The 144179-nt window shown below is 36.7% G+C and overlaps 4 protein-coding genes and 1 pseudogene across 5 annotated transcripts in view; 1 reads left to right on the forward strand and 4 right to left on the reverse strand.

Moving 5' to 3' along the window:
- Nucleotides 1-28738: 28738 nt before the first annotated feature.
- Nucleotides 28739-36341, forward strand: LOC130216770 (cytochrome c oxidase subunit 4 isoform 2, mitochondrial). Its single transcript, XM_056448637.1, has 5 exons — nucleotides 28739-28935; nucleotides 31617-31716; nucleotides 32165-32332; nucleotides 35416-35547; nucleotides 35964-36341. The coding sequence occupies exons 2-5, from the start codon at nucleotides 31617-31619 to the stop codon at nucleotides 36095-36097; spliced, it is 534 nt and encodes a 177-aa protein (XP_056304612.1). The 5' UTR covers nucleotides 28739-28935; the 3' UTR covers nucleotides 36098-36341.
- Nucleotides 36342-36355: 14 nt separating this feature from the next.
- On the reverse strand, nucleotides 36356-67533 carry bcl2l1 (BCL2 like 1). Of its 2 annotated transcripts, none has more exons than XM_056448633.1 (3): nucleotides 67391-67533; nucleotides 64361-65059; nucleotides 36356-40110 (listed from the first exon to the last, which is right to left on the reverse strand). In XM_056448633.1, exons 2-3 carry the CDS (start codon nucleotides 64931-64933, stop codon nucleotides 39967-39969), a joined length of 717 nt encoding a protein of 238 aa, XP_056304608.1. In that variant the 5' UTR covers nucleotides 64934-65059; nucleotides 67391-67533; the 3' UTR covers nucleotides 36356-39966. The 2 variants fall into 2 exon arrangements, with proteins under 2 accessions (XP_056304608.1, XP_056304611.1); XM_056448636.1 differs by lacking the exon at nucleotides 67391-67533 and adding an exon at nucleotides 66530-66701.
- A 3569-nt stretch (nucleotides 67534-71102) lies between these two features.
- Nucleotides 71103-103182, reverse strand: LOC130216834 (brefeldin A-inhibited guanine nucleotide-exchange protein 2-like). The gene is made up of 16 exons (XM_056448716.1): nucleotides 103176-103182; nucleotides 96469-96471; nucleotides 96222-96391; nucleotides 93318-93469; nucleotides 92018-92190; nucleotides 91756-91916; nucleotides 91552-91682; nucleotides 91325-91454; nucleotides 89034-89169; nucleotides 88653-88806; nucleotides 85559-85674; nucleotides 81756-81895; nucleotides 79702-79873; nucleotides 79462-79600; nucleotides 76339-76456; nucleotides 71103-72037 (listed from the first exon to the last, which is right to left on the reverse strand). Exons 1-16 carry the CDS (start codon nucleotides 103180-103182, stop codon nucleotides 71858-71860), a joined length of 2082 nt encoding a protein of 693 aa, XP_056304691.1. The 3' UTR covers nucleotides 71103-71857.
- Nucleotides 103183-105716: 2534 nt separating this feature from the next.
- LOC130216835 (bcl-2-like protein 1) lies at nucleotides 105717-106331 on the reverse strand (annotated as a pseudogene).
- A 6132-nt stretch (nucleotides 106332-112463) lies between these two features.
- The window catches only part of LOC130217247 (brefeldin A-inhibited guanine nucleotide-exchange protein 2-like), a 62940-nt gene continuing 31224 nt past the window's right edge, over nucleotides 112464-144179 (reverse strand). Inside the window, 22 exon segments of the mRNA XM_056449317.1 lie at nucleotides 112464-113410; nucleotides 117717-117834; nucleotides 120841-120979; nucleotides 121081-121252; nucleotides 123137-123276; nucleotides 126935-127049; nucleotides 127268-127325; nucleotides 130047-130185; nucleotides 130411-130546; nucleotides 132703-132746; nucleotides 132749-132831; nucleotides 132929-133059; nucleotides 133132-133206; nucleotides 133208-133281; nucleotides 133284-133292; nucleotides 133392-133434; nucleotides 133436-133565; nucleotides 134696-134847; nucleotides 137601-137770; nucleotides 142700-142740; nucleotides 142821-142917; nucleotides 143032-143176. Of these exon segments, the coding sequence (XP_056305292.1) occupies nucleotides 113231-113410; nucleotides 117717-117834; nucleotides 120841-120979; nucleotides 121081-121252; nucleotides 123137-123276; nucleotides 126935-127049; nucleotides 127268-127325; nucleotides 130047-130185; nucleotides 130411-130546; nucleotides 132703-132746; nucleotides 132749-132831; nucleotides 132929-133059; nucleotides 133132-133206; nucleotides 133208-133281; nucleotides 133284-133292; nucleotides 133392-133434; nucleotides 133436-133565; nucleotides 134696-134847; nucleotides 137601-137770; nucleotides 142700-142740; nucleotides 142821-142917; nucleotides 143032-143176 (2391 nt within the window). The 3' untranslated portion in view covers nucleotides 112464-113230.

The following is a 144179-nucleotide window of genomic DNA, read 5'->3' on the forward strand; positions in this document are numbered from 1 at the left end:
TGTGTTGAAACACATTCGACCCCAGACATTGGTGTTATGGGGGGGATGGTGTTAATTCATTAAGTGCCAAAGATTCACCATTGTGTTTGTTCCCGTCTGGCTATACAATGGAGCTGCTGATAAACTAAAGAAGCAAAAGGTAAATTCAATGTGATGTAATTAACTTAAGGTAGACTTTTACTTTTTGCTAATTTTGTTGGCACAATGTGCACTTAAGATGCAATTGTGAAGGCAAAGAATTCAATAACTGAATTAATCTGATATGAATAATAGTACATTGTTTTTACTTTTGGGGCATATTTCAGCTCTCACTAAATGAATAATTACATGGAATTTAAGCTATATAAATGGGTTAAATGCAAAAGTGTATTTTCAAGCATTACAACAATCAAACGTAATAGAGATTCCTGTTTATTTTATGTGACAATATTATAAACAAAAAATCTTGGCTAGCATATTCATAGAAATATAATTTAAAACATTTTTAAAGATTATTTAAGGATAAAGCACTATTGTAAGCACTGTTTTACCTATATTGATCAGCAATATATTTTAATAATTAAAAACAAAACTGTCTATGATCACATTTTATCACATTTTCACATATTTTTATTTTTTAAATGTTTTATTTTAATATTCATAATTAAATAGATTTGTTCAATTTGAAAATCAACAATTCCAGCAATTAAATCCACAAATAAATATAGTGAGCGCATGTCTTCTAAAAATAAAATATATCTGAATATTGTAAATCTGAAAATGATTCAACAATAAAATCACTCAATAAATATAAAGATTAAAAGCTTACAGCCACTAAAAACAAATGCACTCCAGTTGACTGAGGATGAGGTCTGTGTCTGCAGACTACAGATGTAATTAACGAGGAGACGCAGAGAAAAGGAAAGACATTTTGGAAAATGAGCTGCAGTCTGATCTTTAAACCCCCATTACTCACTCCCACTCGGGGCTCTGTGAGGCCAAATGCCGTTTGCATCCATTGTTTGGTGCTGGCTTTAACTGTTAGCCATGACAGAGGAAAACAGAGAACTCTGAGACACAAAGACACAGTCCCATGGGCCATGAACCTCAACCGTCAATCCTCTCCCATTACAAACACGTCTCATTACTGCTGATCTGTGTCGCTACTGAAAATAAACAACTGAAATAGTGAAGTATATCAGTTCCACTTCCTTACCCGCTGCTATCATTTGCAGCTGAATCATGTGGTTTTTGTGCTTACATCCAAACAAAACAGATAAGCAAACAGGACTGCCTAAAAGAACTACGGTTATGATAAATGTTATCCATATAAGCTTTTTCCTTCATTATTTAATGCAGAAAGGTATAGTTTGCCCAAAAATGTAAATTTACTCACCATTTACTCACCATCAAGTGATTCTATAGCTTTATGATTTTGCTTTTTTGTTGAACACAAAAGAAGATATTTTGAAAAATGTTAGAAACCTAAAATCTAGCAAAAAGTGCTCAGGGGTAGCTTAATTAATGTGTCAATGCTCTACAGATAAGAGATTCATCAGAATAAACAGCAAAAGAAAGTCTAAGGCACTCGAAAAATGTGGAAAAAATATTAAAAAGCCTTTATTGACATGGCTATTCCTTAAAATGGTGCCGTTTTAAGGAATAGCCATGTCAATAAATGTTAGAAATCTCTTCATAAGAAAAAAGAAGCAAAGGAAAATTGAGTAAATGATGCCAAAAGTTTCTGTTTTGGGTGAGCTGTCTCTTTAAGACTGAGAGAAATGAATGCTTTACTGCCTAAATGTATTTTGTCTGACTGAAATGCTGCAGCACATGAGGAAATAAAGCCATCTGTTTATCTCCTTTACTTCCTTTTTTGATTTCTCTGTACACTTGATGAATATGTTCCATTTTATTCATATACAACTGGACACAAAACAATAACAAGTATAACAATAATGTCTTTTCTAAATAAACGTTCCAGAGGAGCTTCTAAGAAAACCTGCCTGGTGATGCTCTGGAGCTAAATATATCTTAAGGAGAGCCAAGCTATTGTGTGTTTTCAATGACTTGTTAACTGAGTCTGGACTTCATCTTCTGCTTAATCTAAGTCCAAATCGGTCAAAATAAGAGAAAGCACACCTTGACACACTCTTATACCTTACTGTTTTTATGTAACACATTAAGGTGTTGAGAGATCTCTCATGCTGATCTTGTTTTGTGTGCAAGTGCTCATTATACATTTTTGGCAGGCTCTAACGTTGATTTTTCCATCGGTGATATAATTTGTTACTTTTTTCATGACAAACATAGAATTTATAGGCACTTTATTTATTTATTTGGGTAAATATTACATTCACAAATGTACATTTTCTTCATCACTAACTAATTTGCAGAATTTTCTCATTGACCTAAATTGTTGAATTACTATATTACAAAATGTTTATAGTAAAAGGTGTAAAATCTGTCAAATTTTATAAGGACTTTGTAAATGTTATTTAATTTGATAATTTGGCCAATGTACCCTGTTTTTTATTATTATTTTATTAGCAGTATTGTTTGTTTTCTTTTAAATGTCTTTATCTACTTGTTTATTACTGTGCTTGATGTCACCCAATGTTCATTCATTCATTTATTTTCTTTTCGGTTTAGTCCCTTTATTAATCTGGGGTCGCCACATTGGATTGAACCACCAACCCATCCAGCACATGTTCTACGCAGCAGATGCCCTTCCGGCTGCAACCCATCACTGGGAAACACTCATACACACTCATTCACACTCATACACTTCGAACAATTACCCAATTCACCTATGTCGCATGTATTTGGACTTGTAGGACCCAACTGACCCAGCCGGGGCGTCATTCAATGTTATAGTTATTAATATGATTGTATTGTTAAAACCCAATAAAAAACTAACTAGTGATAAATCTGATGTTAAAACAGTATTATAAACTTCAAATCAATTGCTTTCGTTCTGGCATATACTTACTGTATATACAAAGCCAGAGTGTGTCTTAGCCAAGAAGTTAACCTTGTTTTTTCTTGAAAATGATTTGAGGGTGATGTCATATATCAACTAAGCCAATAATAGTTTCAAGGTGATTTTTCTAAGTGTTTAATAACAATTCTGGCCTAATGTTTGCTGCTCAGTAGTTAATGTAATGTAAACTTATATATTGCTTTGCGATTATAGAAATATTCACTTGTCAATGGAGGTGCTTTCATTATTGATATAGAATAGAGATCCCTAAACTAGGACTAAACTAGCTATTCCGTCTGAGAAAAGAGGGAGAAGGCGGAGACAGAGATCATCATTTCTAATTTAAGCTAACCTTTTGATTGTTAGTTTCTTTCATTGTTGAGCTAAAAAAATGCAAACTGAAATTAAATGTTTGAATTAAATGTTGTGCATAAAACAGATTTTTACAAATGTAAATATACTGTCACTCGAAGATAGAGGACAATGCACAAGACATTTTTGAGCAAATTAATGAAAAGTTCATTATATGATGTAATATATATATATATATAATATTGAAAATTTTTATTTTTAATTTTGAAATTTAATTTTAACTTCCAGTTAACTGAGGCTTCATCTTGTGCTTTATCTAAATCCAAAACACGCTCTTACTTCTTCTACTGTTTTTATTAAGGTGTTGAGATCTCTCATGCTGATCTTGTTTTGTGTTTAAGTGCAAATACATTTTTGGCAGGCTGAGGATCTGATAATCAGTTTGGTATGAAAAGAAACAATAACATACAATTGTATACAATATGTAGCTATGAGCATTCATTTTGTTTGCCCAGTTTATTTTGCTGTTGTTGTTGTTGTTGTTGTTTTCACTATTGGAGAGTGGTTGGCTACAAGTAACTCAGCTATTACCCAGCAGATACAGGACGTCAACATGATGTCTGATTGACGTTGTAACCCAACGCCGTGGGACGTTTTATTTTGTTTGGAAATGAAAATCGTGTTGACGTCAGAACCCATTGTCAGGCCGACATCAATATCCAACGTCGTACAGACAGTGCATTTTGGTTACTTTCCAATGCAACCTAAAGTCAACCAAATATCAACATCTAATGATGTTACAGCTTGATGTTGTGTGGATGTTACCACTATGACATCTATCAGACGTTGGATTTTGGTTGCCATACCTGATGAATAAATGTCAGTATTTGACGTTAATATGACGTTGGTTTAAGATGTTGTCTTGACGTTGAATTTTGGTCACTTTCTAACACAAACTAAAATCAACCAAATATCAACATCGTTTCACATCGTTACTGGATGTCAAAATAACTTTGTCCTTAGATGCTGACGACCTAAACGTAGCCTAATATTAACATCTTATAATGCTGTGTGTTTGCTGGGTAGCTTGGATACAATGTTTAGAAGCTTGAGATTTGCTCAGCTGCTTCAGATACAATGTAGCATTTCTAGCAGATACTGTAGCTTCTTTTTCCATCAAGTAGTTAGAACAGCTACAGTTAAGATTTAGCCAGGTGTCACTTTTGTTTTTTCAGAACATGCTATTATGTGTTATCATGTGCTTAAGTTAATTATTCTGTCATTGCAATGCTACATTTGATACAGTTTTGTAATTGAACTCTTGACAGACTGGGGAATTTGAAAATTATGTGTAATAAAACATTAAGCTTTGACTTCATAATTGTACTGCAATTATTTGAAGCTTTTGTAATATTTGCCTTTGTGGAAAAGTAGCTTCAATGTACCGTCTTTTTAGAAAGTAACTTGTGGTGTAGCTACTTTTTCAGTTAATGTTAAAGTTTTTGTGGTTTCGTGATGAAAGGCTTGTAGCTTACCAAGTTATGAGAGTATAGCTTTGCAACACTGGTTGTTTTTAACTCTCGGAGTACTAGCCACTGACTTGTGTTTATGAATCTTCAAAGACTACAATTTCAGCAAAAAATTATACAATACTCACAAAATAAATACTCACAAAAAAGTTACTTACATCTTCGATATCTTAAAATTGATTTAGTAAAATAAACATAAAATAATCATTATAAATCTCTTTTATAATTGAAATATCACTTTAAATAGACAGGATGCTTAAAAACGACTCATGTTATTACAAAGGTGATTTCCTTTGAAAATTATGTTAAATAATGTTGGTAACCCCAAAGGTTTTGGTGCTTGACTTCCAGTGTTTAAACAAAACCAACAACAATAAAACACTGCTCAAAATATTCTATAATCCACACTAAAAAAAGCTTATTGAGGAGTCTGGAATGACATTGAGTTAAGTAAATGACAGAATTTTCATTTTCTGGTGAACATTTCCTTAAACAGCACACAATTATAAAGTCCTTCTTATTATACATCCAAACTACATCTACAACAGCCCTATCTCTTCATTGAAGGAGAGGCTGGCAGAAAGCCAATCCTCCAGGATGCTGCTATTCAATCACCAATGACAGCCTCTCTCTCTCTCTCTCTCTCTCTCATACACAGACACACACACACACACACACACACACACACACACACACACACACACACACACACACACACACAGATTTTCATTCTCACATAAACAAATACTATTTTCCCTTTCCCTGTCTGCCAGCTATTCATAGCACCCTGACTCAATCCCATTGGACGATGGACCCATGGGAAAGGATCCACGCGGCTGGGGTTGGGAAAGGTTCTCTTATCTCTTACCTTTCATTATCCCTCCGTTTAAAACAGAAAGAGGGTGGCAAGATAAAACAGGAAAGATAAGGCCATCAGGTTTGGATAAGGGAAAATCACTGGAGAGACAGACAATGAGAAAACACTAGATGACAACAGCAATCAATGAGTGAGATATTTCATAGGTGATAAAACGCTCCATGTGCTGGACTAAAGCCACAGAGCATCCATTACAGATTTAAGTATGTGGCATTTTGAGAAAATGTGAAAATGTTTTGACTAAGCATAAGTTCACAGTCTAGTGAATTTCTATAAAGCTTCAAGAGAAAGAGCAGAGCATTGTCTTATCAGTACACAAACACTCCCTATACACTATCACTGTATTTTAAGCAATAGTTCACTTCGAAATGAACAAAGTCATTTTAGACCCAAACTCTTTCGAAACCAAATGTCTTCTTCTTCTTTGGAGGAAATGTTAAACAGAATGTCTGACCAGTTGTATAAAGATAATAAATAGTGACCATAATAAATAGTAAACTAACACCCTGTTAAATTAATTTATCACAGTAAAAAAAGACAGCAATAGGAAAATATACTGCAAAAATATGGTGAAAATGGGATGGCATATTGGTGATATATGTCAAATATCAATCACTTAAAAAATCACTTAGTGACGAACATAAAAAGGTGATAAAATAAAACATGATAATGTCCATAATTGCAAAATTCATTCATTCAATTTCTTTTTTCGGTTTAGTTCCTTTATTATTCTGGGGTCACCACAGCAGAATAAACCGCCAACTTATCCAGCATGTTTTACGCAGCGGATGCCCTTCCAGCTGCAACCCATTACTAGGAAACATCCATACACACGCATTTACACATATACACTACAGACGATTTAGCTTATCCAATTCACCTATACCACATGTTTTTGGACTTGGACCTGGAGGAAACCCACACGAACACCAATCAGCGACCTTCTTGCTGTCAGGCGATTGTGCTTCCCATTGCGCCACTGTGCTGCCCTAATTGCAAAATATAAAAAATAAAACTGTTTCAGAATGCTGTCTGTGCAAAGTGGTTTTTATTCATTTTTGCAGTTTTTAGAGCTTTATGGACCTTATGCTTTCATTATGTAAAAAGAACATTTTGAACATTCTTCTTAATATCTTCTATTACCGTATGATTCACAGAAGAAAGAATAGCTTTGAACAATAAAAAAAAATTATTTTTAAGTGAACTAATATACACTGTTAAAAAAATCTGTTAATTACTGTTTTTTTTCCGGTAAAACAGCGGTCGTTAAATTACAATTTCCTTAAAATAACAAATGTTAAATTACAGACATTTACCGTAAAATAACGAATGTTAAATTACAGACATTTACCGTAAAATAACGAATGTTAAATTACAGACATTTACTGTAAAATAACGAATGTTAAATTACAGAAATTTACCGTAAAATAACGAATGTTAAATTACAGACATTTACCGTAAAATAACGAAAGTTAAATTACAGACATTTACCGTAAAATAACGGCTGTTAAATTACAGACATTTACCGTAAAATAACGAATGTTAAATTACAGACATTTACCGTAAAATAACGAATGTTAAATTACAGACATTTACTGTAAAATAACGAATGTTAAATTACAGAAATTTACCGTAAAATAACGGCTGTTAAATTAAAGACAATTACCGTAAAATAACGAATGTTAAATTACAGACATTTACCGTAAAATAACGAATGTTAAATTACAGACATTTACCGTAAAATAACGAAAGTTAAATTACAGACATTTACCGTAAAATAACGAAAGTTAAATTACAGACATTTACCGTAAAATAACGGCTGTTAAATTACAGACAATTACCGTAAAAAAACGAATGTTAAATTACAGACATTTACCGTAAAATAACGAATGTTAAATTACAGACATTTACCGTAAAATAACGAATGTTAAATTACAGACATTTACCGTAAAATAACTAATGTTAAATTACAGACATTCTTTTTTTTACTTCATATTTTAACTTTTTTAACCATGTTCACATAGCTTTTTATTCCACAATCTGTAAGACATTGGCTTTTTAGTGTGTCCCAAGCTTAATTCTAAAAGAAATCAACACTGACACTGTTTTTATATTTTATACTGTAAAATCTGTCCGCAATGAATAATCTGAATGATAAATAAACACAACTTGATTTGGCTGGAGTTTTGATTTAAGAAAAGATGTTTTGATTTGACTGGAGAAATTGCAAAGCTTGGGCAAACATATTTAAATCACTATTATCAGATTTTTTCTTAACTATTTTCCCTACAATAATTTTTGGGGTTGAGTGTGCTATTAAGAGGAACAATGCACTCAATTATTTAAACATTGCTTTCAGAATCATGGACACTGTTTGGAAGTTCACTAGCAGTATACCGCTAATCAAGGTATTTTAATCTACTTTTTAAGCCTAAATGATGAACGGAAAAAGAGCTTTATCAAATGTTTAGGGGCTAAATGAAGAGTTTAACCAAAAAAGAAAAAAATATGCACCATTTATTCACCCTTGAGTGGTTCCAAACCTTTATTATACTAGCATCTGAAGTAAAACAAAACCTTTCATCAAAGTTCTTGTCTTTGTCTTGTCTTTCACCAGTTTTTCTCTCAGAACAACATTAATTAACATTTCTGACCCACTTCAAATGTTGACTAGTATAAAACCTTTACTTCACTTCAACACATAAGAAGACTCTGAAGAATGCTGGTAGCCATTGGCAATAATAGAAGCAAAAAATACAACGAACATCAATGACCACAGGTTTCTAACATTGTTTAAAATCTCTTCTTTTGTGTTCAACTTAGGAAAGAAATGCAAACAGGCTTGGAAGAGTGAGTGGGTGGAGTAAACAATGGTAGATTTTTCATTTTTGAGTGAACTACTTTCTGCTCTCTATCGTCAGATCTCTTTTCCACCAACTTTGATGCGTTTTCCTGTTTCTAGTGAAGTGAATGAATGAATCCACCCAGCAGGACCATGACAGAGATCAGCAGATGCCAGGCAGTGGAGACTCATGCTGAATTAAACAGGTTTGACCACCCAACACCCCCCATAAACACACACACACAAAAACTCACTCTCTCACACAAGCTCCACCTACTCTCTGTCAGGAAATAGAGACAACATAAACAATGGTTCTTTCAAAGTCAAGGCTGCTTCATGCTCATTAGTATCGGTGGTGTTTTTGTCTATTTATATGCTAGCTAGCACATTTGTATACGAATCCAAGCCGCTATTGTGTCAGGCGTATTGTTGTTTAGGGAGTTAAAGCATACTTGAATTACACGTGTTTCTGAATGTGAGCACTTGACACTGTAGTAAACTCCACTGCGAATTGTTCACGTTACACAATAATCATCCTTAAAAGTGCACATGGAAGTAGAAAGAGGTTCTAGTTTTGATGGTGTTGATGTTTTCGATGATGTCACTCGAAAGGTCAAAAGGTCAAAGATTTTAGTGGATAAACACTGACAGTGAGTAGACAAAAAAAAGGCAATGAACAAAATGACGATGTTGTAATGACAACGTGTTTTCACAAATGAAAAACAAACCTTGAAGCTGCAGTCCTTAAGATTTTCCTTAAGGTTTTTTGACCTTTCATAAAGTGATTTTTCTTTCTAATTTAACTGTTTTATTGCTTTTTATCATTATTTTTGTCTGCAGATTTAAATTCAATCAAAAACAACTCAAAAGTTCACAATTAGATATGCTTGATGCTAATAGCAGGTTTGGCATGCTGTCCTGGGAGAGAACCCTGAGCTTGGAGATAATTGAGCCCTGGTAAAGGGAGGAAAAGGCGGAGGTGGGGTGGAAGGAGGGATTTTTCCAAAACGAAGATAAAGCAGTAGGGTGAAATCGGTATATTTATCGTAAGCTTGAATCAATCTGATCGGATTATTCAATTCAATTCACCTTTATTTGTATAGCGCTTTTACAATGTAGATTGTGTCAAAGCAGCTTCACATAAAAGGTCATAGTAAATTGGAACAGTGTAGTTCAGTTTTCAGTGTTTAAGTTTAGTTCATTTTAGCTCAGTTCAGTGTGATTTAATATTCACTGCTGAGAGTCCAAACACTGAAGAGCAAATCCTTCGAAGTGCAGCTCTACAGGTCTGGAACCATGCAAGCTAGTGGCGCCAGTGGCGAGGAAAAAACTTCACCATTATTACTGCTGATTACGAATGAGAGGCCAGCCACAATTAATTATATCATGTGTTCCTCTCGAAATTAATTTATAAAATTCACTTATTTTTAGCAGCATTTACACAGACCAAACGTTACAGAATATATCTATATACTAAAGGTTTTTACTGAGGGAAGTATATGTTTATATATAATATGCCTGATTCATCTCTGAGAAATTGTGAAAATTAATTTTGTTTCTCCTGCAATAGTTATTTATTTTTTAATCATTGATTATTTAATTGTTATGGCAGAGCGGTGGCTCAGTGGTTAGCACTGTCACTTCACACAAAGAAGGTAACTGGTTTGAGTCCCAGCTGGGCCAGATAGCATTTCTGTGAGGTGTTTGAGTGAGTTTCCTCCGGGTGCTCCGGTTTCCCCCATAGTCCAAAGACATGTGCTATAGGTGAATTGGGTAAGCTAAATAGGCTGTAGTGTATGAGTGTGTGTGTGTATGTGAATGAGTAAGATATATGCAAAACATATGCTTGATAAGTTGACGGTTCATTCGGCTGTGCTGACCCCTGATAAATAAAGGACTAAGCCGAAGGAAAATGACTGAATATTTAATTGATAGATCCCTTACGGGGGCTTCACAGTGGTGCAGTGGGTAGCACTGTTACCTCACAGCAAGAAGGTCGCTGGTTTGAGCCCGGCTGGATCAGTTGTCATTTCTATGTGGAGTTTGCATGTTCTCCCCGTGTTCGCGTGGGTTTCCTCTGGGTGCTCTGGTTTCCCCCACAAGTCCAAAGACATGTGGTATAGGTGAATTGAATAAGCTAAATTGTCCGTTGTGTATGAGTGTGAATGAGAGTGTATGGATGTTTCCCAGTGATGGGTTGCAGCTAGAAGGGCGTCCGCTGCATTAAACATATGCTATACATATGCTATATGGATAACTTGGCGGTTCATTCTGTGGCAACTCTTGATTAATAAAGGGACTAAGCTGAAAAGAAAATGAATGAATGAATGAATGGATCTCTTTTATAAATCAAACTATAACTTTGAACATAGCTAACTAATATATTGTTAAATAATGACTTATTTGCATATTTAAACAACAAAACATGAAATACAAAGTTTTCAATTGTTAAAGTATAATCAATCAACTGAGGGTGTTTGTTGTCTCCAATTCATCTGCTGTGTTTTGTCCTTAAAGTTTTAACTATGAACAGATTAAATCACAAGACTGCATGATGAAAATCAGCGATTAAACGTGTCATTTTTAATTTTTCCAACTTCCTTCCACTCATCATTTCCTAAACACTTCATCCCACCAAATCCAAATCCTCTTTCCTCAGAAGAGCAGCTGCCGTGCTTCTCTTGGTGAATGGAGAGCCCCAGGAGACATGGAGGATGAGTACGACTAGACGCTGCAGGTCAGAGGTCCCAACTGCATCTGACAGATTTCTACACCTACTATAGGCTATATAACCACTGACTTGTGAGCATATATATTGAACAATTAATGCTTGTTTATCAATATCAGTAAACAGCATCATACAGATAATGTGTTATTAATACAAATATTAATGTCGATGATTTAACAGCACGTTATAATACGGGATTTAATTATGGATTATTTAAATATGGATTCAGAAAGATCGAAGATTGAAAAACAAACAAACCAACAAATGAAATGACAAAAAAGAGAGGAGACTTTTATGGTTATTTGATGCTTCAATACTTTTAAATAATGTCATTTTAAATGTTTATATTTTAATATGTTTTACACTTGATCATAGATTGGTTAATACTCAGGCTGAGAAAATACTTTTTGACCTGATTTTGAGCTTTATTTAAATGAAAACTATTTTAATAGTTTTTATTTTCGTCAACAGTTAGGTGAGAGGCCAAACAACGGATGCTTATATCACAACAGAATAATTAAATAAACATTTTTTAAAAATGTTCAATAATTACTAGATTTTTGTGGTGTTTAGAAGCATGCCTATAATAACGCATCTTAAATGCTTCTATCAATTATTCATTATTTTGGTTATATTCACATATGAGACTAGAACACTATAAAAAAATAAGATTGACTGCTTTATTATGTCCATGTTTAAGCAAATTGCCTGTGAAATTGGTCATAAAACCCTCAGACACACAGTTGTTCATATAACGCAGCAGCACATTACACAATGAGGACGCACGGAATACGAATCAGCCTTTTCTCTCCCTAAATTACACACACACACACACATACACATGCTCATTACTTGCTCATTGCAGTGTCAAAGATCAAAGCCCGGGGGAACTGACCTCATCACCAGAGCCTCTAAGGAGGAAGAGGAGGTGTGATCCCTCCATCCCATGTATACCTCCTTCATTTACTCCTCTCTCAATCCCTCCATCCTTACAAACTCCACTTCTAACTCTGCTGTAAAGGCAAAAGGAAGATGGGTTCAAAAATATTATATCCATACACACAAAAATATTTTTGTTGCTTGTTCAAACTACTTATTTAAAAGTTGAGTCAATAAAATTCCTCAGGGTTTTTGGGACACCTTAATTCTTTTGCTTTTGTCTAGTAATCTGAACAAGCAGGCTAGTTGAGTATACTGCTTCGCTATAAGTAAGGTGTTCTAAGCATAGCGACAATCAGTAAGTTAACTGAACTCGTCATATTGAGTAATCTGTACTCATGTTGTTTAGTAACCAATACAAGTAAAAAAGTTACCCACATAAAGTAATAGTTGCTCAAAGTTCGTGAACTGATTAGCTTCATATATTTGAGGCAATCAGTTTCCACATGTTTTCTAAGTAAACTCAACTTGTTCCTTTTTACAGTGTATGCTCAATCCACTTAAATTTGTCATATCAATTCAATTATGTTAGGACAACATGAAGGAATTGTCTGAAACTCAGCATTATTACAGTGTATAGAGCCCTGACAGTTGATTGATTACATTTAGAATTGCAAGTATATTTTATATATATAAAAATAGTATGTTTTCTCAAATATTTGTTTAAATGTATAAATGAGGCAGACCCATAGCCAGCCTGGTGAAACGGGTGGTTCTTATTTTTTAAGTGACTTTTTTTGCAGCTATTGGCCTCAATTTCTTTTCTTTTTGAAATTAAGCACATTTCATTTTCTGGATTAGCTTGTCAGGTGGTCATCATAACCATAATTTTAATGTACCAAAAAACATTTCCTAATTATTTAGAAAAAAGAAGAAGCATAGAGAAATTTTTATTTTATAATTAAGTATAAAACAATAATAAAGTATAAAAAATACTTATTTATACTTATTATTTTTAAAATACAAATTTATCATATCATATATCATTAGAAAAAAAGGAATCTGTTAAAGTTTTTAATTAATTAATAATAATAATAATAATAATAATAATAATAATAATAATAATAATAATAATAATAATAATAATAATAATAATAATAATAATAATACTGTGTAGAGCCTCACGATTTTTTTAGTCTCTCTTGTAAAATACTACATTTGAAAATTCCTAGATAACAACAGTAGCCTAATTAGTATTAAAATTTACTTTAATATGCTTCAGAATATTACAGTTACCTTATTCATATATAAGGAATAATACAAAATGATTTCTGCATTTCTTTAGACAAAAAATTAACCTCATCAGTTTCCACAGAGCGATTTAGACATTTTTGATCAGTCAATAATTCATAAAATTCTGTAAATAACCTGGAAAATAAACATTTTTCATTTTAATAAAATGTTCGATGTTAAACGTAGATATAAATTAAACAGGAAAATTGGTTTGCTGCTGAAGTGGACGTGTATGGCTCTGTGCTGGAGAAAAAAACACATTTTGAGAAACCAGTCTTCAAAAAAGAAGCAGTCGCAAGTCTATTTTGGATATTTTCTGAAAAATTACTTCATGAAAAGCCAAAAATCCCAAAATCCAATAATTGACAGGTGCCTGCAGTGTTTCACCTTAGATAAGAAAATGACACAAGGCACATGTTCAGTCTCAGAGAGCGCATCCATGTGCACAGAAGCACTCAGCTGAATTATGAATATGAATATCATAATGAATAATAAATGCAGGATAATGTTTTTTGTCCTGAAGCTGTGCAAAAAGGGGATGAGAGTTGCAGATGTAGGACAAGGGTTTTGGTTCTACACCGGCTCGCAGTAAAGACTCTGGCTTGTTTCTTATAAGACAATGTTTAGATCATTTTCAGTGCTTTTATATGCTTTTTAGTATATAATTAGGGTTTTAACTGATTAACCACAGTAGTTTCATTTCAATAAATCAAAATAAATATTAAATGAGCAATTGTTAAATGAGTGTAACAGATTATTCTTTTAAAGGTTTTAAAGTGTAGTGTTACTAAGGCAAACCAGTTGAGAAAAAAAGTTACACAAAACAGAATATGTAAATATGTAAATTAGTAAAAAATATATATTCTATTATATTATAAACCATCACTAATATAATATCTACTCATTAATTCCGTGAAAAAAAAAAAAACACTGCAATTCTAAATCCACAATTTTTCATAATTCGTTTTGTAAACATGTTCACCTTTAAATGCTATAATCCACTTTTTTGATGTACATAATTTTGTTTTTATTGTCTGAACAACTATTGGTAAAAGTGTGTGCAGAAGAATCAAACTTATTGTAAGATACTTACAATTTTGCATGAGATTAAGATTCTTTTAACACTTCTAGACTATTCAACTACTATCTGTGTAGCATTATAAACCTATAAATATACAAATACGGTTGTAAATGAGCATCCACTCCTACTCTTTCAAAGTCAGTTCAGTGGAAAACCACAATCATCACAGCCTTTGGCACAATTAAACGTTTCTTTTTCTTTGTTTGTTTGTTTGTTTGTTTGAATCTCCATATAAGCATGTTCTTTGTTTTGTTTTTGGCACATTTGGAAAAGGTATGCAGTCTTTGAGTTTGAACAAGTGCTTTACATGTAAAAGCTTACATGTATATGCTTTTACATGTACATGAACCTAATGAAAAAAAGTTATTTCCTTCTCCACCCCTAAAATAACAGCAAAAAATATTCCATCATTCCACTGAAGCTACTTAAAAACCATGAAAACAATTGCTGACTCATGAGTTCTAATGGCCTCCTTCCTTCCTTAGAAGTCCCTATAAGTTGAACATATTTCAATACTCGCAAACAGATCATATTTTATCTTAACATCTATTCCTGTTACTCAAAATAGGTGATAATATTTGCTTATTTAAAAAAGTTAAGCTTCAGGTAAATGCTTCTGTGAAATGTAAAGAAGGGGAAATTGTGTTTTAACATCTAAAGTAAATCCCGAAAGGTTTTGAATTTCCAGATATGGGGTAATTTTGTGATCTAGACTAGAAAATGTTGGACTATAATTCACAGTGCCTGGTGATTTATCACACATTGAGAAATCTGGGAATCACAACTTTGAGTATGTCCTTATAGATTCACTGTCTGATCATTCTCTGATTCATAGTGTACATGCACTAAAAATAACCTATATAACAATATTAGGTTCTAAAATTGTTCCCTTAACATTCCCATTATGGTATATAATGTTATTTTTTAATGTTCTTAAATGTTCATTCAAAACGTCCAGTTTTTTAGATGATGTTTTAAGGTTATTTTTTTGGTTATAAAATAGTTTCAGTCTCATGTTACATTAATGTCCTCAGAAAGTAATTTAAAACCTTATTAAAGCATTATAGAATGTTGTGAGGATGATTCTTGTTAGCTGGAAAGATAAACATCAGCTCTGGATAAAGTTAGTGGTGCAGTTTTATTGATGCTCAAAATTTGACTCCAGTAAAAGTAGGCTTTTTACATGTCTAGAAAAATACTTTGTTCTTACTTTTGAAAGTAGTTCAGTTACTTATGAATATTTGGCTACACCATCCATCCTCAAAATACATTTGAAGAGAGAAAGGTGTAATATCCCAGTCACACATATGTGTATATCTTAAATGAGCTGTATTATTATGAATTCTGAATTAGACTCAACCTCTAAATTTCAGTTTAGTGGTTCTTGGCAAGATGAATCAATGGTTTGTTTACAAAAAAAATAATTTAGTACAAAATGTGAACAGGATCATCAGAAGGAATTGATTCAGACCCAGAAATGGAAAAGTCTGTCATGCTTTACTCTCCCTTTACATATTTCAAACTTTTATGATTTTCTTTCCTTTGTTGAACACAAATAAAGATATTTTGGAGAAGCCTGCAAACCTGTAACCATTGACTTTGATAGTATTTGTTTTTCCTACTATGGAAGTCAGAGGTTACAGGTTTTCAGCATTCTTCAAAATATTTTCTTTTGTGTTCAACATATGAAAGAATTTTTAAACCCCTTTAGGGACAGTAAATAGTGAGTACATCTTCATTTTTGGGTGAGCTATCACTTTAACGTCTCCAATGAAAATGAACCATATGGTTTTTATTACAGATTAAACCAAAAATGGGTTATGTTAGTTGATAACTACAAATTCACAGAGGTTTTTGCTATACTAACCATAGTATCTGTAGTAAAAGAAGTAATACAAATGGTAATCAATGCAGCAAAGAAAAAAAAAAACACTATGTTACACTTTTAAAGTTAAACCAAGGATGATTTTCGAAAACAGTGGAGCAGGTTTCAATTACTTCAACTCAAAAGTTAACTAGGAAGAAGAAGGGCAAAACAAATGACAGATATTATGCTTTAAATGTAATAAACTAAAAGTAAATGTATTGTAGTACATTCTGTGTTGGCTTACTATGTTTCTGTGTTTTGTTTACTATGTTGGGCATTATATGTTTCATGTTATAGGTCTTATTAGTATTAAGGTGTTTTTCAATCCAAATCACAAGTGAACAACACTAAAATGTTTTGAGCTTGTTCGCTTTTGACCACTTTCAGAGTGAGCTGAAAACACATTCGACCGGATTTCTTATGTTTCAAATGTTTATGTGGTTGAATGCATACAAAATGCAACAGGCCACCTAGTCTCATGACAAACAGTTAAAGTGCACCGTCCACATTGCATTTAAACCTTGGGAACTGAAATTATACGTTTGATTCTAAAGTTAAAAACCGCAATGTTCTCACACCAGTCCTGAATCAAGCACAAAACCCATGGCATTCAGTGTAGATTCGCTGCTATCAAAGCAGACACTAAAGCTGCTCCTCTTTATATGATTTTCCATTGTCTTCTTTCATGTTCTTATGTAAATTGCACTAGCTTTTTAAGCAATATTACAACGAAAGGTAAGAACAAGCAGTCTATGAATCCCCCTCTCAAACAAATTAGAAAACTGGTCAAAAGTTTACAAAAGACATGCATTACAACACCAGGCGTTAATAGGAACGCATCTTCCTCTTCTGCAGCTAAACTGCATATTAATAGCAGGTGTAAACAGGGCCATAATGCGAAAACGATGCGATATTTATCTCAGACGTACTGTAGGCCTGTCTCGTCTTGCCTTTAAGTAATGTTTTAGCACACAATACACCAAGATTATCTAAGATTATGTGGAAATGATTTGAATAAACATGCAGGAATGAAAGCTCTCCGGTATGATGTTGAACTTGTTGCCTGTTGGCAGTGGCTGTTCAAGGGGGAAGGGCACTGATGTTACACCCTGAAGCCAAATGCTTAACCTCATTTGCCTCATTACATCTCCTGCCAACAGATAATATGGAAAACTCAAAGCAAGGTAGCTCAGCCTGATAATCCTGTCACGAAAATAACACCGAACGCCATTATTGTCGCCAGAAAAAAACGTTTGGCAGTGTCACTTCGAATCGAGGAAAAACAAACAGTGAGAAGCTCTAATTGGTGTGTAATGCAGGTCAGTGTCCCGTCATCCATCAGAAGGACCATCCAACACCACGTCCATTTTACTCAGAAACATAACGTCATTGAACAGGAGCCAGAACGGGAAGGTCCGGATCAAACACAAAGCTGCAAATGAGCAACAAAAAGAGCAGCCATGTTTCCAATGAGAGGCAGTGAAGGAATGACCCATTTACCCAGCATGCCCTGGGGGCTTTGAAAGGAAAAGGCTGGCTTATGGTGCCAGTATGTAAACTAGGTTGGATTAGAATGGGAGAAGGAAAGGAACTGGGAGAGAGGTGGCTCAGTAAACCAGGACACTGGCAGAAGAAGGTCTAGGTCAATGCTGGCACTGTGTGTATGGTATCCGCTCTTGGGCATATTTTCGAGGGCAGGGCTTGAAAGGTTGACCCTCATATTTATGGCCTGACAAGAGTTGCTGTTGAGAGGGTGAATGATGTATTATCACCAAACTAGTGATTTAGCAAATTTTGGCATGAGAAGACCTTTCCCTACAAGGCTGAATGAACCACACGCAGCCCAGAAGTAATGAAGCAGCTTGCTATTTTTCATTTTAGTGGCTCGGTGGTTAGCACTGTCATCTCACAGCAAGAAGGTTGCTGGTTTGACTCCTGGCTAGGTCAGATGTGTAGTTTGCATGTTCTCCCCGTATTCGCGTGGGTTTCCTCCGGGTGCTCCAGTTTCCCCCACAGTCCAAAGACATGCGCTGTAGACCACTTTGAGAAACGTAAACAATAACAATGGTCCTAACTCATTTCCTGTTCTACATTTGTAACTTCTATAGCTTTAGAGAATACAAAATGGTCCACATATTGACAAATAATGTTATGATGGCTGATTTAGCGTTAAGTTATGATTGAATTTCCTCTTATTATAGTTCTAAAATAGTTTAATAACAAGCAGGAAATGTTCATGGGTGACATGAATGTATGTGAATGTGAAAGTGTATGGGTGTTTTCCAGTACTTGGTTGCAGCTGGAATGGCATCCGCTGTGTAAAACATATGCTGGGTAAGTTGGTGGCTCATTCCTCTGTGGTGACTCCGACTAAGCCGAAGGAAAATAAATGAATTTTAGTGAAATCTTGTGACAGTGAAGTCTGGTTTTCTACAGTTTATAGTAAAGTGCACTAAATATGGACCAACCTTTGGGTTAAAAAGTGTAATTTAAATTTTATTGAAAAATTTAACCCAACACTGGGTTTGTTTATATTTGACCCAATGTTGGGTTACAGCAACCATGAATTTTTAGAGTGTAGATTATGTTTGTGACACTTAAAGGTTATGGTAATGGTTTTAACAAGCATTGGAAATGGTGTAATTAATTGTGTAATTAAAAAAATCATCTGTTAATCACCAATTTCATTTAGTTCATTTGAGATTTCATTATGAGATTGAGATCTGATCACCTTTTATGTCTAGCAAAGTGACTTTTATTGACATATTTTATGTTTTGAAATGATATGTTGTCTGGATTGGTCATATCATATGGGCATAAAAAGTGGCTATGAGCAGTAAGTGTTTTGGACTTTTTCTATTATTCATTCATTTATTTTCCTTTGGCTTAGTCCCTTTATTCATCAGGGGTCGCCACAGCGGATTGAACCGTTAATATCCAGCACATGTTTTACACAACGGATGCCCTTCCAGCCGCAACCCAGTACTGGGAAACACCTATACCTTCTCACATTTACACACATACACTACAACCAATTTAACTTATTTAATTCACCTATAGCGCATGGGGGAAACCAGAGCACCCATAGGAAACCAACATGAACAGAGGAAGAACATGCAAACTCCACACAGAAATGCCAACTGACCCAGTTGGGGCTCGAATCAGTGACCTTCTTGCTGTGAGACGACAGTGCTAACTACTGAGCCACCATTTCGCCCCTTTCTGTAATAATACAGATTCATTTTTATATACAGTTGATGTCAGAATTATTAGCCCCCCTGTTTATTTCTGGTTAACGGAGACATTTTTTCAACACATTTCTAAACATAATAGTTTTAATTTACTTAACACACCCCACACAAACTCTACCATACCCCCTCACTGCACACCATCAATATGTAGCATGCACTTTAACCAATTCATACTTCAAACAATACTGCCTAGAACTATGTGTACACCTTTCATTGTACATATCACTGTCAACATTGCCAAATTTACATTGTCCTGTTTTTTTGGGATTATGCTGTTGTATGTCGTTATATTTTGCACTGTCGTTGTGTTTTGCACTGTCGTTGTATTTTGCACTGTCTGTATCTGGAGCCAGCACCTAAGCTTTTCACTCATCATAGCACACGTGCTGATGATGATGTGACAATAAAAGTGATTTGATTTGAATAACAAGACACTAGTATTCAGCTTAAAGTGACATTTAATAGCTTAATAGGTTAATTAGGTTAACCTAGGCAGGTTAGGGTAATTAGGCAAGTTATTGTATAATAATGGTTTGTTCTGTAGACTATAGAAAAAATATATAGCTTAAAGGGCTAATAATTGTGACCTTAAAATGGCTTTTAAAAATGTAAAAACTGATTTTATTCTAACCAAATTAAAACGTATAAGACTTTCTCCAGAGGAAAAAATATTTTCAGAAATACTGTGAAAATTTCCATGCTCTGTTAAACATAATTTGGGAAATATTTTAAAAAGAAAAAAAAATTCAAAGAGGAGCTAATAATTCTGACTTCAACTGTATATACTTTCTTAAACACTATATTGTTTCAAACCACTAAAATGTCAAAAACGTCATTGTTAAACTTGTAAAGTGAAATTTTCATCATCAAATGACAAGTAGCATGGTCTTTTATTGTATTTTTAAAAGGTAAATAAACAGAAAACAACTGTAAAATAAATAAAATGTTTAAAAAGAAATACCAAACTAGTATCTATTATATATATATATATATATATATATATATATATATATATATATATATATATATATATAGTATTGTTTACATTTATTTTTACAATGTATACCGCTCATTGTTTTTAAAACTATTTCCCTGCATTGTGCTGCTACAAATAAAATTTCGAAATCATGCAATCAAACATTTTTTATTTGTCTACAGTATTATAAAATAAAATAAAATAAAAAACTAAATATAATTAAATATAATAAAATATAATATAATATAATAAAATAAAATATAATAAAATATAATAAAATATAATATAATAAAAAATTAAATATAATATAATAAAATATAACAAAATATAATAAAATAAAAAATTAAATATAATATAATATAATATAATATAATAAAAAATTAAATATAATATAATATAATATAATATAATATAATAAAATAAAATATAATAAAATATAATAAAATATAATATAATAAAAAATTAAATATAATATAATAAAATATAACAAAATATAATAAAATAAAAAATTAAATATAATATAATATAATATAATAAAAAATTAAATATAATATAATATAATATAATATAATGTTATAAAAAATTAAATATAATATAATATAATATAATATAATGTTATAAAAAAATAAATATAATATAATATAATATAATAAAAAATTAAATATAATATAATATAATATAATATAATGTTATAAAAAATTAAATATAATATAATATAATATAATATAATATAATATAATATAATATAATATAATATAATATAATATAATAAAAAATTAAATATAATATAATATAATATAATATAATGTTATAAAAAATATAATATAATATAATATAATATAATATAATATAATATAATATAATATAATATAATATAATATAATATAATAAAAAATTAAATATAATATAATATAATATAATATAATGTTATAAAAAATTAAATATAATATAATATAATATAATATAATATAATATAATAAAAAATTTAATATAATATAATACAATATAATTTTAAACTACATTTAATAAATTTGACTCCAGTAACAAAACAGAAAGTATTTGTGTGATTGTTTAATGACTTCTATTACTGACATGCATTTAACAGAAAACTAGCATGTCTTATATGGTTTTATGGTTGTCAACAGTTAATGCGAGTGGTGTGTGTGTTTGGTTGTGGGCATAAACTAATGACATTAGGGACCAGACTGACTTCAAGCTAATGGTCAGGGGGGTCATTTCTCCTTCAATCTTTATCTTTGGCTTTTTGTTGCTTTGTGAGGGGACACGACAAAGCAAGGAGCCTCGGCTGGGGAGGGCCAAGACAAATGGCATATGAGTTTCCTCTAGAGAGCAAAAAATGCAAACTCTGAGCATATAATGGCACTGAGCTGGAGGAAGGGGACAAGGAGATAACAATGGGTGTAACGGCAGAAGCAGGGGGTTGTGTACACGGTTGCAGCTATATGGTTTGTTGGGGGTTGGCAGGGACACGTGCCACTCTTGGTGGGAGGGGACCGGGTGGGATTGAGGGAGCACAGCCAGTGGTGCCCGATCCGGCCCTCTGCTTTGTTCTGCCAGCTGTTGGTGTCACGGTCACCACTGAGAATCAATGAAGCCCAAGCGGATAGTCACTGCCTTAATGCTCACTAACACACTGTTATCTGCAGATTGAGCTTCAAATAGTGAGGCATCCACCAGGGGAAATAATAATAAAGAAAAATGTCTTCATGTGTAAAATATTTAAAACATGTATCGAACAAAAAACATGTACAGCATTTTTTGCATGTAACTTGCCATTTCACCCACATCAAAAAATAGTACGGTAATTTAAAGTAAATACTAAAGTGTTTTGAACCATGCAATGGTAAATTAGGTTATTTGTTAAAGTACTCACAACACTTTATAAATAAATGCTATAAGATACTGTAGTATTATAGTCAGCTGATAAACAAACACTGTAGTATATTTTCAATTTTTGCAATAGTAAACTGGTGTATACAGTGGCCAAGAGAGCTTAATGTGCTGCAATTTATGTAAACACAAGCAATTACAAAAATGGCTGCAAATTATGAAAAGATCTTCATTCAGTGATAGCAAACGTGCAGCAAATCCTCACAAAGCAAATGTTTCAAGTGGACACAAAAACGTAACAGACCTGTTATTTAGATTATGGTTATTTAGGCTAATAAAATACAAAAGACAATGGAATCAGGTTATTAAAATAAACAGACAAAAACTCACCTTTCAAAGATCATCTACGTCACTGAGCAATAGTCACAGCACAACGGCATCCCTCACATTTTTGAGTCCACTTGAAACATTTCCATTCCAGGCTATTTAAAAGTGTTGTGAGAAAATGCAGAGTGTTTTCAGAAATCATTTGTGTTGTGTGAAAATACAGCACATTTTATTAATTTGTTTGCATTGTGAGAAAATGCAGCATGTTTTCTTAATTTGTTTGTATTGTGGGAAATGCAGCATTTTTTCTTAATTTGTTTGCATTGTGAGAAAATGCAGCATGTTTTCTTAATTTGTTTGTATTGTGGAAAATGCAGCATTTTTTATTAATTTGTTTGCATTGTGAGAAAATGCAGCATGTTTTCTTAATTTGTTTGTATTGTGGGAAATGCAGCAGTTTTTATTAATTTGTTTGTATTGTGGGAAATGCAGCAGTTTTTATTAATTTGTTTGCATTGTGAGAAAATGCAGCATGTTTTCTTAATTTGTTTGTATTGTGGGAAATGCAGCAGTTTTTATTAATTTGTTTGTGTTGTGAGAAAATGCATCGTGTTTTATTGTTTGCATTGTGAGAAAATGCAACAAATTTTTTAAAAGTGTTTGCATTGTGAGGATTTGCGGCATTAGTGCTGTCAAACAGATGAAGATCTTTTCTTAATTTGCTGCCGTTTTTTGTACTTGCACGTGTTTTCCTAAATTGCAGCACCTTAAGCTCTCTCGGCCACTGTAGCTGTATTGCAGTATAATACACCATATAGTTTTAGAAAATGTATACAGTATTGGATGGCTTATTTAACTATAAAATTCCTTTTCTACAGTAATTATAGTATTACCACAGTAGAATAATTCAAGTACTTTAGATATTTTAACATTTGCTATAAATGACTATAGTATTTTTTCATGTGGTGTCAAACACAATGAAAATGAGAATCATAGATCTTAAATCTTCAATAAAAGTATATATAGCTACTATTTATTCAACACTAAAATACATTACAAAGTCCAAAACAAAGATGATAAGACAAACATTTATTTGTTAGCAAACAGTTGTTTAATGGATGAACTATTTTATATCTGCTCTCTATTGGCCCGTTTCCACTGAGTGGTACGGTACGGTACGGTTCGGTACGCTTTATCACAAGTTTAAACTGAGGTTGCAGTGTAAACAGTTTTTAATTGAGTAAATTGGCTTTTACTTTAAGTACACAAAAGGTGTACGAGCCAACATTAGCATTAGTATAGAGAATGCTTAATGGAATTCCCTGTTTGTTTGCTTTTGCATAAACTAACTTCCTATGTTTTTTTAAGATTAACAGTTTAATTTACTAGAGGAGATCTGTAGTTAGCGTCCAACCTTAACCACTAATCAATTCTACAACACACTTAGGACAGTGTCATCTTAATTTATGTTTCAGAATAAAATGTTAAAATCTCTTCGAGTAATGTAGGCCTACTAGCAAAGTTATTGTATAATACATGAATAGGCCTACTCTAAAATCCACTGGAAAGCCAAGCGGAAATATGGTGAGATTACCTTTCAGAGTTGACTGAACAGATCAACTGGGGTACATTTGTCCTGTCCTCGAAATAAAGCAAGACTTTCTATTCAAATTAGGCTACAAAAAAGCAAAAACACCCTCAGACAAACCTTAACGACACATCTCATTTTTGACGAGACGTTTGAAGATCAGACTCGCTGCTGCCTCCTGTATAAACAAAATGAAAACCTGATTAAATTTCCAGACCTCTATATAAGGGATTCTCCTGCCATCTAGAGGCTCATTGTGGATTTAAATTCAGACCAAATAGTTCTTTCATTCCTTCATTTTCTTTTCGGCTTTTTTTTAGGCAGGAAAATGACCAGCTAAAACCAGCTTGACCAGCCTAGCCAGGCTGGGAGTCCAGCCAAAACCAGCTATGTCCAGCTTAAACCAGGCAGGTCAAGCTGATTTTAGCTGGATTTTGCTGGTCATTTTCCAGCTTGACCAGCTAAGACCAGGCTGGAAATGGCTGGAAACCAGCCTGGAAATGGCCAAAATCCTTCTAAAACCAGGCTGGTCAACCAGCTAAAACCAGCCAACCAGCCTAGGCTGGTTTAAGCCGGATTTTTCAGTAGGGTTGCATACACACGAAAAGATAAACCGGTCATTTCGGGTACAGCAGGTTCATGTGTGAATCTAGATTGAACGTAAAGGGGTAGTTCACCCAAAAATGAAAGTTCTGCCATTACATGCTCATCTCCTGTTGTTCCAAAACCTGTTTGAGTTTGTTTCTTCTCTTAAACACAATATAACATGCATTACCAGGGCTGCCAATTTTTGGTTTTAGCTTGCAACTCGAGTGAAAATTTATGCACCAAGCCACATCTCCATCAATTTATGAGTGTAAAAAAATATAAATATATTATTTTAATAAATACTTTTTATAAAATGTTTATTATAAATAAGAGTATTATTATAAATTATTATTATTATTATTATCCATTTATTATTCTATTCTAAATAAATAAAAGAAAAAAGAAATTCTAAACGTAACTGGAAAACAATATAAAGACACAAGTGAAGTGATATGCTAAGATCATTTAAGAATTTTTTTGCATAAATATATTAATTTCATTAGAATGAAATGCTATAGACAATTCAAAATAATACAAAAAAATATATTTTATAGAATTATCTGTTTTGTGTTGTCTTAGACCAGGCTCATGGCTGAGAATTACGTTTATTAAGTCTAAACTCCCTGACTTCATCCCTCCTTTTTGAAAAAGGAGCCATTAGTCAAAATAAGATCATCATCATATTATTTAAACTTTAGAGATCCAAAACTCACTGCATGCTAACACCTGTAGCCTACATAAAAGGCGGTTACCCTGCTATGAAATTCACCCCTCTTACATTTTTATTTTATTTTATTTATTTATACAGGGACAATGTACAACATGACATGTTGTGCCAGAGTTAGCTATAAAGCTGAGTTATATCTGTAGTCCCTGGGCAGGAGGTTTAACAATATTAAAAAAAAAAAAAAAATAGAACAATATACACTTACAGTACAATACATCATAGTCAATAAAATGAAATCAAATCAGTGGTTGCATATTTGATTTTCTTGAAGCCTTGTTATTAACTTAAAATGACACAATCTTTTAATAACAGAGTTATGACACTAAAGAGAGTGAACCCTTCCCTTACAATATATATATACACAGTTGAAGTCAGAATTATTATCCCCCCCCCCCCCCCCCCCACCTATTTTATTTTTTTTATCTACGCCATGATGACAGTAAATAATATTTTACTAGATATTTTTCAAGACACTTCTATACAGCTTATAGTGACATTTAAAGGCTTAACTAGGATAATTAGGTTAACTAGGCAGGTAAGGGTAATTAGGCAAGTTATTGTATAACAATGGTTTGTTCTGTAGACTATCAAAAAAAATTAGCTTAAAGGGGCTAATCATTTTGACCTTAAAATGGTTTTTAAAATATTAAAACTGTCTTTATTTTATCCGAAATACAACAAATAAGACTTTCTCCAGAAGAAAAAATATTATCAGACATACTGTGAAAATTTCCTTGCTCTGTTAAACATAATTTGGGAAATATTAAAAAAAATTGAAAAAAAAATTCAAAGGGGGGCTAATAATTCTGACCTCAACTGTAGATTGTCTTATTAAATTCCGATAATATTAAGTAAAATTAATTGTTTAATGCGTGAGAGTTGGTAGCTATGTGCATTACATTAGTGTAGAAAACCAGCAGATATTGACTTTCATAGTATTTTTTGTTTTCAATTACTGCTGGTTTAATATTCATAAAAGTTTAGAACCATTTGAGTGCGAGCAGTTGTTGATGAAATGTTTTAGGTGAACTATTTCTTTGAATGGGTACTTTAAAAAAATGAAAATTAAATAATATTACATTCGTGTTAGAAGATTGTCTTCACAGATTCTAGATGTTTGATTATTCATTCATTCATTTATTTTCCTTTGTCTTGGTCCCTTATTTATCAGGGTTTCCATAGTGGAATGAACAGCCAGATGTTTGATAAATCTAATCAAATATATAATATAAAATTTAAGATTATATCCCATGGTAAATACAAAGTAACCTTCCTCTGCTGATCATTTAGACTCTAAATCATCAGTTCTTTAGCAAGTGTTTTAAAATGAATTTGTGAAATGATTTGTTAGGATATTCAGAATTTGTGATGTGCTGAAACTGACAGATGACATGAATGTTTTTATTTATTTATTTATTTATTTATTTATTTATTTATTTATTTATTTATTTATTTATTTATTTATTTATTTATTTATCAAAAAGCTCATTATTTTAAATGTCTTTTTTTTTTTTTGCAAACAGAATTGTAATAGATGCTGCATGTGAATAAAGATGACCTAATTTTACATTCCTTCACGGTAGAAACCCAATACAAATGTCTGACAAAAACATGCAGTTGACAAGAGCACCTGCACTTATTGTTGGTGAATTCTCACTTTAGACTTAAAGAGAACTGCTGAGAGTTGAATAAACTGTTTAAACAAGTCTTAAAATTAAGTAAAATTAGTTATGCTGGTCTTCCCCCAAGACTGGTCATATCTTTTCAAAGACAGTTGTGTAGAAAGTTAGATTGGGCTATTTTCAATCCAAAAAGTAAAACTGATTTCCTCTTGGCTCATCACAAGTTGATCAAATTAATTCTTAAGACAGTCTTAAACAATGCCTAAGTTTACGCAACCTGTTCCTGGACTGATCATTTGTAGAAACGTCAATATAAAAAAGTATAAATGTCATTTAACCATAATTGTTAAATGGTAATTTGGTCAAAATGTTATGCAAATATTGATATGATTGAATCCTAATTGCATTGCTATGTGTTTTGCCATAATCCAAGTTCAGACATATATATATTTTTAACTGATGCAGTGTGTGACTTTTATTTCTTAAAAAACTATGTCGGAAAATAAATACCATGGTCATATTCAGGCATATTCAAGAGTCCTTCATTTTCACACATTAATTGATGTCTTTGGGATATGGAAGAGGAGAGTGGTTCACCTCAGAAATCCTTTTTAGCTGTGATTATGGTGTACATCCATCACAACATATTTTGACAACCTAAAGTTTATTTCCATCAAGCGATGGATGCATCCAATTTTGGCTTAGAAATTTGTCTGGACTTCAAGTAACCGGTCAAAATAAAGACATATTTCACAATCTGAGCATGAATAAGGTGAATATGGCGTACATCTTCCAAGATGAAGATGTAAAAATACACACAGTATCAGGAATTATTACGGCAAAACATATTAATGAATGCAATACAGATCCAATCATAGACTTTAAAAGCATTTCCTTAAACCCAAAGCGTGATTTGGGCAGCAGGCATGTGCAGCTGCAACATTTCACAGCAGGTTTGTCCCGTTTTGACCCTTAACACTGAGTAATCTTCAATATCCGTCTGCCTTTCTAATTCTCCACTGCTATTTGAGCAGTGAAACATATTCCCACACAAAGGCTCACTGCCAGACGATTCAGGCATATTTAAGGTCAAGTTGCGTTGGACTAAAACCAGATGCGGACTGGATATGAGCCAAATAAACTCTCCGCCTCTGTCTCCCCCTCCTTTTAGCCCCATTTCTGGTGTTTTCTTCAGGGATCACCATTTCCTCTGTTCTCTGAATGTATGATTCCAAGACCAACTATCTAAGCATTCAAAATCAAGTCTATCAAAATTAAATAAGAGAAGTAAAGAGATAAATAGTGAAGTTTAAAAAAAAGCAAACAAAAAAAAGCACTGAACATTATTGAGTTAATCTTCTGTGTTGACGTCCTAGTGAACAGTGAAGTCACATGGTTGTCTCAGATTGTTTACTTGCACAGTCTCTCACAGTTTGAAATCCCTTCTAAACCCAGTACAGCTCTCTCTCTCTCTCCCTCTCTTTCTCTCTCTCTCTCTCTTCTTTCTCCACCCACACCACTGTTTTCACAGTTTTTCTGTTTGTTAGTGCTAACAGACGTGCAGGGAAATACACACTTTTTCTTTGTTGATTTAGTTATTTTTGCCATCCCATCGTCTCGTCTCTCAGGAAAACTGTGAGTATGATGAGGAATCTTTTTAGAAACTGCAGAAGAAGGATAGCATAGGCTAAAAAATCAGGAGTAGGAAATGCATCTGTGAATCAAAAGCAGATTTAACTGGGAAAAACTCTAAAGATGCATTTTTTGCTGCAAAGAGAAAAGGCTACAAGGTAATCTTTATGCTTTGGTAGAAATGGATGAATAGGCCAGCGTTCAGCAGTGCTGCTAAACTGATAAACATGCGGAGCACCAGTTGAGGTTGATGCATTTATATAATGCCTTCTTTGTTTTATTCACTTGTATATAAATGTACACTGACCACAATGTTTGCAGATGCAGATTTACGAAAATGCATTTTAGTGCAGATAATTGAATTACGAGTTATTTGGTGGGATTGTGTGTGAACTCTTGGCTTGATCTTCTGCTAGTTGCCTCCATTTTAATTACTGGATATGTTTCTGCACTTGGAGATGAACGTGGAAACAGATAAATATGTTGCGTTTGTGACAGTAATTTGGTCATTTGCATTCTTAAAGAAACAAAAAACAAATAATTGTATAATTAATATTTTGTAATGAATTACAGTGAGGCCAATTAGTAATGCATTAGTTCAAGTTCATATTTGTAAAGCACATTTAAAACAAGCCATAAGACTGAACAAAGTGCTCAACATAAGACAATTAAATAATGCTCAACAATTAAAAAAACAGAGGTAAAACCATGAGAAACCATCAGAATACATTTACAAAACAAAGCAACTGACATAACTATTGTAATATTAATATAATATTAAAGGCCAAATTGAACAGGTAAGTTTTTAAGTGTGATTTAAAAATAGATAGTGAAGGTTTAACATCAAATGCATTAACATTACATGTTACAATACACCATTTCTAACAATATTTTATTAATGCAATGAAAAATACAAATGTTCATTATAGTTTATAGTTCATTATAACTCATTAAATAATATTAACATGCAAATTTACATATTAGTGTAGATCAGAATAATAAATAGGTTAATCTACAAGTATTATTCATATATTAATTAATAATGAAATTGTTGAAAGGTGATGTCAGTTATTATAAGATGTTTTTATATGACTGTCAAGACATCAGTGTTCCTAGAACTGTGAACCAGGCACAGGTTGTTGAAGGAGCCTTACGGTAATTAACAGCAAAAGATGATTATGTGACCAGACTGAACTAGCAGGGATTTGGATTTGATCCAGATCAGGAGGAGTAACTAAAGCAACACAAGGCTTTAAAAACCTTTATGAATAGGTCAAAGACAAGACAAGTCATCCCATTTTGGTATCTGCATCACAAACAATTGAAAAAGTGTATTAAATTAAATAAATGTCATCTTTTATGTTTAAAATAGGTTTTGTAAAAAAAAGCTTGAAATAAAATAATAATAATAATAATAATAATAATAACATATTTTATTTATAACATGCTTTTCTAAACCCCAAAGCGCTTACAAGAAAGTAAAAACAACACAGTAAACAATAAAAAAATACAATAAAAAACACAGTAAGAATAAAAGACATCACAAATTAAAACCAGTCCTAAAAAGATGAGTTTTAAGTAGCTTTTTAAAAGCGTCCAATGAACCGGCATTCCTAATGTTAGTGGGAGGAGCATTCCACAGTTTGGGAGCAAGGAAAGAGAACGCCCTACCTCCCATGGTGCTGAGTTTGCAGCGAGGCTGAAACAGCGTAGGACTTGAGGCAGAACGTAGACAGCGAGAGGAAGAGGAAATGGATATCAGGTCACAAATGTAACCTGGAACAGAACCATGAACCGCTTTATATGTTAAAATCAATACGAGACTTGACGGGCAGCCAGTGAGGCTGTTGGAGTACAGGAGTGATGTGAGACCGAGACGATGTATGTGTCAACACACGTGCTGCAGAATTTTGGATGTATTGTAAAATCTTGAGAGAATTGGCTGGTAACCCTCCGAACAGAGAATTGCAAAAATCCAAGCGAGACGTGATAAAAGCATGAACGAGTCTTTCAGCATCAGGCCTCGGGAGGAAAGGACGTAAGCGGGCTATATTACGAAGATGATAAAAGGCCGTTTTAGTTACATGTTTAAAATGAGGCTTCAGACTAAGCTGAAAATCGTCATTCAGCATTACAAAAGAGTTTAAAATGAGTATTTATAGCAAACCTTCTATGTGTTAAACTGACTCAAACTGGAAAAACCTTGCAGTTTCATGGGTAGTGGAAAAATGTTAGGATGTTATCAAAACATTTTTGTTACATAATACATCATTGCATAAATGACATGTAAGCTTGGTGTCTTTTATATCACTGTAATATACATAAGTCATGAATTTATTCTCAGAAAAAAAATAATTAAAAGGAGGCTGTTGTAAATCTATAGTTTGAAACCTCTTTGACTCAAATGCAGAGTAATATGGTACACTAAACTCAAAACTCTACTTTTAAAACAGCTGTAGATAGTGTAACTGAAGGTAAAACACTAGCATATTGAGGTACTTACATTGAGACAGTGAAATTCAATTTGATCTCAGAAGCTCATCAAGTATTTAAATAGCTCAAATGGATCAGGATTTGTTAAAACGCAGAAACACCCCCATTTTGTGCTATCTTAAATGTCAACCAGCCAGCTGTTGTGGTCTTTCTCTGTGTCTTTAAGTATGATTTGTGTGTGTGTGGATCAGATGCTTCGCTTGACAGCAGGACGTTTAGGGGGTCTTTTGACTCGACGGGGAGCCGCTGCATTCAGCTCCAGCAGCGTCAAGATGGCCAGCCATGGCCACGGTATGTGAAGTGTCTTTTTCAGAATAAAACAATGCTAAATAACGGCACTGCATCTGTGTTTTATGTTCAAACAATTCACATTTCTCCTTTACACAACTAAGATGTTTGTGTATTTTTTAATATACCTTGAGTTTGTACGGAGCTGGGTAAAACTGCATTTTCGTATTGTGCACATTGGACATGGAACAATTAGCAAAAAGACTTAAAAGTTTTTCAGTGAACTTAAAGGCATTATAAAGAGAGCAGTATTGGAAGCATGTGATTGTTTTTGTTGAGAGGACTGATGAAATGTTGTGGTGTTTATGTATTTTAAAATGGTTTTACTGTATGGCTTTTACCTTGAACAGGTTTCTCTTGTAAAAGAGGTTTTAAATCCTAATGAGAATTCCTGGTTAAATCATGGTAAAATATAAATACTTTTTTTTCTCTCGTCTGTTTGTGCTTTCAGGTGATGTTATAGAACAGGCAGATATGTCTCGACCAATGTACAGTGACCGTCTGGACACTCCTCTGCCAGACAGACCGTACAAAGACACCCTCAGTGCTGCAGACAAGAGCTTGAAGCAGAAGGAGAAAGGGCCCTGGAACAACCTCTCCGACGATGAGAAAATTGCCTGTTAGTATATTTAGGAATTAGTTTATTTCAGGACAACATATAAAAAAGTTTTGGCATGTTGCACCAGAGCAAATGAGGAGACTAGCATCTGCCAATAGATGCACAGAATCACTGCAGTGAGCATGTAAGAAATGCTGCTGCCCCATCTAGTCTGGTGGAGATGGTGGGTTTACTGTGGGACTAGTTTGAGGAATCTATATAAGGGCTTTTCATTCTTGAACTTGTTATCCCTGGTTCATCCTCGACTCCGGGTGAATGGAGCACTAGGTTATCTGTAATCACATTTCACATTGCTCATGCTATACCTTGTGTAGCGGAGGTCAGCTGGTGAAGTGTGGTGCAGGTAAACCTCACTCCTCTCACCTCTAAAGGTGCTTTAGCAACAGACGCTAGAGGCCATGGTCTTTAACCTCCTTGTTAGAGCAACTGACTCTCAAGCAGAGTGTTGCCAGTTCGATCCCAGCTCGGAGCAAGTTTGGGTGGTGTAGACCAGTGGGGTTACACTTGGGTTAACAAATAATCCTGTATTTTCAGACATTTCACACTGTACATGAATAAACCCAGGGTTAATGTTATTATGTGTCACAGTTACTGATTGGACGAACAGCATGCAACATTTTTACATCTTGTTAGTTATAAAATGTTACTGTGTAGGTCTTTGGCTAAGCCTCAATAGATGCGTGAAGGAAAGAAAACAAATACAAAAGTACAAATGAATAAAAAGCAAAGGATGTCCTCTCACTGTCTACGTTTACATGGACATCAGTAATCGAATTATTTGCTTTAATCTAATTAAGAGAATAATAAGACTAAGGTGTTTACATGAGTTGGTTTTTGAATGTTACTTTCATGATCCCGTTTTACATATTATAGCACATAATTCGATTAACGTCACTGCGTCACCGCGTCCTCCGAAGTTTCGTGTAATTTCGGGTGTTTCATAATTTGTCGGCTTTAACTGCAGTTTGGCACTTTCACTTTCATTCACGAACATTTCATGCACGCCCTCTGTGACAAACGACATATTGGATGCAGCTATGAACTGCTAGAAGAGTTGTTTAATTGAAGTTTATATCGCACGCTGAATGGAAGAAAAAACCCTCCGCATTTCACGAGGTGTCTGGTCTGCACTGACTTGGTAGGTGTAAAGAGTGTCAAACAGCCATCAGTGTGTGTGTGTGTGTGTGTGTGTGGACTATCCTATCACAAAACGCGGCGAAAAGTCCTAAATGACGGTATTAATTCGATTAAGGTGTTTACATGTTTGTACTGCACTTCAATAAAGCTGCGGTCACACTTGACTTTTCCTCCCCTAGACTTCCATTCATATGCACGCGAATGCATCAGACCGGAAACGCAAGGTCATGCGCCGAGTTTCGCATGTTGCTGCGGTGCAAAGTTCAATCTTGGTGAACTCTGACCTGCGAAATCGCATCACTTGACTGCGTGAGACCAATCGAGGATCAAAACATGACCTCTCTGGACAAAAATTTTAAACATGGAGCAATTGCTGGCTTTTTTTCCCGCCCCTTTTCACAGCACCATACGACAGAATTTCGCACACACATCGGCATACTCCAAACGTCTTAATTCGATTTCTTTAGTTCGATTATGATCTAATCTGATTAAATTAATCAAAATTGCTGTTTACATGGTTAACTCTTAATCAGAGTATCGTCTTAATCTCATTAAAATCGAATTATTGGTGTCCATGTAAACGTAGTCACTGTGTCCTGACCAATCCAGTCTACATGCTTTCATCTTTTAGTATTTCTTTTCCCTCGCGAATACGGATTATACAATGCACGTTTCCTCTTACATCACGAGCCTCACAGCTCAATTTCTGATCGGCTGTCTGTTTCCAAGTTCCCAGCATTAACAAGCAAACACTGCTCCGTTTCACACTGAACAAACTTAACACTGCGATGTAGGTTAACACCACTAATGCTGAGCTAATCCTGCTCCGGAGCAGGGTTTCAATACCTCGGCTAAAGAGCGGTGCTAACACCACTTACATAGTTACAAGTGTGGAACATTTCTTTACCCGGGGTTAAAAGTGGTGTTTGGAATGATGATAACCAGGGGTGAAGCTCAGAGTGAAAAGCCCCACAGTCAATCTAAACAGTACACCCGAAAAGTTGACTTTAATTCTTAACGTTTACATAAGCTAACTTGTAGCAAAATGGAGGGCGACACAGTGGCTAGCAATGTCGCCTCACAGCAAGGTGACTGGTTCGAGTCCCAGCTGGGTCAGTTAGCATTTATATGTGGAGTTTGCATGTTCTCTGCATGTTGGTGTGGGTTTTCTTACGGTGCTCTAGTTTCCTCCACAGTCCAAAGACATGCGCTATAGGTGAATTAAATAAGCTAAATTGTCCGTAGTGTGTGTGTGTGTGTGAATGAGAGAGTGTATGGGTGTTTCCCAGTACTGGGCTGCAGCTGGAAAAACATCCGCTGTGTAAAACATGCTGGTTAAGTTGGCGGCTCATTCTGCTGTGGTGACCCATGATAAATAAAGGAACAAAGCTGAAGGAAATGAATGAATGAACGAATTAATGGAAAAATAGACAAAAAAAGTGCACTTCTAAGTGTGTTCAAATGTATTACCCCTCCGTTGGTTTAACCAAAACTGAAACTTTACTCATCTTGAAGTTTTTCCAAGCCTTTAGGAGTTTCTTTATTCTGTTTAAATAAATCTGTTAAGATTAAATTTTGAAAACATAAAACCAGTAACCTCTGACTTCCATAGTAGCAAAAACAAATACCGTGGAAGCCAATCAGTTTCCATCATTCTTCAAAATATCTTTTTAGAGTGCGTTCAACAGAAGAAAGAAAATCAAACAGGCTTGGAACAAGTGAAGAGTGAGTAAACACTGACAGAATTTTCAGTTTTGGGTAAACTCACACCTTTTAATACCATCTACCTTTGACTAGCAATGGGACATTAGTTTGGGTGGCATGTCTAGAGCGTTTTTAGCTATAATTCTTTAACACATTCTGCCCAACATCATGAACTCAACAACTGTGAATAATGTAAATAAACATTGTGATGAATATTTATTAACTGTGATCCTCAATGTCAGTGTACAGGATTATGTTTAATGAGACATTCGCGGAGATGAAGAAACCAACGGGTGAGTGGAAGACAGTGACGGCCGGGATCTTATTCTTCATTGGTTTCACTGGCCTGGTTGTTCTCTGGCAAAGGCTCTATGGTAGGACATAATCTTTACATTTTTGTTTTACATTTGTTGATAGGATTTAGGGACATCACGGTGGCACAGTGGGTAGCACGATCACCGCACAGCAGGATCACTGGTTAATGCCCCAGCTTGGTCAGTTGGCATTTCTGTGTGGAGTTTGCATGTTCTCCTCGTGTTGGTGTGGGTTTCCTCTGGGTGCTCCGGTTTCCCCCACAGTCCAAACACGTGTGTGTGAATGCAAGAGTGTATGGGTGTTTCCCAGTGATGGGTTGCAGCTGGAAGAGCACCTACTGCGTAAAATATATGCTGGATAAGTTGGCGGTTCATCCCGCTGTAGCAACCCCTGATTAATAAAGATACTAAGCCAAAAAGAAAATGAATAATTGATAGGATCTGGTCAGGTTTGACTTTTCGTTTTGCTTTCTCAGTGTATCCTCCTCAACCTCATACATTTGATGATGAATGGCAGGCCAAGCAGATAAAGAGGATGCTGGATATGAAGATAAACCCTGTGCAGGGCTTCGCAGCCAAGTGGGACTATGAGAAGGGCCAGTGGAAATAAAGGGAACGCAGCGCCACGTCCACACCTTGCCAATTAATACATGTTCCTGCATTATTACGCTGTCCTTTATGTGAACGTTTGAGATTTGTCCAATGGGCAACTGTCAAATATGAAGGAGAAGACAAGGAGAAAACAATGTCCATGTAACTGAACAAAGCACACGTGTTTCTTTTTAATTGACTGTAGAAATTGAACAAATAACATCCTATTATTCAAGAATTAAACCAGACATATACAATAACCACTAGAGCTGTCCTGTGAATTCAATGGGTCTTTATTTAATTTAATGATATCAGACATTTAAAAAAGTCCTAAGACATAAAACAATTAATTCAGGGGTGAAGCTGTTTAAATAAACCCAAAACCTTAAAAAAATAGTTTTTCTTTCTTGTCCTCTTAGGCTTAGGTTAAGTTGGCTAAATACAAACACAATGAGCAACAAATACACTTCAAAAGAAATAATGATGAAGTTTTTAAGGCCATAGGAAGGAACAATATGCGTTTACACCAAATATCATAAATAATATTTTCAAATAATCAAATGCCTTAAATATTTTCACTAAGCTATGATGAGCTAGTCTAATTGTCATTTAAGTTAACTAGTTTACATAGTGTCGTGCCAATGCTGGTACATTTCACTCTAAAGCTTACTGTCAATCTCAAACCACACACGTCGCTCAAACAAGCCCACACTCACACGCTCACACAAACACACTGCAACATGACAGACAGACACAGACTAAGCATGCAAGCAGCAAATTTCATAACACGGAATGTTTTCTGTGAAATCAGTGTCTACAGAGCAGCAAAAAGTGTAAATGTCGGCAATTTCAATTTGCTGAGACTCACCATATAATGTGTACATTGCTATTTAAACAGTTCACTCGCAACTTAAGAGTTTAAAAGAGCTGGATTTACAGTTGCCAATTAAATATCTTTACATTTCAAACTTGAAGTCGACAACCTAAGTTGTATTCGCAACCCATTGTACATATGCTATGAATGGGGTATATGCACAGCTAGTGTTTTTTAGCCAATGATAAACCTCCGGTGAATGGTTTATGTGACTATTTTCAATTTCATAAGGTTCCTTTTAAAGCATCGAAGTTGTAATGTTATTAAAATACATTCAGTTAAATAGACTTAAGCATTCGTTTAGTTGTTCAAGAATAAAACAAGATGATAGACAGTGTAAATGCTAACGCCGTCATTGGCAGCGGGCTAGCGCAGAAACTCCATTGAAAATATATTTGAATATTTTGATGGCAGGGAAAATTTTAATTTAACGCAGTGCATCCGGTCTGAAACCGACTTTATATTGTATATCAATCAGGCAGTGAAGACCACTGATATTTAAAGAAATCAGACATTAAACGTGGCAATTTTATAATGGAAAGAGTTCACCGGAAGCGCTGAGGCTGGCTGGCTGAAATTAAAAGTCTCTGTGCATATACCCCATTACTTGTAGTAATCGAGAAAGTGTATGCGTTTCCCATCGAATCAGGAGTTGAAGGATTGTTATTACACTTGAACGGTTTTATAACGGCATTAAATCATTATAAACTACTAACATAAAAAGGCGAGTTGATGACAAGATAAGGATTGAATGATGAGCAAGTTTTTTTCTTCTTTGGATTAATGTGCACTGAAATTTCGGTGACAATAAAACAAAAATCACATGAAGTAGTAAACAGGGACCATTTCAAATATAGGCTGTCCTGGAAAACTTCGCATAATAGTTCTACTGGGAGCGAACGGGCGAGACTGTATCTTTTCTCATAAACTACCCGTTTAAATGTTAACTTTCCGGGGAGCCCTATACCGCAGACATCTAATTTCTAGGTTAGGTCTCAAAGGATGTTACTTTTAGGCTTGGTATCTTTTGATTGACACAACAAAAGACAGATCCCCCGCGAGATCTGCAACGGAGCTGAAGGCTGGTAACACACCTGTACCGTCACTACTTTCATCACCTCGGTTTGAATTAACCAGCTCGTCAATCACAACTAGTCGGAAGCGGCGAGGAATATTCAACTTGACGTCCTATTTGAATTAATGATGATCTGAAGACTAAAGCCGATTTCCCGTCATCTCCTAGCGCTTGATGGAGTTTGACACGAGACGGGCGTAAAAGCAGCAGGTGTGCGCATAAACTGACACGCGCTTAACCGCTCCGACAGCAAAGCGTTTAAAATGAGATTCGGCGGGAATCTGGAGCTGTGAGGAAAACGGGGGTAAACTGAGTGATTATCCTAGCTATTCTAAGGTTTGCAAATCAAAAACATTATTTTAAATCATTCACTCGTTAACGGTTCATTGAAATGAGTTCAGTGAAACACTAAATATTTTGTTTTTCCACAGCAGCACCATGAGGTTATCCGACCCAATATGTCTGTCAGCCAGGGTTTAAAACATCATGGACAACTACACAGTAGGAGTTAAAACAAAACCCAAGAATGCCGAGTAGGAATTTACATTTACACCTGGAAAGGTGAATGCTAAGAAACCTGAACTGAGACTAGCATTTTAACTTGGCTATTTAAAGTTGAATATACTGCAAATTTCAAACAAACTTTTGCTTTCCAACAACCACTGCATGTTATCGCACACCTTATATTCCAAATAAAACAAAACCTAGTATCTATTAGCTTGTTACAAATGCTAGAGCTGTATTCCCAGTACTGGCTACATCCTCAATCCCAAGACCATGTAAGACACAGAGCGCTCTGGTGGCAATATGGTTTAATCTATGAACTTTTTGCTTAAATGTAGTAATTTTCGTGCACAGTTGTGGGCAGCCACAGACAAAACAAGGGTGAAATGCTCACTCCTTATTCATCCACTTCTCTTCTATACCTAGTTAGGATCTTAAAGATACAGAGTTATGCGTGATACCAAATCTGAAGCTGAAACTAAAGTTTAATAAATCAAACATCAAACAATAAACATACACAACTTCTTCTCAGAACAGAACTAATTTCTCATAACTGTTGGTCCTTTAGACGATTTTTGCTCCAGAGGATTTTAAACCTGCCCATGCAGGTTCTCACACACATTTAAAGTGAATCAAATGTGCATGCTTAATGGAACAGAACAATAATTGAAAAAAAGATAGAAAACAACACATAAAACACACTCACACAGACATGTTTCATCTGCTATCCACACTGTCCTCTAATGGTAGAGATGGCAGAGGAAGCGGGCGCTTCAGTGTAGTGCCAGGACGGTAAGGTGCCTCTCTGCTCTCGAGCTGATATCTGGCACTCCAGACAGCAACAACATTCCTCAGAAATGTCAGTGCTGATGTAATGACTGAATATTTCAAATTCAGTTCAGATGCTGCAACTTCTTCTCTATCATTAGGTCATTACCTCGAGACTCAAAATTAGCTTAAATTAGATTTAAAGATAAAATGTTTGTGTCCTTGTCAGTTTTTGCCAGTCTCTGAAAATAAGAGAATAATAAAGATACTTAAAAGGACTGATGATAACGCTGAAAATAATCATTTATATTAAAACAAACAAACAAAAAATCTTAAAGACAGGACTATGGTATTAGTCCTGTTTTTCTTTGACTGATTGAGTCATTTTTCTCATTTCGTTATACAGGCTATAAAGGAAACATGACTTTGCTTTTTCTTAGTCAGCTAAAAGCCAATCATCCTCATGCAGTCTGGGTCATGTGATGGGACATCACGGGTGCGCTCCACTCAGTCAACAGCACACGGTGGGATGTGGAATGTAAACATGAAATTTCTTGGCAATAAAAAGGGAAACAAATGTGAAACAAAAGTATTTTAAGTTCCTTCATGTTTGCTGGAGGTCTAAATGAAGCCATGGGTGTATTTGGATCTTCAGTTATCCTCATCTTCACAGGCGTTTCTGCGCAATGAGTCCCCCAACGACGACACCCGTGAGCAAGGTCATTCCTGCAAACAACCATTTCTTGAAGCTTTCTTGAGATTTTCTGCTTTCCGCCGCTGCATCTTTTCCAAAGATCTCTGCAAAGCGTTCCTGCACAAAAGCACAAAGAATAAAATCAGAAGTATTTCAACACGGTGTACAGTGATAGTAAATGTGAAATAATACTCTACTACTACAATAATCTACTTTACAGTAATGTACTCCATTCCACCATGATGACACTATTATACTTGTTGACTCATGTAAACTTTTATGCCTGATACATAGTACAGAAGTAGGACGCACAGTGAGTCTAATAAAGACATGATGATGTATTTATACCAGTGCTTTCCACACATAGACTTTACCTGGGCGGGCTGCCCAGGTATATTAACCTTAACGACCGCCCAAGTATATTTAGTGACACGTTTTTTTTACTATTATTTACATCTTTTTACATTATTTTGTATCTGCCTAATATAACCAAACATCATGTATCATTAAATCCTGAATCATTAACGGTTTCATTCAGCGTGCGCGACTGTGCGTGAACTGAGCACTCACACAGACAGTCTCACAACTCTGCAGACACACAGAGACGTGTTATTTTAGCACTTAAATTAGTTTGGCCAGAGTTTCTCAATCTCCTAAAATGTCCGGGATTCGCCTTTTGCTTTCTAAAGTTGTGGATAATTGTATGCTTTTGCATCACCTTTTTACTTAAGTTCACTTTTACTTGGCTTCAGAGCTGACAGCGCACACACAGTCACAAGAGAAACATTCAATAATTCATTCTTGAATCTAAACGACTATATATTACACACACACACACACACACACACACAATACTATACTATATACACACACACTATATATTTTATATACTCGTAGAGGACGAAATACACCATTAGTAAAGTTTAATCGATGCATTTGCCCTATTTAAATAATTTACACATTTTAATCTTGTAATTATCATAAATACTAAGAGAAATTGCCTGTTTTTATTCCTTTTTCTCCCATTTGCTGTATATTTTATTAATTACCGTGATGTCATTAGGCTGTATTACATAGGCTATGTTATAAACATATCTAAATGTTTTGGAATTCAAGTTTGCTTTGAAATTGAGAGAGAGAGAAGCAGATTTTACCAGTCAGTGGGTTCACATGACTTCTAAATAACATAAGTAAGAGAAATACTGTTTTTTTATTTCAAGTCTTTTTTTTAACTTTATCCATTGAAAAAAGAAACAGTGTATTAAATTGTCATAATAAATCAAATTATTGTTAAATTAAATTATGTTTTGTGTGTCGCATATAGTTAACCATTTATGTGATGTGGATAAATGGTGTGTTTCAATCTGGTTACCACCACAAGTATATTTCAAACCGGTGGGAAGCATAATAATGATAATAATAATAATAATAATAATAATAATAATAATAATAATAATAATCAGCAGCACTGCAATTTTTATTTCAATTAGAAGATTTCTTTGGAGGGGGGAGAAAGGTTTTGTCAATATGCATAATGTGCACAGTGTAATGTTAACGTTCTGTAAAAAAAAAGTCACATGCTAATCATGAAGCAGAGGAAAATATTATCATGCGCAACTATCCCATTAAATGAACTGACAAGCTCATTTCAGCCAACCACTGAGCTTATTCAGAGTCCCTCCTCCTCAGGCCTTCCAATAATCCTCCTTCTTCCTGTCCCACGTTTGTCTGCGCTATGTTGCGTTCACACATTGTCCACAAGGGGGCAAGATTCACCACGTCTGCTTCAAAGACTTTGCTAACCTCATTTCTCAGCAGGATTCTGTAGCAACCCCAATTTTATTTGAAAAGCTGAAAGGGGATTTCAGGCTTTATAACATAACCCGTTTCCTCAGGGAAGACACACAAAAGTAGAGCACACCAACTCTAGATGGAGGCTGAAGTAACTCAACCAGAGCACTGCAGTAAAAAGCAAATACTAATAATGAAAATTAAATGTATGCATTCATTTCACACTACCTTGATTTCTTGACAGAAATGTACATTTTCTCATTTGCACCTTCACTGCAAATTCAGGGTCAATTTGATCGGTTTCACCAGCATCACAGAGGTATTACAGCAATGCAGTGATCAAGCTGAAAATATTCAGAGCATGCAGGCGATTACAAAACACACACAGACACACACACACAAGCTTCAGACGCCCACCCCTGTTTTCCACTCAAGAAGACTGATGTCATCCCCAGTCTTTCCCTTTGCCCTAGTTATCCACACAAGCTTGAAAATATGTGGAAATAAATATGGAGGACAGGATAAAATCATCCGAGACTTCAAAGCAGAGGTGCCCAAAGTAGACCCTGCAGGCTAAAGTTGGCCCATGGTAACCTATGGTTTGGCTTGTCATCCTATCTGAAAAGAGAGGTAGGACGATAGGGAGGTGGTCGGGGCGAATGCCTTTGGCAGAAATAGTCATTTCCAACTTAACGTAACCTTTTGTTTCCTTGTTTAATTGAGGAGCTACAAAAAAGGTAACAAAAATTAAATGTTGTAAATAAATCAGACTCTTAAAAATATAAATACCGTCACTTGACAGATAGAGAACAATGCACAAGACATCAGCAAGCAAATCAAGGCAAGGCAGGAGCAGCTCGACTAGTGTTTTCAGCATTGATCTCCATTGTTTGTTTATGCTTTTACTATAATAAATTGATTATAAAACGTTAAAATGATACTGCATCATTACTTAATATGTTTTAAAGCGACATTTTCTAGTCATTTAAAAATGTTAGAAAATAAATGAGGAAATTACACATGACAAATTTACGGTAATACGGTTTGGTATATTTAACATCCGCCCACAGCCCTCAATCAAGTTTGATTTTTGGCCCTTTACAAGAAAAAGTTCTGCACCCTTGCTTTAAACCCATGTACTAAAAACTACAGCATTCAACATTCACTGCAGAAAAGTGGGCTTTTCTTACAATAGTACAACAATGGAAAACAGAAGTTAGTTGCTTGACTCCGTGAATTGATTCCACCTTTTCTAGCCTAAAAAGAGATGATGGTTGACATAATACTGATATAAAACTGACTGATTGTTGCTCAAATAATAGATAGATAGTTTTTATAGAACAATTTAGAGGGTGCGAGAAATGATGGGCAGAAAAGGAGGAAATGGGACTGGAATATGAATACGACGCATTGGACTAAATTGCTTTGTGACCATATTAACACTAAGTAAAGAAAGCAATCAGTTAAGCTTTAAATGAAGAGCGTGAATCTCAAAACATCATACACAGATGTCATCAATAACCTAAAAACATTTTATGTAAAAGAAAGGAGAGGCCAAAAACCTCAACTGGATTCCACAAAGCCTTGGGTGGAGTTAAATCTATTATACTGTGTTTTAAATTGACAAAGAGGTGAGAATGAAAGGGAGTTGAATGTAAAGTAAGATAAGAGACAGTAAAAGAGTAAATGAAGAACATGTTTCAATTTGAAATGCGTGACAGGTGTACTCAAGGAGATTTCCACCTTATAAATGTGTACAGGAGGTAAAGGCATAGCGATTTACATAAGAACTTAGATCAATTTCATTGGAAATGATTTTGAAAGCGTGAGAGAGGGGTGATGGGAGTGGCAGTGACTGATAACGAACATGTAGTTCCAGAGCAGTGGGTTATCACAACCAGTGACGCAACTTATGACATCACAAGTCAAGACCAAAACTCAAACAGCTGACAAATACGACTACAAATATTATTATTTTATTATTATTTATAAAAGTAACTACAACATTTTTAGTTTGGCTTAAAACGCTCAACCTACAACATCCCCACAACATCAACAGCAATGTGGTCACTAAGGTTGTTAATACAGTCAAGTCAAAAGTTCTCAGACCCATTTCTTTTTAATTGACTCTGATATGATTCATATCCGTCGCATAAAGAGCGGGGAATGAATATGAAATGAAACCTAAAACCAAAAGTAGGAGTCATCAAACTTTTACCACCCCCACCTCAATCTGCACAATGCATGCGATTAGTTGTGCTGCTGATCACAAAACTGTGTGTAATTTGCTTCCCATGATTACAAAAACATTTTAGCAAGGAACATTTTGTGGGCGTCAGGGAGCCACTTTGAATATGCGGGAGCCTCCCAGAGTTCTGGGAGAGGTGGGATGTCTGGTTTTGTCCACCTCCCTTCTTCTGTCTTCATTATATTTTACAAGGAAGCCAAAATGCTCCAATACATGCAATTTGAATGGCTTTTCGAGTACGTCTGTTACTCTGCTAGCCATAATTGTTGACTGATTAACATGCCCTATTCAAATGAAAATGATTTCCTGCTGTCATGTATTACATAAAGCAATACTAGCAGAAATCATTTAAGAAAATAGTATTCTACTTCAAGTTAAAAACATTAGGCATTACAAACTGTGGCTCATGATCCGCATGATCACCTGCTATTCGTTGCACAACCTACATCCTACAGAGACTTCAATATCATACTAGGACAATGAACCATAAAGTAAACTACCGTTTCAGCACACAGCGAGAAGAAAAGTAAATATAACTTTGCTTGTGCACTTCCTCAGGCACGCCTTTGTCAGCCTTGGTTAGTTTAAACATGACCCATGTTGACCTCAGTGTCATCCTGAATGGCGGACAGGGAGGGCGTGCTACAGTCAATAAAGTCAGATGGGATCTGCATGATGCTTTTACATGAGTAACCCCTGCAGGAATGCTAACAGTATGACCTTACAGCAAAACGAAGCCTTTTGTACACACAAATTAGCGAAGATCAGTAGTGCGAAACTGTGAGAACAAGGTGGGAACAATGTAGATTGGTATGAGAGGAATGCGCTGCTTTGATCAAAGTCATAAATCTAAGGCATGTTAAGGCTTGCTTGCTGGCAGTAAGATTATGAAGTAACACACCACACCCCCTATAGCGTTTCATGCACAAGGCAACATGTAGGCAGTGTGAATTTGACAGACAGATCCAGGAGGCATGACTTAACCCTTCTGTAGCAGACATCGTGGCAGAGTGAGTAAGCAAAATATCTCTGATGCATAAAAATGCAAGAATGTACCTCATCGGTCCTTGTGTATCAAACAAGTTTAAACATCGCATTTTTTTAATCAGTGTTTATATAGGAGCAGAAGCCTGAGCCTGAATTAAAGGTGCAGTATTTAAGTTTGACACCCAGTGGTTGAACTAGGTATTGCATTCCTGGATCAAAACAAATGCAAGCACAGGTTGCCAGATTGAGGACCAACAGGAGCGAGTCTGATTATCGAGCCTAAAGGCTGATTTAAATCATGTTCTATATAAAGAGCAACGGCATGTGATGCACAGAATATTTTACATATTAAATGGAGTTTTTGTTCTAAACAACACCTCGAATTGATATATTAGAAACAACTTTTGTTTCTTGCAGCTGAACAACAGAAATCTGACAATGGTCACCTCAGGTAGACACCTCATGTGCTTTATTCAGTGTTAAATGCTAACAATGTGAGTTTGAATGCCATTTTACATGACATTTATTGCCATACTACTGAAAGCAGCAGCAGACAGTTCACCTTAGATCTAAAAAATAAAATAAAACATTTGAAATTGAACTAGGCGTCACGGTTCCGCGGTGGGTAGCACAATCACCTCACAGCAAGAACGTCACTGGATCGAGCCCCGGCTGGGTCAGTTGGCATTTCTGTGTGGAGATTACATGTTCTTCCCGTGTTCGCGTGGGTTTCCTCCAGGTGCTCCGGTTCTTAATTGAACTTAAGAACTGCGACTCAGTGCAAACTAACACATATCAGTGATTCAGCATGTACATTTAATAATGTTAAAGAGGTTTAATATGCATTTATTAGTTTATTAACCTTAACATTTCATGAGTGAGTGCATATTCTGTGCTTCTGAATGGCTGTATTTAAGTTTATGTGGTGTTGCATCTGGAGCAAACAGCCAAATTGCTCATGTCCTCACCTAGCGTGTTGTTAGAACACAGGGTTACAACGTAACCTGCTAACCTAATGTTAACGTTAGTAATATTTATATTATTTGCTAATTAATCACCTCATGTGGAACTTTAAATCTGCGTTTCATATCGGAGTCTGCTACTGTCCACCGGAGGTTGCATTTCGGTCACGGGCACATGCTTTGAGAGCTTATCAGACTGAACGAAATATGTGGTTTTCCAACAACGCAACGCAGGATGCTAAAATATAATTGGCTAAAGTGGCAGTGGGTGGGTTAAATGAACCAAAACAAAGACAGTGTTCCAGTTTTCAACGCAGAATATCTGACTTCAGCATTGTTTTCCAGATATTTATTATGGTATTTTTATGCTTTAGAAGAGTCCAAAACTTACATAGAGCACCTTTATATCTGTTCATTATATTAGATCAAGCGTTTAGGGTCAAGAGAATGTCAAATGGATATTTCATTAAAATATCTTAGAAAACAAACTTGGATATAGATTTCTTTACCAAACATTTTGAAATGTAAAGTCACTTTTAGTGGAGGGACAGAAATCTCAGGCTTCGATACAAATGTGACTTTTGAAGATAAAGTCCTGTGGGTTTGATCACTGAGGACTAAAACTGAAAGTTTCATATTGAAATGAACTATCCTTTTCAGCACTGTGTAGGGGCTTATTAAACCCATACCCACCAAAGCAGGTACAGCACATGTCCTGACATGTCTCTAAAAACACAGTGTAATAGTAAGTCTGACCATCATGACAGCATTTATGACTCGCCTTTTAAACAGTTCATTAACCAACATGACTCTTTGTATATCTTGCAACTACACCTTAAAAGATCCACTCCCAAACACCCACTGATCTGCTGTAGGTGTGACAGATTGTGTTTCTGTACAAGTGCCTTACTCTGTCAAGAAATCCTGATTTCTAGAGGCTCCAAACAACATTGAGGTTCTGCGAACATTCCCTAGAGATACTGGCTGCTAGGCAGCGGTGACTGTCAGGCATTTTCCACAGCCCTATCTGAACAAAGAGCACATACAAACCTGGCCTTACAGGAGAGAGTGAAACCAGGTGCAAGGTGCCTGCATTTTGTTAGTTAGCATAGGATAATATCCAAATAGAGGCCAAGAAAGGGGCTGATTCTGTTTTTGAAAGGAGCATGGCAGGAGAGAGGTACTAGAGGGGTATGAAAGCTGGCACAGATGACGAGAGGCGGGCCACCAAAACGGAGTCATCCTCACCACTATGTAGCTACGGTCACAATACGGTTACTGTTTCTCTGTTGACATCAGTGTATTACATCAAGTACGTCCAACATCCTCCTGTTAGAAGATGAGCAATTTGTTTAGGCAGTTATGAAAGGGCTGTACAGAGAAATTTCAGTTTGGTTCGGTGGAGTCAGAGCACTGGGTTTCTCCACTGTTACACCATCCTGACCCCCTAACCCCCTCAAGGCATTTGTGAAGCCAGTGTCTTTCTTTCCGGAACAGCTTGTTCTGTTTTTAACCAGATGATTGATACACACACACTTAGAACACAACACATCTAACACAAAACACAGCATGGTCACTCTTCTGTACAGAAGATAGAGAGAGATGGGTATGATGAGTCATGGTCCTCTATCTTCTTTCTCATTGACAATTCTGTTTCACCCTTTGTTTTTTCTTTTGCTTGGCTGGCCAATCACAATCATTTGAGAAACATTAGAAATAAATAATTTAGCAGTTCTATAAGTTTGTTTGTCAAACTGAAGAAAGTTGCCAGAAGCACATTATAAATTGTTATTTAAATTAATATAAATTAATGTAAATTGTAACATTAATCAAAAACGCAATGGCTTTTTTTAACAAAGCAGACACTATCTTTCTATACTTTCCGCTGTCGCCACTGGCTTGCATGGTTTGGGACCTGTAGAGCTGCACATCATTGGATTTGCTCATCAGTGTTTGGACTCTCAGTAGTGATTTTTAAACCACACTGAACTGAGCTCAACTGAACTGAGCTTAAACACTACAAACTGAACTACACTGTTCCTATTTACTATGACCTTTTATGTGAAGCTGCTTTGACACGATCTACATTGTAAAAGCGCTATACAAATAAAGGTGAATTGAATACTGAGTACAGGGTATATGCAGGAGCCCTAAAGGAAATTTCAATACCTTTTTAAGACTTTTTAAAAGACCTTCTCAGAATATTTTAAGCCCTCGTCGCCACTTCAAGTTCTAATCAGTATCAAACCTTTCCCTTAATAAACAGTTGCTATTAAACTGTTGTAGTTAAATAAATGAATGTTCAACAGAACTTAGATAAGCTCGGAGGAAACAAACCTTTAAAGAATAAATTACCAGTTGTTTTCAGCAACAGGCTTTAGCCACTGTTTAAACTCGACTTTTTCCAACCAGAAAAATACACACTTAGACCACGTTTACACTAATACAGCTGTGTTTTAAAATGGCATTTTAGAACGAAAACGATCCACATCCACACTGGCGTTTCACCTAGCATTTCTGAACAGGCCTCCACCCACTATACGAGTACCACTTGCTGAAAATGCACATCACGTGACCACACTCGCGCACGCACACACACACTGTCATGCGCTCGTCTGAGCTCTAGCTCCAGCTCACCGGATGCTTTGAGCAGTGCACGTCGGACAGCTTATCAGGATGTACTGCTGGATCGCGTCTCACTATAGTTGTTAAACGTGACATTTAATTAATCTTGTCTCTATCTAACGACTCTTTGGTCTTTTGAATCAATCAGGACACGTGTCCGAGTCAGTACACTGCTTCAATCTTTCGCTTTCGCGCTTGTATTTAATAATTTTAGCGAAAACCTCAGGTACTGTTGGTTGGTTCCTGTTGGTTGGGCACCTTTTACCAACCAAGTTTGTTGACGCCATTATAATGACACAGCTCACTGTGCCTATTCATGCCAGAGCCCCGCGGAAAAAGTGATTGACAGGTGATAATTTGTGTGCAACTTATCTTTATTTATTTATGATTTGGTTAGGGGTAAAACAAAGACCAAGCGGGTCAGATAGTTGAAACGGTCAGCTATGAAATAATTAATTTGTTATGAATTCATTAATTATTCATGAATAATTAATTCACCGACGTATATGACGACGATGCCATCGTCCATCGCAATGTTTCACATTAGACATCGTACGATGCCATTCATATGTTGTTTTGAACTACATGACAATTATGCATGAAACACATAGATTTTGGTTGTACGATTATAGTCTAAAGAATAATCATGGTTTCACGGTTATCACGTCTAATGTAAATTTAACCTTTATATTAGGTAATTATATAAATGAATGGTTCTTCTCATCTGCGTTCATAATCATTTTAATAATTTGTCTAACATAACTTTTGTTTACATTGCACAAAAAGCCATGCACAACTGTGAGATGTTTTCTACTCGGTGCGTCGGGAAGGCCTGAGCGCATCGCTCCGCTTGCGCGTGGAAAAGATGCAATATGTGAACGACCCGCTGCTATAGTTAATCCAGTACGCGTGCATATTAGCCTTGTATAAGCTCAGAACTTTACACTAGCGCACAGTTGGCATAACTTTGTTTAGTTCCGTGCAAAAGAAACAAGGCATTGAGAAGCCTTTAAGCTTAAGTATCCAAATGTTTTCGGCTGCTCGTGCCACTCGCCTAATGTCAGGTGACTCATGCTCTGCGCAGCCTTTAACTGCAGCTCTTGCTGTATTGAACAGACGCACGTCACTTCATAACTATAGCTGCCTTTTTTCGACTGAACTAAATTTATTTTTGATGTCTTAGCCACACTATTTGGAGGGCTGGAACAAACTGCCTCGTAGGCCAATTGAATAGCCCTGCTCTATGTTTTCGCTACATGTGGAGAGTCACATCACCTTCCCGCGTTTGTCGCAAATTGCGTGAAATCACCGGGACAAAGGAGCTTGGCCGGACGCACTCTGCCCGAATCAATCGAGGAAAATAAATATATTTATGCTTTTTTTGAGAGTCAGACACTTTGGACAAAGCTTGAACAAAATTTAAGACCTCTTAAAAATGGGATTAAGACTTTTTAATAGCTTTTAAAGGGCTTTAATTTTCTCATAAGTGATTTATCAACTTTTAATACTTTTTAAGACCCCGTGGACACCATGGGACACCACAGTTTCTCTGTATCCTGTCCCTGGGCTGTTGTCTGAAATAACCTTATGTGAAAGCCCTTTTTATGAATAAATTCTTTGTAACCATTTAAAAAGACAGGAAGAGTATGAATTTAATCCTGACAATCCAAACTATCATTTTCTGTAGTTTTAGGCCATCAGGTACCTTCTGACTAGGATTGTAATGATACATCGTTCTATATCTAGAAACCGCTAAATAATAATGTGCCAATGCGCATCGCTAATGTAAACAATATGATTTACTATTGTTTTATGAATAGTTTCACACATGGTTTTTCATTCACTCTATTTAGAAAGGAAGCATGTATTTTTAGATAAAACCAAGTGGCTTCTTGAGTTAAATACCCAGCATCCAAGTCTCTATGATATCCTAGATTCATATAAAGCTATGGGACTTTTTCTATCAGATTTTAATTAATCATTTAAAACAATAAACCTTGGACAGAAATAAAATAATGGTATTGTGATTACTGTTCTAAAATAAGCTTTTTTAAATGTCTGGTCAAACAAATGTATATTATATTATACTTTAAGAAATATTTAAAATATTTTGGAACTGTAAACATGTCAGGCTAATTAATTAAAATAAACATTGACTTCTATCTTCATTTAGTTTCAAAAACTCAGATTTCTTTACAACTTGAAAAGGCATCTTTGGATATCTTTCTTTTCTTTGGATATACAGTAAGCCACTGCACTGTTCAGGCCCATCATGCTTGCATGGTGTACAAGCGATCCTGTTTCCTGTATTTTGGACTGACCAGTAGCTTTTGATGTGGATTGTCCTTTTCTGCTGGAGATAACGTTGCCCTTAAAAACCTATAGTTGTATTAAAATAGTTGTGAAAACACACACACACACGCACGCACGCATGCATGCACGCCTTAACATATCCTGCAAAAACAGTATAACAGAAAATGTTGGCTTGAAAGCAGTCAACTTGAAAGCAGTAATCATCCCATGCCGAATCCCAAACATAGTAGGTTTATTCAAATCCCTAACCCTAAGCAATAGTAATAGTAATTCCTTGGAAGCAGCACTATTGAAAGCACCCAACCTGGATATCTACAGCCTGAGGCTGGCAACCAAACAAAGCAACCAAGTTCCTAACAGATGAGAGAACAACCTGGAATGTTAAAGAGGTTTCTGAGAATAACAAAATAGGCTCCCGGCCTGCGATACCGTCTGGCCTCTTTAAAATGCATTGAGCATGAGGGGTGAGACAAGAGAAAACCAGTGGGATTCTTTTCTGCCATGATCCTCACACACCAGGGTGAGCAGAACAAATACAGAGAGGCCGGAAGGGCAGGATTTCCTCACAATCGCTGAGGAATGCTAGACACCCTCATTTCTTTGTATAAATCAGCTGATATGAAACTGCTATGAGGGATGGAAAAAAAAAGCCAATTCCAACAGTGCAGCGTCAAGAATCAGCCTTGCTGTTTCCCTCTCAATCTCTGCTGAGTCATTTAGATTTCAAGCTGAAACCAGACATTTCCAGTCCATGATTGTAGGGATGGTGGAGAGAAAAGAGGTATACAAAAGAAAGACAGACTCAGTTAAACCATCACAAGGCTGTGATGTGACTGCCATGGGCATTTGAGAATTACAAGACTATTACAAAACTAACAGGAAGGTGAAATCATATTGCACCACTTTTTTATTTTTTATATATTTTTTAAGAGTAAAACAACAAGGTCAAAGACCGTGCTGGCCACAGTCACCGCTCCGATCAATCTGATGGTCATCATTTTTTAGTTCAGGTTGATCTCACTTGCTCCAAGAGGGCGATGCTGTGGAGGCACATGATTCACAGTAAATGGGATTTCTGATGTCAGCCTGGTATTTACCATTTTGATGCCAATGACATCAGCAAACACTTTCATGCTGGGCAAACATTTATTATGTTGTCTCTCTCATTTTATAGGGAGCAAGTGTCTCCCTTTATGGCCTGTGTGGGTTTAGTCGTTCACACTCTGAGTCACTATCTTAAATGAAAAAGATATACTGGAATATGTACCTTAAATTGGACTGGAAATCCTTCTGGTTAGTTTTTATCCTGGGATTAATTAATAAATAAATGTTAGCACCACTTTTAACCAGCTTTAAAAACATCAAACGTGAATTGTGTTGCCAAATTTACAGTGAAACAATTCAATGGTAAATTGTTAAGTAGTTTACTGACAGACAACAATTAGAAACTGCCTAGTCTCATTAATTATGTAGTATTTTAATAATTACTTTATTCGAAAAAAGGGCCACCAACATTATAATTGTTTTAAGTAAATTTAGAGAGTCATTGAGATGTTCTAAACATTTGTACACTAATCCAAATACAGGAAGAAGTGTCCTTGATGTTTCCCAAGCACAGAAATTTGTCACCTTGAAACCACTGTAACATTGGCCTTGACATATGAGGTTTTCAGAAATTCTGTTGCTTTATTCTGTTATTGTACAGTTTTAAGTTTGGACTTTATCCATTCCCCTACATCCAATGTTCCTAATTACAGAAGTCTTTGCCCTGAAACACCATCAGTGTTTTGTTATGTAATCGTTTAGTGAGAGGTAAGGACACCTGGGGCCTGTTTCAGTAAGGAGTTTCAACCAACTCTGAGTTTAAACTTGAACTCTGACCTAACTCAGATCGGCTGTTCTGAAACCGAACACTAGGGTAAATCAACTCAATCAACTTTGAGTTGACCAACTCAGAGTTAAGCGCGCACACCGCAACTATAAAAAGGCATTATCAATTGAGCGCAGATATTACAAGTGACTATGGCAACAAGTCAAAGACAAGCCATTCTCGTATGTGACTTTGTTCTTTGTGTAACTGAAATGTAGGCAATAACTATGTTTCCTTTCAAATATATTAATTAAATTTATGTGCAAAACTGGAATATCGCATAAAAGATGCAAATAAAGTGTTTCCATTCAATAAATTAAATAGAACAAAATCACTTCCTAATTAACTGCCGCCAAATATCAACAGTAAAAACAGAATTTACTGCGGTAGAAGAAGCTGTCAATCTTTTCTTTATTTAATAAATGTACTTGCGCCTCAGAAGACAATGCTGATACACAATGAACGCATGGTGGCGTTTGAAGCCATGAGACGCAGAGAACAGACGCTCCTGACACTGCAGATGCTCTGAAGGTCATTAATAATATACATTAACACTGAAATGATTAAGGCGTTTTAGAGTGACCAAAACAACATTTGAGATGGTTTATAGTGAGCTCAGCCTGCTGGTTTGTCCATTCACACACATTATTCATCATCATCGCTTATAACAAACCTTTTTTAATGCACATACTGGAATTTGTTCAGTAAAAGTATTTCCATTGTAGTTTATGCGCACCTTTTCTTATCGAATAAAAGTTTAGTTAGCTTCTCAGTTATGAGCATGTTTTTTATGCGTATTTTCAAAAAGTTATGTGCATCATGACCTTTCCATCAATCGTTTTCTATGCGCACATCCAAAATGAGCATTAAAATAGGTGGGTGGAAACGTAAGGCTAAGGCGAGAAATACCGCTTCGTCTCTAAAAAGAGGGAGGAGACCGACAGAAACTCAGAGTTTAGAGAATAAAACCTGCTCCTGACCAGGTTAGGTTCACAGAGTAAGTTACCACGGTAACTGACTCGGAGTTAAAGTTACCTCTCTTTCAGAAACAGGCTTGACTTACCCTGCTTTCTCTAGTTTGACAAACCTGCCATTTTGAAACGAAAAACCCAGAGTTTCTCTCATTTCAGGATTAAAATACTCAGATTTTTCACTTAACCTCCTTTCTGAAACGGGCCCCTGAAATGTTAAAGGAGTCTGTAGCTGACAGCAAAATAAGTTCCACTAAACCCTTGGCCCAAATAAAATTTAGACCACATCCAATCGGATAATAGCATGTAAAGTAATCCAAGCGGCACACCTCCCCATTTTTTAGGTCATATATTTGGAGGATCTGTCTGTGGGAGGTGTCCTTTGTGCTCGCCTGCCAATGTGTCCATGTTTGTGCGTACCATAAATGAATTAAAGAGAAGATTAATGAGTCAGGAGAGTGGGGCTCAGACTCCAATCTGTTCCGTATCTCACCGGGGAGACATCACTATCAGCTCCCATTCTGTCAGGCAAATCCCAGTGACACACACAGACTCCATACGTCCACATACATGCAGACCAAAACACACATGCAGCCAGATTTACCAGTCTCTGGCCTAAACTAGCTCTCACAGGCAGACACAGGCTCTAGGGATATTTGCCAGGCTGCAAGACTTATGCATATTGGATGGAGTACACTAGCATAAGAGCAGTGAATGATGCATGCATATACAAGAATGGTGTGGTGCCAAGATATAGTCATGCTTTGAAAGTAATAAATGCTGTACCATCTAATAAATGAACAAATTAAATCAATCATGAATTGTGTGATGACCTATTACATGTATACCTTCTATAAAAAATAAATAAATCAAATCTAAGCAGTACAAAACTAGCAATGGTCTTAATTGGCAGATGAAGAACAGTAATACGATTATCATCATATCATTTTAGTCATTTGATTTGAAAAGTAAAACAAACTGATTTTATCAAAGTCTAAAGGAAAAAGAGTCATAACAACTCACAGCTTTTAATCAGAGAAACTCTATCAGTCACTTCAAAATGTCTGTGACTCCATCACAGCCTTTAGTCACAACCGTCTCTAATCCTACTGATAAAACCTTAAAATTTTCTCCATAATCTGATCTCAAAACAACGAGCTATATGGGAATGAGGGAAAGCTGGGTAGAAAAAAGAAGGGCTTTATTGGAGATGGAGAGAAAGGGATGGTCAGATTTTAAAACAGGATAAATAATGAGTGAGACAGGAGGAGGAAATTGCTCATGACCTGATTTTCCAGCATAAGCCAGTTCAGTCAGAGCAGAGCAAGTCACGTTGTGTCCAGAGTGGCACAGGCCAAAAGCTGATTCAATCTCTACCCTCCTGCTTCTAATCTGATACCAGCCAAGCATCACACACTCAGACTGAGTCAGGTACTTCTTTTAGCTCTACCTCCATGACATCATCTCAAAACTACAAACTCGAGATACATTTTTGCAACTTTTAATTGGTGCTTGAATGTACATAAGGACTTAGTGATATAAAAACCTAAAATTTCAAATTATGCCAATTGTATAAAGAAAAAAAAGGACATGACACCTGAAATCAAGAGATGATTAACCCTTGGATGGAATGCAATGGTGAGCATGAATGCCATCTGGAGAAGTAAGGATATCAGCACTGCAACTAAAGCAAGGCTAGTCAACGCGACCGTCTTCCCCATAGCAACCTATGACTGTGAGACCTGGATGATCCAGACAGATAGAAGATCGACGCCTTCGAGTTGTGGTGCTGGAGGAGACTGTTGCGCATCCCGTGGACAGCGAGAATCACCAACAAACAAGTCCTAGGGCGCATCAAGCCAAAGACCACACTGGAAGCCCATTTTGGCCATGTCATGCGTAGCAATTCACTCGAGAAGGCAGTCATGCTGATAATGGTCGGTGGAAATAGGAGGAAAGGCCGCCCAAGAACTCGTTGGCTCGATACTGTTAAATCTGATACCAACATGAGTATGCGCAAACACAAAGAAGCGGTGATTAATAGAACCGTGTGGAAGGGAATGGTCCACAGAATGACCGAAAAATCAACCTCGATTGAACGGATAATTGATTGATCAAGAAAATTGAATATTAAAGTGGTCTTGGTGGCCTTTAGGGTGGCCTGACAGATCACTGTAGCTCCCTCAGTTTAAACAGCAGCATCAAACTAAATTTTTACAGTGATATGTTTTTTTTATTTTATTAAATACCCTAAAAAATATGTTACTCAATATACATATGACCCATTCACTCTGCATGGCTTTAGGTCTTCTGTGCAACACATTAAAGGTGAAAGCAAATTGCTGCTTTTTAAAGTCGTAATTCTGTCAGATGAACAAAAACTTTATTTGGCCCACTGCCCACTTAAAGGTTAGCAAGTCCTTTCAGTAGGCCATTATTTGTGTTATTAGGGGCTAATTACAGTGTGGTTCAATGATGCTGGCTAATCTTGACCAAAGAACCAGGCTTAAATGCGCAGGTCACTCTTCCACACAATTGAATTACACATTGAGAAGGGTGTATGGAGATTTTCAATTAGCTAAGAGAAGCGAAAATGCAAAATCCACTGGAGCTGAAGATCACACATGCACACAAGCATGCTGGGAATAATCACAAGAACATGACAGAAAAGCAAATGTGGTAGGATCTAAAAATATGCTAGGTGTATTTAACACTTGGGTGAGAGGAAAAAAAAACAACACTCAAATATGCTTCAGCATTTAAAGAGACAGTTCACTCTAGAATTAAAATCCTGTCACTTATTTACTTACTGTCTTATGGTTTCCTACACAGAACAACAGAAGAAAAAAGTCGGATGCTGCGGTTTTCCCCCATATATAATGAGTGATATTTTTAAGCCCCTACTGGTAGCTACATGGTCAAAAACATTTATCCTCAATCCATCCCTCTCTTATATTTGCGTTGCTAGGTCCCCCCTATGACCCTGGCACAATGGATCAGCCCAACCTTCCATGAAGGTGAGGTCGGAACCCCCCCCATTTCCCCCCGCTTGTGACATAAGAGGAGAGTACTAACATAGTGCTAGTCCTATGCCCCATCCCTCCCCCTTTCTGGGTCTTGCTGGTGACAAGGCTGCTGGAACAGACTGAATCACACCATCTGTTTACTGCCATTTTCACTCAGTCAGTCACACACAAACCAACACACACATAAAGCATGTTCATGAAGTCAAAAAACTGAAGTTACCTTGCAAAATATTCCAAAGAAATTATTTTGATGCAGTAATAATATTAGGGATGCACAAATCTGCACCAAAAGGTCAGGGGTTAACTGTGCCTTTGAGGATAGTAACTTGCAGCACAGCTGACAACTAGTAGTGTACGAATGATTTCAGTTGCCTACATAACATCTGGACCAGTGTCTCCACTGCTGCAGTCAGTGTGTGTTCACAGCCAAGTTCCTCACCTGGATGCTGCAGGCGTGTATGTGTGTGTATCCGCAGCTCCTTTGTTTAAGGCAATCACATGCTCAGCGTGTGCTATACCTTCAAATAATCGGCCAAATTAGAGGCTCATCCATGAAATGGAAGAACAATGGCGACATTGCATTTAAATCATGACATGCGCAGTCCAAACCTAGACACAATTGACCAGGAGCACAAATGCATTCATATAGTCTCCCGTGCGATGCACAGATGCAAAATGGGCGGTGCTGATGTATTGGAGCTTGACGAATGTTTGTGGGGGGTGTGCCACCAACACGCATGGCCACCGCGCCTGCCAAATCAGAGATGATCACTAAGGTGAAGGGATGATGGATGGACGAATGGACACAGAACAAATGGGAAAGAATGAAGGGGTGAACGGGGACACTAACGGCGGTGACGCGGGCATGTTGTTGCATGTCTGATCTGCAACACGTCCACCCACGTGAGACCGAGGGAAAGGCGGGGGAGAACGACGAAAAGAAAGAAACGGAGAATCGAAAGAAAGGAAGGACATGAGATGGAGGCGGGAGAAAAAGTAAAAGTGATGGAGGATGGGGAGTAGGGGGTGGTCCCGTGGGTGTTCCTTCTGCAAACATGACAGACAATAGGACAAGGGTGTGTGTGAATATGGTATGTCCATGCTTGTATTTGCATGCATATACCTTTGATGTAACACATAGTAACAGCCCTACGTCACACAAAGACTTCTGTTGTGGTGACAGTGATGAACATGTGATAAAGGTGGGCCTTTGTTTATCAGAAAGCATTAGCGCATCACTGCAGTGTCTGTGTGTGTAAAGTACAGTAATGTGTGTGATTAATGATTGGTTGTGTTTGGAAGTCACTATTCTAGTTAGGAGCAGAATGATAGTGAAGGAACCTCGCTGGACGCTAATGAGGGTTTCACAGGGACTACTGCAACTCTCTCTCTCCCCAACACACACACTAAAAGAGATATAATGAACAAAGCAGGTGTAATAAGAGTGAATAAGTATGGATCCACCCCCTGCTGTGTTGTTATTTTGCCTTCCAACTACCATCAACTGCAAATAATTTATTCTGTACTAGCCTATCAGAACAAAGGCAGTTACCCTAAGTACATTGACATATAATTCAAGCCTAATTGGTAATATCCCCACCCCCTTAGGCACAGGACTCCAATAGTGGTGACTAGAGCACTTATTGATGTCAGTCATTCCTCCGTAGAGTAAGAAAAAAAAGACAGAATGCCTCCCCCATGAGTTCTTTTCCAGATAAAACTAAAAATGTAAGAGTTTCCTGTACTACTTATTAGAGCTGCATGATTTTTTTTGTTGTTGCTTAAAATCAAGATCACGATTTTATCACGATTCTATGGATGTAAAATAAAGGTTAATATGAGTAGGCTATTGTTGTTATTCTCAAATATATGGTAAAACAACAACAATAATAATAATAATAATAATAATAATATTAATAATAATAATAATAATATCAGGCCTAGGTGTAGGTCTACTGTTAGTTAAAATACAAAATTTTGAATAGACTTGGAATGGTGGACTTGAACAGACTTTAAATATGTCCTGGCTGTTAATTCACAGTAACGTGAATACATCAGAATACAATTAATCATAATTCTAAAGTTGAATTATTATGTCATTGACCACATTATTAGACCATTTTTTCCCTGGTAAAATAAAACATTAGTCATTATCAGATTCCCTCTTGCATTATATAAGCTAGAGTAGTTATACTGACCCAGTAAACATTCATTCTCATGCACAAAACTTTGTGTTCGCTATGAAAGAAGAAACATATCAAATACTTGTCGTAATCATAACTTTAAAATGCAATATGATCATTTAAATGATGCGCATGCTTTAGATTTCACTTTCACTGCCAGGTGTGCTCATGTCATGGCTGCAGCCACTTTAAGAAATAAAAACATACATGCAAATCATATTTCCCACGCGGCTCCCAAACGATCGCTCTGTGAAACAAACTGACCGTTATTTACAACTTTATTACCTGCTATTCACAGCATATGCAGGTTCTGTTCACTAAAGTAGACATCATTGGCAGGCACACGTGCATCCTTTTGGTAGTAAACAAACAGTGCATCAGCTCATGTGCGATTTCGCGGCCGCAACTACATTACATTAAGACAGAAATGACATTTTGGGGTGAATTATATCTTATAAATACAGTATATGACACTTAACAGCATTTGGAGGTGTCCGTGATGCTGAGCGATGCATGTAAACAATGTGAAGAATTGTGCGACTGCCTTTACGTATCTCTCCTCACCTTGAATATATAATTGGCTGAATCGTAGAAAAGCAGAATTAAAATTGTGTGTGGGGTCGAATTAAGATCTCGACCTTTTTTCGATTATTTGTGCAGCCCTACTACTATTCGAAAGCAAAGCAACGCTGCTTCTGAATGTATGACACAAAAATGAGTGACAAGTGTAGTGCTATTATAGAACAAATGAGCTCATTTGTTTAGTGAATCACAAGCACATTATAAACTAGTCCAACTCCTGAATGACTCTAAAGTTAAAGCTGAAGTTGACTAACATGCTGTTCCTGTAGTATTGGTTTTCAAAATACTAATATTACTATAGTATAAAACATTGTTAAATAGCTGCAAATTACATTTTTTCCATCAATTGTTTTTTCTTTAATTTACCAAAACAATTAATAGCCAAGCAAGACTTAAATGACTATAGTACCTGATGGATACCCTTTAACATGTAAATTAAGGAACAGCAACTGAAACTATGATGCAAAGAAAGACTCAGTGCGAGTGCACCTCAGGGCATTATTACCGTTTCACAGCACTTCTCCCCAAGCAGCGAAGGGACTACACAGAGTAATAACACAGCCTGATGTGCATGCACTGTGATACACCTGCATCACACAGCTGCCATTCTCTGCTTAACTCTGTGTAGTAGACAAAAGAGAATGATACCAAAAGTTGGTTGAAAATTTCTTTGTGTGGGATGCAAGAAAACCCACAAGCTACCAAAAGTTTGAATATGCGAGAAGTGTTGAGTGAGACAAATTTAAAATGGGCATTCCCTGCTTGCAAGGGGACACCCCTGCCTGCCACCCATTTGATTTCCTTTTAAGTCTCACTACAAAGCAGAACCTGAGAGGAATAAATAACACGAGAACCCCCCGCCACTGTAACGCTTCAGTGTGTGGAAAATATTCACCAGAGAGACTATCCTGTTCGACCGTGAAATTGAGCGTGCATGTGTGCTTATGCGTGCCCCCCGTCGACACAAAGCGCAGATGAACTGCACTGGCCTGATTGAGACAGAGCATCCGAAAGACAACCACTGCTGAAGTTCAGCTGGCAGACTACAATTGAAGTGATGGAGACAGAAAGGGTTGAGTGGGAGTCTACAGAAGGACGGCCTACATTCATGTACCGCATGCACGTCTGCCTATTGTCAAAACACACAGACCTCATTTTCCTTCCCCACTGAGGAAGTGACATGAAGAGCACACTCCAACAATTTCTGCTCAAGACGAACCAAAGGTGCAGCTGGGTGCAAAACCTCGGGACGTGAAAACTCAAGTATTCATTCATTAGCCCACTGTTGTGTCATTCAACTCTTCAAACCCCACATGATACCTGATAACTTGACAATTCTTTTTGTCACAAAAAAGTATATTATATTAAGTACATTATTAAACTAAATTCATAGACGGCTTTAGGACTTTTATAAGTTAATTTTTCCAAAAGGAATTAAGCCTGAAAATCATGAAATAGTTATCAAGGTGATAATCTCATTAAGATGAAGATCTCAACAAAAGAGTTGACAAATGTTGGTGTTGAGCATAGATATTTACATTAGATGTTACCTACCCGGTTGTTGTCTATTGGAAGGAATGCATCAAAAGAGCTGCCATTTTAGTACAGGGTAGCGCTCCTTTGAAACGAATGCAGGACCAAGGTGCAGTGGAGGACTGAGCCATTCAGTGCTAGAGATATATACATAAATGTATGATCGGGTGGTCCATATGCAAATATTTTTTTCAATTAGGAAAATTATAATTTACATCACTTTTCTACATTGATGGATGAGTGACTGCAAGGGCATTGCTGACAAAGAGCGTGTTGGAGCCATTTCTTTCTTTAATTATTATTATTATGTTTGGACTAAATGGGTTGGTTGGATGATACGATTATTATTATTATTATTATTATTATTATTAAGTTTACATTTGATAATTATTGTATTTAGATTTGAGTATTTTGTATTTTGTATTCGTATATTATTCATGTATTCAGGTATTAGCTTTATTGTTGTGATTTTGTGAATGAAGTCTTTTATTCTGTCAAAATTGGGATTTAAGGAAGCCAGGTAGTAGGTGGAGTAGTAAGGGGAAGAGGAAACAATTTTCAGACCGTGAGTTTGTTTGTGGTGACAGGTGCTACAGAGGAACAACGAGCTATTTCACTGATTTGATGGCACAAGATGTGATAAAATAAACATGAGAAAAAGGATTCACAGCGGACTCACGCGTCATTGTTTACCCTTACCGCGATAGCGGCTAAAGCAATAATGCCGCTACATTTAAGTCTGAAAATTTTCCACGAGGAGGCGGACACAGCCCACGTTAAACGAGATGACCGGCATTTGATGTGGATGTCTGCGGCTGTACTGCACGGAGAGATGATTCAGCGAACAAGTTCACTTTATTAGGACGCTGTATGACTGTGCTGTACCGTGTACAGTGTTTTTGTGTGCATGAAAATGTATTATCCTCCCTACCTGTTAAACTCGATTTAATCCATGTCCTGAAACACTTCCCCTCTCCTGCTTACACTTCTCATTCTAACAGAAGTAGCGATTAATTTGTGAATGAATCTCTGTTATGAACTACTCGTTCACTTAGCCGACAATAATACCAGTTTTTAGCACCGCGGCATCTTGTCATATTTTATTTACATTGTTTGCTGATTTTATTCAACAAAACTAGCATAAGCGGAGTATTTAGTGCGAGTTGGTGCTACTTTGCCTTATGGTGAATTCAGTAAGTGACTGTATTGTCATCAATAACATTACTCGTTTAGTACAAAAGTTCGCAACTTACACAAAATGTAACAAACGAAATATTACCTACGAAATGTTCTGCCTTTATGATTTGTTTTCATGTTACTACACCAGTACACAGTGCTAAAGTCCAGCATCCTCACATTGGCACACTGTCTTGACTAGTGCAGTTGAATGACATTTGTTGTGGGAGCACTGTACAAATGTGGCAGCGCTATTGACGCATGCTCAGGCCCGTATGCGATATCTAGTGTATGTATCTATGGGTCTTGAGAATGTCATTAAAATCCTTATCAAAAAAGTCTGAACATTTTGTTTATGTAATGAAACATTAGATACAATGTTCATTTAAAATTCAATTAACGTGATAAATATTATACAAAATGTATTGTAGATTAGTTTAAGTTATAATTTATTTGTCTAAAACAGCAATAAACAAATGGTTTGTATAATCTAACATTTTGCTTATCCAACCAATGGCAAACCATCCAAATTTGCTTATCCATCCAATTTCAGAGATTGCTTTTGTCTATTATGTGGCCTTATGTTTTCATTCTTGTGGTCACATGACAAGATCCAAATTTAGATAAAATGACGTTTTGACTTTTGCTTTCTACTTGGTTCCGGATTCTTTGTGCAATCAGACATCACAAGACCGCAAAAAGGAACGTCGGTGGAGGAAAAAAAATGCATGCCCTGGAACAAAACAAACAACATGCACAGTTCTGTACATGTACACATTGGCAAATGAGAAGTAATATTCAAAATGATATAAACAGCATTAACAAAACCAGTCTGCCAATCACAGCCTCTGTTCTATGCACCAACTAATAAAACAGCAGTGTTAAAAATGACCTTTTCAATCCACTTCCATATCTGACTCCCACTACACACCCAATCAGATCACAGCCATGATCACAAAGGGAAAAGGCTGACTTGGCCAGGACCTTTCCATTACCTGCCACCCGTCCAGTCTCTACATAAAGAAGCGAACCAGCACAAAGGATTTTCACATGACTTTACTCATGCTCGCCTTTCATCAACTGGACAGCTGACCAAGGGGGAAAAAAAAACAACAAAAAGACTATAGATAAAAGGAAAACAATGAACTACCAGAGCATCCCCCTCTATTTTCAAAAATATGTGCTCATCTCCCACAAAAGTTGGACTCTGTTCTGTAGAGATTTGATTGAAAATTAAGACTATGGAGATCAATAATGACCAGTGGCTGTGGCTCTGCTATCTTATCTACCATTCCTTTCCCCTTCACAAAGTTACAGCATCCCCGCCCAGGCCCAAGAGAAAGGCAGGCGCTAAAAACAGCCCCTCTCTGGACCCAAGGGAGCTAGCAGATTTGACCATGCGAAACACACTCTTTCATCAATAACATCCACTTTTCCTGGAATAATACAGCCTTTTAAAAGCTTCACACAAAACCCCAAAAGACAACAAGTCTAGTAGGGACATAAACCTTTAAATGAATAGTTCGGCTAAAAATTAGGAATGCATTGGTCAATACCAATAACTTTTAAACAGCTATTGCGAAGCCAGTAACTGATATACAAGCTGAAAAATTAACCTTGATATGAATTTTCTAAGTCTGATTACAAAATCAAATAACAAACAAATCCAGTGGATTTTTTTACTCCAATGATACATCTATATCTTTCCCCAAATCATTAACAAATTGCAATGGTCCTCTATGACATCTTGATATAAAGCATTCAAATATCTTAACAAGATTCTATTGATTGATTAATTTAGATTTATTTTATGATACATTTGGAATTTCAATAGGACAGAATAAAATACCTTTGGGTTTAACCCAAGTCTGGTTAGTTTGTGACAGAATGAGGGTCAAAAAGCTTATTTTTTTTAAAAGAAGGAGACTTACCTTTCAGCAAACCTTTTTACATCAAGGTTGCCCATATAGTTTGTTTGTTTTTTTTAATTCTTTGGAAAGCCTTTGATAAACAGGACAATTTGACACCATAAACATACATAAAGGCAGACTGAAGAAGACTAGGAATGTTGGTGAAAAATACAAGTAAATTTCCACTCACCCATCCTCCTTGGCTTTGGATCCAGGGCTGAATATGGTTGTCTAGGTAGACAGTCATCCATTCTGCGATGCGTCCCACTAGCGGACTCATCTCCTTCTCCACACACTCGACGCACAGAGCCCCTCCGAATGCGAACAGCCCCACGATTCGGCCCCAGTTGACACCGTCGCGGAACACCTCATCCATCACGCTCTCAAAGCTCTGGTACGCTGTGGCGGGTGTGATGTGGAGCTGTGAGGAGAGATCGTTGAATGCTCTGGAATAGCGCAGCTCAAACTCGTTGGCAGAGTCACGGAGCGCCTCCTTCACTGCGTCTAGACCCCCAGACCCATTTGTCTGACGCTGGGGGGATGAAGCAGGAGACTGTGGTGGGGTCCCAGTGGAACTAGCGTTCGTTCTGTTCATGGTGCCATTAACAAGGGTTGTCGTTCCTGCTGCCCCCTCGCCATTCTCTTCAGCCCCATCAGTCCGATTTGTGTCTTCTGTAAGTCCAATGTGGTTGCAGGGGTAGTTCCTCTGCGAGAGTTTATATTTGATAAAAAATACCACCAGTTCTCGGTTATAGTAAGACATAATTCTGGTCGTTGCTCGTTCTCCGATGTCTAGATATCCACTAGCTGGTTCTCAGAACACAGAGCACACCCTTGCGTCCTGCTCAGGCTTCTGCCGACGCTCAGGGATGGTGCAATGGCTCATACCCTGTGGTAAGACAACAGTGCAATGAATTGATCCATAAATACGCAATCATCTTCACAAACAGGCAGAGGAGGGGGGTCAGGGTGAAACTTTGGAAGAGGTTAAGGGGCACTGAAGATAAACAGCTTTTTTTTCACCACCTAAAACCCTCTTACTTAATGAAGAGCTTGATCAAAGGAACAGATGGTAGCCTCTCATCACCTGCCTCCTATGAAAAACATGGACAATTTCCCCTCTCCCCTTGTCCAAGACAAGGCTAAATGTACACTGACCTTGACATGAGTGAATTTTAAACAGCAGGGGGGCACAAACGGCCAACGTGGCTGGAATTATGATTCCCTCATTTAAACAAATCCATAACGGACCTTCATTGTAGTGCCAGAAGAACCAGCCAAGAGTCCCAGACAAAAGATTCCCCAAGGTGTTTTTCATTAGGGGTGGTTTTTACAATGTTTGCTCGGTGTGCTTGTATCACTAAGCTCTCTTAAACATATAGAATAGTTTGGAATGATTGATTATAGTATAAATTTACACAGCAACATTTAATTACAAACTCCAATCAAAATGATTCATTATTTCGAGACAACTCCCAATTTAAATAGGCAGACAGACAAACAGACAGACCGAGACACGATGACTGACTGACATACAGATAAACTGATCGTTGAGGTGTAGAGATTTTCGAAATGTCTAAATTAAAGAAGAAATAGATTAAGGGCAAAGTTTGTGCTGAATAAGTCTATTTGAGTGCATGGGATGTTCACGCGCTGCATTATCTGATAGCTCGTGGGAAGAGCGCGAGAGTTCTCAGGAAACCCTGGATCAGCCAAAAACACGTGCTGACAACAACGAGGCTCAGAGCACAACACATGGCCATCTCAACGTAACGTTGGCTCAGTGTGTGGCGTGAAAATCACAAAAAAACAACAACACTTCATCGTATTTTTTATTACACTTACTAAGAAATGACTCACTCTTAGTCCCTTAGAAATGACGCATATTTTCATCATCTTAAATAACAACCACAGCCTTTTATTGAACACGTGTAATGTTATGTATATTCACTGATGTGGAAGCACGTATTGATGTCGCTGGATTGATCGAGGAGTGAATAATTATTCTAATAAAGGCGACACGCGGTGTGTTTACAAACACCAGGTCAACTCACACAGCACAAACACATTCCTGTATACAGCAGCAGCACATGCGCGGCCACGAGAGTGTATGGATGCCATACCTCCCAAACACATAAACACACGAAGCTATTCCGCCTTGTTTTATGTTAGTAATCTCAAATAACAGCGTTTAAAGCTTACACGAGACTGAAGCAAAGATATTATCGAGCATTTTGTTAGAAATTAACTAACAGACAAGTCTTACGTTAACATTTTTCTACTTTATCTTAAGTTATCGCGCTTATTGACAACGTTTACGATAATGACAACACAGAGAGCAAAAGAACACTGAGCTTACCATAACACAATCTGCTTACTCTTCTCGTAGATTAGTCAACCAAGCAAACAACCCCTCGGAAATTTAGGATAGTTACAGATTAAGCGAGAAAATCAAATAGAAAGCGCGGCAGATCAAAAGTAATACTGTATGTTGGGAAAAAACGAGTAAGTGCTAGATATTTCTCTTTAAGGCAGACCTCCCCTCTCTGTGATAGGATATAGGATCACCTACATGCGTGACGTGACCAGCCATTACGTAATAAGGCTCCATTATGGGCCCATAACAGAGGCCGTGCGGAAACAACCAGTCAGTTCTGTTTGGGAAGTAACAGCAATACGGATCACTTTCGGAGAGCTCGCGCAGAATCAACCGAGCACGAGAAAGCGCTTATTAAAAGGGTCAAATTCATAAATATTAGCCAAAAACTCAAATATCCCAACGAAAATCACAAGCAGCTGGGAAGAGCTTCCCAAACGTCGCCCTGCTAACGTTACGGAGAAAGGCTGGATGCGGATTATTCTAGATTATTCTCCTGAATCAGTTTAGCATAAATGATTCACGCATGTGAGTATAATTGGACAGCCCATGTATGTTTCATTCACGAATGAATGCGATGCATTTCTGCACACGTTACAGTCACGAAAACCACGAGCAAGAGAGCAAATTAATAACAAGCCCTATATAATTAATGGTTCTTTCCTGGCCAGGAATGCGTTTCCTGTAAAATCCAAGTCAACTACGTCAATCTTTCCTCCCTCGGCTAGCTAGCCGCGTAGCTGCTAGCGTCATGGAAGATGTGTTGGCTAACCGTGGTAACACAAAATCGCTTGTAAGCAGCTGTAAAGATCCACATTCCCATCGCAGAACCTTTGTACTTACTCGGATATTTGAGAAGGCAAATTCGTGATGTCCCGCATGATCGACGTGGGTGTTCGTCCTCGGTCTGTGCGGAGCCGCTGTCAGCAGCGCATTCAGTGCAGCGAGCATTCAGCGGCGCAGCGCTCACTCAGTTCCGCCCCTTCAGACTCAGAACTGCTCTTTAAAAACACGGAGCAGTTCATCTGCCTGTGCTGGACTTTTACTGGAGTTGGATTTTACTCACTCCAAAGTCCGTTAACTAAAGCTTTGAGTCATTTGAAAAGCAACACATTTAGTAGATATAATTTAAAGCGTTCATTGAGCGAAATTCTGAAATCTAAATATTAACCTCGCAACTTTTACACGTTATCTGTCACCGATATAAGTCCCCCTCGTCAGATTTCCTTATCTGTTCAATAATGTTTTGTTCCGAACACTTGACAGGCGTTATGAATGTTAATGTTATTAACCGTAAATGGCTCGCGCTCGTTAAACAAAGAGTGGCAGAATTACTATGGTAACCTTTGTTACCCCCAAACGCGTTTCACTGACAGCGACACCACGTGGTGTATTCAGGTCTCCCCGTTACTAACATCAGACAAGGCCTTCATTTTTTATCTTCAAAAAAATGTATTGCCTAATGTTTAAAAATAAACAAACATCACTTTGAATCATATTACTTAATGCAAAATAGAGTTTTTTTTCTCATTATAACTATTGCAATAAAAACACAATCACCTTTATAACACAGTGGAGTTGGAATAGTCAAGCAGAATCTGCCTTTGCCTTGATTTGCTTATCAAAGTCCTCTATTTGTCAGGTGACAGTATGTACATTTTAAGCTAAATCTGATTAATTGACACAGTTTAAAATCACATAGCTTCTCATATGGGGTGGCAGGCCAAATCAAATGTTACCATGGGCCTAGTTTGTGCATCTCTGCTCTATAAAGACTCTGTCAAAGTATAGACCTAAATCATTATAAAAACTTAAAATATTTATTGTATAATCACATATTATTCATTTTATAGTTGACAGAAATTTCTTAAATAAGAAAATGAGTAAAAGGGCCATGAAACCCCCCTCTTTCAGTTGAGGTCTACCTCAGAATAAAAAAAAATGCTTGATGATGGGCGTGGAGCACTGAGAGCAGAGGGAGGAGTGGGCGTGGCCAGCAGAACGGGAACAGAGCGAACAACTTTCATTCATTCATTTTCTTTTTGGCTTAGTCCCTTTATTAATCTGGGGTCGCCACAGTGGAATGAACCACCAACTTATCCAGCATTTGTTTTATGCAGCGGATGCCCTTCCAGCCGCAACTCATCACTGGGAAACACGTACACACTCATACACTACAGACAATTTAGCCTACCCAATTCACCTGTACCGCATGTCTTTAGACTTTGGGGGAAACTGGAGCACCCGGAGGAAACCCACGCGAACGCAGGGAGAACATGCAAACTCCACACAGAAATGCCAACTGATCCAGCCGAACCAGCGACCTTCTTGCTGTGAGGCGACAGTGCCACTGCATCGCCCACAATTGTTTCAGTTGGCTCCCAAAATAAGACAAAGTCCATGAAGAGACGCATGATTTTATAGTTTGCAAAATTAAAATACAAAGAAATAAACAGTAATTTAATGCCCTGCTACATTTGTTATTCGTAATTTCATATACACAACCACAATTTGTTATATCATTATAAAGCTAATCATGTAAACACTATAAATGAGGAGGACTTCTCTCCTTCTCAATATCCGGGTCTGAATGCAGACACAGTGGATAATAGTGCAGCAGGTCTCTTTCCCTGTCTATTCCAACTAATACCCCTGTCGGTAATCTGGAGGATTTTAAACATAGATGAACAAGCAGCACAGATAGGCGATGTATGTGTCTGAATGGTAACGAACTCAACTGATAAAAGATAAATTCCGCCATTCTCCAATTCTCGTACAGCTGTCCCGACAAATGTGCTTGCTACAAACCAACAGCTTTGCTGTATCGGCCCTAACAGCATCATGGGGAAAAACATGCAACAAACCCTGTGAATCATGGAAACAATCACATATGACCCTTCATAAACGGCTAAATACTGCTTGCCATGCACGGATGCAGTCTCACTCAGTCATTGGGTCTCAGAGCTTGGCAGGTCTGCCTTGCCTTCAGAAAGTTAGTGCTCTCATGAATATTTAAGCAGCAGGGTCTTCTTATAGAATAATAATACTGAGAAACCAACGCGTCGTCACTCCACTAGCAGATTTGTGCTCCGTCACGCATTTTGATCCAGCCCCAAAAATGATTTTAAACCTGGAAGATGAAAGTAACAAAAGCTTACAATTACCCAGTTTTCCCCACGTTTAAAGCTGACAGGTGCTAACGTTGTCTTCAATTCAATTCAGATTCATGTTTATTTATATAGCGTTTTTCACAATGTAGATTGTGTTAAAGCAGCTTAACAGTTCTAGTAAAGTCCAGATTTCAGACTTGAAGTTCAGTTAAATGATGCTTAACACACAAACCTGTTAAAACTTCAAAAAAGTACTCAAGAGTGTCTTGAACCGTTAGACACAAGGGAGTTTCAAAAATCAAAGAATATTTGAAGAGTTTAGATGCAAAGACCTCTTAGTGCTGTCTGAAATTTTCTTCTCAAATGAACATTTTTCTTAGCCTCCAATGTTTATGTTCAGTCATTTCACTTTAAAGGCAATAAAAAAATAACCTACTCAACAGAAACATGAAGTGAGGCCATGGAGAATTTGCAGTTGCTGGTCCTGAAATGAGACTTTCCTCCTCCACTTCAGTGTTGAAGACCGTTTTAAAGACCTATTTATTTTTTTTTCGCTTTTAATACTCCATGATCACCGTTCGATTGCTTTTATTTGTTAAATGTTTATATTCTGCTTTCTTTTCGTCTTTAGTACTCCTACGTACACACTTTAGTGTTTTTTAATGTCCTTTATAAACAAATATTCTGTTGTATTGTAAATGACCAAACCTGCACACAGGAGTCGCAGAAGTCTCAATTTAGAAGAACATTTCAGACAACACAATTTTAATTATTTCACCCATATTTTGAAAACACTTCCCTCTTAAAATATATTTGCCATCGCTGGTTACATGAAGAACCTGTAAAATCCACCATTGCACAAGTTTTTAGATTCTGAAATGTTTCCTTAAACTACATTCATCATTGTGAAAAAGCTTTTCAGTTCCTCCTGGCACCTTTATTTTGAAGAGTGTTCGTTATGTATATAAAACACTTGATAGACACCAAAAGAAGATGCCTCATATCTTCTTTCTAGATCCTTCACAGAGCTAGCTTCAACACAGAACAAATCCAGGCTAAAATTCAATGGTTCAGAATTCAAACTTTATTGATTACTTCACCAAATGCCTGTAAGATTACATCACAATATGTATAGAGTTGAACGTTATCTGTATATTTTACATGAAAACTTTACACATTGTATCTCTTCATATACTATATATATTTATATTTCCCAATCTCAGGGAGGCAAAGTAGACATCCATAGTTGCGAGGGAAGGAATGCTTTTCATGAAAATATTTAAATGCACTTCAAGAATGAAATACATCCTTTCGTGGAAATGAACCGGGGTTTGGATATACACTGGTAACACACTAGTAAGCCATATGCTGTTGGGGTTTGAGTGAAGATATACCTGGTTAATACAGTACATCCGTAGTCCTGGGTTTCTCGTTCTTTCTAATGACTCCCCATTGCGTAGACTTGTCAATTCAGTCAGACTCTGAATCAAGAGCAAGCAGCACTTGCAAAAAATGAACAATTAAAAAAAAATCTATTATTAAAGCAAACTTTAGTGCAGTAAAATTAAATAATATTCATTAGATGTCTTAAGATTTTGATAAATATGAAAACAATGAACAAACCCTTGAAATCACAGTCCTAAATCTGATGAAAGGCATGATGTGTGGAATGGTAGTGTGTGTGTGTATATGTGTGGATCAACACCAGATGCTTTGAAAGGAACTGTTGCATTCTTATGATAACGTGTGTTTTACTGTGACTCCAAATCAAAGTCTTTCCCCACAAACTAAAATCATTTTAACGGCTTTAAATTAATCTGAGATGATCATTCAATCAGTAAACTGTAAACGGCCATTGCTCACTGGGTGTCTCAGAGGTTGATCTCGTCTCTGCATGTTTGTTTCTTTGAGAAAAACAGTCAAACAATGAACAGATCAGAACACAAAGATGAAATCAGCAGACGATCAGAAATCAGATACACAGCAGTACTGGTAATAAATTACGGTGGCAGCAATCCTGAAGGAAGTCAAACCTAAAAAGAAGCGCACGTGACTCGTGTGTGGATGACGGAGCAGAAGCGTCACAGTGCTGTTCTCTCATCACAGCTGGCGTTCGGAGAAAGCGTTCAGGACAGTCGTTCTGTGTCCATCCATGCTGCAGTCTTGCTTTCTTCCCAGTTCATTTCCGTTCTCTTCCGCTTTATGATGATGATGATGATGATGATGAAGGCTGTGCTTGGCCCAGTTCGGGAGCAGCGATGTGGAAGACGGAACCGATGCGGAGGAAAAATCGCCGCAAAACAGCGCGGAGCTCCGGAATGAGGTCGAACTGCATCATCTCACACAGATGGTGGTAGTAGCAGGAGGCATGAGGCTTGAACTGGGGGAGAAAGGACACGGTTAGATTAAATTCATATTTTATTAAATCTATTTTTTTAATAATGTATTTTGTTATTTTATATTGTTGTTTAATTTATTTTTCATGTAATAAATGTTTATATTTTATAAAGTTTTGTGTTCATTTTTAAATATTATGTAATTTCATTTTTAATTTAAATATTTTATATTACGATTAATATTTTTATTTTGTCATATTTTATATTATTTGTATTTATTTAAAGGTCATTTAATTTTCATATTTTAAATGTATTTGTTATATTTTCATATACATTCACCGGCCACTTTATTAGGTACACCTACTAGGACCTGGTTGGACCACTTTTGCCTTCAGAACTTCCTTAAATCCTTTATAGCATAAGTTCAACAAGGCACTGGAAATATTCCTCAGAGATTTTGCTCCATATTGACATGATCGGCTTCACATCCATGATGCAAACTCCCTAAGGTGCTCTACTGGATTAGGATCTGGTGACTGTGGAGGCCATTGAGTACAGTGAACTAATTGTCATGTTCAAAAAAACAGTCAGAGATGATTCGCACTTTATGACACAGTGCGTTATCCTGCTGGAAGTAGCCATCAGAAGATGGGTACACTGTGGTCATAAAGAGATGGACATGGTCAGCAACATTACTCAGGTGGGCTGTGGGGTCACGATGCTCTATTGGTACTAATGAGCCCAAAGTGTGCCAAGAAAATATCCACACCATTACACCACCACCAGCATGAACCATTGATAGAAGGCAGGATGGATCCATGCTTTCAACCATCTGAATATTGCAGCAGAAATCAAGACTCCTCAGACAAGGCAACTTTTTTCCAATCTTCTATTGTCCAGTTTTGGTGAGCCTGTGCCAATTGTAGCCTCAGTTTCCTGTTCTTAGCTGACAGGAGTGGCACCTGATGTGGTCTTCTGCTGCTGTAGCCCATTCGCCACAAGGTTCAAATGTGTTGTGCATTCAGAGATGCTCTTCTGTATACCTCGGGTGTAACGAGTAGTTATTTGAGTTACTGTTGCCTTTCTATCAGCTCTTACCAGTCGGGCTTTTCCTCTAAACTGTGGCATCAACAAGGCATTTGCACCCACAGAACTGCCACTCACTGGATATTTTCTCTTTTTCTGACCATTCACTGTAGACCCTTAGAGATGGTTGTGCGTGAAAATCCCAGTGGATCAGCAGTTTCTGAAATACTTAGACCAGCCAGTCTGTCACCAACAACCATGTCACTTTCAAAATCACTTAAATCACCTTTCTTCCCCATTCTGATGCTCAGTCTGAACTGCAGATCGTCTTGACTATGTCTACATGCCTAAATGCATTGAGTTGCTGCCATGTGATTGGCTGATTAGAAATGTTTGTGAATGAGCAATTGGACAGGTGTACCTAATAAAGTGGCCGATTAAGTGGCCGAAATTTTCAATTTCATATTTAACATTTTATTTGATATAACATTTAGAATCATTCCATATTTAATTTAAGTTTTAAATGTAATAACTAATGTAATGCTTAATTTCTATGACTTAATTAATAATTCTTTCATTAACACTTTAAAAAAAGGACACATTTATCCAAGCCTTTTCATCCAGCCTTTAGTTGAGTGTTTTTCTGGAACGTTACGCCATTGGGAAGGCCTGATGCTATCAGAGAAGTGATGAATGGAAATTATACTTTAGTTCTGGACAAGGAAGGTCCCCGGGGCTGCTGGAGCTCTGTTTGCTCTTACATATAAAGGTCATCACACTAACAAGCTAACAATTCACTGGGTTTCTTCCTGTAACGAAGCGTACACTCGGACACCAAAAGGATAAGAGATTTCCAAAGCAGGCGTTCTCCTTCAGGAAATAACACTCATGGACTAACTCATCAGACCCACCTGAAAGGTTAATAAGGCCATTATTATTTTGATTTTTGAACAGTCTGTTTTTCTTACTCTTAGTGATCCGTCAATAATTTACAATATAAAGTCATTTCCAACCGGATGTCAGCTTAATGCCTGACTCAACATGAAAGGTAAAATGTGTACTTTCTTTAACCTTTTAATCCTGGATCTCAAGATGGATTGAGAGATTGTGAATTGAGAGACTTGCTTACGATTTTTATCCTAGTGGAAAATTTACATCATACATTTTTTAACTCTAATGTGGTGACACACGTTGAATAATCCTCTTATTTAACCACTGAAATGAAAATACTAAATAATCTTCACATTTTTGTGACTGATAAAAATGAACAAAGACAGACTTATCGCACGAGATGCTGCTAGAACAAACATTGTGACAGGTTCTGATGGAAAAACAGCTGATGTTATTCTTTTTAAATATAAAAATAAAAGTATTCAACCATTTTTAAGAAGTGTCTCAAGATGCATTTTTTCCATCAGCACACATCAACTCTCTATTCTTTTCTATTCACTTACATATTCTATTCTACAACTTGCATATTATTGCCATTTTGTTGATTTTGATTGTTTCTGTTGTCAGTTGAGTCCTCAGGAATCATCTAAAGATTCATTCATTTATTTTATTTTCGTCTTAGTCCCTTTGTTTATCCGGGGTCGCCACAGCGGAATGAACCACCAACTTATCCAACACATGTTTTACGCAGTGGATGCCCTTCCAACTACAACCCATCACTGGGAAACATCCATACACACTCATTCACACTCATACACTACGGACAATTTAACCTTCACAATTCACCTGTACCGCATGTCTTTGGACTGTGGGGGAAACCAGAGCATCCGGAGGAAACCCACGTGAATGCAGGGAGAACATGCAAACTCCAAACAGAAACGCCAACTGACCCAGCCGAGGCTCGAACCAGCGACCCTCTTGCTGTGAGGTGACAGCACTACCTACTGCGCCACCGCGTCGACTCTAAAAATTCATCTTGGTCAAAACTGCCTTCACGTCCACACTTTGTTTTATTTTCTACTGTTTATTTATTTTCAACTGTATAAACAGTCTTTTTAATGCCAACAACACATCCTATATTTTGTCTACTTTTATGTGTATTATATATAAATAATTTTATATATACATACATATACAATATTATTTATATATATAAATAGTATATTTTATTTATGTATAGTGATCTGGTAATCTAGGACTTTTAGCCAGGACAGACTACTGTGCATACGTGAGAATAACTCTATTTAAAATGTCAATCGATTTTTTTTTTTAAAGAAAGGTTTCGTTGAATAAAAGTATATGTATACAGTTATATTTTGCTTGTTTTGAAAATTTTGTGGCAAAGAAATTATTTATTTATTTATTTGTTTATTTTTGGTGTGGCTAACGAAAAAAAATTGGTAAATCCTTAGTGTTGAGGACCTGAAAAGTCCTGTGAAATAGGAACTAAATGCTTAGTTCTGGCACATTGGCTCACGCTCATTGAGCAAGTTCATATACAACACACGAAAAAGTGAAATAAATGAGGTCTCAAGTGGATATGTATATGCCAAGTCAAATGTATACATATAAATATATATTTACAAAATTGTGGCTAGTGAAAACGTTGGGTGGCTAGTAATGTTGAAAAACTACTAGCCACACTGGCTATTAAGTTATATATTCATTTATGCCATGTTTATATTTATTTTTAGACAACAAAATACTAATGGTTTAACGACAAAAGAGGTAAGTAATCTATATCTGGAGGAATGTCATTACATTTTTATTATCATATTTCATATTTAAATTTCATATTTCTTTAAAAAATGCTCTAAATGACAACATTTTATTTTAACTGTGAAAGAAATGTAATCAGTACTTTACAAAATAAAGCAAAAAAAAGGTTTTACTAAACAAATGACTGTAAATTATAATTCAGAGAAACTGAGGCTGTGTTTACACTAGTGAGTTTCGATTTGAAAACAGCTCCTCGCCCAGACTAGCATTTTTACAGTGTTTCAGAAAAACAATCTCCAGGGTAGTGTGTATGCGAGGCATAAACCATAACGAAACTTTTAAAACAAAAAAGGCACTAGTGTAAATGGCCCCTGAGAACTTAACTGGCAATCACCATATAATTTACATACTGCAGTTCTTTCGTTGCCTTGTTTAATTTTATTGTCTTCATTTGCGAGTCACTTAGAATAAAGGTGTCCTGCCGAGTGATTAAATGCAAATTTAAGTGTAAATGGAAGAATTATTATTGGACATACATAAAGAAATGTCACGTCATGGTTAGTAATAAATCTCCATTGTCAGCCGAGGCCAAAAGGTTGAGTGTTTGTGGTTGAGTGTGAGGGTGTGTTGACGTCTGTGTGTTATTTACTTTATCATCAGGTAGTCGGAGTGTGCGGGTGAGCAGCAGCAGCAGGAGACTTGTCCACGCTTCGCGATGACTCTCTGAGGTCAGACTGATAAAGTACGCCAGGGCTTCACTGCACACACTAAAACAAACACACACACAAACAGTTAGTCACAAAACAAAACAGCACTGCACATGTCAATCTGAGAGCTTGATTGGGTGACTCATTCCTCATTGTTTTACATAAAACAGTTAATAATGTTTCTGTGAGAGTCATCTAATTAGTTCATATTACAGTCATGAGCATAACAGCTATATTTAACAAATAATGTTCATAGTGACGGAGACGTAATTAGAACTAAAAACGGACAAATATTTGATGTCATCATTTAAGAACTATTTTTGTCAGCCGATGAACAATAAAACATTTATAGACAATCATAAAGCTTTTGAGAGTTTGAGAAATGACAAACTACAGCTTGACATAATTAATAGCGTTATGAGGGTAATTTTTTGCTATGGAAAAGTTTAGGAGACTGCTCGAAGATTCCTAGTTTTTTTTTTATTTCCAGGTTCTGCTGGTTGCATTCATCAAATTTTCATCGCCAATCTTAAGCCAATCGTAATCGTTTGTTTTGGTTTAATTTAGAATTTCCCCAAGCATTGAAGAGCCGGGGGGGACCAGAGTGAGCGCTCCAGCTTGGCCCCACCCTGATCCAGGATCCTGGTTTCTATAGATTTACGAATGATAGGTTTATTTTTTTTCTGTAAACTACTTGTGACTTTTTTAAATTAAACTTTAAAATAAAAATGTTTAAAATAACTGGTCAAAAATGGGTCAAATAGTATGTTATCTTTTAAACATGTTTATTTCATTTTTAGACTACAAAATACCCACGTGTCTACTTCAGACGAGATAAGAAATCAAAATTTGGAGGAATAATCCTGATTTCCAAATGAATTATCAGCAAAAAAGCTCTAAATAACGTTATTTCTATTTGAAATTTGGATTAATGTTATCAGATCTTTACAGAATAAAACAAAAATTAATATGTTTCTCATACCTATTACAAATAAAAACTAGTCTCTTATTTTTTCGTTATCTGCAGTTATTGTTACTTGTTGACACTTTACTTGACATTTCATTAATATGAATGATATTTTATGCATGCTTATGACAGGTATCATTCATCAAGTAATGTAATTGTAAATGCAAAAGTGAGATTAGCTATCTTTCCATCCAAAGACGCGAATTAATTTTATGTGCAAAAGAGGGATATCACATAAAAGACATGCGAATAAAGCAGCGTTTCCCTCCAATGAGTCAAAGAGAACAAAATCATCACTTCCTGAATAACTGGCGCCAAATATCAAAACTAAAAACAGACATTGCTGTGGTAGGAGAAGCTGCCTGACTCTTTTCTTTAGCCTCAGAAGACCAATCCCGACACACAATCAACTTGTGGTGGCGTTTGAAGGCATGAGACGTGGAGCACACATGCTCTTGACAGTTCTGGAGGTAATTAATAATATAATAACACTAATACCGAAACAGTTAAGGTGTTTTAGAATGACCAAAACAACATTTAAGATGTTTTACAATGCCTTCAGCCTGCTGGTTTGTCCATTCACACACATTTTTATCATTACATGAGTAGGCTATAACAAAAACATGACTTTTTTTAATGCACATACTGGAATTTGTTCGGTAAAAGTGTTTCCATTGTAGTTTATTGCGCATCTTTTCTTAAGAATAAAAAGTTGATCCTACGCCAGGTTTGCACATGTTTTTTTAATGCGAATTTTCAAAATGTATGCGCATCTTGGCATTCCCATCAACTGATTTTTTTATATGCATATCCAAAATGCGCATAAAATTAGGTGGATGGAAACGTAGCTATTGTTAAAGATGTATTTGTTATGACAACTTGACTTAACTAAATAATTATAATGTAGCTGCGTCTCAAATGCCACACTATGCACTATGTACTTACGCACTTACACACTCAAAAGCACAGTATATGTATGTAGTTTAGTCCCAAATGGAGCACTAATGTTTTTTACTAAGCGGAAATTCAAAGCGTTTCCCTGATGACGTTTGACGGTTACTAAATCAGTGAAATAAATGACCAAACTATCAAATAATACCTGTCATGAGTATAACCGCATTCACCATCGGGAGGCGCTATAATCACTCTCGAAGGAGAATTTTGCTTTCACCATACAAAATAAATAAAGTAATCCAACATGTGCGCCCGATAGCTCCGCCCCTTCTGCTACATGAGCAAACCTGCAGTGCGTGAAGTGTCCATCATTACACACTTAATTTTACCGATTGAATGAGTGCACTTATTATTTTTAGAGTTTTCAGTGTGAACGCACTACTTACACTATTTATACTACAAAATGGCGTAGAACAGTACATAAGTATGCGATTTGGGACGCAGCTATTGTATTTGTCATGAAACTTGACATTATCAAGACATAATAACTTTAAATCATAAATCTGTCATAAACATGACTGTCATAATGCCTTTACAATAGTATCAATTTTTTTTTTTAACCTCAATTACAGTGGTACACATTGAAATGATCATTAAAATGTAATTAAATATTAATCCCGCTGTTAGAAAATTATTTGACAGAGTATTGACAATTTTACTGATGTCAAATGTTAATGAAATGCTCATTTTGTTCCACTGAAAAATTCATGACAATTAGAATGGCCTCATGACATTATATCACACGTTATGTTGTCATGTTAACGTCAAGTTGTCAGGATGCAGACATCTCAACAATGATATCTTTGCATTTAAAATGACATCAATGAGCTAATGACATTTAATGGCACCTAATGTCATAAGGATGCATAACATATTTCACTTAATGATTATATATAGGCACCATGACAGTCCCTTCATGAGAAGTGTTTTCGTTATCTTCATAATCCTCATTCTTGCTTTTGTTTTTCCTCATCTCCATTTAAATACCTTACTAATTTCATTCCATTAAACAAAAACACCATTTTTACACCCTTCAGTCCAAATAATAGCAGCATCTGAAAAATCTGTTGTATAAAAGCAGTGGTGTTTGTGCTGAGCTTGTAGAGCAGGCGTGATTAATGAATGAGGCTGACGCTGCACTCACTGCAGCAGACGTGTCTGGATGTCTGGCCAGGAGTCTCGCAGCTGCGTGTCGGAGTACATGCGAAAGAGGATCCTCAGACTGCAGGCCAGACTGCTGGTCTCCTGCTTCAGAAGATTCGGTTTTGACTTCCCCTTAAAGCCTGCACGCCAGATTAATAAAAGACACGCACAATAAAAAAAACACAGTCTCATAAATGACAGCATTACCACAAGCCAGATGAGGAAATAAAAGAGCGCAGACCTGCTCTCCAGAGGGCCGTGCGCTGCTCATTGTTGGAGTTGAAGTCCTTGGCGAACCTGTGGGACTCGAGGAGGCAGTCGAGCAGTTTGAAGAGGTGCTGGGACGACAGGTGTCTGTACATGCCCTGATCCACCTCCGCCTCTCCCTCTTCTGCCTGCTCAAGTGCATCTCGCTGTTGGCAAACATGCAGAGAGGAAACAAAAGCCACTTAAACTGTTAGCATGCCATGAAACTCGAAGTATGCTTATTTTGTCTAACAGTCAAAAGCACATCCTTTCGAAGTAAAGTCTACTTGATAGTGTGCATGGACAAAGGTGCTGCTGGACATGTGTACACTAGAACAATTAATCCTTTTCCACTTTGACTTGAGTAGGGAAAGACCGAATCTGTGGACATTTTTAGCTGTTTCTGCTGAGAATTTTATGAAAAACTGCAGATTTATGCGGAATGATTTTAGGAGTTTCATAACTAAAAACTTGATATATGAAATAAAAAATACATGTTTAACTTTTATTTAATGTTTACAATGCAGTCTCTCAAAGTCTCTCATATAATATATCTATTAAAAGACAGAAAATATTACGTTTCAAACTATATATAAAAAATATTTTAATATTACCATTACTAATCACAACAATATTTGTGAAATGAATTTAAAAACTGAATAAATCTAAATTAACACACATTTACACAAGTAAATACATAGACTCAATGATGGGCTAAACATCTGTGGAAATCTGAGGATTTCTGCATGTGCAGATTCAATGTGGGCCTACTTATGAGTCTTTGTAATCATATTAATTTGTAGGTAATAAGTTGCAGGTATCTATTAATTCCCTTACACATGCACAATAGACAACGGCGTCTATTGTTTTTGCCATCTTTAGCAATTTGTTATTGTATTGTAGTTAGGGTAGTGTTGTTTCTCGTGTTGATGCATTGTGGACAAACTTCATGCACGAAGAGCAAAAAATTGCAAGGAAATGTCAAATTTTATTTAAAAAAAATTTTTTTTTGTTGTAAAAAAATTAACATTTATAAGCAAAAATCTCGATTAGAAAATATTTAAACCAATTTTCACCCCCAAATCTGGATGTGGGTGGCAATTTAGTTACATTACGACAATAAGTGGCAAAAACCAACCATAAAAATGTGTCACTAAACAATACTTCAATAATGATTCTAACTAAATAAACATCAAGTCTATGAATGAGTTATTGAATCATTAATTAAACATTAAATACTAAAATATAACATTTAAATAATATATTTTTTCATATTTTATATTTTAAAAAATACCATCTTAAAAATAGATTTAAGCAAATAAAATAGTCAGAACCTTATATAAATATAATGTTTATAATGTTACAGTTATACATTTAGCATTATCAGCAATATTAGCGAGTGCTGGAAGCCCCTTAAAGATGAAATCCTAGAACTGCCTCTGGTTCTGATGATTAAATTTGTGCCGTGTGCTTCAGAAGCTGTTTCCATTACCCTTCAAATCACTAAATCTTATCTGCTAAACCGGTTTGACGCTCACATAAGGTGGGTTTTAGGCTATTTGGACGATAATTATTTTTAAATTGCATCTACAGGTATCTGGTGAATGCAGAGGTCACATGATCAAAGCCTTTCTTGCCATTACACTTCTATATCATAATCTTGGTTTCCTTTAATTAAAAATAAGGCTGCAATATACATAATCCAAAAGTCAAGGCAAGGTTTAACTTGTATTAGAGGCAAAAAAAAGTTTCGTTTTTTTGCAGTCGTTTTAATAAGGATATTAAATATTTCGCCACAAAACTGTAATAAAAACAATCTATAGTGTACACTACAAATCCAAGCATAACTTTGGCATAACCAAGCAATTGGTTGTCATATTTCTCCAAAACACAGTAATGGTTTAAGCAGCACTCTTTATTTTGTCAACATCATGAGGGCCCCTTTGTCTGTGCTGCTTATTAGTTGTATTTTCAACATCAACATCAATTATCAATTGTAACTTATGAAGCAGAGCGTAAAATAGAGTTTACTTTCTGAAGTGAACTCACCTGAGCGGCGGCCATGTTCTCAGCATCTTCTCTCTTGCTGGTAGCAGGGTAGAATACAATGTTGTCTATTGTCTGAATCAACTCCAGCTGTACGACGCACTTTATAAGCAGCCCTGCAAACAGCCTGTGGTCCGAAACCCCTAAATCAGAACATTTGAAAAAGTAACTTGTTTAAAAGTCACAGAAGCATAAGAAAACTTCAGACACACAAACACGTAAACAAATTTCTCACAAAGCCAAACGTAAAGGAAGCTGAATTCTATTGCTGATTTCATCGGCCAATTGTAGTTTTTCAGCATCATGTTTAGGGGCATGAAAATGTAACATGCTCTGAACAAACCGCAAAGCAGCATTCTGACCAATCTTTCATTAGTTTACAATGCCAACTTTCTACATTTCAATAAACTACTAATAAACTAAATCCAGACATATGTTTTTTTATTTCTTCCAAGTTTTATTAGCAGTTTCAAATGTCTGTTATTTAAATGTGATTTTAGTTTCATGACGATGTAAAAAGAGGAAGATGTCATACAGTTCAAAGACAAATGTGGCTGTTAGTGGAAACTCTAATAGATTATGTGGTTTGGGCAGATTTTCAGACTTCTTTATACCTCATGTAGGGGAGGTGTGTGGTAAAGCTTTCAGCTGAAAACTGGGACACCAGTGAAGTCATAAGGGTGTTTCTCTGTGCAAGTTTTTTTTCTGTCATATTGGTACAACAAATAACCTTTTTAAAAAGAATTATTGTTGTGGAGAAATGAGGCTTCTTTTTTCTTTACGCAAATATACAGTGTCCGGCATTATAACAAGAACCCCCTGACAGATTTGTCAGAAAAACAATAATTTCTTTTTAAATTAACATTTACAGGTGAAGTCAGAATTATTAAACCCCCTGAATTATTAGCCTCCCTGTTTATTTTTTCCCCCCAATTTCGTTTAATGGAGAGAAGATACACATTTCTAAAACATAATAGTTTTAAAGAGCCCATATTATACATGAAATAGGGTCATATTTAGGTTGTAGGTCCCACAACAGTCTAATAGCATGCAAGGTTCAAAAAACACTTTAATGGTCTTATAATCAGCATTTATTTTTACCTAATTATCCCAGCGACTCCCATATGAATCGTTCAGCGATTCATTGTTCCCAACCCCCTCCTCAGCGCGAAGCTAATCTGCGCTGATTGGACCGATGACAGCCTGCTGCGATTGGTCGACAGTGACAGGCTTCAGCACGAGACAGAGTGAAATGCCCAGCTGGTAATCAACTATATAAAAAGTAGTCACAGTGCACACACGCTTCATAGTGTAAGGCTTTTCACTCACTCACTCACACCCTCCTCAGAAGAACTGGGGAGATCGCCGCGAGTCTCCTAGCCACTTTACCTGCTCTTATTCTCTCTCTCTCACACACACAACGCTCCTCAGAAGAACTAGGGAGAGTGACGCGAGTCTCCGGTCTCCTAGGCGTCACGCACTCGACCTGCGCTCCGCTCTCTCGCTCTCTCTCTCTCTCTCTCTCTCTCCTCTCTCTCGTAACTACTGGCGAGGCTCTGTGTTTCGTGGCTGCGTCATCGCGAAACACCTAATGACTCGTTATCAAGACGACTCGTTTGAAGCACTATGAGTCGACTCTTTTATAGATGAATCAATAATTTTAAACACTGTAAACTTACAGATGTAAGCCTTAGCTGGATATTTCACTTCACTACATGGAAGGGGCCATTTTCAAAAACCCATAATAGGGGCCTCTTAATAACTCTAATAACTAATTTAAATCATAATCTCTATAACTCATTTATTTTTAATCTTTGTCATGATGACAAGTAAATAATATTTGACTAGATATTTTCAAGACACTTCTATACAGCTTAAAGGACATTTAAAGGCTTAAACTAGGTTAATTAAGTTTGAACTAGGCAGGATAGGGTAATTAGGCAAGTTATTGTATCACAATGGTTTGTTCTCTAGTCTATGAAAAAAATATAGCTTAAAGGGGTAATAATTTTGACCTTAAAATGATTTGTAAACAATTAAAAACTGCTTTTATTCTAGCCAAAAATAAAACAAATACGACTTTTCTCCAGAAGAAAACAATATTATCAGACATACTGTAAAAATTTCTTGCTCTGTTAAACATTATTTGGGAAATATGTTAAAAAAGAAAAGAAAAAATTAATGGGGGCTATACTTCTGATTTCAACTGTACCTATACAATAAGATATTTGTGAAACTCTGATTTATGGAAAAACTAGAACACTTACCTTATTAATTTAAGATCATGGTGAACAAACGAGTACATCTCAACTAATGTGTTAGGGTGAAAAAAGAGGAGGCCATACAAAATTATCACTTGAATTTAAATGTGTTATTGTTCTTATCCTAAAGATGTCAGGTGACCCACCTCGTGTGCTAAAGGTGCCATAGAGTGCACTGATTTTAAAACTTTAATTGTATTATCTCTGATCACTAAATAGTAGGCATGTGGCTTAGGCAAGTGGAAAAAAAGTTTCCAGAAGTCAAGAGATAACCACAGAAACTCCCCTAGATGAGAAAGCTTGTTTTGACCATATTTGAAGGGCCATTAATATTGATGAGCTCTGCTGTGACCAGCCTCATCTGATCCTGTCTGTGCTCTATCCCTTACGCAACGCACGCCACGCCATGCAGGTTCAGTATTAAAAAAAATATTCAAGTGAAGTGGAGAAGAGGTTAAGAGTTTTGTTGTAGATGGAAATATAGGCTAAATTTAATTCTAGTTATAATTCTACCAACAAAAGACACTGACAGATGTAGTTCAGAGTTGTATTTGGTAATAAACTTGCATTAAATACTAATTCAGCACTGTAACATGTCAAATGTGGTCAGTGTAACACGTGTCTGTTGCCTTATTAGAAAAGCACACAGAAATGTTTCACAATTTACACATTCAATTATAAAAAAAGTTAAACAGGTCTTATGGCTCTTTGTGAGTGCGCTGATAAATTGATAATAAATTTCCTTTCTTATATATAGATTTTTGAACAGGCTGTGATACGATCTCTGTGCCTGCTGCCGGACGTTACTAATGTCATAATTGTCCCATTTTCAAAATAAGAGTCTCACAAAATGATCAATGTTGTAAATCTCCTGTGAAGTGCATATAATGATCCCATTAGCATCATCACACCTATGGTTTTTGTTCTTTTTGCCTGTTATTCACCAGGGTTTTTACATTAGTGGGCTTTACACAAGAACGAGGAAACAATGGTCTTTGAGTCTCACGGTATGCTATTCCCTATACTGAACTTGTATTATTCAGCTATGCCTAGATATATCCCAGATTTACATTCTATAGCATCTTTAATGAATATAAATGATTACAAACCTGTTAGAATGCAATATATATTCTTTGAGAAATTGAGTCAAAACTTTCATTACCAAATTGTATATTACAATTTATTTTTTTAATCTTTTATGCTACTTATTTGATTAAAATACAAAAAAAACAGTAATAATAAAGGATTTAAAACAAATATCTTTTGTCTAATTTATCTTTTAAAAATGTTATCAAAATGTTTATACTATAAATCAGAATTTTCAGCTCATCATTTTTCTGAATCATTCTAACAGCAATTGTGTTTCAAACATCTCTTATATCAAAAAAACCTTTTCAATATTCTTACCTAAACCAAATGTAAAGGTACAGCCCCTATTCAATTTGATCTTTGTAAACATCTTTTGTCTTCACCTGTCACTTTCAGGGGAAAAAGCACCTACTGAACGTCTCTACATGATTGAAATCACCATAAAAGAGTACATACTGGTGTGGGACTTTCCTTTCCATGTTTCATCGCTGGCGGTGGACATTTGACTGTGGCCTCTCTCTGACAGAGTTCTCTCAAAGCTGCTCTGTGACTGGGAATCCACCTCACACATCCTACAACACACAGACACACAGATGCAGTATGAAACAGAGCCTGATATGCAATAGCCTACTATTAATATCAAGCAAAGTCTGGTGTTTGTGAGTTGTGCGCGCGCCAAGGTGAGAAACACCAACAACATATAACAGAATAAAACTTTGAGGCTGCATGATGGTGGCTTTTATTTGTGTGTGTGCATTTGCAATATTATTATGTTATGCAATCTCACCAGTGTGTTTCCCTTCTCCCACCTCCTCTTCCTGTCCAGCTGGTCTCCATGTCCAGCAAGCTGTTAGAGCACAGACAGAAACAAACGAGAAGGAGAATTTCACAAGCTAGAGCTACAGGAGCTTAAAAAAAACAGTCGGTTCAAATGCGCCAGTTTCAATATCTCTAGGTCATGTCGTGTACAAATGTCAGAGTTTGGAATACGTGCTGGCATAATCGGACAGGGAGACGATCTTTTATTAACTAGAAATTATGAAAATTATATATGGCAAAACAGCTTGAAACTTGTAATTTACATTTATTTCGCTATTTGTTGATTCCTATTGAATTTAAAGGATTTGTTTGCTTAGCAAGCGGAATTAAATACATGCTGATAATATTTATAAACATTCAGGGTAACATCTATAAAGCCTGACTGTATAATGCCTTATAAGGCATACATTTAAAGGTCCTGTGGAAGTGCTTTGAAATGCATTTTCTATTCGATGTTTGACATAATCACAACAAAAATTAAATGACGAGAGGGTGGGACATGGATTAGCTCCTCCCCTTTAAAAATAGCCCAGTCGCATTTTTGTTTTTATCACAGCTGAGCTCCATCGCATCAAATGAAAAGCACATGACAATCGTCTAAAAGAGGGCGGGACATGTCAGATACTAGAGAGCATTTGATTGGTCAAGATTTGAAAAGAAACTGCAGTATGGGCTAACATGAAAAAAATACGTTGATCCATTTAGGCGAAAGTGACAAACTGCAAGCCTTGGATGTTGACATCAGTTTAAATTTTCTAAACGTGAATGTTGCACTGCTTTGGAGGTGGACTGAAACTAACATCTAAAATGTTTATTTGAATTTATTGGGACCTTTAATACATTTTAATGCATGCATAATCCCTTATAAACGACATAATAATATCATGTAAAAACAGTATATTTAAATGTATCCTTGCTTATTTTCAGGATATGAACAAAAATAAGTTGCACACACATTAAATGTAACAATTAGATGCACATACAATTGTTATAAAAATTGTAAAGATGGTGTTTGTTAAAATGGGATTGACCTTATGACTTCTACTTACATTTATATATATATATATATATATATAAATATTACGCTAACTTTTAAATCCACAAGCCTTCCCTATATAGAAATTATATTTGTGGTTTGCATTTTAAATAGGTTTTCTGTACATATATATTATGTGTAATCACGAGGAACACATATTCACTATTAACTAGAATATTTGGATAAATAAACTCCTTATTAATAGTAATGTAGGTGTTAGCAGATATGGGGTAGGAATAGCGCAGAATATGGCCATGCAGGAAAAGGCCTGTACACAGCCAATATGCAAATACGAACATTTTCTAAAGCTTTTTATTGTTTAAATGACAACTCTGTCCCTGTTACTTTAAATAGTAAATGAGCAGAAGATGTACAACATCATTCAGATCATGAAGAAATAGTTCACTCCCCAAAAATTCATTGAGACAAATCCTTAGACGAACATAGTCAGAGTTTAGACGAACACCGTTTTACATTTTATACTAACTCTTCCATACCATATAATGGTGTTGGCTTTTAAGCTTCCTCAAGTGCATAAATTGGTCGTAAACCTAACCCTTATGCCACCAAGGGGTTACACGTGTCTTAGAGGATTATTAATGTGTTTTTGTACTAAAAATATTTGACATTTTCAAATAATCAACTTTATGCATTTCAGTAGCTTCATTTAAAAAAAAAACAAAAAAAAAAAACTATCCAACATGGAAGAGCCTGGATAAAATTTAAAACTATGCTGGAATGAATGGGGTATATGCACAGCTAGTGTTTCTTCCCATACTGATAAACTTCTGCTGAACAGTTGTTGTGTGTGAATGTGACTTTTTTCAATTTTATACGGTTCATTTTAAAGCATCGATGTTGTAATATATTTAAAACATAATCAGCTAAATAGACTGCTTATGCAGAAACTTCAATAAATATATTGGGGTAAAATAAATGTCCATAATTTAAAGACATGGCGCGATAAAATTTAATTTAAAGCAGTGCTCCCTGTACATTCCGAGACCCACTTATATCGTATATATCAATCAGGCAGTGAAGATAGTTGATTTTTAAAGAAAACAGACCTTAAACGTGCCAATTTTTTAACGGCATACAGTTCGTCGGAAGCACTTGACCCAGGTTACTGCAAAATTAAAAGTACTTCCGCACATACCCTATAGCCTAGTGGTTAGTACATAGACATACATCACATCAAGGTTAAAAACCCCTAAAAAAAAAAATAATATACATTTTTTTACTACACAGACTGTGTTTGGATGTTGTTTGTAGGATGTAGGATCCTAGGATGTAGGATGGCTTGAGGGCGTGTAAACTATGGGGTGTTTTTCATTTCTGAGGGAACCATTCCTTTACGTACTGTAGATAAAATGTTGAATATTATTACTATTCTTATGATTATTCATGAGGCCCTATTTAATCTTGTTTATAAGGCTTTATGCATACTTTAAGAACAGCCCTTATAAGTCAATCTTAACACAGGCTTCATAGAGGATGTTCCCTGTTTTGTTTCGTTTTTCGCACCCTTTCAAAAACGCAGTTTTGACCCAGTGCAAATTGCAATCAGGTGCGCTTTATCATCCGCAAAATATGGTAGATATATTTTTTGCTATATAATAATTATTCTACTTAAACAGATTGACATCTCATCAAAACACATGATCCAGACAGAAAGTGTTTAAGTGTCATTGAAGCAGATGGTGGTCATACGCATGAGGGCTGGTGGTCTGGAAGATGTCCAGCATGCAGGAGCAGGTGACGTCCCACACCTCCGGACTGAACTTCTCCCCGTTCAGGATCACCAGGTTCTCCAGACAGTTCGTGCCCGAGCGTGCCAGCTGCTCATTATCTGAGGACAGAGGAGGAGCTCTTAAACACTTTCTCTGTTATACCACACCCTGCTGATTTAAAACACTGCCACCCACTGGGCCAATATGTTTCCCCAAATGTGACACGTGTAGGCGTCGCGTTCGAAACGTCCATCTGGAATGAAGTAAGCAGCAAGTAGCAGTGCAGATCTTAAAAATGCCTAAACTCTCCCTCACGATTCGAGCAAGAGATCAGCAAAAATCCCACCTTGTTTGACGCACCACTGCAGCTGCGCAAAAATGTCCGCCAGCAGCACTTCACTCAGAGGCTCGTAGAACTGCGTGAACACGTCGCAGATGGCGTAGAGAGCGTGGTTACATGTCGTCGTCATCCACTCCGTTTTCTATCAAAGAACAAAATATCTTTCAATAACTTATTTTTTAACACGCAAGTGAGATATTTACAAAATGTGCAACTAATTAGAGCAGATTAACGATTGACAAATTGCATAAAAAATAAGACACTTGTATTCATATAATACAGTTAAAATCAATATATTAGCCTTCCTGGGAATTTATTTATTTTTTTCATGTATTTCCCAAATGATGTTTAACAGAAAGGAAATTTTCACAGTGTTTATGATATTTTTCTTCTGGAGAAAGTCTTATTAGTTCTATTTCAGCTAGAATGAAAGCAGTTTTACTTTTTTTACAACCATTATAAGGTCAATATTATTAGCAACATTGATTGCAACCACTGTTATGCCGTGGTCACAAGAGTTTGAGCTTGCGAAATTCTGTTGTACGGCATTGTGAAAAGAGGCGGGATTAAACAAGATGATTAGACATTTAAAAAACTAGCAATGACTAGTTGACTTTTGATCGGTCTCACGCAGTCAAGTGATGACAAAAAATGATTTTGCAGGTCAGAGTTCACCAAGTTTGAATTACGCAAGGCAGCGAACTGCGAATGTTGTCGGACGAGCTTGCGTTTCCGGTCTGACGCATTCGCATGCATGTAAACGAAAGTATATGGGGCGAAAAGTCCAGTGTGACTGCGGCTGAATACTAGTATTTTGAAAAATATCTAGTAAAACATGATGTACTGTCATCATGGCAACGAAATTAATTATTATAAATTAATTATTAAAACTATTATGTTTAGAAATGTGTTGAATAAAATAATCTTTTTATTTAACAAATTGGAGAAAAGCATATACAGGGGGCTAATAATTCTGCACACATAGACATGTATATACCGAAATATTAACATATATAATAATAATTATTATTTCATACAAGGGCGTACTATCCGAACCGTGCACAGGCCCATTTCCTGGATCGTTTGAGAAGTGTGAGTGCTCTGAAATCGGGATCAGGCGCGGTTCACTTGGCCGGCCCAGGCCCAGTTGGAAGAGGTGTGTCAGAGCGGGGTTCACTTGGATTCACTGTAGTGTGAGTGCAAAGTGCGCCTGAGCCCGAAACTGAAAGCAAGACGTGACTTTTAAGGGACTGTTTCATATGTGTTTATTAATGATTCTTACTGTTCAATGAAGGCAAACAGTCGTCGATTATTAAAGACGCAAACCCTTCACTGCACGACAGCTGCACCTTTAGCAAACCTTCTAATTCCTGCAGCACGAGGACTTTATGGTTGTTTATGAGCGTTAAAAGTGGCTGATCTGTTCGGCGAAATATTTGACAGCGTGTCACTGCATAACTAACGACTAAAACAATATAACTAAAGAAATGTTCACTGTTTTGAACGAAAGCGTTTACTGAACAGCGCATCATCGATGATGTAAGCGTGCCCAGGCCTGAATGTAATGTGAGTGCGGGCCATCGGGGGAGATGGAAGGGAGGACAAGCGGGCTTCAGCCCAGTTCAAGGCAACTGTACATTGTGTGAGTACGCCCTAAATAAGCATTTTATACACACATACATATACATGGATGTATTTCTAATTAAATATAGACAGCACACGAAATTGTTAACACACGTTTTTATTTTGTATTAGTCACAGTTAATCAAATAACAGCACTATAACTAATAGAATAATATCCAATCCACTGCTAAATTGTCTGTGACTCCTCTTCTGAAACAGCATTTTTTTTAATGTAAACAAAAAATAGATCGATCTAAAATTGATGTTTAAATGGCAAATATGATTGTGATTAACCAACAAACTAACAATTTAAGCCTTCTTTCCCACAAAAGTACACAATACCATACTTTTTCTTTTTTTATGCTGACATTGGAGACTTGCCTTTAGTTCAGTGTTTCTCAACCACATTCCTGGAGGACTACCAACTCAGCACATTTTCCATGTATCCTTAACCAAACACACCTGATTCAGATCATCAGCTCATTAGCAGAGACTGAAAGACCTGTAATGGGCGTGACAGACAAAGGAGACATCCAAGACATGCAGTGTTGGTTGTCCTCAAGGAATGTGGTTTAGAAACACTGCTTTAGTTATTAAAAAAGCACAAGCATTTAGAATGAATAAATATAATCCGTCTGAAACTTCGCTAATGTCAGTCATGTCATGCCACTCACTTCAGTCTGCTGCTCGGGGAGCTTCATGTTGTCGAATATTCGGAAGATGATGCGAAAGAGATCATGCCACCAGTGCTTCTCAAAGGTGTGTCCGTAACTCTTCATGATCTCAAACATGACAGTCAGTCCCCTGAAACACACAAACAGATGTTCGATCTCCAAACAGCCAATAAATTAAAAACCTTTGTACAGAAGTGACATCAGTATGAGTGATGATGGAGATTCACCTGGTCCGAACATCTAGTTTGCAGCGGTTGATGATGCAGGAAAGCTCAAACAGGATGGGGAACCAGCCTCGCACCCAAACCCTGTCACCAGGGGCCACGTTCATGTCGTCACTAGTATACTCCCTCAGGGCCTGGAAAGCAGAAGAGTGATTCAGATATAACATTATAGCTTAACTATTATGAGTACCAAAGACTAACACTCACCTGCGGCCTTTCAGACACATATTTAGCACAGTGGCGAATTAGCCGAATGGCTTCCATACTGGTGTCAGGAAACGCAGCGTTACACACAAACTCCGACAAACACTTCACTGCATCCTGGAAGGAGTCAATGGCAGCTGCAAAATGCTGCTTAAATGTGTTCACTGTGAGAAGACAAAGAATGGACATCAGAATTTTGTTTTACTTGAATGATGGATCAGATAGTAAAAAAAAAAAAAAGTAAAGTGAAATTGTGGGTACTTACTAACTATGTGCCCTGTGGTCTGAAACGCAAGATCCACAATGTTCTCATCATGATCTGATGCTGCTTGATGAAACACAGAGAAGATGTTTTTCCAGCCAGAGCGGATATTAGCAGCCTGAGAGTTGACCATCTGAGCCACACAACGTATCACCATGTCCCGGATAGTGGGTGACCTGAGAACACATGAGGAGTTTAGTGTAAATGCAAAAATATACTAGAAAAACACACTTCTTTATTCCTTCACACCCATCTTTCCATACTGTACGTCAAACAGAGGTTTTGCGAAATAATACTGTAGAGCTGCTTAGCTTAAACAGAAATCAGAGAGGGACATTCAATACCTTTTACGACTATTTTTAAGACTCTACATATATTTTTAAATCTAATTGCCACTTTATGTTTCAACCGGTACAGTAGATTTACTAAATACTAACTGTAAGAAACTAATCCTAAACTAAAACGCTATTCATCTACTGAATAACAATGCTGATCCAGCAGGGGGCACCTAAAACAGCATGAATAATGGCGTTTGCTTGGTTAGTGCAGTAAACGAAGCAGCGTAATGTCAAGGTCGTAATAATATCCAGCTGCAGACCTGGGAAATTCAGTAGGTGGCGATAACGCTCTTAAGAAATTAGTTGTTGTTAAACATGAAAAATAGAAGACTGATCCATCGTTAACCATATATGGTTCGCTCCTGCATCAATTGTGTGTCCTTAATACCTTGTAAATTAGCATTTAATAATTTTTAATACTTTAAATTTTTCTAAATTGGCTTATCAACTTAAAATACTTTTTAAGACCCCGTGGGACATGTTAAAGCCATCTATAGCATAATGTGTCGAATTTCTTGTTTAAACATCAACATCTCTACCAGAGCTTTCTTAACTGTTGATTTCTCACCACAGTCATTTTGGTTGTGTGCTAATTTTGTTAACAAGTAGAAATTGCCATTATTATTATTATTATTATTATTATTTTACAACCATACTGATATTTAGAGACCAAATTAAGGCTAAATTGTACAGCTTTGCATTTCAGCAAAGCAAGCCTAGGGGAAAAAATAACAAGTGCAATAAAAATAACAGTGCAGCCTTATTCCATTTTGACACATTTTGGGGTAAACAACCACAAATGCCCTACTTATAATTCCCTCTGCATAATAACCTGTGGTGGCAGAAAGTATTTTATATGCTTCACTCTAAGTGTTGAAATTTAGCTCGTTTCCTGTAGTCTGCATCAGATTGCATCATTTTCTTTTCACTTCAATCAATCCCATTTCTAATTCCCCTCTCCTCACCTGTTCTTCTTCACGATGTGCTCGAATGGCCTTAGAAAGTCCTTTTGGAAGCGGAAATTGGCCAGTTCACCTTTCTCTAAAAACTTCATGGAAAGTTGTCTCAGGGAGTCCACGGCAAAGATGGCTACATCCTCATTTGGGTTACAACCAACCTGCCGAAACAGAAAGAAAACACAATCAGCAGTTGTGTACTGATTAATCAAATCTAATTTGAACCCCTTTTGTATTAACACATTGGTTCATGACAAAAATGTCTGTATTAATATATATATTTTATTCTATATATCTATAGATTTATATCTATTTTAAAAATATAATTTTACCTACTCTTTCTTTTATTTTACTTTTGGCTTACTTTCGGCTTTCGCCACAGTGGAATGAACCTCCAACTTATCCAGCACATGTTTTACACAGCAGATGCCCTTCTCAACGGAAGCATCCGGAGAACACATGCGAACACGGTGAGAACATGCAAACTCCACACAGAAATGCCAACTGACCCAGCCGAGGCTCGAACCAGCAACCTTCTTGTTGTGAGGCTATCGTTTTACCTTCTGCGCCACCATGACACCCCAATAATTTTTTTGTGACAGTCTTTATTAGTATTAGCTCTAATGATATCCACCAAAATTTTACCTTTACATTTTAGCTTTTTCAGGCTCCACTTTATATCAAGTGGCCACTAATATGTACTTACACTGAAATAAATCATTCGTTACAATGTATTTGTTGTTTAAGTACACATATTTACATTGTACTTATGATTGATTAAATACCTTAGCGTAATTATATATGCACTTAAATTCTATACATTTAAAACTGACCATTGCTTACACCTTAAGGTACCATTAAACCTACCTATACCACCAAACCTGTCCCTTATCCTACCCGCATCTAACCAGAAGTTTTCTTTGATACATTACGAACACTGTAAGAACCCTGTATTAATATTTTGACGTACATGTAAGTACATAGTAGTTAAGGTCACTTAATATAAAATAGAACCTTTTTTATTAAAATAAGTAATCTATTTTTTTTCCATAAAGGATAAACAGATTTTATTATTATTATATTTTTAAATAAGTCAACAATTAGAAACCAATATTATTTAAATGCATTATAATTTTTGTGCCCTCAAATTTTCTCAGAATATACAAAACCTCTGATATCCATACCAACACATCTACATATTATTAAATAATTTTTTATTCATTTGGCCTGCAGTGCACAAAAGCAGAAAACAGGGAAAAACTAGCATTTGTTCCACAGACCAAACCAGAAAAGTGGCAACTGTTTTGTTTAATTAACTACAATATTATTACAACTATAGAATTATCATAGTACAATATAAAATTACATTAATATTTTTATAAAACATGGAAAGCCTTGGAAATCCGGAATGTTACCCGAGGATGGAGAGGTGTCGCGCACGAAAGTGGAGAGCAGGGGGGGTTGTCGCGGATGAAAGTGAAAAGGGTTGGGGAGGCGCGGAAGAAAGTAAACAGAGGACGGGGAAGGAGGGCAGTTGAGGAGGGGGATCGGTAAAATCAGGGGGATCGGGGGATCAGATTTGCCGGATCCGGCATGCTCCGGTACAAATTAAGTCCTGACTATTTGCATATATTAACGAGTCATGGCCGATCGGAGCTCAGACAAACCATGCCATTGTCTTGATGTACAGCCACAAAGCCAAGAAGAACAAAATCTCCTGTTTTTGTTTTACGAGGCCGTCTTAAAGTGAGAGTGGATTCACTTTCTCCAGGGAGCTTGCAATCGCTCATGTGAAATAACAAATATATCTTGAGCTGATGATAATAATGTGCGCGTGATCATTGAAGTGCTTTTGACATCTGATCCTTCAGAAACTGTGAAGTGTTGAAAAAACAAAGGAAAGCCTGAAAAAACGAAGAAGCGAATGATTCTTTCACCAACCTAAAACATGAACAAACTGCCATGTTTAACTATTATCATCACCTTTTGGACTATTATGAACTCGGAATGACGGAATTACTTTTTAACAGAGGTTACATGTGCTGCTGAAGATTAAAGATACAGTAGAGAGGTTTGCACTGACTGGGCTATATGTTCCGTGTTGTATTTGAACCCAAATAAGGACAAAATGTATGCTGTGTGTAGTTTTTCTGTAAATGGTAACACATCGGAGACTGTAAGGGTCTGTATGTGTTCATATATGTTGCATTTATTTATTTATTTTATATAATTGCAGATGTTACAGTAGGCTATTCCGCACTGTCATTGATCTGCAGTTGTAATCAAATCATCTTCATACAAAGGTTAGTAATGAACATTTATACACAAGTTTTTATGTGTATAAAGCATCTGTTTTGTGAGAAGTGCTTCTCATATGATATATGAACGACCCATACAGTTTTACTTTGACATTTCCTCAAGCGAGAATGGCGTCGACTTAATTTTTTTGGCGTACACCACACCCATCAAATTTACCCTTAAGGATTTGGAAATGCAAGCCTGATAAAGGTGACCCGTACCGAGCCATACTGTACCATACTGTACCAGTCAGTGAAAATGGGCCATTACTGTTTAAATGGCACTGGGATTTAAAAAAAAAAGCAGTTAAATGGGTTTCGATGAGGTCCTGAAGGGATCTATTTTTTGCACCTAGTGTGAAATTAGGACAAATGTGAGCTGTTTACATAAACACAACAAAATGAGCACAAAAAGTCCTATGAAAACGGCTTAACAGCCATAAGGATGCAACAGCGGTTAAGGTGCAGTCATTTTCATGTGAAATTCACAGGTAAAAGCCCATTGTCTGTTGTCAAGAGTGTAGCAATCGTACTAACATTGTGAAATCGACATTTTGAAATCTTTATGTGGAATTTCCAGATTGTGTGACTATTCAAATGCCAAAAGGCCACAGACCTTGTTGAAATGATCTCCAATGACCTGCCAAATGCGTGACCACTGCAGCCGGATGCGGTTCATGTTGTAGTACGAGATCTCCACAATCTTCTGCAGACTGAACATGCGAGGCTGATGAGCCGAGGCCAGTTCGTCCATGGACACGGCACACAGCCATCGCACAAAGTCCACTGCAAACCAAAGCAGCGGTCACAGTTAACACAAACCTCTCATATTTGACCATCAAACACATTATTTACAAGCTCACCTTCTAGTGGCAGAACACATTGGGTTTAACAGAGTATCTGTTAGCAGGAAGTTTGAAAGTGAATCCAAGTGTGTGTGAGTGAGTCAGTCCTGAGGGACATTATGTGTGGCAGTCTCCTGATTGTCAGCAGCATAATAAACTGACTGCATAAACAACATCCCAAGCATCACACACTCAGACTGAGTCAGGTACTTCTTTTAGCTCTACCTCCATGACATCATCTCAAAACTACAAACTCGAGATACATTTTTGCAACTTTTAATTGGTGCTTGAATGTACATAAGGACTTAGTGATATAAAAACCTAAAATTTCAAATTATGCCAATTGTATAAAGAAAAAAAAGGACATGACACCTGAAATCAAGAGATGGTTAACCCTTGGATGGAATGCAATGGTGAGCATGAATGCCATCTGGAGAAGTAAGGATATCAGCACTGCAACTAAAGCAAGGCTAGTCAACGCGACCGTCTTCCCCATAGCAACCTATGACTGTGAGACCTGGATGATCCAGACAGATAGAAGATCGACGCCTTCGAGTTGTGGTGCTGGAGGAGACTGTTGCGCATCCCGTGGACAGCGAGAATCACCAACAAACAAGTCCTAGGGCGCATCAAGCCAAAGACCACACTGGAAGCCCATTTTGGCCATGTCATGCGTAGCAATTCACTCGAGAAGGCAGTCATGCTGGCAATGGTTGGTGGAAATAGGAGGAAAGGCCGCCCAAGAACTCGTTGGCTCGATACTGTTAAATCTGATACCAACATGAGTATGCGCAAACACAAAGAAGCGGTGATTAATAGAACCGTGTGGAAGGGAATGGTCCACAGAATGACCGAAAAATCAACCTCGATTGAACGGATAATTGATTGATCAAGAAAATTGAATATTAAAGTGGTCTGGTGGCCTTTAGGGGTGGCCTGACAGATCACTGTAGCTCCCTCAGTTTAAACAGCAGCATCAAACTAAATTTTTACAGTGATATGTTTTTTTTATTTTATTAAATACCCTAAAAAATATGTTACTCAATATACATATGACCCATTCACTCTGCATGGCTTTAGGTCTTCTGTGCAACACATTAAAGGTGAAAGCAAATTGCTGCTTTTTAAAGTCGTAATTCTGTCAGATGAACAAAAACTTTATTTGGCCCACTGCCCACTTAAAGGTTAGCAAGTCCTTTCAGTAGGCCATTATTTGTGTTATTAGGGGCTAATTACAGTGTGGTTCAATGATGCTGGCTAATCTTGACCAAAGAACCAGGCTTAAATGCGCAGGTCACTCTTCCACACAATTGAATTACACATTGAGAAGGGTGTATGGAGATTTTCAATTAGCTAAGAGAAGCGAAAATGCAAAATCCACTGGAGCTGAAGATCACACATGCACACAAGCATGCTGGGAATAATCACAAGAACATGACAGAAAAGCAAATGTGGTAGGATCTAAAAATATGCTAGGTGTATTTAACACTTGGGTGAGAGGAAAAAAAACAACACTCAAATATGCTTCAGCATTTAAAGAGACAGTTCACTCTAGAATTAAAATCCTGTCACTTATTTACTTACTGTCTTATGGTTTCCTACACAGAACAACAGAAGAAAAAAGTTGTGCTGCGGTTTTCCCCCCTTATATAATGAGTGATATTTTTAAGCCCCTACTAGTAGCTACATGGTCAAAAACATTTATCCTCAATCCATCCTTCTCTTATATTTGCGTTGCTAGGTCCCCCCTATGACCCTGGCACAATGGATCAGCCCAACCTTCCATGAAGGTGAGGTCGGAACCCCCCCATTTCCCCCCGCTTGTGACATAAGAGGAGAGTACTAACATAGTGCTAGTCCTATGCCCCATCCCTCCCCCTTTCTGGGTCTTGCTGGTGACAAGGCTGCTGGAACAGACTGAATCACACCATCTGTTTACTGCCATTTTCACTCAGTCAGCCACACACAAACCAACACACATAAAGCATGTTCATCAAAAAACTGAAGTTACCTTGCAAAATATTCCAAAGAAATTATTTTGATGCAGTAATAATATTAGGGATGCACAAATCTGCACCAAAAGATCAGGGGTTAACTGTGCCTTTGAGGATAGTAACTTGCAGCACAGCTGACAACTAGTAGTGTACGAATGATTTCAGTTGCCTACATAACATCTGGACCAGTGTCTCCACTGCTGCAGTCAGTGTGTGTTCACAGCCAAGTTCCTCACCTGGATGCTGCAGGCGTGTATGTGTGTGTATCCGCAGCTCCTTTGTTTAAGGCAATCACATGCTCAGCGTGTGCTATACCTTCAAATAATCGGCCAAATTAGAGGCTCATCCATGAAATGGAAGAACAATGGCGACATTGCATTTAAATCATGACATGCGCAGTCCAAACCTAGACACAATTGACCAGGAGCACAAATGCATACATATAGTCCCGTGCGATGCACAGATGCAAAATGGGCGGTGCTGATGTATTGGAGCTTGAAGAATGTTTGTGGGGGGTGTGCCACCAACACGCATGGCCACCGCGCCTGCCAAATCAGAGATGATCACTAAGGTGAAGGGATGATGGATGGACGAATGGACACAGAACAAATGGGAAAGAATGAAGGGGTGAACGGGGACACTAACGGCGGTGACGCGGGCATGTTGTTGCATGTCTGATCTGCAACACGTCCACCCACGTGAGACCGAGGGAAAGGCGGGGGAGAACGACGAAAAGAAAGAAACGGAGAATCGAAAGAAAGGAAGGACATGAGATGGCGGGAGAAAAAGTAAAAGTGATGGAGGATGGGGAGTAGGGGGTGGTCCCGTGGGTGTTCCTTGTGCAAACATGACAGACAATAGGACAAGGGTGTGTGTGAATATGGTATGTCCATGTTTGTATTTGCATGCATATACCTTTGATGTAACACATAGTAACAGCCCTACGTCACACAAAGACTTCTGTTGTGGTGACAGTGATGAACATGTGATAAAGGTGGGCCTTTGTTTATCAGAAAGCATTAGCGCATCACTGCGTGTCTGTGTGTGTAAAGTACAGTAATGTGTGTGATTAATGATTGGTTGTGTTTGGAAGTCACTATTCTAGTTAGGAGCAGAATGATAGTGAAGGAACCTCGCTGGACGCTAATGAGGGTTTCACAGGGACTACTGCAACTCTCTCTCTCCCCAACACACACACTAAAAGAGATATAATGAACAAAGCAGGTGTAATAAGAGTGAATAAGTATGGATCCACCCCCTGCTGTGTTGTTATTTTGCCTTCCAACTACCATCAACTGCAAATAATTTATTCTGTACTAGCCTATCAGAACAAAGGCAGTTACCCTAAGCACATTGACATATAATTCAAGCCTAATTGGTAATATCCCCACCCCCTTAGGCACAGGACTCCAATAGTGGTGACTAGAGCACTTATTGATGTCAGTCATTCCTCCGTAGAGTAAGAAAAAAAGACAGAATGCCTCCCCAATGAGTTCTTTTCCAGATAAAACTAAAAATGTTGGAGTTTCCTGTATTACTTATTAGAGCTGCATGATTTTTTTTGTTGTTGCTTAAAATCAAGATCACGATTTTATCACGATTCTATGGATGTAAAATAAAGGTTAATATGAGTAGGCTATTGTTGTTATTCTCAAATATATGGTAAAACAACAACAATAATAATAATAATAATAATAATAATATTAATAATAATAATAATAATATCAGGCCTAGGTGTAGGTCTACTGTTAGTTAAAATACAAAATTTTGAATAGACTTGGAATGGTGGACTTGAACAGACTTTAAATATGTCCTGGCTGTTAATTCACAGTAACGTGAATACATCAGAATACAATTAATCATAATTCTAAAGTTGAATTATTATGTCATTGACCACATTATTAGACCATTTTTTCCCTGGTAAAATAAAACATTAGTCATTATCAGATTCCCTCTTGCATTATATAAGCTAGAGTAGTTATACTGACCCAGTAAACATTCATTCTCATGCACAAAACTTTGTGTTCGCTATGAAAGAAGAAACATATCAAATACTTGTCGTAATCATAACTTTAAAATGCAATATGATCATTTAAATGATGCGCATGCTTTAGATTTCACTTTCACTGCCAGGTGTGCTCATGTCATGGCTGCAGCCACTTTAAGAAATAAAAACATACATGCAAATCATATTTCCCACGCGGCTCCCAAACGATCGCTCTGTGAAACAAACTGACCGTTATTTACAACTTTATTACCTGCTATTCACAGCATATGCAGGTTCTGTTCACTAAAGTAGACATCATTGGCAGGCACACGTGCATCCTTTTGGTAGTAAACAAACAGTGCATCAGCTCATGTGCGATTTCGCGCCCAACTACATTACATTAAGACAGAAATGACATTTGGGGTGAATTATACCTTATAAATACAGTATATGACACTTAACAGCATTTGGAGGTGTCCGTGATGCTGAGCGATGCATGTAAACAATGTGAAGAATTGTGCGACTGCCTTTACGTATCTCTCCTCACCTTGAAAATATAATTGGCTGAATCGTAGAAAAGCAGAATTAAAATCGTGTGTGGGGTCGAATTAAGATCTCGATCTTTTTTCGATTATTTGTGCAGCCCTACTACTATTCGAAAGCAAAGCAACGCTGCTTCTGAATGTATGACACAAAAATGAGTGACAAGTGTAGTGCTATTATAGAACAAATGAGCTCATTTGTTTAGTGAATCACAAGCACATTATAAACTAGTCCAACTCCTGAATGACTCTAAAGTTAAAGCTGAAGTTGACTAACATGCTGTTCCTGTAGTATTGGTTTTCAAAATACTAATATTACTATAGTATAAAACATTGTTAAATAGCTGCAAATTACATTTTTTCCATCAATTGTTTTTTCTTTAATTTACCAAAACAATTAATAGCCAAGTAAGACTTAAATGACTAGTACCTGATGGACCCCTTTAACATGTAGATTAAGGAACAGCAACTGAAACTATGATGCAAAGAAAGAGTCAGTGCGAGTGCACCTCAGGGCATTATTACCGTTTCACAGCACTTCTCCCCAAGCAGCGAAGGGACTACACAGAGTAATAACACAGCCTGATGTGCATGCACTGTGATACACCTGCATCACACAGCTGCCATTCTCTGCTTAACTCTGTGTAGTAGACAAAAGAGAATGATACCAAAAGTTGGTTGAAAATTTCTTTGTGTGGGATGCAAGAAAACCCACAAGCTACCAAAAGTTTGAATATGCGAGAAGTGTTGAGTGAGACCAACTTAAAATGGGCATTCCCTGCTTGCAAGGGGACACCCCTGCCTGCCACCCATTTGATTTCTTTTTAAGTCTCACTACAAAGCAGAACCTGAGAGGAATAAATAACACGAGAACCCCCCGCCACTGTAACGCTTCAGTGTGTGGAAAATATTCACCAGAGAGACTATCCTGTTCGACCGTGAAATTGAGCGTGCATGTGTGCTTATGCGTGCCCCCCGTCGACACAACGCACAGATGAACTGCACTGGCCTGATTGAGACAGAGCATCCGAAAGACAACCACTGCTGAAGTTCAGCTGGCAGACTACAATTGAAGTGATGGAGACAGAAAGGGTTGAGTGGGAGTCTACAGAAGGACGGCCTACATTCATGTACCGCATGCACGTCTGCCTATTGTCAAAACACACAGACCTCATTTTCCTTCCCCACTGAGGAAGTGACATGAAGAGCACACTCCAACAATTTCTGCTCAAGACGAACCAAAGGTGCAGCTGGGTGCAAAACCTCGGGACGTGAAAACTCAAGACTTCATTCATTAGCCCACTGTTGTGTCATTCAACTCTTCAAACCCCACATGATACATAACTTGACAATTCTTTTTGTCACAAAAAAGTATATTATATTAAGTACATTATAAACTAAATTCATAGACGGCTTTAGGACTTTTTAAGTTAATCCAAAAGGAATTAAGCCTGAAACAAATAGTTATCAGGTGATAATCTCATAAGATGAAGATCTCAACAAAAGAGTTGACAAATGTTGGTGTTGAGCATAGATATTTACATTAGATGTTCCTACCTTTGTTGTCTATTGGAAGGAATGCATCAAAAGAGCTGCCATTTTAGTACAGGGTAGCGCTCCTTTGAAACGAATGCAGGACCAAGGTGCAGTGGAGGACTGAGCCATTCAGTGCTAGAGATATATACATAAATGTATGATCGGGTGGTCCATATGCAAATATTTTTTTCAATTAGGAAAATTATAATTTACATCACTTTTCTACATTGATGGATGAGTGACTGCAAGGGCATTGCTGACAAAGAGCGTGTTGGAGCCATTTCTTTCTTTATTATTATTATGTTTGGACTAAATGGGTTGGTTGGATGATACGATTATTATTATTATTATTATTATTAGTTTACATTTGATAATTATTGTATTTAGATTTGAGTATTTTGTATTTTGTATTCGTATATTATTCATGTATTCAGGTATTAGCTTTATTGTTGTGATTTTGTGAATGAAGTCTTTTATTCTGTCAAAATTGGGATTTAAGGAAGCCAGGTAGTAGGTGGAGTAGTAAGGGGAAGAGGAAACAATTTTCAGACCGTGAGTTTGTTTGTGGTGACAGGTGCTACAGAGGAACAACGAGCTATTTCACTGATTTGATGGCACAAGATGTGATAAAATAAACATGAGAAAAAGGATTCACAGCGGACTCACGCGTCATTGTTTACCCTTACCGCGATAGCGGCTAAAGCAATAATGCCGCTACATTTAAGTCTGAAAATTTTCCACGAGGAGGCGGACACAGCCCACGTTAAACGAGATGACCGGCATTTGATGTGGATGTCTGCGGCTGTACTGCACGGAGAGATGATTCAGCGAACAAGTTCACTTTATTAGGACGCTGTATGACTGTGCTGTACCGTGTACAGTGTTTTTGTGTGCATGAAAATGTATTATCCTCCCTACCTGTTAAACTCGATTTAATCCATGTCCTGAAACACTCCCCTCTCCTGCTTACACTTCTCATTCTAACAGAAGTAGCGATTAATTTGTGAATGAATCTCTGTTATGAACTACTCGTTCACTTAGCCGACAATAATACCAGTTTTTAGCACGCGGCATCTTGTCATATTTTATTTACATTGTTTGCTGATTTTATTCAACAAAACTAGCATAAGCGGAGTATTTAGTGCGAGTTGGTGCTACTTTGCCTTATGGTGAATTCAGTAAGTGACTGTATTGTCATCAATAACATTACTCGTTTAGTACAAAAGTTCGCAACTTACACAAAATGTAACAAACGAAATATTACCTACGAAATGTTCTGCCTTTATGATTTGTTTTCATGTTACTACACCAGTACACAGTGCTAAAGTCCAGCATCCTCACATTGGCACACTGTCTTGACTAGTGCAGTTGAATGACATTTGTTGTGGGAGCACTGTACAAATGTGGCAGCGCTATTGACGCATGCTCAGGCCCGTATGCGATATCTAGTGTATGTATCTATGGGTCTTGAGAATGTCATTAAAATCCTTATCAAAAAAGTCTGAACATTTTGTTTATGTAATGAAACATTAGATACAATGTTCATTTAAAATTCAATTAACGTGATAAATATTATACAAAATGTATTGTAGATTAGTTTAAGTTATAATTTATTTGTCTAAAACAGCAATAAACAAATGGTTTGTATAATCTAACATTTTGCTTATCCAACCAATGGCAAACCATCCAAATTTGCTTATCCATCCAATTTCAGAGATTGCTTTTGTCTATTATGTGGCCTTATGTTTTCATTCTTGTGGTCACATGACAAGATCCAAATTTAGATAAAATGACGTTTTGACTTTTGCTTTCTACTTGGTTCCGGATTCTTTGTGCAATCAGACATCACAAGACCGCAAAAAGGAACGTCGGTGGAGGAAAAAAAATGCATGCCCTGGAACAAAACAAAACAACATGCACGTTCTGTACATGTCACATTGGCAAATGAGAAGTAATATTCAAAATGATATAAACAGCATTAACAAAACCAGTCTGCCAATCACAGCCTCTGTTCTATGCACCAACTAATAAAACAGCAGTGTTAAAAATGACCTTTTCAATCCACTTCCATATCTGACTCCCACTACACACCCAATCAGATCACAGCCATGATCACAAAGGGAAAGGCTGACTTGGCCAGGACCTTTCCATTACCTGCCACCCGTCCAGTCTCTACATAAAGAAGCGAACCAGCACAAAGGATTTTCACATGACTTTACTCATGCTCGCCTTTCATCAACTGGACAGCTGACCAAGGGGGAAAAAAAACAACAAAAAGACTATAGATAAAAGGAAAACAATGAACTACCAGAGCATCCCCCTCTATTTTCAAAAATATGTGCTCATCTCCCACAAAAGTTGGACTCTGTTCTGTAGAGATTTGATTGAAAATTAAGACTATGGAGATCAATAATGACCAGTGGCTGTGGCTCTGCTATCTTATCTACCATTCCTTTCCCCTTCACAAAGTTACAGCATCCCCGCCCAGGCCCAAGAGAAAGGCAGGCGCTAAAAACAGCCCCTCTCTGGACCCAAGGGAGCTAGCAGATTTGACCATGCGAAACACACTCTTTCATCAATAACATCCACTTTTCCTGGAATAATACAGCCCTTTAAAAGCTTCACACAAACCCCAAAAGACAACAAGTCTAGTAGGGACATAAACCTTTAAATGAATAGTTCGGCTAAAAATTAGGAATGCATTGGTCAATACCAATAACTTTTAAACAGCTATTGCGAAGCCAGTAACTGATATACAAGCTGAAAATTAACCTTGATATGAATTTTCTAAGTCTGATTACAAATCAAATAACAAACAAATCCAGTGGATTTTTTACTCCAATGATACATCTATATCTTCCCCAAATCATTAACAAATTGCAATGGTCCTCTATGACATCTTGATATAAAGCATTCAAATATCTTACAAGATTCTATTGATTGATTAATTTAGATTTATTTATGATACATTTGGAATTTCAATAGACAGAATAAAATACCTTTGGGTTTAACCCAAGTCTGGTTAGTTTGTGACAGAATGAGGTTCAAAAAGCTTATTTTTTTTAAAAGAAGGAGACTTACCTTTCAGCAAACCTTTTTACATCAAGGTTGCCCATAATAGTTTGTTGTTTTTTTAATTCTTTGGAAAGCCTTTGATAAACAGGACAATTTGACACCATAAACATACATAAGGCAGACTGAAGAAGACTAGGAATGTTGGTGAAAATACAAGTAAATTCCACTCACCCATCCTCCTGGCTTTGGATCCAGGGCTGAATATGGTTGTCTAGGTAGACAGTCATCCATTCTGCGATGCGTCCCACTAGCGGACTCATCTCCTTCTCCACACACTCGACGCACAGAGCCCCTCCGAATGCGAACAGCCCCACGATTCGGCCCCAGTTGACAAACCGTCGCGGAACACCTCATCCATCACGCTCTCAAAGCTCTGGTACGCTGTGGCGGCGTGTGATGTGGAGCTGTGAGGAGAGATCGTTGAATGCTCTGGAATAGCGCAGCTCAAACTCGTTGGCAGAGTCACGGAGCGCCTCCTTCACTGCGTCTAGACCCCCAGACCCATTTGTCTGAACGCTGGGGGATGAAGCAGGAGACTGTGGTGTGGTCCCAGGGAACTAGCGTTCGTTCTGTTCATTGTGCCATTAACAAGGGTTGTCGTTCCTGCTGCCCCCCCTCGCCATTCTCTTCAGCCCCATCAGTCCGATTTGTGTCTTCTGTAAGTCCAATGTGGTTGCAGGGGTAGTTCTCTGCGAGAGTTTATATTTGATAAAAAATACCAACCAGTTCTCGGTTATAGTAAGACATAATTCTGGTCGGTTGCTCGTTTCTCCGATGCTCTAGATTCCACTAGCTGGTTCTCAGAACACAGAGCACACCCTTGCGTCCTGCTCAGGCTTCTGCCGACGCTCCGGGATGGTGCAATGGCTCATACCCTGTGGTAAGGACAACAGTGCCATGAATTGATCCATAAATAGCAATCATCTTCACCAACGGCAGAGGAGGGGGTCAGGGTGAAACTTTGGAAGAGGTTAAGGGGCACTGAAGATAACAGCTTTTTTTCACCACCTAAAACCCTCTTACTTAATGAAGAGCTTGATCAAAGGAACAGATGGTAGCCTCTCATCACCTGCCTCCTATGAAAAACATGGACAATTTCCCCTCTCCCCTTGTTCAAGACAAGGCTAAATGTACACTGACCTTGACATGAGTGAATTTTAAACAGCAGGGGGGCACAAACGGCCAACGTGGCTGGAATTATGATTCCCTCATTTAAACAAATCCATAACGGACCTTCATTGTAGTGCCAGAAGAACCAGCCAAGAGTCACAGACAAAAGATTCCCCAAGGTGTTTTTCATTAGGGGTGGTTTTTACAATGTTTGCTCGGTGTGCTCGTATCACTAAGCTCTCTTAAACATATAGAATAGTTTGGAATGATTGATTATAGTATAAATTTACACAGCAACATTTAATTACAAACTCCAATCAAAATGATTCATTATTTCGAGACAACTCCCAATTTAAATAGGCAGACAGACAAACAGACAGACCGAGACACGATGACTGACATACAGATAAACTGATCGTTCAGGTGTAGAGATTTTCGAAATGTCTAAATTAAAGAAATAGATTAAGGGCAAAGTTTGTGCTGAATAAGTCTATTTGAGTGCATGGGATGTTCACGCGCTGCATTATCTGATAGCTCGTGGGAAGAGCGCGAGAGTTCTCAGGAAACCCTGGATCAGCCAAAAACACGTGCTGACAACAACGAGGCTCAGAGCACAACACATGGCCATCTCAACGTAACGTTGGCTCAGTGTGTGGCGTGAAAATCACAAAAAAACAACAACACTTCATCGTATTTTTTATTACACTTACTAAGAAATGACTCACTCTTAGTCCCTTAGAAATGACGCATATTTTCATCATCTTAAATAACAACCACAGCCTTTTATTGAACACGTGTAATGTTATGTATATTCACTGATGTGGAAGCACGTATTGATGTCGCTGGATTGATCGAGGAGTGAATAATTATTCTAATAAAGGCGACACGCGGTGTGTTTACAAACACCAGGTCAACTCACACAGCACAAACACATTCCTGTATACAGCAGCAGCACATGCGCGGCCACGAGAGTGTATGGATGCCATACCTCCCAAACACATAAACACACGAAGCTATTCCGCCTTGTTTTATGTTAGTAATCTCAAATAACAGCGTTTAAGCTTACACGAGACTGAAGCAAAGATATTATCGAGCATTTTGTTAGAAATTAACTAACAGACAAGTCTTACGTTAACATTTTTCTACTTATCTTAAGTTATCGCGCTTATTGACAACGTTTACGATAATGACAACACAGAGAGCAAAGAACACTGAGCTTACCATAACACAATCTGCTTACTCTTCTCGTAGATTAGTCAACCAAGCAAACAACCCCTCGGAATTTAGGATAGTTACAGATTAAGCGAGAAATCAAATAGAAAGCGCGGCAGATCAAAAGTAATACTGTATGTTGGGAAAAAACGAGTAAGTGCTAGATATTTCTCTTTAAGGCAGACCTCCCCTCTCTGTGATAGGATATAGGATCACCTACATGCGTGACGTGACCAGCCATTACGTAATAAGGCTCCATTATGGGCCCATAACAGAGGCCGTGCGGAAACAACCAGTCAGTTCTGTTTGGGAAGTAACAGCAATACGGATCACTTTCGGAGAGCTCGCGCAGAATCAACCGAGCACGAGAAAGCGCTTATTAAAAGGGTCAAATTCATAAATATTAGCCAAAAACTCAAATATCCCAACGAAAATCACAAGCAGCTGGGAAGAGCTTCCCAAACGTCGCCCTGCTAACGTTACGGAGAAAGGCTGGATGCGGATTATTCTAGATTATTCTCCTGAATCAGTTTAGCATAAATGATTCACGCATGTGAGTAAATTGGACAGCCCATGTATGTTTCATTCACGAATGAATGCGATGCATTTCTGCACACGTTACAGTCACGAAAACCACGAGCAAGAGAGCAAATTAATAACAAGCCCTATATAATTTATGGTTCTTTCCTGGCCAGGAATGCGTTTCCTGTAAAATCCAAGTCAACTACGTCAATCTTTCCTGCCTCGGCTAGCTAGCCGCGTAGCTGCTAGCGTCATGGAAGATGTGTTGGCTAACCGTGGTAACACAAAATCGCTTGGAAGCAGCTGTAAAGATCCACATTCCCATCGCAGAACCTTTGTACTTACTCGGATATTTGAGAAGGCAAATTCGTGATGTCCCGCATGATCGACGTGGGTGTTCGTCCTCGGTCTGTGCGGAGCCGCTGTCAGCAGCGCATTCAGTGCAGCGAGCATTCAGCGGCGCAGCGCTCACTCAGTTCCGCCCCTTCAGACTCAGAACTGCTCTTTAAAAACACGGAGCAGTTCATCTGCCTGTGCTGGACTTTTACTGGAGTTGGATTTTACTCACTCCAAAGTCCGTTAACTAAAGCTTGGAGTCATTTGAAAAGCAACACATTTAGTAGATATAATTTAAAACGTTCATTGAGCGAAATTCTGAAATCTAAATATTACCTCGCAACTTTTACACGTTATCTGTCACCGATATAAGTCCCCCTCGTCAGATTTCCTTATCTGTTCAATAATGTTTTGTTCCGAACACTTGACAGGCGTTATGAATGTTAATGTTATTAACCGTAAATGGCTCGCGCTCGTTAAACAAAGAGTGGCAGAATTACTATGGTAACCTTTGTTACCCCCAAACGCGTTTCACTGACAGCGACACCACGTGGTGTATTCAGGTCTCCCCGTTACTAACATCAGACAAGGCCTTCATTTTTTATCTTCAAAAAATGTATTGCCTAATGTTTAAAAATAAACAAACATCACTTGAATCATATTACTTAATGCAAAATAGAGTTTTTTTTTCTCATTATAACTATTGCAATAAAAACACAATCACCTTTATAACACAGTGGAGTTGGAATAGTCAAGCAGAATCTGCCTTTGCCTGATTTGCTTATCAAAGTCCTCTATTGTCAGGTGACAGTATGTACATTTTAAGCTAATCTGATTAATTGACACAGTTTAAAATCACATAGCTTCTCATATGGGGTGGCAGGCCAAATCAAATGTTACCATGGGCCTAGTTTGTGCATCTCTGCTCTATAAAGACTCTGTCAAAGTATAGACCTAAATCATTATAAAAACTTAAAATATTTATTGTATAATCACATATTATTCATTTTATAGTTGACAGAATTTCTTAAATAAGAAAATGAGTAAAAGGGCCATGAAACCCCCCTCTTTCAGTTGAGGTCTACCTCAGAATAAAAAAAAATGCTTGATGATGGGCGTGGAGCACTGAGAGCAGAGGAGGAGTGGGCGTGGCCAGCAGAACGGGAACAGAGCGAACAACTTTCATTCATTCATTTCTTTTTGGCTTAGTCCCTTTATTAATCGGGGGTCGCCACAGTGGAATGAACCACCAACTTATCCAGCATTTGTTTTATGCAGCGGATGCCCTTCCAGCCGCAACTCATCACTGGGAACACTACACACTCATACACTACAGACAATTTAGCCTACCCAATTCACCTGTACCGCATGTCTTTAGACTTTGGGGGAAACTGGAGCACCCGGAGGAAACCCACGCGAACGCAGGGAGAACATGCAAACTCCACACAGAAATGCCAACTGATCCAGCCGAACCAGCGACCTTCTTGCTGTGAGGCGACAGTGCCACTGCATCGCCCACAATTGTTTCAGTTGGCTCCCAAAATAAGACAAAGTCCATGAAGAGACGCATGATTTTATAGTTTGCAAAATTAAAATACAAAGAAATAAACAGTAATTTAATGCCCTGCTACATTTGTTATTCGTAATTTCATATACACAACCACAATTTGTTATATCATTATAAAGCTAATCATGTAAACACTATAAATGAGGAGGACTTCTCTCCTTCTCAATATCCGGGTCTGAATGCAGACACAGTGGATAATAGTGCAGCAGGTCTCTTTCCCTGTCTATTCCAACTAATACCCCTGTCGGTAATCTGGAGGATTTTAAACATAGATGAACAAAGCAGCACAGATAGGCGATGTATGTGTCTGAATGGTAACGAACTCAACTGATAAAAGATAAATTCCGCCATTCTCCAATTCTCGTACAGCTGTCCCGACAAATGTGCTTGCTACAAACCAACAGCTTTGCTGTATCGGCCCTAACAGCATCATGGGGAAAAACATGCAACAAACCCTGTGAATCATGAGAAACAATCACATATGACCCTTCATAAACGGCTAATACTGCTTGCCATGCACGGATGCAGTCTCACTCAGTCATTGGGTCTCAGAGCTTGGCAGGTCTGCCTTGCCTTCAGAAAGTTAGTGCTCTCATGAATATTTAAGCAGCAGGGTCTTCTATAGAATAATAATACTGAGAAACCAACGCGTCGTCACTCCCTAGCAGATTTGTGCTCCGTCACGCATTTTGATCCAGCCCCAAAAATGATTTTAAAACCTGGAAGATGAAAGTAACAAAAGCTTACAATTACCCAGTTTTCCCCACGTTTAAAGCTGACAGGTGCTAACGTTGTCTTCAATTCAATTCAGATTCATGTTTATTTATATAGCGTTTTTCACAATGTAGATTGTGTTAAAGCAGCTTAACAGTTCTAGTAAAGTCCAGATTTCAGACTTGAAGTTCAGTTAAATGATGCTTAACACACAAACCTGTTAAAACTTCAAAAAAAGTACTCAAGAGTGTCTTGAACCGTTAGACACAAGGGAGTTTCAAAAATCAAAGAATATTTGAAGAGTTTAGATGCAAAGACCTCTTAGTGCTGTCTGAAATTTTCTTCTCAAATGAACATTTTTCTTAGCCTCCAATGTTTATGTTCAGTCATTTCACTTTAAAGGCAATAAAAAAATAACCTACTCAACAGAAACATGAAGTGAGGCCATGGAGAATTTGCAGTTGCTGGTCCTGAAATGAGACTTTCCTCCTCCACTTCAGTGTTGAAGACCGTTTTAAAGACCTATTTATTTTTTTTTCGCTTTTAATACTCCATGATCACCGTTCGATTGCTTTTATTTGTTAAATGTTTATATTCTGCTTTCTTTTCGTCTTTAGTACTCCTACGTACACACTTTAGTGTTTTTTAATGTCCTTTATAAACAAATATCCTGTTGTATTGTAAATGACCAAACCTGCACACAGGAGTCGCAGAAGTCTCAATTTAGAAGAACATTTCAGACAACACAATTTTAATTATTTCACCCATATTTTGAAAACACTTCCCTCTTAAAATATATTTGCCATCGCTGGTTACATGAAGAACCTGTAAAATCCACCATTGCACAAGTTTTTAGATTCTGAAATGTTTCCTTAAACTACATTCATCATTGTGAAAAAGCTTTTCAGTTCCTCCTGGCACCTTTATTTTGAAGAGTGTTCGTTATGTATATAAAACACTTGATAGACACCAAAAAGAAGATGCCTCATATCTTCTTTCTAGATCCTTCACAGAGCTAGCTTCAACACAGAACAAATCCAGGCTAAAATTCAATGGTTCAGAATTCAAACTTTATTGATTACTTCACCAAATGCCTGTAAGATTACATCACAATATGTATAGAGTTGAACGTTATCTGTATATTTTACATGAAAACTTTACACATTGTATCTCTTCATATACTATATATATTTATATTTCCCAATCTCAGGGAGGCAAAGTAGACATCCATAGTTGCGAGGGAAGGAATGCTTTTCTGAAAATATTTAAATGCACTTCAAGAATGAAATACATCCTTTGTGGAAATGAACCGGGGTTTGGATATACACTGGTAACACACTAGTAAGCCATATGCTGTTGGGGTTTGGTGAAGATATACCTGGTTAATACAGTACATCCGTAGTCCTGGGTTTCTCGTTTCTTTTCTAATGACTCCCCATTGCGTAGACTTGTCAATTCAGTCAGACTCTGAATCAAGAGCAAGCAGCACTTGCAAAAAATGAACAATTAAAAAAAAATCTATTATTAAAGCAAACTTTAGTGCAGTAAAATTAAATAATATTCATTAGATGTCTTAAGATTTTGATAAATATGAAAACAATGAACAAACCCTTGAAATCACAGTCCTAAATCTGATGAAAGGCATGATGTGTGGAATGGTAGTGTGTGTGTGTATATGTGTGGATCAACACCAGATGCTTTGAAAGGAACTGTTGCATTCTTATGATAACGTGTGTTTTACTGTGACTCCAAATCAAAGTCTTTCCCCACAAACTAAAATCATTTTAACGGCTTTAAATTAATCTGAGATGATCATTCAATCAGTAAACGTAAACGGCCATTGCTCACTGGGTGTCTCAGAGGTTGATCTCGTCTCTGCATGTTTGTTTCTTTGAGAAAAACAGTCAAACAATGAACAGATCAGAACACAAAGATGAAATCAGCAGACGATCAGAAATCAGATACACAGCAGTACTGGTAATAAATTACGGTGGCAGCAATCCTGAAGGAAGTCAAACCTAAAAAGAAGCGCACGTGACTCGTGTGTGGATGACGGAGCAGAAGCGTCACAGTGCTGTTCTCTCATCACAGCTGGCGTTCGGAGAAAGCGTTCAGGACAGTCGTTCTGTGTCCATCCATGCTGCAGTCTTGCTTTCTTCCCAGTTCATTTCCGTTCTCTTCCGCTTTATGATGATGATGATGATGATGATGAAGGCTGTGCTTGGCCCAGTTCGGGAGCAGCGATGTGGAAGACGGAACCGATGCGGAGGAAAAATCGCCGCAAAACAGCGCGGAGCTCCGGAATGAGGTCGAACTGCATCATCTCACACAGATGGTGGTAGTAGCAGGAGGCATGAGGCTTGAACTGGGGAGAAAGGACACGGTTAGATTAAATTCATATTTTATTAAATCTATTTTTTTAATAATGTATTTTGTTATTTTATATTGTTGTTTAATTTATTTTTCATGTAATAAATGTTTATATTTTATAAAGTTTTGTGTTCATTTTTAAATATTTATGTAATTTCATTTTTAATTTAAATATTTTATATTACGATTAATATTTTTATTTTGTCATATTTTATATTATTTGTATTTATTTAAAGGTCATTTAATTTTCATATTTTAAATGTATTTGTTATATTTTCATATACATTCACCGGCCACTTTATTAGGTACACCTTACTAGGACCTGGTTGGACCACTTTTGCCTTCAGAACTTCCTTAAATCCTTTATAGCATAAGTTCAACAAGGCACTGGAAATATTCCTCAGAGATTTTGCTCCATATTGACATGATCGGCTTCACATCCATGATGCAAACCTCCCAAAGGTGCTCTACTGGATTAGGATCTGGTGACTGTGGAGGCCATTTGAGTACAGTGAACTAATTGTCATGTTCAAAAAACCAGTCAGAGATGATTCGCACTTTATGACACAGTGCGTTATCCTGCTGGAAGTAGCCATCAGAAGATGGGTACACTGTGGTCATAAAGAGATGGACATGGTCAGCAACATTACTCAGGTGGGCTGTGGGGTCACGATGCTCTATTGGTACTAATGAGCCCAAAGTGTGCCAAGAAAATATCCACACCATTACACCACCACCAGCATGAACCATTGATAGAAGGCAGGATGGATCCATGCTTTCAACCATCTGAATATTGCAGCAGAAATCAAGACTCCTCAGACAAGGCAACTTTTTTCCAATCTTCTATTGTCCAGTTTTGGTGAGCCTGTGCCAATTGTAGCCTCAGTTTCCTGTTCTTAGCTGACAGGAGTGGCACCTGATGTGGTCTTCTGCTGCTGTAGCCCATTCGCCACAAGGTTCAAAGTGTTGTGCATTCAGAGATGCTCTTCTGTATACCTCGGGTGTAACGAGTAGTTATTTGAGTTACTGTTGCCTTTCTATCAGCTCTTACCAGTCGGGCTTTTCCTCTAAACTGTGGCATCAACAAGGCATTTGCACCCACAGAACTGCCACTCACTGGATATTTTCTCTTTTTCTGACCATTCACTGTAGACCCTTAGAGATGGTTGTGCGTGAAAATCCCAGTGGATCAGCAGTTTCTGAAATACTTAGACCAGCCAGTCTGTCACCAACAACCATGTCACTTTCAAAATCACTTAAATCACCTTTCTTCCCCATTCTGATGCTCAGTCTGAACTGCAGATCGTCTTGACTATGTCTACATGCCTAAATGCATTGAGTTGCTGCCATGTGATTGGCTGATTAGAAATGTTTGTGAATGAGCAATTGGACAGGTGTACCTAATAAAGTGGCCGATTAAGTGGCCGAAATTTTCAATTTCATATTTAACATTTTATTTGATATAACATTTTAGAATCATTCCATATTTAATTTAAGTTTTTAAATGTAATAACTAATGTAATGCTTAATTTCTATGACTTAATTAATAATTCTTTCATTAACACTTTAAAAAAAGGACACATTTATCCAAGCCTTTTCATCCAGCCTTTAGTTGAGTGTTTTTCTGGAACGTTACGCCATTGGGAAGGCCTGATGCTATCAGAGAAGTGATGAATGGAAATTATACTTTAGTTCTGGACAAGGAAGGTCCCCGGGGCTGCTGGAGCTCTGTTTGCTCTTACATATAAAGGTCATCACACTAACAAGCTAACAATTCACTGGGTTTCTTCCTGTAACGAAAGCGTACACTCGGACACCAAAAGGATAAGAGATTTCCAAAGCAGGCGTTCTCCTTCAGGAAATAACACTCATGGACTAACTCATCAGACCCACCTGAAAGGTTAATAAGGCCATTATTATTTTGATTTTTGAACAGTCTGTTTTTCTTACTCTTAGTGATCCGTCAATAATTTACAATATAAAGTCATTTCCAACCGGATGTCAGCTTAATGCCTGACTCAACATGAAAGGTAAAATGTGTACTTTCTTTAACCTTTTAATCCTGGATCTCAAGATGGATTGAGAGATTGTGAATTGAGAGACTTGCTTACGATTTTTATCCTAGTGGAAAATTTACATCATACATTTTTTAACTCTAATGTGGTGACACACGTTGAATAATCCTCTTATTTAACCACTGAAATGAAAATACTAAATAATCTTCACATTTTTGTGACTGATAAAAATGAACAAAGACAGACTTATCGCACGAGATGCTGCTAGAACAAACATTGTGACAGGTTCTGATGGAAAACAGCTGATGTTATTCTTTTTAAATATAAAAATAAAAGTATTCAACCATTTTTTAAGAAGTGTCTCAAGATGCATTTTTTCCATCAGCACACATCAACTCTCTATTCTTTTCTATTCACTTACATATTCTATTCTACAACTTGCATATTATTGCCATTTTGTTGATTTTGATTGTTTCTGTTGTCAGTTGAGTCCTCAGGAATCATCTAAAGATTCATTCATTTATTTTATTTTCGTCTTAGTCCCTTTGTTTATCCGGGGTCGCCACAGCGGAATGAACCACCAACTTATCCAACACATGTTTTACGCAGTGGATGCCCTTCCAACTACAACCCATCACTGGGAAACATCCATACACACTCATTCACACTCATACACTACGGACAATTTAACCTTCACAATTCACCTGTACCGCATGTCTTTGGACTGTGGGGGAAACCAGAGCATCCGGAGGAAACCCACGTGAATGCAGGGAGAACATGCAAACTCCAAACAGAAACGCCAACTGACCCAGCCGAGGCTCGAACCAGCGACCCTCTTGCTGTGAGGTGACAGCACTACCTACTGCGCCACCGCGTCGACTCTAAAAATTCATCTTGGTCAAAACTGCCTTCACGTCCACACTTTGTTTTATTTCTACTGTTTATTTATTTTCAACTGTATAAACAGTCTTTTTAATGCCAACAACACATCCTATATTTTGTCTACTTTTATGTGTATTATATATAAATAATTTTATATATACATACATATACAATATTATTTATATATATAAATAGTATATTTTATTTATGTATAGTGATCTGGTAATCTAGGACTTTTAGCCAGGACAGACTACTGTGCATACGTGAGAATAACTCTATTTAAAATGTCAATCGATTTTTTTTTTTTAAAGAAAGGTTTCGTTGAATAAAAAGTATATGTATACAGTTATATTTTGCTTGTTTTGAAAATTTTGTGGCAAAGAAATTATTTATTTATTTATTTGTTTATTTTTGGTGTGGCTAACGAAAAAAATTGGTAAATCCTTAGTGTTGAGGACCTGAAAAGTCCTGTGAAATAGGAACTAAATGCTTAGTTCTGGCACATTGGCTCACGCTCATTGAGCAAGTTCATATACAACACACGAAAAGTGAAATAAATGAGGTCTCAAGTGGATATGTATATGCCAAGTCAAATGTATACATATAAATATATATTTACAAAATTGTGGCTAGTGAAAACGTTGGGTGGCTAGTAATGTTGAAAAACTACTAGCCACACTGGCTATTAAGTTATATATTCATTTATGCCATGTTTATATTTATTTTTAGACAACAAATACTAATGGTTTAACGACAAAAGAGGTAAGTAATCTATATCTGGAGGAATGTCATTACATTTTTATTATCATATTTCATATTTAAATTTCATATTTTCTTAAAAAATGCTCTAAATGACAACATTTTTATTTTAACTGTGAAAGAAATGTAATCAGTACTTTACAAAATAAAGCAAAAAAAAGGTTTTACTAAAACAAATGACTGTAAATTATAAATTCAGAGAAACTGAGGCTGTGTTTACACTAGTGAGTTTCGATTTGAAAACAGCTCCTCGCCCAGACTAGCATTTTTACAGTGTTTCAGAAAAACAATCTCCAGGGTAGTGTGTATGCGAGGCAAAACCATAACGAAACTTTTAAAACAAAAAAGGCACTAGTGTAAATGGCCCCTGAGAACTTAACTGGCAATCACCATATAATTTACATACTGCAGTTCTTTCGTTGCCTTGTTTAATTTTATTGTCTTCATTTGCGAGTCACTTAGAATAAAGGTGTCCTGCCGAGTGATTAAATGCAAATTTAAGTGTAAATGGAAGAATTATTATTGGACATACATAAAGAAATGTCACGTCATGGTTAGTAATAAATCTCCATTGTCAGCCGAGGCCAAAAGGTTGAGTGTTTGTGGTTGAGTGTGAGGGTGTGTTGACGTCTGTGTGTTATTTACTTTATCATCAGGTAGTCGGAGTGTGCGGGTGAGCAGCAGCAGCAGGAGACTTGTCCACGCTTCGCGATGACTCTCTGAGGTCAGACTGATAAAGTACGCCAGGGCTTCACTGCACACACTAAAACAAACACACACACAAACAGTTAGTCACAAAACAAAACAGCACTGCACATGTCAATCTGAGAGCTTGATTGGGTGACTCATTCCTCATTGTTTACATAAAACAGTTAATAATGTTTCTGTGAGAGTCATCTAATTAGTTCATATTACAGTCATGAGCATAACAGCTATATTTAACAAATAATGTTCATAGTGACGGAGACGTAATTAGAACTAAAAACGGACAAATATTTGATGTCATCATTTAAGAACTATTTTTGTCAGCCGATGAACAATAAAAACATTTATAGACAATCATAAAGCTTTTGAGAGTTTGAGAAATGACAAACTACAGCTTGACATAATTAATAGCGTTATGAGGGTAATTTTTTGCTATGGAAAAGTTTAGGAGACTGCTCGAAGATTCCTAGTTTTTTTTTTATTTCCAGGTTCTGCTGGTTGCATTCATCAAATTTTCATCGCCAATCTTAAGCCAATCGTAATCGTTTGTTTTGGTTTAATTTAGAATTTCCCCAAGCATTGAAGAGCCGGGGGGGACCAGAGTGAGCGCTCCAGCTTGGCCCCACCCTGATCCAGGATCCTGGTTTCTATAGATTTACGAATGATAGGTTTATTTTTTTTCTGTAAACTACTTGTGACTTTTTTAAATTAAACTTTAAAATAAAAATGTTTAAAATAACTGGTCAAAAATGGGTCAAAATAGTATGTTATCTTTTAAACATGTTTATTTCATTTTTAGACTACAAAATACCCACGTGTCTACTTCAGACGAGATAAGAAATCAAAATTTGGAGGAATAATCCTGATTTCCAAATGAATTATCAGCAAAAAAGCTCTAAATAACGTTATTTCTATTTGAAATTTGGATTAAATGTTATCAGATCTTTACAGAATAAAACAAAAATTAATATGTTTCTCATACCTATTACAAATAAAAACTAGTCTCTTATTTTTTCGTTATCTGCAGTTATTGTTACTTGTTGACACTTTACTTGACATTTCATTAATATGAATGATATTTTATGCATGCTTATGACAGGTATCATTCATCAAGTAATGTAATTGTAAATGCAAAAGTGAGATTAGCTATCTTTCCATCCAAAGACGCGAATTAATTTTATGTGCAAAAGAGGGATATCACATAAAAGACATGCGAATAAAGCAGCGTTTCCCTCCAATGAGTCAAAGAGAACAAAATCATCACTTCCTGAATAACTGGCGCCAAATATCAAAACTAAAAACAGACATTGCTGTGGTAGGAGAAGCTGCCTGACTCTTTTCTTTAGCCTCAGAAGACCAATCCCGACACACAATCAACTTGTGGTGGCGTTTGAAGGCATGAGACGTGGAGCACACATGCTCTTGACAGTTCTGGAGGTAATTAATAATATAATAACACTAATACCGAAACAGTTAAGGTGTTTTAGAATGACCAAAACAACATTTAAGATGTTTTACAATGCCTTCAGCCTGCTGGTTTGTCCATTCACACACATTTTTATCATTACATGAGTAGGCTATAACAAAAAACATGACTTTTTTTAATGCACATACTGGAATTTGTTCGGTAAAAGTGTTTCCATTGTAGTTTATGCGCATCTTTTCTTAAGAATAAAAAGTTGATCCTACGCCAGGTTTGCACATGTTTTTTAATGCGAATTTTCAAAATGTATGCGCATCTTGGCATTCCCATCAACTGATTTTTTTTATATGCATATCCAAAATGCGCATAAAATTAGGTGGATGGAAACGTAGCTATTGTTAAAGATGTATTTGTTATGACAACTTGACTTAACTAAATAATTATAATGTAGCTGCGTCTCAAATGCCACACTATGCACTATGTACTTACGCACTTACACACTCAAAAGCACAGTATATGTATGTAGTTTAGTCCCAAATGGAGCACTAATGTTTTTTACTAAGCGGAAATTCAAAGCGTTTCCCTGATGACGTTTGACGGTTACTAAATCAGTGAAATAAATGACCAAACTATCAAATAATACCTGTCATGAGTATAACCGCATTCACCATCGGGAGGCGCTATAATCACTCTCGAAGGAGAATTTTGCTTTCACCATACAAAATAAATAAAGTAATCCAACATGTGCGCCCGATAGCTCCGCCCCTTCTGCTACATGAGCAAACCTGCAGTGCGTGAAGTGTCCATCATTACACACTTAATTTTACCGATTGAATGAGTGCACTTATTATTTTTAGAGTTTTCAGTGTGAACGCACTACTTACACTATTTATACTACAAAATGGCGTAGAACAGTACATAAGTATGCGATTTGGGACGCAGCTATTGTATTTGTCATGAAACTTGACATTATCAAGACATAATAACTTTAAATCATAAATCTGTCATAAACATGACTGTCATAATGCCTTTACAATAGTATCAATTTTTTTTTTAACCTCAATTACAGTGGTACACATTGAAATGATCATTAAAATGTAATTAAATATTAATCCCGCTGTTAGAAAATTATTTGACAGAGTATTGACAATTTTACTGATGTCAAATGTTAATGAAATGCTCATTTTGTTCCACTGAAAAATTCATGACAATTAGAATGGCCTCATGACATTATATCACACGTTATGTTGTCATGTTAACGTCAAGTTGTCAGGATGCAGACATCTCAACAATGATATCTTTGCATTTAAAATGACATCAATGAGCTAATGACATTTAATGGCACCTAATGTCATAAGGATGCATAACATATTTCACTTAATGATTATATATAGGCACCATGACAGTCCCTTCATGAGAAGTGTTTTCGTTATCTTCATAATCCTCATTCTTGCTTTTGTTTTTCCTCATCTCCATTTAAATACCTTACTAATTTCATTCCATTAAACAAAAACACCATTTTTACACCCTTCAGTCCAAATAATAGCAGCATCTGAAAAATCTGTTGTATAAAAGCAGTGGTGTTTGTGCTGAGCTTGTAGAGCAGGCGTGATTAATGAATGAGGCTGACGCTGCACTCACTGCAGCAGACGTGTCTGGATGTCTGGCCAGGAGTCTCGCAGCTGCGTGTCGGAGTACATGCGAAAGAGGATCCTCAGACTGCAGGCCAGACTGCTGGTCTCCTGCTTCAGAAGATTCGGTTTTGACTTCCCCTTAAAGCCTGCACGCCAGATTAATAAAAGACACGCACAATAAAAAAAACACAGTCTCATAAATGACAGCATTACCACAAGCCAGATGAGGAAATAAAAGAGCGCAGACCTGCTCTCCAGAGGGCCGTGCGCTGCTCATTGTTGGAGTTGAAGTCCTTGGCGAACCTGTGGGACTCGAGGAGGCAGTCGAGCAGTTTGAAGAGGTGCTGGGACGACAGGTGTCTGTACATGCCCTGATCCACCTCCGCCTCTCCCTCTTCTGCCTGCTCAAGTGCATCTCGCTGTTGGCAAACATGCAGAGAGGAAACAAAAGCCACTTAAACTGTTAGCATGCCATGAAACTCGAAGTATGCTTATTTTGTCTAACAGTCAAAAGCACATCCTTTCGAAGTAAAGTCTACTTGATAGTGTGCATGGACAAAGGTGCTGCTGGACATGTGTACACTAGAACAATTAATCCTTTTCCACTTTGACTTGAGTAGGGAAAGACCGAATCTGTGGACATTTTTTAGCTGTTTCTGCTGAGAATTTTATGAAAAACTGCAGATTTATGCGGAATGATTTTAGGAGTTTCATAACTAAAAACTTGATATATGAAATAAAAAATACATGTTTAACTTTTATTTAATGTTTACAATGCAGTCTCTCAAAGTCTCTCATATAATATATCTATTAAAAGACAGAAAATATTACGTTTCAAACTATATATAAAAAATATTTTAATATTACCATTACTAATCACAACAATATTTGTGAAATGAATTTAAAAACTGAATAAATCTAAATTAACACACATTTACACAAGTAAATACATAGACTCAATGATGGGCTAAACATCTGTGGAAATCTGAGGATTTCTGCATGTGCAGATTCAATGTGGGCCTACTTATGAGTCTTTGTAATCATATTAATTTGTAGGTAATAAGTTGCAGGTATCTATTAATTCCCTTACACATGCACAATAGACAACGGCGTCTATTGTTTTTGCCATCTTTAGCAATTTGTTATTGTATTGTAGTTAGGGTAGTGTTGTTTCTCGTGTTGATGCATTGTGGACAAACTTCATGCACGAAGAGCAAAAAATTGCAAGGAAATGTCAAATTTTATTTAAAAAAAATTTTTTTTTGTTGTAAAAAAATTAACATTTATAAGCAAAAATCTCGATTAGAAAATATTTAAACCAATTTTCACCCCCAAATCTGGATGTGGTGGCAATTTAGTTACATTACGACAATAAGTGGCAAAAACCAACCATAAAAATGTGTCACTAAACAATACTTCAATAATGATTCTAACTAAATAAACATCAAGTCTATGAATGAGTTATTGAATCATTAATTAAACATTAAATACTAAAATATAACATTTAAATAATATAATTTTTTCATATTTTATATTTTAAAAAATACCATCTTAAAAATAGATTTAAGCAAATAAAATAGTCAGAACCTTATATAAATATAATGTTTATAATGTTACAGTTATACATTTAGCATTATCAGCAATATTAGCGAGTGCTGGAAGCCCCCTTAAAGATGAAATCCTAGAACTGCCTCTGGTTCTGATGATTAAATTTGTGCCGTGTGCTTCAGAAGCTGTTTCCATTACCCTTCAAATTCACTAAATCTTATCTGCTAAACCGGTTTGACGCTCACATAAGGTGGGTTTTAGGCTATTTGGACGATAATTATTTTTAAATTGCATCTACAGGTCATCTGGTGAATGCAGAGGTCACATGATCAAAGCCTTTCTTGCCATTACACTTCTATATCATAATCTTGGTTTCCTTTAATTAAAAATAAGGCTGCAATATACATAATCCAAAAGTCAAGGCAAGGTTTAACTTGTATTAGAGGCAAAAAAAAGTTTCGTTTTTTTGCAGTCGTTTTAATAAGGATATTAAATATTTCGCACAAAACTGTAATAAAAACAATCTATAGTGTACACTACAAATCCAAGCATACTTTGGGCATAACCAAGCAATTGGTTGTCATATTTCTCCAAAACACAGTAATGGTTTAAGCAGCACTCTTTATTTTGTCAACATCATGAGGGCCCTTTGTCTGTGCTGCTTATTAGTTGTATTTTCAACATCAACATCAATTATCAATTGTAACTTATGAAGCAGAGCGTAAAATAGAGTTTACTTTCTGAAGTGAACTCACCTGAGCGGCGGCCATGTTCTCAGCATCTTCTCTCTTGCTGGTAGCAGGGTAGAATACAATGTTGTCTATTGTCTGAATCAACTCCAGCTGTACGACGCACTTTATAAGCAGCCCTGCAAACAGCCTGTGGTCCGAAACCCCTAAATCAGAACATTTGAAAAAGTAACTTGTTAAAAGTCACAGAAGCATAAGAAAACTTCAGACACACAAACACGTAAACAAATTTCTCACAAAGCCAAACGTAAAGGAAGCTGAATTCTATTGCTGATTTCATCGGCCAATTGTAGTTTTTCAGCATCATGTTTAGGGGCATGAAAATGTAACATGCTCTGAACAAACCGCAAAGCAGCATTCTGACCAATCTTCATTTAGTTTACAATGCCAACTTTCTACATTTCAATAAACTACTAATAAACTAAATCCAGACATATGTTTTTTTATTTCTTCCAAGTTTTATTAGCAGTTTCAAATGTCTGTTATTTAAATGTGATTTTAGTTTCATGACGATGTAAAAAGAGGAAGATGTCATACAGTTCAAAGACAAATGTGGCTGTTAGTGGAAACTCTAATAGATTATGTGGTTTGGGCAGATTTTCAGACTTCTTTATACCTCATGTAGGGGAGGTGTGTGGTAAAGCTTTCAGCTGAAAACTGGGACACCAGTGAAGTCATAAGGGTGTTTCTCTGTGCAAGTTTTTTTTCTGTCATATTGGTACAACAAATAACCTTTTAAAAAAGAATTATTGTTGTGGAGAAATGAAGGCTTCTTTTTCTTTACGCAAATATACAGTGTCCGGCATTATAACAAGAACCCCCTGACAGATTTGTCAGAAAAACAATAATTTCTTTTTTAAATTAACATTTACAGTTGAAGTCAGAATTATTAAACCCCCTGAATTATTAGCCTCCCTGTTTATTTTTTCCCCCCAATTTCTGTTTAATGGAGAGAAGATACACATTTCTAAACATAATAGTTTTAAAGAGCCCATATTATACATGAAATAGGGTCATATTTAGGTTGTAAGGGTCTCCAACAACAGTCTAATATGCATGCAAGGTCAAAAAACACTTTAATGGTCTTATAATCAGCATTTATTTTTACCTAATTATCCCAGCGACTCCCATATGAATCGTTCAGCGATTCATTTGTTCCCAACCCCCTCCTCAGCGCGAAGCTAATCTGCGCTGATTGGACCGATGACAGCCTGCTGCGATTGGTCGACAGTGACAGGCTTCAGCACGAGACAGAGTGAAATGCCCAGCTGGTAATCAACTATATAAAAGTAGTCACAGTGCACACACGCTTCATAGTGTAAGGCTTTTCACTCACTCACTCACACACCTCCTCAGAAGAACTGGGGAGATCGACGCGAGTCTCCTAGCCACTTTACCTGCTCTTATTCTCTCTCTCTCACACACACAACGCTCCTCAGAAGAACTAGGGAGAGTGACGCGAGTCTCCGGTCTCCTAGGCGTCACGCACTCGACCTGCGCTCTCGCTCTCTCGCTCTCTCTCTCTCTCTCTCTCTCTCTCTCTCTCTCGTAACTACTGGCGAGGCTTGTGTTTCGTGGCTGCGTCATCGCGAAACACCTAATGACTCGTTATCAAGACGACTCGTTTGAAGCACTATGAGTCGACTCTTTTATAGATGAATCAATAATTTTAAACACTGTACACTTACAGATTTAAGCCTTAGCTGGATATTTCACTTCACTACATGGAAGGGCATTTTCAAAAACCCATAATATGGGCTCTTTAATAACTCTAATAACTAATTTAAATCATAATCTCTAATAACTCATTTATTTTTATCTTTGTCATGATGACAGTAAATAATATTTGACTAGATATTTTTCAAGACACTTCTATACAGCTTAAAGGTACATTTAAAGGCTTAAACTAGGTTAATTAAGTTAACTAGGCAGGATAGGGTAATTAGGCAAGTTATTGTATAACAATGGTTTGTTCTCTAGTCTATGAAAAAAAATATAGCTTAAAGGGGTAATAATTTTGACCTTAAAATGATTTGTAAACAATTAAAAACTGCTTTTATTCTAGCCAAAATAAAACAAATACGACTTTCTCCAGAAGAAACAATATTATCAGACATACTGTAAAAATTTCTTGCTCTGTTAAACATTATTTGGGAAATATGTAAAAAAGAAAAGAAAAAAATTAATGGGGGGCTAATAATTCTGATTTCAACTGTACCTATACAATAAGATATTTGTGAAAATCTGATTTATGGAAAAACTAGAACTACTTTACCTTATTAATTTAAGATCATGGTGAACAAACGAGTACATCTCAACTAATGTGTTAGGGTGAAAAAAGGAGGCCATACAAAATATCACTTGAATTTAAATGTGTTATTTTTCTTATCCTAAAGATGTCAGGTGACCACACTCGTGTGCTAAAGGTGCCATAGAGTGCACTGATTTTAAAACTTTAATTGTTTTCTGATCACTAAATAGTAGGCATGTGGCTTAGGCAAGTGGAAAAAAATTTCCAGAAGTCAAGAGATAACCACAGAAACTACCCCTAGAATGAAAAGCTTGTTTTTGACCATATTTGGAAGGGCCATTAATATTGATGAGCTCTGCTGTGACACTCCTCATCTGAATCCTGTCTGTGCTCTATCCCTTACGCACGCACGCCACGCCATGCAGGTTCAGTATTTAAAAAATATTCAAGTGAAGTGGAGAAGAGGTTAAGAGTTTTGTTGTAGATGAAATATAGGCTAAATTATAATTCTATTATAATTCTACCCAACAAAAGACACTGACAGATGTATTCAGAGTTGTATTTTGTAATAAACTTGCATTAAATACTAATTCAGCACTGTAACATGTCAAATGTGTCAGTGTACACGTGTCTGTTGCCTTATTAGAAAAGCACACAGAAATGTTCACAATTTACACATTCAATTATAAAAAAAGTTAAACAGGTCTTATGGCTCTTTGTGAGTGCGCTGAATAAATTGATAATAAATTTCTTTCTTATATATAGATTTTTGAACAGGCTGTGATACGATCTCTGTGCCTGCTGCCTGACGTTACTAATGTCATAATTGTCCCATTTTCAAAATAAGAGTCTCACAAAATGATCAATGTTGTAATCTCCTGTGGAGTGCATATTAATGATCCCATTAGCATCATCACACTATGGTTTTTGTTTCTTTTTGCCTGTTATTCACCAGGGTTTTACATTAGTGGGCTTTACACAAGAACGAGGAAACAATGGTCTTTGAGTCTCACGGTATGCTATTTCCCTATACTGAACTTTTATTATTCAGCTATGCCTAGATATATCCAGATTTACATTCTATAGCATCTTTAATGAATATAAATGATTAAAACCTGTTAGAATGCAATATATATTCTTTGAGAAATTGATCAAAACTTTCATTACCAAATTTTATATTACAATTTTTTTTTTAATCTTTTATGCTACATTTATTTGATTAAAATACAAAAAAAAACAGTAATAATAATAGGATTTAAAACAAATATCTTTTGTCTAATTTTATCTTTTAAAAATGTTATCAAAATGTTTATACTATAAATCAGAATTTTCAGCTCATCATTTTTCTGAAATCATTCTAACGCAATTGTGTTTCAAACATCTCTTAATATCAAAAAACCTTTTTCAATATTCTTACATAAACCAAATGTAAAAGGTACAGCCTATTCATTTGATCTTTTGTAACATCTTTTGTCTTCACTGTCACTTTCAGGGGAAAAAGCACCTACTGAACGTCTCTACATGATTGAAATCACCATAAAAGAAGTACATACTGGTGTGGGACTTTCCTTTCCATGTTTCATCGCTGGCGGTGGACATTTGACTGTGGCCTCTCTCTGACAGAGTTCTCTCAAAGCTGCTCTGTGACTGGGAATCCACCTCAACATCCTACAACACACAGACACACAGATGCATATGAAAATCAGAGCCTGATATGCAAATGCCTACTATAAATATCAAGCAAAGTCTGGTGTTTGTGAGTGTGCGCGCGCCAAGGTGAGAAACAACAACAACATATAACAGAATAAAACTTTGAGCTGCATGATGGTGGCTTTTTATTTGTGTGTGTGCATTTGCAATATTTATTTATGTTATTGCAATCTCACCATGTGTTTCCCTTCTCCCACCTCCTCTTCCTGTCCAGCTGGTCTCCATGTCAGCAAGCTGTTAAGAGCACAGACAGAAACAAACTGAGAGAGAATTTCACAAGCAGAGCTACAGGAGCTTAAAAAACAGTCTGTTCAAATGCGCCAGTTTCAATATCTCTAGGTCATGTCGTGGTAACAAATGTCAGAGTTTGGATACGTGCTGGCAAATCTGACAGGGAGACGATCTTTTATTTAACTAGAAATTATGAAAAATTATAATATGGCAAAACAGCTTGAAACTTGTAATTTTACATTTATTTTCGCTATTTGTTGATTCCTATTGAATTTAAAGGATTTGTTGCTTAGCAAGCGGAATTAAATACATGCTGATAATATTTATAAACATTCAGGGTAACATCTATAAAGCCTGACTGTATAATGCCTTATAAGGCATACATTTAAAGGTCCTGTGAAGTGCTTTGAAATGCATTTTCTATTCGATGTTTGACATAATCACAACAAAAATTAAATGACGAGAGGGTGGGACATGGATTAGCTCCTCCCCTTTAAAAATAGCCAGTCGCATTTTTGTTTTTATCACAGCTGAGCTCCATCGCATCAAATGAAAAGCACATGACAATCGTCTAAAAGAGGGCGGGACATGTCAGATACTAGAGAGCATTTGATTGGTCAAGATTTGAAAAGAAACTGCAGTATGGGCTAACATGAAAAAAATACGTTGATCCATTTAGGCGAAAGTGACAAACTGCAAGCCTTGGATGTTGACATCAGTTTAAATTTTCTAAACGTGAATGTTGCACTGCTTTGGAGGTGGACTGAAACTAACATCTAAAATGTTTTATTTGAATTTATTGGGACCTTTAATACATTTTAATGCATGCATAATCCCTTATAAACGACATAATAATATCATGTAAAAACAGTATATTTAAATGTATCCTTGCTTATTTTCAGGATATGAACAAAAATAAGTTGCACACACATTAAATGTAACAATTAGATGCACATACAATTGTTATAAAAATTGTAAAGATGGTGTTTGTTAAAATGGGATTGACCTTATGACTTCTACTTACATTTATATATATATATATATATATAAATATTACGCTAACTTTTAAATCCACAAGCCTTCCCTATATAGAAATTATATTTGTGGTTTGCATTTTAAATAGGTTTTCTGTACATATATATTATGTGTAATCACGAGGAACACATATTCACTATTAACTAGAATATTTGGATAAATAAACTCCTTATTAATAGTAATGTAGGTGTTATAGCAGATATGGGGTAGGAATAGCGCAGAATATGGCCATGCAGGAAAAGGCCTGTACACAGCCAATATGCAAATACGAACATTTTCTAAAGCTTTTTATATGTTTAAATGACAACTCTGTCCCTGTTACTTTAAATAGTAAATGAGCAGAAGATGTACAACATCATTCAGATCATGAAGAAATAGTTCACTCCCCAAAAATTCATTGAGACAAATCCTTAGACGAACATAGTCAGAGTTTAGACGAACACCGTTTTACATTTTATACTAACTCTTCCATACCATATAATGGTGTTGGCTTTTAAGCTTCCTCAAGTGCATAAATTGGTCGTAAACCTAACCCTTATGCCACCAAGGGGTTACACGTGTCTTAGAGGATTATTAATGTGTTTTTGTACTAAAAATATTTGACATTTTCAAATAATCAACTTTATGCATTTCAGTAGCTTCATTTAAAAAAAAAACAAAAAAAAAAACTATCCAACATGGAAGAGCCTGGATAAAATTTAAAACTATGCTGGAATGAATGGGGTATATGCACAGCTAGTGTTTCTTCCCATACTGATAAACTTCTGCTGAACAGTTGTTGTGTGTGAATGTGACTTTTTTCAATTTTATACGGTTCATTTTAAAGCATCGATGTTGTAATATATTTAAAACATAATCAGCTAAATAGACTGCTTATGCAGAAACTTCAATAAATATATTGGGGTAAAATAAATGTCCATAATTTAAAGACATGGCGCGATAAAATTTAATTTAAAGCAGTGCTCCCTGTACATTCCGAGACCCACTTTATATCGTATATATCAATCAGGCAGTGAAGATAGTTGATTTTTAAAGAAAACAGACCTTAAACGTGCCAATTTTTTAACGGCATACAGTTCGTCGGAAGCACTTGACCCAGGTTACTGCAAAATTAAAAGTACTTCCGCACATACCCTATAGCCTAGTGGTTAGTACATAGACATACATCACATCAAGGTTAAAAACCCCTAAAAAAAAAAATAATAATACATTTTTTTTACTACACAGACTGTGTTTGGATGTTGTTTGTAGGATGTAGGATCCTAGGATGTAGGATGGCTTGAGGGCGTGTAAACTATGGGGTGTTTTTCATTTCTGAGGGAACCATTCCTTTACGTACTGTAGATAAAATGTTGAATATTATTACTATTCTTATGATTATTCATGAGGCCCTATTTAATCTTGTTTATAAGGCTTTATGCATACTTTAAGAACAGCCCTTATAAGTCAATCTTAACACAGGCTTCATAGAGGATGTTCCCTGTTTTGTTTCGTTTTTCGCACCCTTTCAAAAACGCAGTTTTGACCCAGTGCAAATTGCAATCAGGTGCGCTTTATCATCCGCAAAATATGGTAGATATATTTTTTGCTATATAATAATTATTCTACTTAAACAGATTGACATCTCATCAAAACACATGATCCAGACAGAAAGTGTTTAAGTGTCATTGAAGCAGATGGTGGTCATACGCATGAGGGCTGGTGGTCTGGAAGATGTCCAGCATGCAGGAGCAGGTGACGTCCCACACCTCCGGACTGAACTTCTCCCCGTTCAGGATCACCAGGTTCTCCAGACAGTTCGTGCCCGAGCGTGCCAGCTGCTCATTATCTGAGGACAGAGGAGGAGCTCTTAAACACTTTCTCTGTTATACCACACCCTGCTGATTTAAACACTGCCACCCACTGGGCCAATATGTTTCCCCAAATGTGACACGTGTAGGCGTCGCGTTCGAAACGTCCATCTGGAATGAAGTAAGCAGCAAGTAGCAGTGCAGATCTTAAAATGCCTAAACTCTCCCTCACGATTCGAGCAAGAGATCAGCAAAAATCCCACCTTGTTTGACGCACCACTGCAGCTGCGCAAAAATGTCCGCCAGCAGCACTTCACTCAGAGGCTCGTAGAACTGCGTGAACACGTCGCAGATGGCGTAGAGAGCGTGGTTACATGTCGTCGTCATCCACTCCGTTTTCTATCAAAGAACAAAATATCTTTCAATAACTTATTTTTTAACACGCAAGTGAGATATTTACAAAATGTGCAACTAATTAGAGCAGATTAACGATTGACAAATTGCATAAAAAATAAGACACTTGTATTCATATAATATACAGTTAAAATCAAATATATTAGCCTTCCTGGGAATTTATTTATTTTTTTCATGTATTTCCCAAATGATGTTTAACAGAAAGGAAATTTTCACAGTGTTTATGATATTTTTTCTTCTGGAGAAAGTCTTATTAGTTCTATTTCAGCTAGAATGAAAGCAGTTTTACTTTTTTTTACAACCATTATAAGGTCAATATTATTAGCAACATTGATTGCAACCACTGTTATGCCGTGGTCACAAGAGTTTGAGCTTGCGAAATTCTGTTGTACGGCATTGTGAAAAGAGGCGGGATTAAACAAGATGATTAGACATTTAAAAAACTAGCAATGACTAGTTGACTTTTGATCGGTCTCACGCAGTCAAGTGATGACAAAAAATGATTTTGCAGGTCAGAGTTCACCAAGTTTGAATTACGCAAGGCAGCGAACTGCGAATGTTGTCGGACGAGCTTGCGTTTCCGGTCTGACGCATTCGCATGCATGTAAACGAAAGTATATGGGGCGAAAAGTCCAGTGTGACTGCGGCTGAATACTAGTATTTTGAAAAATATCTAGTAAAACATGATGTACTGTCATCATGGCAACGAAATTAATTATTATAAATTAATTATTAAAACTATTATGTTTAGAAATGTGTTGAATAAAATAATCTTTTTATTTAACAAATTGGAGAAAAGCATATACAGGGGGCTAATAATTCTGCACACATAGACATGTATATACCGAAATATTAACATATATAATAATAATTATTATTTCATACAAGGGCGTACTATCCGAACCGTGCACAGGCCCATTTCCTGATCGTTTGAGAAGTGTGAGTGCTCTGAAATCGGGATCAGGCGCGGTTCACTTGGCCGGCCCAGGCCCAGTTGGAAGAGGTGTGTCAGAGCGGGGTTCACTTGGATTCACTGTAGTGTGAGTGCAAAGTGCGCCTGAGCCCGAAACTGAAAGCAAGACGTGACTTTTAAGGGGACTGTTTCATATGTGTTTATTAATGATTCTTACTGTTCAATGAAGGCAAACAGTCGTCGATTATTAAAGACGCAAACCCTTCACTGCACGACAGCTGCACCTTTAGCAACCTTCTAATTCCTGCAGCACGAGGACTTTATGGTTGTTTATGAGCGTTAAAAGTGGCTGATCTGTTCGGCGAAATATTTGACAGCGTGTCACTGCATAACTAACGACTAAAACAATATAACTAAAGAAATGTTCACTGTTTTGAACGAAAGCGTTTACTGAACAGCGCATCATCGATGATGTAGCGTGCCCAGGCCTGAATGTATGTGAGTGCGGGCCATCGGGGGAGATGGAAGGGAGGACAAGCGGGCTTCAGCCCAGTTCAAGGCAACTGTTACATTGTGTGAGTACGCCCTAAATAAGCATTTTATACACACATACATATACATGGATGTATTTCTAATTAAATATAGACAGCACACGAAATTGTTAACACACGTTTTTATTTTGTATTAGTCACAGTTAATCAAATAACAGCACTATAACTAATAGAATAATATCCAATCCACTGCTAAATTGTCTGTGACTCCTCTTCTGAAACAGCATTTTTTTTAATGTAAACAAAAATAGATCGATCTAAAATTGATGTTTAAATGGCAAATATGATTGTGATTAACCAACAAACTAACAATTTAAGCCTTCTTTCCCACAAAAGTACACAATACCATACTTTTTCTTTTTTATGCTGACATTGGAGACTTGCCTTTAGTTCAGTGTTTCTCAACCACATTCCTGGAGGACTACCAACTCAGCACATTTTCCATGTATCCTTAACCAAACACACCTGATTCAGATCATCAGCTCATTAGCAGAGACTGAAAGACCTGTAATGGGCGTGACAGACAAAGGAGACATCCAAGACATGCAGTGTTGGTTGTCCTCAAGGAATGTGGTTTAGAAACACTGCTTTAGTTATTAAAAAAGCACAAGCATTTAGAATGAATAAATATAATCCGTCTGAAACTTCGCTAATGTCAGTCATGTCATGCCACTCACTTCAGTCTGCTGCTCGGGGAGCTTCATGTTGTCGAATATTCGGAGATGATGCGAAAGAGATCATGCCACCAGTGCTTCTCAAAGGTGTGTCCGTAACTCTTCATGATCTCAAACATGACAGTCAGTCCCCTGAAACACACAAACAGATGTTCGATCTCCAAACAGCCAATAAATTAAAAACCTTTGTACAGAAGTGACATCAGTATGAGTGATGATGGAGATTCACCTGGTCCGAACATCTAGTTTGCAGCGGTTGATGATGCAGGAAAGCTCAAACAGGATGGGGAACCAGCCTCGCACCCAAACCCTGTCACCAGGGGCCACGTTCATGTCGTCACTAGTATACTCCCTCAGGGCCTGGAAAGCAGAAGAGTGATTCAGATATAACATTATAGCTAACTATTATGAGTACCAAAGACTAACACTCACCTGCGGCCTTTCAGACACATATTTAGCACAGTGGCGAATTAGCCGAATGGCTTCCATACTGGTGTCAGGAAACGCAAGCGTTACACACAAACTCCGACAAACACTTCACTGCATCCTGGAAGGAGTCAATGGCAGCTGCAAAATGCTGCTAAATGTGTTCACTGTGAGAAGACAAAGAATGGACATCAGAATTTGTTTACTTGAATGATGGATCAGATAGTAAAAAAAAAAAAAGTAAAGTGAAATTGTGGGGTACTTACTAACTATGTGCCCTGTGGTCTGAAACGCAAGATCCACAATGTTTCTCATCATGATCTGATGCTGCTTGATGAAACACAGAGAAGATGTTTTTCCAGCCAGAGCGGATATTAGCAGCCTGAGAGTTGACCATCTGAGCCACACAACGTATCACCATGTCCCGGATAGTGGGTGACCTGAGAACACATGAGGAGTTTAGTGTAAATGCAAAAATATACTAGAAAAACACACTTCTTTATTCCTTCACACCCATCTTTCCATACTGTACGTCAAACAGAGGTTTTGCGAAATAATACTGTAGAGCTGCTTAGCTTAAACAGAAATCAGAGAGGGACATTCAATACCTTTTACGACTATTTTTAAGACTCTACATATATTTTTAAATCTAATTGCCACTTTATGTTTCAACCGGTACAGTAGATTTACTAAATACTAACTGTAAGAAACTAATCCTAAACTAAAACGCTATTCATCTACTGAATAACAATGCTGATCCAGCAGGGGGCACCTAAAACAGCATGAATAATGGCGTTTGCTTGGTTAGTGCAGTAAACGAAGCAGCGTAATGTCAAAGGTCGTAATAATATCCAGCTGCAGACCTGGGAAATTCAGTAGGTGGCGATAACGCTCTTAAGAAATTAGTTGTTGTTAAACATGAAAAAATAGAAGACTGATCCATCGTTAACCATATATGGTTCGCTCCTGCATCAATTGTGTGTCCTTAATACCTTGTAAATTAGCATTTAATAATTTTTAATACTTTAAATTTTTCTAAATTGGCTTATCAACTTAAAATACTTTTTAAGACCCCGTGGGACATGTTAAAGCCATCTATAGCATAATGTGTCGAATTTCTTGTTTAAACATCAACATCTCTACCAGAGCTTTCTTAACTGTTGATTTCTCACCACAGTCATTTTGGTTGTGTGCTAATTTTGTTAACAAGTAGAAATTGCCATTATTATTATTATTATTATTATTATTTTACAACCATACTGATATTTAGAGACCAAATTAAGGCTAAATTGTACAGCTTTGCATTTCAGCAAAGCAAGCCTAGGGGAAAAAAATAACAAGTGCAATAAAAATAACAGTGCAGCCTTATTCCATTTTGACACATTTTGGGGTAAACAACCACAAATGCCCTACTTATAATTCCCTCTGCATAATAACCTGTGGTGGCAGAAAGTATTTTATATGCTTCACTCTAAGTGTTGAAATTTAGCTCGTTTCCTGTAGTCTGCATCAGATTGCATCATTTTCTTTTCACTTCAATCAATCCCATTTCTAATTCCCCTCTCCTCACCTGTTCTTCTTCACGATGTGCTCGAATGGCCTTAGAAAGTCCTTTTGGAAGCGGAAATTGGCCAGTTCACCTTTCTCTAAAAACTTCATGGAAAGTTGTCTCAGGGAGTCCACGGCAAAGATGGCTACATCCTCATTTGGGTTACAACCAACCTGCCGAAACAGAAAGAAAACACAATCAGCAGTTGTGTACTGATTAATCAAATCTAATTTGAACCCCTTTTGTATTAACACATTGGTTCATGACAAAAATGTCTGTATTAATATATATATTTTATTCTATATATCTATAGATTTATATCTATTTTAAAAATATAATTTTACCTACTCTTTCTTTTATTTTACTTTTGGCTTACTTTCGGCTTTCGCCACAGTGGAATGAACCTCCAACTTATCCAGCACATGTTTTACACAGCAGATGCCCTTCTCAACGGAAGCATCCGGAGAACACATGCGAACACGGTGAGAACATGCAAACTCCACACAGAAATGCCAACTGACCCAGCCGAGGCTCGAACCAGCAACCTTCTTGTTGTGAGGCTATCGTTTTACCTTCTGCGCCACCATGACACCCCAATAATTTTTTTGTGACAGTCTTTATTAGTATTAGCTCTAATGATATCCACCAAAATTTTACCTTTACATTTTAGCTTTTTCAGGCTCCACTTTATATCAAGTGGCCACTAATATGTACTTACACTGAAATAAATCATTCGTTACAATGTATTTGTTGTTTAAGTACACATATTTACATTGTACTTATGATTGATTAAATACCTTAGCGTAATTATATATGCACTTAAATTCTATACATTTAAAACTGACCATTGCTTACACCTTAAGGTACCATTAAACCTACCTATACCACCAAACCTGTCCCTTATCCTACCCGCATCTAACCAGAAGTTTTCTTTGATACATTACGAACACTGTAAGAACCCTGTATTAATATTTGACGTACATGTAAGTACATAGTAGTTAAGGTCACTTAATATAAAATAGAACCTTTTTTATTAAAATAAGTAATCTATTTTTTTTCCATAAAGGATAAACAGATTTTATTATTATTATATTTTTAAATAAGTCAACAATTAGAAACCAATATTATTTAAATGCATTATAATTTTTGTGCCCTCAAATTTTCTCAGAATATACAAAACCTCTGATATCCATACCAACACATCTACATTATTAAATAATTTTTTATTCATTTGGCCTGCAGTGCACAAAAGCAGAAAACAGGGAAAAACTAGCATTTGTTCCACAGACCAAACCAGAAAAGTGGCAACTGTTTTGTTTAATTAACTACAATATTATTACAACTATAGAATTATCATAGTACAATATAAAATTACATTAATATTTTTATAAAAACATGGAAAGCCTTGGAAATCCGGAATGTTACCCGAGGATGGAGAGGTGTCGCGCACGAAAGTGGAGAGCAGGGGGGGTTGTCGCGGATGAAAGTGAAAAGGGTTGGGGAGTCGCGGAAGAAAGTAAACAGAGGACGGGGAAGGAGGGCAGTTGAGGAGGGGGATCGGTAAAATCAGGGGGATCGGGGGATCAGATTTGCCGGATCCGGCATGCTCCGGTACAAATTAAGTCCTGACTATTTGCATATATTAACGAGTCATGGCCGATCGGAGCTCAGACAAACCATGCCATTGTCTTGATGTACAGCCACAAAGCCAAGAAGAACAAAATCTCCTGTTTTTGTTTTACGAGGCCGTCTTAAAGTGAGAGTGGATTCACTTTCTCCAGGGAGCTTGCAATCGCTCATGTGAAATAACAAATATATCTTGAGCTGATGATAATAATGTGCGCGTGATCATTGAAGTGCTTTTGACATCTGATCCTTTCAGAAACTGTGAAGTGTTGAAAAAACAAAGGAAAAGCCTGAAAAAACGAAGAAGCGAATGATTCTTTCACCAACCTAAAACATGAACAAACTGCCATGTTTAACTATTATCATCACCTTTTGGACTATTATGAACTCGGAATGACGGAATTACTTTTTAACAGAGGTTACATGTGCTGCTGAAGATTAAAGATACAGTAGAGAGGTTTGCACTGACTGGGCTATATGTTCCGTGTTGTATTTGAACCCAAATAAGGACAAAATGTATGCTGTGTGTAGTTTTTCTGTAAATGGTAACACATCGGAGACTGTAAGGGTCTGTATGTGTTCATATATGTTGCATTTATTTATTTATTTTATATAATTGCAGATGTTACAGTAGGCTATTCCGCACTGTCATTGATCTGCAGTTGTAATCAAATCATCTTCATACAAAGGTTAGTAATGAACATTTATACACAAGTTTTATGTGTATAAAGCATCTGTTTTGTGAGAAGTGCTTCTCATATGATATATGAACGACCCATACAGTTTTACTTTGACATTTCCTCAAGCGAGAATGGCGTCGACTTAATTTTTTTGGCGTACACCACACCCATCAAATTTACCCTTAAGGATTTGGAAATGCAAGCCTGATAAAGGTGACCCGTACCGAGCCATACTGTACCATACTGTACCAGTCAGTGAAAATGGGCCATTACTGTTTAAATGGCACTGGGATTTAAAAAAAAAAGCAGTTAAATGGGTTTCGATGAGGTCCTGAAGGGATCTATTTTTTGCACCTAGTGTGAAATTAGGACAAATGTGAGCTGTTTACATAAACACAGACAAAATGAGCACAAAAAGTCCTATGAAAACGGCTTAAACAGCCATAAGGATGCAACAGCGGTTAAGGTGCAGTCATTTTCATGTGAAATTCACAGGTAAAAGCCCATTGTCTGTTGTCAAGAGTGTAGCAATCGTACTAACATTGTGAAATCGACATTTTGAAATCTTTATGTGGAATTTCCAGATTGTGTGACTATTCAAATGCCAAAAGGCCACAGACCTTGTTGAAATGATCTCCAATGACCTGCCAAATGCGTGACCACTGCAGCCGGATGCGGTTCATGTTGTAGTACGAGATCTCCACAATCTTCTGCAGACTGAACATGCGAGGCTGATGAGCCGAGGCCAGTTCGTCCATGGACACGGCACACAGCCATCGCACAAAGTCCACTGCAAACCAAAGCAGCGGTCACAGTTAACACAAACCTCTCATATTTGACCATCAAACACATTATTTACAAGCTCACCTTCTAGTGGCAGAACACATTGGGTTTAACAGAGTATCTGTTAGCAGGAAGTTTGAAAGTGAATCCAAGTGTGTGTGAGTGAGTCAGTCCTGAGGGACATTATGTGTGGCAGTCTCCTGATTGTCAGACAGCATAATAAACTGACTGCATAAACAACATCCACCCAAACAGATCATTTTCAGACAGTCATACACCTACAAGCGAGACATGTTGTAATTACTGCAACTACTCTCTTAAAAATAGTTCATGATGCTGTTAACATGGTTTGAGCTGAGATATCTTACATGACTTCTTAACCAAATAGACCTATTGTGTTTTATGAAAGAGAATCTCTGTCACTGAATCGAGTGTGTACGTATTATACGGATGAAGTAAACACAGTCAAAGGGATAGTTCACCCAAAAAGACGTTTGTTCATCATTTATTCACACTCAAATGGTTCTAAACTTTCCTCTGTTGAACACAAAAGAAGATATTCTGAAGAATGTTGGGGAAAAAGGAGGCCGGTCATCCATTGTAGAAACAAAAACATACTATGGAAGTCAATGGCTGTTTTCCACCCCAACCTTCTTTAGGATATTTTCTTTCATGTTTAATGGACGAAAGAAACTCAAACAGGTTTGAAACAAGTGGAGGATGAGTAAATCATGGCAAATGTTCATTTTGGGTGAACTATGCCTTTAAATGTGGCTTTTATATAATCAGTGGCTCTAACAGTGGCTTTTTGGTTGCAGACTCAATACAAGATGCAACATAAGCACTAACGAATGAGGAATATACAAACAGAACATGTGACGTACATTATCGTGTTTAAAATAGATAATCGGAGAAAACATTTAATTGGAATGGTGCACTGCTGTCTGTAGTCAATTCTTGACCTTAGAAAAACACATGATGGTTGCCCAAAATCCCTTAGTGCCACCGATTTGTATTTGTGCAATTTATTGACATGAGGAATTGAACCGTCCTGCGTGATATTGGTTTTAAATTATTTTTGTACGGAATTTCTGCCCAGAGATGTTTAATAGGATTTAGGTCTGAGCTCTGGCTGGGCCACTTAAGGACATTCACCGAGTTGTTGTGAAGCCACTCCATTGATATTTTGACAGTGTACTTTGGGTCCTGCGTGATATTGGTTTTAAATATTTTTTTGTACGGAACTTCTTGGTAAAGACTTGTAGGTTAATTTGCGGTTTTCTGATATAACTGTTTGTTTTTAAAAGTATGATTTAGTCAGCACCAATAGCCTAATGGTTAGTGCGTCGACACACAGAACCCAGGGGCTCGCGGTGACCTGAGTTCGATTTCCGGCTTGAGGTACTTTGCCGATCCTGCCCCTATATCTTTGCTCCCCATACTTTCCAGTCTGTAAATCTCCACTGTTCTAACAATAAAGGTAAAACCCACTAAAAAATAATAATTAAAAAAACAATGATTTATTATTGTTATCATCATCATCTCAGTCAAAAGGACAAATTAAATAGAAATAGCATGTTAAAGTTAAAAGCTACTCAATGCCAAAACTGCTTAATGTTAATATTTTCTGTACGTATGCTGTAAAAGGCTACACTGTAAAACCTAATAAGTTAAGGTAAAACTGATTGCGACAAACCATTTAAGTTCAAAAACTAATCCTAATGAGTACTGTGAACTTAATCCATTTGAGTAAACGAAGCAATCTGAGCACAGTAAAACCCAATAAATGGAGAACTCCAACTGAGAACTGCAAAACTCAATAAGTTAAGTCAACTCAAATCGTTTGAGGAAACTGATTGCTACAAATCATTTGAGTTAAAAAAAAATTTGTAACGAGTACTGTGAACTTAATCCATTTAAGTTAAAGTAATGAGGTGTTTAATTAACTCATTACCTTCAACACTGAGTTTAAAACTCTTTTCAAATGAGCAGAATTAACTCTCCGTCAATTTTAAGTTAACTACACTCATTTCATTTGATAAAGTTGACTGTTGGGTTTTACAGTGTAGTATTAAAAATGTTGTATTTTTGTCTCTCCTTTACAAACACATTTCCTCAGATACAGAGAAATCGAGGAGGAAAACACAAATTTCACATTTCATGATGACTTGTAACCTTTCAGAAAGTATACTAGAGCTTAAAACAAATCACTATGATACGTCTTGTTCTTTTAATCAAATGGATAGAATGAATGAAACCTCACCTAAGCTGTTGTGAAGAAGATTACATGGTGACTAAAAACATTCAACTTGAGCAATTTTCCATTGCTCAGGGTGTTAAATATACGTAAGGAATGCAGTCGATCTTGTTCATTTCTCTGTAAATACCACCAAAACCAAGAACCTACCTACTCATTTCTAAAGAAGCAGAAGTAAAAAGTATTAGTTTCCACGTAATCAGCCTACACATATATGATTTCATGTGAATTGACAAGTAACAGTAATGACAGTAGCTCTGTTATTTTTAAAACAAATAAGGTTACTCCAGATGTTATCGCACCTAAAAACTCCAAACTGCTTCTCTAAAAACATTTATCAATTCTTGACAGCTAGAAACGGAACTGCGCTATAAATCAAACCCCAAGCATTTACTCACTCCTCTGCAGCACTTTGGGAACATTAACATCCTCTTTGTGTTTTTATATGATATACAGTTCATCATTGATTTGTTTAAGTTTAAATGTTCCCACAAACTTAAGGTTTTTTTGTGCTGGACAACAGTTTCAGCTGGAGATCAGCTTATTTACATGCCATTTAAAGAGCGAAAGCGCAGGACACTTTGGGATTCGGGTGTGTATTTAAACAGACAAATACGCTTAATAATATGTAAAAATGTCCATCCTGCGTGTTTCTTTTAAACAACAAATTTTCTCTTAAATGAGCACAAACAGCTACTAAAGTAATCAAATGCTTTGATTATAGATCTGTGCATTCTTAAAGTGACACCTCTGTTATCAAACAAAACACAATGAGAGATTCATTTGCTGCTCTTCACTTGTTTGATAATAGAGGCGTCACTTTAAATGGAGTGTACAGAAACTGATCTGGGATCAGTTTATCATATGGAGGGCATCCATCAGTCAGCGCTTATACATGCATTCGCTGATTCAGGTTGCATATGAAGGGCGATGGTCAATGCACAGCTTTAATAGAAAAAGAAAGTGAATGCAGACATTTTTATTTTAATTTCAACATGCTTTCAAGATTAAAAATATATGAGAAATACAGTGAAATACTTGATGATAGCTGGATAGAATGGTAAAATACGGGAGAATCCCGGCAAAAACGGGTTATGGGTTGACATGTATGAAGTGAACAGGAAGTGTTTGTGGAAGTACAATTTTGTGAGGGAATGCAAAACATCTTTGCGAGCAGTGTTGTGTAAGTTACTTTTAAAAAGTAATAGATTACAAATGACTGATTACTACTGGAAAATTGTAATCTGAATATATTACTAATTACTTAACGTAAAAAGTAATCAGATTACTAATTACTTTACTATGAAGGTACTTTTAAAACATATAAAAATTTACCCATAAAAACACTAAATATACTGCAGCTCTTTCTGTAAGTTAATATTCACTGAAAAACATTAGAATGGGTTGATCACAACAGCTTGGCATATTCAAAAGAGCTAAAGAGATAGCTCACCCAAAACTTAAAATTCTCTCATTACTTGTTCCAAATCCGTTTGTCTTTTTTTTTTAAAACACAAATGAAGGACATGAAGAAACCTGGATACCTGTGACCACCGACATCCATAGTATGAAAAAGCACTGCAGTGTTCTGTGTTTGTGTGAGGTAACTAGTCTACTGATATGTGTATATTCCTTAGTATAAAGTATGTACTGACTATAAGCTGACTGGTCAGTTCGTGCACCTGGGAAATGCAAGCGCGTGCAATATGCGATATGTGAACGGCCCCATAAGCAGCTACACCTCTCTTCATATTCAGAAGATACTTTCACTTCCGATCCTACACAAAAATCCAATTTAGCCTCTTAAGGTTCTCCTTGGTGACGGGTATTGTCTTAGAAGGCTTTCTGTTTAAATGCTTGAACAAGTTGCTGGTCGAGTTAAAAGCAGCTGAAAGTTCTTCAGATTGGACATAAGACTGAATTTCACAACAATATTTTAGTTTGTACGATTAATGAAATTAATGTCTGTATTTCCGCTTGAAGAAGCAACCGTTCTCGACAGCAGCTCTTTCAGCTGGCGTTCTCAGCAAATTTAAAAGCGCATGATTATTAACTGACGCTGCAGCAGAAAACGTGAAAGAAGCATTTGTTTCTTCTAAATATTTGTAATGCAAGTAACGCAATTACATTGACTTTAGTAACTGTAATCAAATTACTTACATGTAAAATGTAATTCGTTACATTCCTGCGTTCCTCAAAAATGTAATTAGATTATAGTAACACGTTACTGTGGAACGCGTTAAATTTAACTGTTTGTGCGATAACACAAAAACTTTCAAAATATACATTTTCCTAACACTCTTTTTTTTTTTCTTCCACCCATTTTTCCCCCACCATCATGTCCTTTCCGGATCTCTGTACTATTATTTTCTTTGTATTATCATGCATATTTTTTATTGTTGTTGTGTTTCTTGGTAGTTATTGAAAAATGTAAAACCAATAAAAAAAAATAAATTAAAAAAAAGTGTAAATGTTTTTCAGTTTTGTGTAAACTGGTTATTCTATACCTAATTAAATAAATGACCATGTTAACTGGACAGCTCCATTCACAACATCAGCACTTTCACAGCACTTTTGATCAAATAAAATGTCAAATTTGTAAATCATATAAAAAGTTACAACTTTTTAAAAACATAAATATAATCTCAAATTAAAAATAACCAAAACTAAAACCCTTACCGATTGCATTTCCGTCAAGCCTGGTGGATCCAGTGAAGATTCTGTAACCCAAAACAGAGACAGAAGGTCAGACAGGAGAGTGTAAGCTGTGTGTGTGTATTGTCGGGTGTTTTCAATGCACCTGTCAACAGCCACCACAACACTCTGAGAGCTGGTCTCCCCTACTGACTCCTGGATATGAGCCATCTGACGCTTGTCTGGACCTCCAACCAGAGTACCTGCAGGACAGCAATAATATAGTTTTGTGCCATGAGGAACACTCAAAACAATAAACAGACTGAGCACCCGGGCCCCAGCCGCAGGCTATTTACTGCAGTCGAACAATAGCTGACCTAAGCCGAGGGGCATGAATTCCTCTCCGCCTGATGGGAAGCCCTTTATACCGCCTCCCTGGTCCCGGACCACACCGGAGATACGCATCTTCACCCCTGTTCCAATCAACTGAGCCAGCTCCAGCTGACTGATACACCGCAAAATCTAAACAGAGCAAAGAAGTGCAGGCAGATGAGTGCTGACCTGGAGAAGAATACACGGGTCAGTGGCTGCCAGAGGAGATTATTAGAGACTTGAGGGGTTAACAAATAAGTGGCCTACCTCTTGGAGGGACTATAAAGTTGCAGTTAGACTATAAGTTTGGTTCCATGTACTTCTAATTTTTTTTTTACATATTATGCGTGTATGTGTAATATAATTATTAGCCCTCCTGTTAAATTAATTCTTGTATATTTTTGGAGAGAAGATTAATCTAAGAAGATTTATTATTCAGCACATTTCTAAATATAATAGTTTTAATAACTCATTTCTAATAACTAATTTATTTTATCTTTGCCATGATGACAGTAAATAATATTTGACTAGATATTTTTCAAGATAATAGTATTCAGCTTGACTTCAACTGTGTGTCTTGCCATTTGCAGTTGTAGGAATGAAAATTATCATATGCATTTGTTTTCATATTGCAAAACATGTCTTTTTCACCAAGAAGGTTCACACAGATTCCAAAGGCAGATATTGATGAGATCAGGGACTAGTGTATGGACTTTGGGGATTTTACGATGTGGCCACATCTTGATTGATCAATTTGTATGTCTCAGAATTTGGGCTTTGGTCACATGGTCAAGAAAGTTACAAAATAAGTGGTAAACATTGCTCTGGTCTCTTTTCGTGCTCTGACCTTCTCCCACTCAATTAAATTCAATAATTGCTTTATTGGCTTGACAAATGTTTTGCCAAAGCATTTATAAAAGTTGTATTAAAAAAAGAACACATGTATAATAATTAAAAAAACTGTAAACACTGTAAATAGTGGTAGTAGTAGTAAAAATAAATAAATAATAATAATAATAATAATAATAAATATTTAAAACACAATATAATATTTAAATAAAAATATTAATCAATATATTATATATTATTCGATATATCATATATTTTTCAATATATCATATTATCCATATATATCAATAAAAATAATAGATCA

Source organism: Danio aesculapii, chromosome 23 (genome assembly GCF_903798145.1).
Source record: "Danio aesculapii chromosome 23, fDanAes4.1, whole genome shotgun sequence".
In the NCBI taxonomy this organism is placed as follows: domain Eukaryota; kingdom Metazoa; phylum Chordata; class Actinopteri; order Cypriniformes; family Danionidae; genus Danio; species Danio aesculapii.

Excerpts from the sequence above, each read along its gene's own strand:
- LOC130216770 (XM_056448637.1), top strand. The coding sequence starts at position 31,617 with ATGCTTCGCTTGACAGCAGGACGTTTAGGGGGTCTTTTGACTCGACGG. Across the intron at positions 31,717-32,164 it reads GATGGCCAGCCATGGCCACG|GTGATGTTATAGAACAGGCA; the intron begins GTATGTGAAGTG and ends TTGTGCTTTCAG. Across the intron at positions 35,548-35,963 it reads TCTCTGGCAAAGGCTCTATG|TGTATCCTCCTCAACCTCAT; the intron begins GTAGGACATAAT and ends TTGCTTTCTCAG.
- bcl2l1 (XM_056448633.1), bottom strand. The coding sequence starts at position 64,933 with ATGTCTTACTATAACCGAGAACTGGTGGTATTTTTTATCAAATATAAA. Across the intron at positions 40,111-64,360 it reads TCCAAAGCCAAGGAGGATGG|GAACGCTTTGCAGAGATCTT; the intron begins GTGAGTGGAAAT and ends GCTTTTGTGCAG.
- LOC130216834 (XM_056448716.1), bottom strand. Across the intron at positions 92,191-93,317 it reads CACATCGTGAAGAAGAACAG|GTCACCCACTATCCGGGACA; the intron begins GTGAGGAGAGGG and ends ATGTGTTCTCAG. Across the intron at positions 89,170-91,324 it reads TCCCCGAGCAGCAGACTGAA|AAAACGGAGTGGATGACGAC; the intron begins GTGAGTGGCATG and ends GTTCTTTGATAG.